Source organism: Chiloscyllium punctatum, chromosome 28 (genome assembly GCF_047496795.1).
Source record: "Chiloscyllium punctatum isolate Juve2018m chromosome 28, sChiPun1.3, whole genome shotgun sequence".
NCBI lineage: Eukaryota > Metazoa > Chordata > Chondrichthyes > Orectolobiformes > Hemiscylliidae > Chiloscyllium > Chiloscyllium punctatum.
The window spans coordinates 30,114,882-30,259,060 of NC_092766.1; the positions used below are offsets into that span (position 1 = coordinate 30,114,882).

At 44.3% G+C, this 144,179-nt stretch overlaps 2 long non-coding RNA genes across 13 annotated transcripts; one reads left to right on the forward strand and one right to left on the reverse strand.

The window, feature by feature from the left end:
• Window positions 1-18,075: 18,075 nt before the first annotated feature.
• On the reverse strand, window positions 18,076-70,960 carry LOC140454056 (uncharacterized). Of its 6 annotated transcripts, XR_011952549.1 has the most exons (8): window positions 70,844-70,960; window positions 69,741-69,855; window positions 53,615-53,751; window positions 50,075-50,203; window positions 44,210-44,313; window positions 39,033-39,167; window positions 29,022-29,149; window positions 18,076-23,686 (listed from the first exon to the last, which is right to left on the reverse strand). It is a non-coding gene; the product is annotated as an uncharacterized lncRNA (long non-coding RNA). The 6 variants fall into 6 exon arrangements; XR_011952548.1 differs by lacking the exon at window positions 44,210-44,313 and having other exon boundaries at window positions 70,850-70,960; XR_011952546.1 differs by lacking the exon at window positions 44,210-44,313.
• Window positions 70,961-71,480: 520 nt separating this feature from the next.
• Window positions 71,481-109,222, forward strand: LOC140454057 (uncharacterized). Of its 7 annotated transcripts, none has more exons than XR_011952556.1 (6): window positions 71,481-71,609; window positions 78,460-78,553; window positions 84,045-84,170; window positions 90,393-90,501; window positions 93,754-97,787; window positions 108,344-109,222. It is a non-coding gene; the product is annotated as an uncharacterized lncRNA (long non-coding RNA). The 7 variants fall into 7 exon arrangements; XR_011952555.1 differs by lacking the exon at window positions 108,344-109,222 and having other exon boundaries at window positions 93,754-95,859; window positions 97,215-97,991; XR_011952552.1 differs by lacking the exon at window positions 108,344-109,222 and having other exon boundaries at window positions 93,754-97,991.
• Window positions 109,223-144,179: the final 34,957 nt, after the last annotated feature.

Consider the following 144,179-nt stretch of genomic DNA (forward strand, 5'->3'; position numbering starts at 1 on the left):
AGCCCCCTACTGTACTCGCTGTACACACATGGCTATGTCCTCAGCCCCTACTGTACTCCTGTACTACCATGGCTGTGTCCTCAGCCCCTACTGTACTCCTGTACTCCCATGGCTGTGTCCTCAGCCCTCTACTGTACTCCCTGTACACTCACGGCTGTGTCCTCAGCCCCCTTCTGTACTCCCTGTACACATGCAGCTGTGTTGCCAAATTCTAAACAACGCCAGCTACAAGTTCGCTAATGACATCACCAAATCAGGAGGGATATCAATCAACGATGAGTCAGAATACGGAAAGGAGATCGAGGACTTGGTGGCATGGTGTAATGATAATAACTCTCAAATTCGGCAATAGTAAGGAACTGATCATTGACTTCAAAAAGAATGGAGAGGAACACGCCATCATCTACAACAATGGTTGAGGAAGCGCAGAGCATCAGATTCCTCGGAGTGATGATAACTGACAACCTACCCTGGATTGCTCATATAGGTGTGACAGTCAAGAAGGCTCAACAACGTCTCTCCTTCCTCACTTGACTCAGGATGTTTAGCATGTACTACTTCTACAGATGCACTATTGTGAACGGACTGTCAGGGTGCGTCGTGGCCTGGTACTGCAACACTGCCCAGGACCATAGGAAAAAACAGAAGATTGTGTTCACAGCCCAGACTATGACGGGCTCCAATCTCCCAACCATTGACTCTATTTACAAGGCTCGTTGCCGTAGAAAGGCTGCTAACATCTATCCAAGATCACTGAGGAAAGGGAGAGAGGAAATAGCTGGGGCATTAACAGATATCTTTGTAGCATCCTTGAACACAACTGAGGTCCTGTAGCTTAAAAATGCTTTGCTGGAAAAGTGTAGCAGGTAAGGCTGCATCAAATGAGATGGAGAATCGATGTTTCGGACATAAGCCCTTCATCAGGACTGGAAAGTTTCTAATCCCCTTGTTTTAAAAGGGTGGCATGAATAATCCAGTTAATTATAGACCAGTGAGCTTGTCATCAGGGATAGGGAAGTTGCTCGAGAAGATACTGAGGAATAGGATTTATTCTCATTTGAATGAAAATGGTCTTATTAATGACAGGCAACATGGTTAATGCTGGGAAGGTCATGCCTTACCAACTTAATCGAGCTCTTTGAGGAAGTGACCTATCACATGCCTGTGAAGATCTCCCACAACCTCTTCCATCAGGCGAAAAGGTTCATAAGCTTGAAAACTCAGATCAGCTAGTTCAGTAACAGCTTCTTCCCGGCTGTTATTAGACTGATGAATGGATTCTTTAATCTCAGATAATGCTGATCTTGTACATGTTGATCTCGCCTAGCGAACACCCTGTGCAGCGTAACCTATCTGCCTCCCAGACATGTTTTACAGCCATTGTTCTGTACATCATTGCTTACTATGATCTGTCTGGACATCTTGGTACAGGTCAAAATAAACCCTCACCTCCCTCCTCCCAGCTCCCACCAGTGTTCACTCCCAGATCACTCTGGTCCTTCCCCCCAGCACCTCCAATTCCCCACCCCCAGGTCCCTGTGTGCTTTGTATCTCACTTCCCTGCTCCCTGCCCATGTGACTGCTAATTTCCTTGTTTTGTTTCCATTCTCTCTTTCACTGACTGTCCATCTGTTTCCCTCGCTGCGTTCTCTCTCTCTCTGCTTCCCTTTGTTTCTGCCTCTTTCTCCTTCGTTGTGACAGTGATGGCTTCTCTCTTCGTTTGAAGCAGGTGATGGCTCATTGGTTCGGTGTTGGCGATACAATTAACTCAACTAGGATTTGGTATCGTGGACAGAATTTAAATTTATTGGTTAAATTTAAATTGTTGTCAAAACAGCAACCAGAATGTGGGTATCCATTTAACAGCCAGTTGTTACATCTAACTATTTTGGAACAGCCCGTCTCCCAGTGCTCTCTATACTGGCAACTCAAAGCATTCTATTCGGGTGCATAATGGACTTACATGGTAACTACTCTGCCCAGGACCATACGAAACTACAGACGGGTGTGTGAACAGCCCAGACCATCACAGAAGATAGCCTTCCATCCATTTATACTTGTCATTGTCGCAGAAAGGCTGGCAACATCAAAGATCTCTCCCAAAACAGTAATGATCTCCTACAACCTCTTCCAACAGGGAGGAGTCACAGAGGCTTGAAAACATGGACCAATATGCTCAGGAACACTTCCTTCCCTCCCATTATTAGACTGACGAATTAACATCTCTAACTTTTCATATAATATCAATCTTGCTAAGATCGATCTTGCCTTGCCCACTTCCAGTGAAGCGGTAACCTTGTATGCCTCACTCTAAGTACCCTATGATCTCTGCTTTCTTATTTACTATCATCTGCCTGCACTCTTTGCAAAAGAACCTTTCCATTGTACATTTGATGAAATTAAATCAAATCAAATCAGATCAAACCGTGGACTGCAGTGGCTCACGGTCTTCTCAAGAGCAACTGGGAAAGTAGACTAATGCTGGCAGTCAGAGATACCCATATCCCATGAATGAATATAAGAAGATGACCACTCTCAGGGAAGACAGGGGTGTCAAATCGCTTTAAACATGATCTTAGATTAATACAGGTTTCCCTCGCTATCTGTATGTAGAGTGTTCCTACGATATGGTGTAAAGAGCAGTAGCACTAATTTGTATGGGAAAAAATTCGCCTTTCTTCGTAAAAGTGAAAATCCTCTTCGGATTTCTTTTGGTTAGCAAACCAAGGGTCTGATGGAGGTCATTCGGAAAGGGAAGTGGCGAAAAGCGAACTTTTGAAAAGCGGGGGATACCTGTAATTACAAGGGTATGATATTCAGGAAGATGGGATAAGCGAGAAATAAATGAGGTGAATCTCACATTTTATTTCCAGCCCAGCTGATCATCATTCTCTTTGTTTGCTCTTTTTTCTTCTATGTCTCTTTCTCTATTGATTCCTTCTCCCCTTCAAAGCAGACTTCCCTGTCAATGGTATCAATCACCTCCTTTTCCAGCTGCTTTCTGTTCAGGAAAGTTTCCCAGCACTTTCTGTTCATTTCTTTGCATTTCATTCTATAATTTCAGATTTTCAGTATCTTCCTTTATTTGATTTCACCTTCATGTTTGTTATTTCGTGGGATGTTGGCATCTCTGCCATGGGCAGCATTTTGTGACCATCATAATTGCCCTGATTGTGAGGCCATTCCACAAGCCAATATAAAGTCAAGCACATTGTCATGGGGCCGAAGTCTCACTTAACCCACACCGGGTAATAATATTAGATTTTTTTTATCGAAGGTGATCAGTAAAACAGGAAGGTTTTCAGACAAAGTGTTGGTTTTGTGGTTGTTTTCGTGAAAATCACTTTTATTCCAATTCTTATCATTTTGTATTGAAGTTCTGTCATCAGCTGTGGTAGGACGTGAAACAAATCACTTGAAACAATATCTTTCGTTTAATAGGCTTTGCTTCTGAAATGCATCCAGCGACATTCCTACATTCATACAATGTCCTAATCATGAAGTAATGTTCGATACAAGAACAATTCTGTGATTGAAATATTTGTAATTGGAAAAGTGGTCAGCAGAGAGCTTGAAATATTATGTCTGAATTTTACCAACGTGCAGCCAATGGTTTGTTCAGCAACAGCACTGACACAGAGAGGAAGATTGGGGACATTAGGAGCTGGTAGTGGACAGGTTTGGTAACAGAGATAACACGATACATAAATCAGTTCAGTGCAAAAAGGGATCTCGAGGTTGTGCACAGTCTTGTTCGCAGATGTTTGTGAGGGAGTGGTCTGCAATTCATGGGTAATGAAAGGAGACTGCAATTGAACTGAAGACAATAGTTTCTCTCACTGACAAATACAGATAACAGAATTTGTAACGAGAATAGATTGGTGACTCTAGCCAGGGAGTGCAGGAATCCCCTGTGGCCATTCTTCTCGAAAACAAATAGACCATTTTGGATTGTTGGGGGCGATGACCGCTCAGGGGAAAGCAGCAGTAGCCAGGTCGGTGGTACTACCACTGGCTCTGGGGCACAGCGGGAAAGGGTAAAGGTAAACAGGAGGTTCGAGATAGGAGGGTCGATTGTTAAAGAGGGACAGATCGGAGATTATGTGGCCACAAACGGGAATCCAGGATGGTGGGTTACCTCCCAGGTGCTAGGGTCCAGGATGTCTCCAAGTGGCTGCAGAACATTCTCAATGGGGAGGTTGATCAGCCAGAAATCATTATGCACGTTGGCACAAAAGATACCCGTAGAAATAGGGACGAGGCCCGGCAGAGTGATTGCAGAGCGCGACGAGAAACATTTTTTTAAAAAAAACCTTGACAGTGGTAACCTCCTGACAGGGAGATTACCGTCTGAGACTTGCACTGAAGGGGGCACCAATATGTTGGTGGCCAGTTTTGCTGTTGTTACAAGGGAATGTTTAAAATAGATTGGCAGGAGGTGGAATGCTCAGGAGCAGGGAAGCAAGTGCGAGGCTGAAAGGAGATACAGTAAACCGAAATCAGTAAGATTAAACTGGAAAACGACAAAGAGAAAGTACAGCCTTTTGGATTAAATTGTATCTATTTCAAAGCAAAAAGGCTCCAGGTAAGGCCAATGAACTCAGGGCATGGATAGATCGGTGGGACCGGTATATTCTAGCCATTACACAAACATGGCGAAGTGATGGATAGGACTGACAGCTTAATGTGCCAGGTTACATGTGCTTTAAACAAGACAGAGATGGTGGAAGGAGGGGAGGGGAGTTGCACTTCTGATTAAGGGGAGTACAACAGCAGTAATCAGAGATAAAATAACTGATGGATCACCCAGTGAGGCTTTGTGGGTGGAGGTAAGAAATAGGAAGGGGATGGTGACGTCATTGGGGTTGTACTATCTGCCCCCAAATAGTCAACAGGAATGAGAGTAACAAATATGCAGGGAGAGAAGGGAGACCTGCAGGAGCAATAGGGTTATCCTAATAGGTGATTTCTTTTTCTAACATGGACTGGAACTGCCTGAGCGTTAAGGGATTTGATGAGATAAAATCTGTAAATGCGTCAGGAAAGTTTCCTCAAGCAGTATATAGAGTGTCCTACTCGGGAAGGGGCAAAATTCAAAATTTCCTTAGGAAATAGGCCAGGACAGGTGACTGAGTTAATAGTGGGGGAGCACTTTGGGACAGTAACCACAGTTATATTAATCTTCAAATAGTTATGGAGAGGGACAAAGCCAGTCCACAGATTCATGTACAAGCAGCTTGGATCAAGGGAACCCCTGGATGTATATAAGAGATACAGGAATTTATGAAAGAAGGATATCAGTAGGGTGAAAAGGGGGCAATAAGGAGGCTTGGCCGAGAAGATTAGGATGAATCCACAAAAGTACTTTAAATATATTAAAAGAAAAAGCAATAGCTCCAGAGAAAATAAAACCCCTCAAAGATCAAAGTGGACAAGTACGTGTGAAACGATAAGAGATGGGTGAAGTCCTCAACGAATATTTCTACTCTACGGTTACCGTGGAGAAATGCATGAATACTGGGAAATTGAGGAATTTAGCCGTGATATCTTAGGGACAATCAATATCAAAGTAGAGAAGATTTTGGACGCAATTTCTCTTTAATGCCCAATACTTTGCAGCCCTCGACTCTCAGATGTGTCAAAATCCATTGACACCCACTCGCACCCCCCAAACATTTCAGTGATGTAGCCTCCCCTAACTGTCTGGTCCCAACCCTCACTACCATCTGAGAGAAGGAAACGCTCCCACACATATACCTTGGCCAATTGATATGAACAAAAGATATGAACACACCATCAGAGTGATTGGCCCTGATATCATGGCAGTAATTGACTGAGCAAGGTGTCAAGGAGACTGAACAAAATTGAACTTGATGGGAATCAGTTGTAAACTCCCCACTGGTTGGATCATTCAGAACACAATGGGGCTGGTGGACATCAATCCTCTCAGTCCCTGGGTATCTCTGTGGGCAATCGCAGGATAGCTTCTTCGGCACAAACATCGTCAGATGCTTGATCAATGTCTTTCCCTCTGTCATACGGTCAGAGGTGGGGATGTTCTGTGAAGATTATATAATGTTCAGAACAATGAGTCACCTCCTAAGGTACTAAAGTATCAAATCTGGACAACATTCAAGCTTGTGCTGTTAATGTATAGGTAACATTAATCAAAAGTACTGCTGGGCACTAAACATCTCCACGGTTAAAAAGAAGGAACCCTTACTGCAACTCTAGCTGGTTTCACAGTAATATAAGAAAGCCATTCTGCCCTTCAAAACTATTGGATAAAAACAGGTGGACCACATTTCCTCTCTCCTGCCTATTCCACAATAAGACAATTAAAAAAATACAGCAGCTTTGAATCCAAAATACACACGCAGGAGACTGGAAGAACAGAATAATCAAGGCAGCGTCAAGAAGTTGAGAAGTTAACGCCTAGGATATAACTCTTCATCACCCCTGGGGTTAGGAGAAAAGGGGTCTATAGATAAAGGGGCGGGTGAAGGAGGAGGAGGAAGAGTGGCGAGATGGGCATAAGTGAACACAGATAAAGGGTATCAGCCGGTTGGTGATGGTGGGACTGAATCCAGTTTGTAGCTGGATCAAGTGTTGATCAGAGGAAGGCAAGGAGGGGAAACGTGGGAAGGGGATCATAGGATTAGAAGGAAGGGTATTTGAAATTGGAGAATTCAATGTTGAGTCCCCGGGGTGCAGGTTGCACAAGTGACATATGAGATCTTGTTGCTCCAGTTTTTGGTTTGGTTCGTTGTGGCAATGGAGGAGGCCAAGGATGGCCATGTCAGAAATGGATTGGCGGGGGAGGGCGGGGGAGAGAATTGAAATACGAAGTGATTGGGAGATCAGGTCAGCTCTTAGAAGCCTGACTGCAATACTCTCAAATCATTCACTTCATTTACATTTGGTCTTCCTGATGCAGTGAGACCACATCGGGTGCACCAGATGCAGTAAACTAAGTTTGGATCCCACCACCTGGCACATCTCCTACAAAACTGTCCCCGTCGTTATCGTGCCACACTCCACACCAATCTCCCCCATAACCCCCAGGTACCTTCTCCTGCAACCGCAAAAGATGCATCACCTGCTGGCACACCACCTCCTCCACCTCCTTATAGGGCTTCAAACAGTACTTGCAGGTTAGACAGAGGTTCACCTGCCTTTCTTCCAACTGAGCTTACTGCATCAGATGCTCCCGATGTGGTCTTTTCTACATTGGGGAGACCGAACATAAACTAAGTGCACATTTCACCGAGCATCACAGCCGGGCCTGCAGGGGCCAACTTGACCTCCCAGTCACCGCCCATTTGAATTCCCCTTCCCACTCCCTTTCCGACATAATCACTCCTGGCCTCCTCTGTTGCCTTGGTGAGGCAGACCGCAAATTTGAGGAACAACAGCTCATCTGCCTGGCAAGCCTACCACCTGGAAGATGTAACATTGAGTTCTCCAGTTTGAAATAACCTTACTACCCATCTCCTTACTCCATTTTCTGCCCATACTCCTCCCTTCCATTCCACCTAACGACTCCGCCTTACAGCTCCCAACTGGATTCATCCCTCCCATCGCCCAACCAGGTTGCATCCATCACCTGTGTCCACGTAGCCGTACCTCACCATCCCGCTGCTCTCCCCATCCCATCCACTCCCTTCCCTCTTTATCTGCAGCTCCCACTACCTCCCACTCCCAGTCCTGAAGAACTGTTTTACCTTAAATTTTGACTTTCATACCTCATGATGCTGCTGTGTTCTTCCCTCCTCCTGTTTGTCTCCTATAATTCAGGAAGATAGAGTCGAGTCAGCACAACATGCTGGTAGGCAGGAACCATGGGTTGCCCATTGAAGTCCTTGAACCTCTGCCCTCAGGCCAGGAGTAAGACATTTTGTCCCTCGAGACACTGACTCATGATCAGAAGAGGCCATTCAGTCCCTCCTAACTGTTACACTGAAATACGAGGATGTCATTGATCCTGCAACATGTCAAACCAATGAGGCATAGACTGCAAACACAGACTGCTCCATGTTTTTCCTCCTGGCTCCATTGCTATTGGTGCATATTTGTTCTGTTAACATGGTTTGCTGACCATGAGGAGGGAAAGTGATTAGTTTGTACCAAGTCCCAAGGAGGCATCTTCCATCTTCGAGATATTACGGCTAGACCACACAGAGCATTCTTAAGCAGGCATCCCAGAGCATAACTTTGAAACTTGTGTCGGTAAGTGTACAATGAAAATTACCCGGAGTACTTTAACTCGGTTGACTACAGATTTTTAAACAGACAAGAACCTTATTCATAATATTACACAATGAAACACTGATGTGTTGTTTGTTTGCAATACTGTAGCCACCTGAACCCCACATCCCTGCCCCCACCAAAAAAAAACGTAATCAAGACGTTACGATGCTGATCTCTCCTCCACGAGAATAGGTATCAACCAATAGATTTCCAGTGGGCATATTTGCACTCCATTGCACAAGAAGTGTGGATTTGCCTGGGTATTTCTCTCGTTGCAATAAGGCAATTTTGTATCTTCAACACACAATGCGTTTCTGAACTGTTTTATAAATTCACAAACACATTAATACATTTGATTGGCTTCATTCAGTAAGTCTTACATTTTTTAAACTCTGTCCAAAGCCAAATGTGACATGTTGTCACAAAGCCGGTCCCTTTACAAGGTTTTCTTGTCCTTGATTTTCTTTTCCCAGAGACGTTATAAACGACCCAAGTTTCCAACATTCCTGAATTTTGAATGTTTCACCGGGGCCCCTTTTGTTTATACCGAACAGATAATTCCTCAGACAGAAGGCTTTCAAGTCTTTCAAGTAAAACTGATACAATGAAGGGCGCGTGGCCAGCTCTCTGGTTGTGCAGGTCAGTTCAGTTCAGGGGTTAGTTGAGTAAGGGTCACTGTTGAAACGGGACGCTATCCCTCCCCTTCTGCCCTTCCGATTTTGTAACATGTAAGCGTTTTGAGTCATTTTTACTCTTTATGCTTAGGGGTTTGGTTTTTTTGGGATTGTTGCATGTACTTTGGAACAGCATCCTTTAGTCGGGATAGCCTGTTGGGTTTGGATAGGATGAGTTGTTCGGTATTCTGTTTTCGGTTCATTTTGTTTCATTCCGTAATTTCGTAAATAAATGCTGTTTGTTCAAAACTCGGCAGTGGGACCAGCTAATTCCCTCATTGAATATGCACTGTACACTTACCTTCAAATACCACAGTTACGGTCTGGGTTACGTGCTTCAAAATATTTGAGGGGTCTGGCCTTGTCCTTAACAATGTGCAACAACCTTGTTCATTATAACCCAAGGATTAATGCGTCAGGGATGGAACGAATCTGATATTGGCTGGGAGGCAGAAAGGACTGGAGCCAGTGGCTGAGCAGACGTGAGGGGAGGACAGTAACATCTCCCAGTCAACCCTAATTCTTTCTCACAAATAGAATAAAATGCAATGCAGAGAGTTAGAACAGATGACATTTGGGCGATGGAATGCTGAACGACAATGTGAATAGAAAAGGCAATTTTAAACGTGATGGATAGAGTTATAATTTACAGATTGAGTATTCAATCATAGGCTGTACAGGTTGATAGGATAGCTTATCTTAACAGGATATTCAGAATTAAAAAACAGACACATAACAACATGAGTGGGGTTACAGGGAGTTACTGCAGAATAAGAGTGGGGATATTGCTCATTCAGAACTGGTATTGAGATAATAGTCTGAGTGACCACCACCTTTGTTGTAATTAATTTGTGAAATGTATTTAAATGCTTTCAGAGCATGTGGGGACAAGCTTATTAATAAAGGACACAAATGATGTCATCATCAATAATCTATTCCTGTTGTTTCATAAAGTGTGGAAGTGAGGACTGCAGATGCTGGAGATCAGAGCTTAAAAATGTGTTGCTGGAAAAGGGCTTATGCCTGAAGCGTCAATTCTCCTGCTCCATTGATGCTGCCTTACCTGCTGCGCTTTTCCAGAAACACATTTTTTGTTTCAAAAAGTGTAGCTATCTCTAAAATGTCTTTCAAATCAAAATAAATGTGTTGAGATTCGAGCATTTAAGTGGACCTTGACAAAAAAAGTTATTTTTAGATCTTGAAGAAGAAACAGAATCCAGTTTAATCCGAGTGTCACCGGCACAAGTCACGGGAACAGGAATGGAGCAAATTGTTCAAATATAACATCTCGACCCATCCAGAAAAGCAACACATTAGAGATAATGGAAATCAGACATACAAGCACAAAATGGTCGAGACGTGCAACAGGTAAGGCAGGATATGGAGAGAGAAACAATGATAACGTATTGAGGCTGATATGAACCTGTTCTGAGCAAGTCATACTGGACTCAAGATAGTTAATTTTGTTTCTCTCTGTTCCAATGCTGCCAGAACTGCAGAGTTTATCTCCAACACTTTCAATTGGCATCATAACAGGCCACAGAGAGGAATGGTGGGTGGTTGCTTTTAAGAGTGAGGCATGTGACCAGCAGTGTTCCACAGAGGCTCATTTTGGGTTTTCATTGTTCGGTCATTTATGAAAATGATGTGGCTGACAATATAAAGAGCATGGTTCGTAAGTTTGCGGATGACACCAAAACCGGTGGCACAGTGGACAGTGAAGAAGCCTTTCTAAGATTACAAAAGGATCTTGATCAAATGGGTCAACAGGCTGACAAATAGCAGAGACAGTTCAATCTGGATGATTGCGAGGTGAAGACAATAGTGTCTGTTTGCCGCTGTCTGATGCACTGGGAATGGAATGATGTTATTCGCCATCTGCTGTGGTACAACACAAAAATGTCCTCCCTAATCTTTTCGAGGCCTTGCCGTCTCCCTTGTTACCCTCTTGCTCTAAACATATTTGTACAATATATTTAGTTTATTCTGAACCTTATCTGTCCATGCTTTCTCATGTCCCCTTTTTGCTTTCCTCATTTCTCTCTAAGTAATGTCCAACACGCTTTATATAGTTTAAGAGATTCGATTGATTAAAGTTGTCTATATCTAAATTAAGATTATCTTTTATTCTTGAGTAGAGCTTCAATACCTTTAGTCATCCACTGTTCCTTATTCTTACCAGAGTAACCCTTCACACTAACAAGAACATAATGCCTCTCAGTTCTCATTATCATACCTTTGAATGTCTTCCACTCGTCACACGTTCTCTTCACCTGCTAAAAAACTCCTTCAATCAAACTTGGAAGGTCCTTGTCTCATGCCATTAAAGTTTATGGTACTCCAATTAAAAAGATAATATTAATGGAAGGCTTATCCTTTTCCATAACCATTCTGAAATGAATAGAATTATGTTCGCAACAGCCATCATATTCCCCCACTTTTACTTCGGTCACTTGCCCTGATATTGCACAAAATAAGGTCTAGTTTTGTTCCTCCTCTAGTAGGAGCAACCACATATTGCTAAAGAAAATTTTCTTGAACACATTTGACAAATTCTTCATCGTACAAACTTTTAACACGAAGGTAGTAGCAATCAAGTTTTGGAAATTTAATATCCCCCCATTATTACAATCTTATTAAGTTTACATATATCTGAGATCTCCCTACATATTTGTTCTTAATTTCTTCCTTACTATTGGGGAGCATAGAGTACAATTCCATCAACGTGTTCATTTCTTTCTGACTTTTAATTTCTACCAATATATTTGCACTGGACGATTTGTCACAAACGAACACTTCGCACAGTCTCTTCGAAGTGTTCTTTACTTTCTTATCTTAAATTTCTAACCATATATTATAAATGAACGCATTTTTAGTAATATCTCCCCAAGTTAGAGCAATAATTTATTCCTTAATCAAAATTGACAGTCTTGCCCCCCACTGCTCCCCCACCCCATGTCTCCTTTTCTGTCCTTTCTGTAGCATCTAACACCTGGAAGATTGAAGTACCACACTGAGAACAAAAAACATAGAACATAGAACAAAACAGCGCAGAATCCCCCATTCGGCCCTCTATGATGCGCCGACCTTTGAAGTATTCTCAGCTCGTCCCCTACACTATCCCAAAGTCATCCCTGTGCTTATCTCAGGATGGTTTAAATCCCCCTAATGTGGCTGAGTTGACTACATTAGCAGGTAGGGCATTCCAAGCCCTTACATCGCTCTGTGAAACAAAACTGCCTCTGACATCTGTCTGAAATCTATCACCCCTCAATTTGTAGCTATGCCCCCTCATATAGGCTGGCATCAACATCCTAGCAAAAAGACTTTAACTGTCTACCGATCTATTCCTCTGATCATCTTGTATGTCTCTAACAAATTCCCTCTTAGCCTTCTTCTTTACAATGAGAACAGATCCAAGTCTCTCAGCCTTTCCTCATGCGACCTTCCCTTCAGACCAGGCAGCATCCTGGTACATCTCCTCTGCACCTTTTCCAATACATCCACATCCTTTTTGTAATGGGGCGACCAGAACTGTACACAATATTCCAAGTATGGCCGCACCAGCGTTCTGTATAATTGCAGCATGATATTGTGGCTCCGGAACTCAATCCCTCTATGAACAAACCGTATGCCGCCTTAACAACACTATCAACCTGGGTGGCAACTTTCAGGGATCTATTTACATGGACTCCAAGATCACTCTGCACATCCACACTACCAAGAATCTTTCCATTAACCCAGTCGTCTGCCTTTCTGTTATTCTTCCCAAAGTGCATCACCTCACATTTAGCTGGATTGAACTCCATTTGCCACCTCTCAGCCCAATTCTGCTGTTTATCCAAGTCCCCTGCAACCTGTAACATTATTCCAAACTGCCCACAACTTCACTGACTTTAGTGTCGTCTGCAAATTTACTAATTCATTCAGCTGTGCCTGCGTCTAAGTCATTTATAAAAATGACAAACATTAGTGTTCCCAAATCAGAATCTTGTGGCACACCACTAGTAACCGGACTCCAGGCTGAATATTTTCTATCAACAACCACTCGCTGCCTTCTTTCAGAAAGCTAGTTTCAAATCCAAAATGCTAAATCACCATCGATTCCACGCCTCTGCATTTTCTCCAACAGCCTACCATGTGGAACGTTATCAAAGGCTTTACTGAAGTCCATGTATACCACGTCAACTGCCCTACCCTCACCTGCATGCTTGGTCACCTTCTCAAAAATAAATCAATATGATTTCTGAGAAATGACCTGCTTTTGATGAAACCATATTGACTATCTGAAATCAAATTGTTGCTTACTAGATGATTATAAATCTTATCTCTTATAATCCTTTCCAAAACATTTCCTATAACAGAAGCAAGGCTCACTGGTTTATAATTGCTTGGGTCATCTCTACTACCCTTCTTGAACAAGGGCACAACATTTGCAATCCTCCAGTCCTCTAGTACCAAACCTGTAGACAATGATGACTCAAATATCAAAGCCAAAGGCTCTGCTATCTCCTCCCTAGCTTCCCAGAGAATCCTTGGATAAATCCCATTAGGTCCAGGGGGTTTCTCTACTTTCATTCCTTCCAGAATTGATAACATCTGTTCGTAACTAACCTCGATCCTTTCTAGTCTAATATCTCATACTTCATACTTCTCCTCGACAATATTCTCCTTTTCCTGAGTGAAACCCGATGAGAAATGTTCAATTAGCAACTCTCTGATCTCCACAAGGTCCACACTCAACTTCCCGCTTCTGTCTTTGACTGGCCGAATTCCTACCCGAATCATCCTTTTATTCCTCACATACCTCTGGAAAGCTTTAGGGTTCTCCGCTATTCTATTTGCTAAAGACTGCTAGTGTCCTCTCTATTCTCTTCTTAACTCTCTCTTTAAATCCTTCCGAGCTGATCTGTAACTCTCCATCCCCTCATCTGAACCATCTTGCCTCATCAACACATAAGCCTCCTTCTTCTTCTTAACAAGAGATGCAATTTCTGTTGTAAACCACGGTTCCTTACCTTATCACTTCTTCCATGTATGACAGGGACATACCTATCAAGGACACACAATAACTGTTCCTGAAACCAGCTCCACATTTCCACTGTCTGCATCCCCTGTATTTTGCTACCCCATTCTATGCATCTTAATTCTTGCCTAATCGCATTGTAATTGCCCTTACCCCATCGATAACGCTTGACCTGTTGCATGTACCTATCCCTTTCCATCGCTAAGCTAAACATAACCGAATTATGGTCACTCTCTCCAAAGTGTTCAACTACAACTAAATCAAACACTTGGCCTGGCTCACTGCCAAGCACCAGATCCATTGTGGCCTCCCCTCCTGTCGGCCCTTCGACATACTGTGTCAGGAAACACTCCTGTACACACTAGACAATAACTGATCCATCCGATGTACGAGAGCTATAGCATTTCCAGTCAATGTTAGGAAAGTTAAAGTCCCCCATAATGATCACCCTGTTCCTTTCACTCCTACCCAGAATAATTTTGCTAATTCTCTCTTTCACCTCCCTGGAACTCTGCGGAGGGTATAAAAAAAAACTCCAAGCAGTGTGACCTCTCCTCTCCTGTTTACTAACCTCAGCCCACACTACATCAGTAGACGAGTCCTCAGCAACAGTTCTCAGAGCCAGCATTATAATATCCTTGGCTAAAAAGACCACACCTCCTCCTCTTTTACCGTTTTGCCTGTTCTTATTGAAAGATCTTGAACATCTTTCACCCAGGTTCCTATAATAGCTATGATATCCCAATCCCATGTTCTCAAACATGCACTGAGTAGATTAGCCTTCCCTGTAAATCCCATTGCACTGAAGGAAATGCATTTTAGTTCTTCAGAATTACTATATAATCTGATTCTCTCATCTTTCTTTTCCAACTGGCATGCTCTCAGCATATTCAGAGATATCTTCATCCATCCTGCAATTTACACTACTACTTAGAGTACCTCAACTTGCCTCATCTGTCAATATAAAGTCTGGCTTTATAGGGTGAGCAAATCTCCCTGCTAAGGTATCGGTGGCTTTCCGTTTAGATTAGATCAATCCTTTTGGAGCGGGCCTTTTCTATTCCAAAAGACATTCCAATCTCCCAAAAATCTGAATCCGTCAACAACACAGCAGCTCGTCATGCCATTGAATTTTCTCATTTAACCTTTTTTTTTTCCCTTCCCCGCTTGAATTTGTCATTGGGAGCAAACCAGTAATTACTATTGTAAGGTTTTGTTTTTGACCCTCTACATCACCTCTTTAATTAACTGCGGACTGTTTTAATCTTTTCCCTAAAAATGTCATTCATACCAATATATACAATAATTTCGGGCTTCTAAATCACACCTTCAACAATATGCTTGAGACTTTCTGGGACGTTCTTAATCCTAGTACAGGGAGAACAATAAACTATCCTAAATTTTCGCTGACTGTCACAGAATCTCCTGTTTATGCCCCTGACAGGGGGCATAATGCTGCCTAATATAAGATTTATTCCAACAGTCCAATAACCGATGGCTCTTCCATTTTCCTCAGAGAGACTAACCCCTTCATCAGTTCCAAAAGCTAGATATCTGTTTGATAGAGGAATTGCCACCGGAGATTGTTGAACTACCTTCTTACCTGTCCTGACAGTCACCCAGCTATCTGACTGATTTTGTTGCATAACAACTTCCAGCCATCTCCTTCTCTTGCTTACATATATGGCCTTAATATTATTATACCTATAAACAGAATTTTTCATGACATTAAAATAGAAAATATATCCGTATACATATCAAACATATAAAAAATAAATAAAATCAACCATTTGAAAAACTAATTCAACAAAAATATTCCTCTTCAATAAATTTCTCGAAGAAAAAAGTCTCCTCCAGAGCTGAACGCGTGTAGGACTCCTGAATAAAGGCACATCTTCATTTTAAAAAATAGTTTTTGAAACAAAAAACTACTTTTGCATTTAAAACAAAGAAGAAGACTTTTGAAACATATATAGACTTTTCTAGTTTATTTTTGTAGACCCACCCCCCTTGAAAAGCTCGTTAAAACAATGTCTGTTTTGAAAAAAAAATGATTTTTTTTTGCTTGTTTTCTTTTGGTTTGTTTTTGAATTTTAGTAAAACAGAATGGAAAAAATAATCTTATATTAATAAACTATATGAACTTCATTAAATGGGAAATAAAAACTATAATTAATCTTAAACTATGCTTGCAATCCAAGGAGCAGCTGTAAGATCCATACTGCTCTAAGAACGCGTATTAAAACTGTTTTTTAACAATTTAAAGAAGAGTGGGCATATGTTCTAATAATTTGCTTCAAATGCAAGGTAGACTTTGCGATATGATTTGATCTCCTAACATGTGTATATGTGCAGCATTTATTTGAATCTTTATCCTCATCTCTCCAGCTCTTTCAAGCAATCATATGAGCCTGTGTCCATTCTGCAGATGAACAATTCCTTCAGCTCTGAGTATTGCAGGGAATGTTACAAAGAACATTATCCAGGTCCACGTAAAATACAAATGTTGCAGACGAAGTAAGCCCAACACTAGTCCAATATTAAACACATGCAAGCATTATGAATAAAACATACAGAGACGAATAGTATAAAAGGAGAATTCAGCTACATGTCAAAGAAAAATCTGTGGCTCTCCAAAAAAAAAATCCTCAACTGCATCACGCTGTAAATTCACCAGAATAGGAAGAACAAGAGACTGAAATTCTTAATTCTTCTCCTTTGAACAACATCTGAAGAACACGAGAAATAAGACAAGTCTTATCTGTGAGCTTCATAACTGATGATGATGAGAATGTGAGGGATGGATTTTGGGGGGAATGATAAATAATGTTATGGATGACACAAAGATTAGGTGGGTGGTTCACAGTGAGGAGGAACATGTTCGTTTAAATATGATATAAATGGCTTGTTCAGGTGGCTAGATCAATGGCTGATGAAATTTGACTGATAAATGTGAGGTGATACATTTCAAAAGTAACCAGACAAGAGAGAGTACTCAAACGATGATGAGGAGTTAGATGTTTTTGAAGCAGAGGAGGTTGAGAGGGATTCCTGATTGAGGCATTTAAGAGCATGATGTTTATGGACAGTTTGAACAGAGAGCAGCTCTTCCCCTTACTCGAGTGCTCAATACAAAGGAGACATAATATTGAAGTGAAAGTGATCTCACCATTAATCTGTAAAGCTTAATTGCAGATTGATGTTGAATTTAGATTCCAGCATTTGAAGTGGCGGCATTGGAATCTGAGTTCCCAGAATATTATCTTGATCGCTGAATCAGCAGTTGGCGATAATACCACCAGAACATCACTTTCATCTTATCATAGTTTTCTTTGTTAAGGTATTAATAACGTTTTATCTTTTTGCAATTCCTCTTCCACTCAGGAATAAACTTTAATTGATGTGTTTTTACTATCTTCCTAAGTATTTGCCATTATTCTTCAAATGTTCTGCCCTTCAATGTTATTTTTTCGAGTCCACTCAGGCCAATCCTTCCATATAATTATCACTGCCCGATACTAAAACCCTTGTATCTTTGAATCTGAATGTGAAACTCCAGCATGTTACAGTCACTCTTTCTAGAGGATCCTCTGCGATAAGATGATTTATCACTCCTTCCTCATTATTCACACCAAATTTAAAAGCCAGTGTTCTTGTTTGTTGTCCTAAGAAATAATCCCTCATACATTCTGTGCATCGTTATTTGAGGCTACCCTTGCCAAATAGATTAATTAAGCCACAGATTGCTCACTCTTGTGCCCTTCTCACAAACCATAGTTATTCCCTGGTTTTTGAAAGTATGTTTGGAGGATGGGAGTATTGTGGCATGAAATTACTCCTAGAAGCAGGTTTGCTTCCATGTGCTTTATTTGGATCCAAACTGATTTGTCATTTTGGCCTCCCGCGCTAATGTCATTTTTAATGCAGCATTGATATCATTCTTAATCAATGCAGCAACTCAACCTGCTGTACGTTCTTGTCTGAGTACTGAGTACCCTTGGGCATTTCACTTCCCAACACTGACCTTCCTGTAACCACCTTTCTGTAAGCCCCACCAGGCCGTATCGTTTTAACTCTGTTTGTGCTGTCATTTTTTCCAAATATTCCATGTATTCAGGTACAAGGTATTTACATAAGTTTTATTGGATTGGTTTATCTCCTTTAATACTTTTGGCGCACGTCACACACTCCATTCTTATTTTTTGATCTCCGATAATACCGAACATATTATTTCCACTCACGTTTTTTAAATTGCTATGATTATTTTCCTCAGCATAGTCATTAGTCTGGCCCTGCCTGTCTATTCTATTAAACTCTAATTTCAGCTCAGTTGCTGTCCTGCTGCTCTAATTTTCAGTCTCCTGCATTATTCATTTAACTCCACCTAAGATGCATCATCAAACCTCCCTGCCAGGATGTTGGTGGCCCTCCAGTTAAAATGGACCCTGTCCTTTTTTACAGGTCCCACCTGCCTTGGACAAAATCCCAACGAGCCATAAATCTGAAACCCTCTTCCTGAACCAGTTCTTCAACCACATATTAAAGTTTTCTCTCTTCATCTTCCTTATCCCACTTCCACCTAGCACGAGGAGTAACCCAAGATTACAACCCTGGATATCCTGCCTTTCCACTCAGGCCACTCCCTGCACTCTCCTTGCAGGATCTTGTTACATTTCCTGCCAATGTTATTGATACCAATGTATACCACTGGCTGTAAACCCTCCCCTTCAGTATGCCCTGAGCATTCTTGGAGACATCCCTGACACTCGCACCAAAGACACTTTTTGTGAAGAATGCATAGAATCGTCGAATCACTATATTGTGGAAATAGGCCATTTGGGTCAACATGCCCATACTGACCCTCCAAAGAGTAACCCACCCAGACCCGTCAGCCTATTCTCATACTCTACATTTACCCCTGACTAATACACCTAACCTACACATCCCTGAACACTATGAGCGGAGTAACCTGGCCAGAGCCAGTCTCCTACCATATATGGATTCTGTTTTCGCACCACAGATACTGCCAGTACTTCTGAGCATTCCCAGCAACTTCTGGTTTTGTCACCAATGATGATCACATACTGATCAAAACGTATCCAACTCAGATCTGAAAAAAAAACTGAATTCATTTTCTCAATAAAAATCCAAATATTTGATGATTCAAAAATCACCGCAAATATCCATTAAATTATTTTTGTTTGGTCCATGATTGTCATTTGTTCACTTTGCCAATCCATGAATAAAAGACATGTTTGCATGTTTTGTGCATTATCTTTTGGGAGGAGGTAGAGAGAGGTGATGGAGGGGCTGGGACCGGGGGTTGCTGGGAAGTTTAATTTCCCACTAAAAACGGACTTACCTGGAGCATCAGGCCTCCATTTGCAGCAACGGTGAGAGCGAGGAGCGGAGTGGGAGAGGACGACTTGTGCGCTGGGATGGTAAGTGATCTGACATATTTTTCCAGCGATTGAACGAGAAACACTACACATGTACAATGTCTCCCACCCCGAACTCCTCATCTAACCAAAGCAAAAGAACTCTGTACTGTGTTGATAAGGTGCTTCTCTTCTTTTTTTTAATCCTGTGATTGGTTAAAGAAAACCCTTCCCTTTACCGTATATCAAATTTAAGACCAAGTTAAGCTTTAGAGTAAAAGTGACAGGAGATCTCAGAGCCATGTTATGCTCCACTTGCTCAATGTGGGAGCTGAGGGACACAGCTGCTGTCCCTGTTCTCATGCAGGACGTGTGTCCATATCCCTGCACTCTCCTTGCAGGAACTTGTCACGTTTCTTGCCAATGTCATTGGTACCAATGTGTACCACAGCCGCTGGCTGTTCAGCCTCCCCTTCAGTATGTCCTGAGAATGCTCGGAGACATCCCTCAAACTCGCACCAAAGGCACTTCTTATGAAGAACACATCGACGGGATGTTGGCTCTGGAGCGGCGGATGGACTCACCTTGGAGCACCCACAATGTGGGGTAGATAGCACATTCAGTGAACTGATCACATCACAGATTAGGATTGCTAAAGGAGAAAGGGAATTTGTGACCAAAAGCAGAGAAAGAGAGGTGACTCTGCGGTCACCTCTCTCCTTAGCAGGTATACTGTTTTGGATCCTGTTTGGAAAGATGGCTCACCAGGAGAAGACAGCAGTAGCCCCGTTAAGTGCACCGTGGTTGGACCTGCTGTTCAGAAGGGCGGGAAAAATACTGGAAGGGCAAAGTCATTGTAAAAGGAGTAGATAAGCATTTTTCTGTTCGAAGTCAAGTCTCCCGAATGGTATGTGGCCTTTCAGGTGCAAGGGACAGTAATGCCTGGGATCGACTGCAGAACATTCTGAAGGGGAAGGGTGAATATCCAGTTTTCATGGTCCATGTAGGCACCAATGATATAGGTTTAAAAAATGAGGATGAGCTCCTACAAACAGAATTTAGGGAGTTAGGAGTCAAGTTAAGAAGTAGGACCTCAGAGGTTTTAATCTCAGGATTGCTACTAATGCCACGTGCTAGTCAGAGTAGAAATGAAAGAATAGAATTGCTTGAGAGATGGTGCAGGAGGAAAGAGTTCTGATTTTTGGGACATTGAGACTGGTTATCTGGGAGGTAGGACCATTACAAATTGGACAGCCTACACCTGAGCTGGAATGGAAATAATGTCGTTCGGGGTACTTTTACTAATGCTGCTTCGGAGGGTTCAAACTAATGTTGTAGTGGGATGGGAACCAAATGAGGAGCTTCGTCGATATTAAGGAAATAACAACTGCAGCCTGTAAGGAAATAGATAATGAAGTCAGCGTGAATTAGGGGAAGAGTCGGCAGGGAGGAGATGATGAACACAAAGGGACAGGTTATCTGAGGTGCATTTGTTTTAATGCAAGAAGTGTAGTATGTGCAGATAAACACAGGGCTTGGAGTTGATATTATTGCTATTACTGATACTTGGTTGAGGGAAGGGCATGATTGGCAAGTAAAGATCCCAGGATATCAATGCTTCAGGTGGGATAAACGGGGGGGGGGGGAGTAAAAGGGGTATAGGAGTTGCATTACTGGTCAAAGAGGATACCACAGCTGTGCTGAAGGAGGGCACTATGGAGGACTCAAACAGTGAGGCAATAAGGGTAGAGCTCAGAAATAGGAAGGGTGCAGTAACAATATTGGGGCCTCCCAACAGTGAGCGTGCGCTGAAAGTACAAATATGTAAACAGATCATGGAAAGATGTGGGAACAACATGGTGGTGGTGAAAGGCGATTTTCGCAACATTGACTGGGGTTCACTTAATATTTGAGGACTGGATGGAGCAGGATTTGTAAAGAGCAGCCAGGAGGGTTTTTTGAGCAGTATATAAACAGTCCAACACTGGAAAGGGCCATTTTTGTCCTGATGCTGGGGAATGAGCCTGGCCAGGTGGTTGAAGTTTCAGTTGGGGATAACTTTGGGACTATTCATCACAATTCCATACGTTATAGAATACGCAAGGACAAAGACGAGAGTTGTCCTAAAGGAAGCGTGCTAAATTGGGGGAAGGACAACTATACCAAAATTCAGCAGAAGTTGAGGAATATAGATTGGGAGCAGTTTTTTAAAGGTGAATCCACATTTGATGCGTGGGAAGCTTTTAAAGAGAGGTTGATTAGAGTTGAGGTCAGATATGCTTCTGTGGAAATGAGGGGTAGGAATGGCAAGATTAGGGAACCATGGATGACAGGTGTAACTGTGAGACTAGTTTAGTGGCAAAAGGAAGTGTACATAAGGTCTAGACGACTGAAGACAGACAAAGCTTGGGAAGAAAGTCGGGAATGTAGGACCAATCTGAAACAAGGAATTAAGAGGACTAAAAGGGGGCATGAGATATATTTAGCAAACATGATTATGGAAAATCCCAAAGACTTTAATTCATATGTAAGGAGCAAGAGGGTACCTAGAGGAAGGGTTGGACCACTCAGGGACAAAGGAGGCAAGTTATGCGTGGAGTCAGAGTCAATGGGTGAGATTATTAATGAGCAGTTTGTATCAGTATTCACCAAGATGAAATGTTGAGATTAGGTATGGATGCTTGATACCTCTAGGTCAAGCTGAAATAAGGAAGTGTTGGTTATTCTAAAAGGCATTAAAGTGGCCAGGTTCCCAGTTCCGGATGGGATCTTGGATGAGGGAGGAAACAGGTGGGACCATATCTTTGCAGCATCTTTGAGCACGGGTGAAATCCCGTAGTACTGGGAAATTGCTAATGGTGTTCCCTTGTTTAAGAATGGCGACCCTGACGTTAGTGGTATGGAAGCTGCTGGAGAAATACTGAGGGATAGGATATATTCCCAGTTGGAAGAAAATGTGCTCATCAGTGATAGGCAACATAGTTTTGAGCAGGGAATGTCATGTCTTGCCAACTTAACAGATTTCTTTGAGGAAGTGACAAAGTTTCTTGTTGAGTGACGGTAATTAGATGTCATATAAATGGACTTTAGTAAGGCGTTTGATCGGGTTCCCCATGATACGCTGTTTGACAAAGTGAAGTCGCATACGGTCCAGGCTGTACGAGTTAGATGGATAGTCCAGTCCCCTATTCCCTTTCTTCTTCTTGGCTGTCTTTTCTGTAGCGTGATCTGCTCTCTGTGTGAGCTATTCCTCTAACTCTCAGCATCACAGATGTCCCATAGAGTCTCTAGTTACTATCTGAGCTCCAAGACCCAGTGTCCATCTAGGACACGAGCAGGGGCTATGACTTCCCAACGGAACAGAACATACTTTCCATCTAACAAACATGTCTTGTCATGTCTTAAAATGCAACATTTCTAGAATAACTTAATTAATTACTTAGAATTCAATTAACATCAGGGGGAAAAAAACCAATATGGTTAACTCCCTTATATAACTGTGGCTTGCTGAGGGTAATATATATATTGGCTCAGAATTTCACTTCTCTCTCTTATTTCTGAGTTCAATCCTTATTTCAGAAGTTGAAAAAATAAATTTGCTAACTTCTATCAATTTACTGACAGTCGCTAATAATCTGCCAATGAATTTACAGCCTTTTCTGTGAAGGCTCTTGTACTTCTTCCAAACTCAGTGCAGGCAGGTCCCAGCAGCAGAAAGTTATCTCTGTGACGCCCAGGTAAGAGTAATCCTCCAGCTCCCACTCCACTCTGCTCCCTCACAGGGTCACCGTCTCTATGACTCCCAGGTCCGTGTAATCCTCCAGCTCCCCCTCCACTCTGCTCCCTCACAGGGTCACCGTCACTCTGACTCCCAGGTACATGTAATCCTCCAGCTCCCACTCCACTCTGCTCCCTCACAGGGTCACCGTCTCTGTGACTGCCAGGTACATGTAATCCTCCAGCTCCCACTCCACTCTGCTCCCTCACAGGGTCACCATCTCTGTGACTCCCAGGCACGATTTGGCCATGATCTGCAGTGCTGATTTATATCCTCCCACTTTGCTGCCTCTGTAAATCCCAGGTGTGACTGAGCCTCATGCTCCTGCTCCAAGTTGCTCCGTCACATGGTCACTCCCTCTGTGACTCGGTGCTGATTTCGAGCCTCCTGCTCTGCTGCTTCTCCAACTCCGAGTCCCAGTCAGCCCCGATCCTCGCTGCTGATTAATATTCTCCCGCTCTGTGCTGCTCTCTCGCAGGCTCTCTCCCTTTGTGACTCCCAGGTAATGATAGGCCTCAAGCCTCAGCTAAGATTTTCACATCCCATTCCGCATTGCTGCCTTACAGAATCGCTGTTGTGCCTGGAAGACAGTGGGAAAGAGGAGGATTAGACAGAGCAGAGGGTGTTACAGTGGTTGAGCGAGCTATATGGGGTGGAACAGGTTATCTGGGGAGCTAGGCAGACCTGCAGTGTCGAAAACAGGTTATTGGAAGATACAGTGAGAGTTGCAGACACCAAAGAAGGCGAAGGAAATAGAGATAGTAGCTTGTTCATGATGGAGCTCTGTAGAGTCAAAGTGTTTTTTCTGTGCTGCTTACAGAGATGTGTAGACTTCAACAAATACAAATTGAGAGCCAACAAGTGTTGTTTGGTAGTGGAGACTGTTGGGTGTTACAGAGTTAGAAGACGTAGAATAACTGGGGGGAATATAAACTTTTGGAGCATTGGTGGTGTTCAAAGACCCTCAGGACATGAGGAGGTGCAGAGAATGGGAGCATTCGAAATAGTGGGATTGTGGGGGCTGGAAGTCCCGAGATGGATAAGGAGGATGAAAAGTTCCAATTTACCACACGCAACCATCATAATTATAGAGATTTAAGGAAGGGTACCTGTGCTGTCATTGATTACAGTTATATGGAGAGTTACAGAAGCTGAAGGGGTTACACATTTAAAAAGGGAGAGATTTTAGGTGATCAGAAATTTAAACAAGAATAAAGAAATGTTAGAGATCTCTAACACAGATGGGAATGGAAGAGATGAGATAGTGTGAGGAACTATAAGAGTTATAAGTCGGGGAGGATGTCAGATATAAAAGGGACAGCTGCATTGTCTGCGTGCAGTTTGAGACATGAGGAGTGTTGTAGCGCCTGCTGGAGGCTACATGGATAACAACAGTCCCAACTGCTGGTGCAGTGACTCAGGAAGGCAGCTCACCACCACTTTCGCAGGGACCACTCCAAATCAAAGCTCATGTTCACCAATGAATGCAGGAATAAAAGATCTACAAGTAGCACTGAGGTCACTCAGGAAGGCCCTTTCAACAGCACTTCATAAACCCGGAACCACTATACCCTGGAAGGACAGGAGCTCCAGGTGCATGGAAACATCTGCATTTCCAAGGTGCCCTCCAAGGCACGCACCATCCTCCCAGCACTGTGTCTGTCCCTACACCCAAAGGACTGCAGTGGGTCAGGAAGGCAGCTCACCACCACTTTCTCCAGGGAATTGCAGATGGGAAGGTAATGGTAAAACTCTGCTGTTTACAGCCAGATAGAAAAATAAATCTAGCAGTGTGTGTGAAATGAAATTTCCGTTTCAGAACAACTTGCTGAACGTGGATAGATGATTTGTCTGATTGGCACAAGGCAGAGAGTGTGAAGAAAGGGGTCTTTTTCACGATGGGAACTGGTGATGGGGGGAGCACCGCAGGGGTCAGTGTTGGGACTACACTCTACACGTTATTCATTCAGAGTCTGAACAAAGGATGTGAAGGGGTAAGAGAAATGGTTTTCCAAGAAAGATTTCAGAGATGAAATTCGTGTCATATGAGGAGCAGGTGAAGTCTCTGGGTCTGCACTTGATGAAGTTTCAGAGGTGTTGGCAGAATCTCATTCAAACTTACAGAATACTGAGGGGCCTGGATGGAGTGGACGTGGGCAAGATGTTTCCACGAGCAGGAGAGACTAGGGGCCAAGGGCACAGCTTCAGAATGAAGGGACGACCCTTTAGAATAGAGATGTGGAGGAATTTATTCAGTCACAGGGTGATGGATCTGTGGAACTCACTGCCTCATGGGGCTGTGGATGCGAAGTGATTCAGTGTATCTTACTCGGAGATAAGCAGGTTCTGGATGAATAAGGAGGTCAAGGGTTACAGGGAGTGAGAGAGTGGGGTTGAGAAACAATTCATACACAATCGAATAGTGGAATAGACCTGATGGATTGAATGGTCTAATTCTATCCCTATACATGATGGTCTTATGGACTGCGCTTATTCCATAAGTTTCTAAGTGTGCAGTTAGTATTTCTGGCATATCGTTTAACATACCTTCCAGCACTTTCGTGATTATTGCTGTCAGCTCTTGGTTTCAGATCAACTGCAGAACGCTACGCTCTGGCGTCACTTGGGAATCCTGGTGTATAAATCTCAGAAAGGTAGCATACAGGGACAGCAGCTCATAGAGAAAGCAAATGGAATGCTGGCATTGATTTCAAAGGGAATGGAGAATAAAAATAGGGAAGGCTTGTAATAAATATAGAGGACTCCTGTCAGCCCACAGTGAGAATATTGTGCACAGGTTTGGTCCCATATCTGGAGCGAAAATGCCCTTGCATTGGAGGCAGCCCAGAGAAGGTTCACCAGGCTGATCTTCAAAATGGAGGGATATTGATGAGAAGAGGTGGAGAGGTTGAACTTGCAGTCGTTATAATTTAGAAAATGTGGCAAATTTATTGATACACCAAAGATTCTTGTGTTCTTACAGATTCTGTACTGAGACATTGTTTCACTGAGCAAGGATCTGTAACCGGAGATGAAGAGGAATACAGTTACCAGAGAAACTAACAGAGAAAAGCTGGGCTGTGGAGACTGGAGGATGTTACAGAGTTCGGTGGTTTGAGATCACTGTTGGTGGTTATAGATCAGGTGGTTGTCGGGCTGAAAAATGTCAAGTAGAGTTACAGGATTATCAGTTCTGAAGGATTTACAAAGACCGGGAGGAATATAGGGACTAGAGATGACACAGTAGTAGTTGGAGCTACAGAATTTTTAGAGCAAGGGAGTGTTATAGACACTGGAGGGTAGACAGATGGGGTGGTATTTGGAGCTACAGGCGTTTATCGAGAAAGGAAGGATTGGAGGGACTGGAGAGTACACAGGTAGGGGTGGTTGTTGGAGCTGCAGGTGTTTATAGAGACTGGGAGGATTGTTGGTGCTGGTAATCACACTGACATGGACAAGAGTTGGAGCTGCAGGAGTGAGTGAGATAGGGAGGTTTGAAGGGGCTGGATCAGTTCACACAGCCAGGGAGAAGTGGAGGGATTGGAGGAGACAGAGATGCTGAGGGTTGTAGGGCTGCAGAAGTTCAGAGAGTTACTGAGGACTGTGAAGGCAGGTTTGCAGCATTCCCATCAGTTACACAGAGATGTAGAGTGCTGTTCTGGAGTGGGTTACAAAAATCAAGAGGGTTGCAGATACTGGAAGATATGACAAAGACAGTGAGCTGCAATATTTGAGGAGGTTACAGCGAGAGGATGCGTTGAGGAGTTAGAGGCTGCTACAGGTGTTAAACATGCTGCAAGGGATCAATAACCTTACTCGATCAGGGGGATTTGAAGCTCTGGAGATAAAGGATGAGAATTGCAGTAACTGAATAATATCACACAGATGGGGAGAAACATATGAGTTAGAGGAGTTATGACATGAGATGGGCTGTATTCAATTGAGTCAGGAAAGATACAGCGAAATCTGAAGGGACCACAGGTGATCAAAAGGACAGGGAGGCTTCTCACTGTCGGATTGGGTCAGTTTAAGCAGGCATGGGGTATTTTATGGAATTGTGCTACTTACAGAGATTAAGAGAGTTGTATAGAATTGAGGAAAGAACAGCGATATGGAAGGCTGTAATTAATGAAGACTTTTGTTGATGTCAGATGCTGAGGTTCTGGAAGGAATATGGACCGGCAAGCTGTACAATCTGTCAGAGCGTACAGAGACAGGAATAGCAATAGATTCTGGAGACACAAACACAGATAGGGAACATTGCAGACACTGGAGGAGGTTTCTGCTTTAGGGATGGTTGTAGGGGAGTGTAACGTTTACACAGATAGGGGTGTAAGAGCAGATGAAGGTTATGGAAATGATTAGATTGATGGGGAGACTGGATGAGCTTACATTGATAGGGCGGGTGATAGCGACGGGAGGATGTTACATAGATAATAAGTCTTGTAGAAACTGATCGGGAGTCACAAGCATTGGAGCTGGTTCCACAGATCGGGGGTTTTACAGGGTCCTGAGAGGATTACGCAGATATGGAGGTTTGTAGGATGTCCACATTTTCAGAGTGTTTCAGGAATGGGAAAGGTTACACGGTTAAGGAAGGATGTTGGAGCTCTGGGAGTTCACAGAGACTCGGAGGTTTGAAGGGGTTGGGGCTGATTATGGATAGATGGATATATTTAGGGGCAGTAATATGGAACACAGAGGGAGAGTTTAGATTTGATTCCCTACAGCATGAGAACAGGTACTTCGGCACAACAATTCCACACCAACTCTCCAAAGAGTAATCCACCCAGACCCACTTCTCTCCGACAATGCACCTAACACTATGGACAATTTAGCATGGCAGATTCACCTGACCTGCACATCTTTGGACTGTGGGAGGAAACTGGAACACCTGGAGGAAACTCACGCAGACACAGGGAGAAGGTGCAAACTCCACACAGACAGACAGTCACCTAACGCTGGAATCAAACCTGGGTCCCTGGCACTGTGAGGCACCATCGATCACCACTGAGCCACCGTGCTGCCCCAAATTGCAGCATTACACAAAGAGAGAGTGTTTGAGGTGCTGGGAAGACTGTAGGGAGTGGACGAGCAAACAGAGATGTGGAGTGCTGCTGTGGCTTGAAAAGGGTCTGGAGGTGTTCATATCGGTAAGGAGGTCGGTAGGTTTGGGAGAAGGTTACTGTGGTCGGGTGGTGCTATAGGCCAGGAGGCAGGAGTGTGATCGGACCTGCAGAAGGTTACAGTGATATCATGTTTTCTTGGGGCTTGAGGAAAGTACACAGGTGGGTATTTTGCTCCAGGCTGTAGGATTTTACAGAGACGGGGTTACTGTAAGTATTGTGCAAAACTACAGAAATGGGAATTATTGTACTGAGTGCAGGATGAGATTGGGCATGTTATCGATATTGGAGCAATTTACATACAGGGAGAGTCGTCAGCATCGGAGTAGTTTTCAAATATACAGCGGGAATTTGGGAGGGGTGTAGGTTACAGAAATAGGAACATTTTTGGGAATTATGAGCATTCAAGACATTGGCACAAACAAGTTAGACCGAAAGGCATGTTTCCTTGCTGTATAACTATCACACGACAAGAGATAGCGTGAGGAGGGAATATCGAACAGAAAGATCCCAGGTTTCAATACCATCTCCTTGAGGGAGGCCAGCTTTCCCCTCTGTTGAACTGATCCTCACGAAGACTGCACAGGCCTGAATTTATAACTGTCAACTTACTGTATTGACACAGGAAGGCTCAGTACAGCAGAGATGAAAATTATCAAGAGATGGAGTTTGAGCCTGGGACCATCATGCTCTGTGTTTACCCTTCCACACTGAATCTGTGTCACGTCTTCTAGACCAAAGTTCGATCCCTTAAATGCACTCTGTTCTGTTCACTGTGAGTGATCTTACCTCGCTGCAGGATTTACTGAAGGTTCCAGATCTCACACTCCATCTCTCTGGTTGACCAATTGTCTTGAGTGTGGTGATGGACAAGACAGGAATTGGGAATACTGTTGAGTCAAGAGCATCCTGAGTATCTACAGGAGATAGAGAAACAGACAGAATAGGAAATTAGACTGATGCAGTGAGGGTTACTGGCACTGAGAATGGCACTGAGTCCAATAGAGATCTGCAAAATCCCAGTCTCCATCCCTGGTCTGTGTTGCCTTATCTCCCTGGAGTGGAGAATTCTGTTGGCTCAGTTAATGCTGTCATTCCATCTGCCTTGTTGCAAATGCATGGCGCGTGCCACTGAGAGAGGGCATTTGAGGGATGGTTAGAGGTCACAGAGTGGGAGAGATGTTTGGGGGCTCGACAATGTTGCAGGGTTGAACGTAGTTACAGTTGCTACAGAATGTTCGCAGGACAAAACATTTTATTGTTTGGAGGAAGTTAGAGAGATAAGGCGTCTTTGATTAGACTTCAGAGATAGGGATGTGTGGGGTTGTGGATCGTTACATGGACTGTGTTGGTCAGGGCGTAGAAACATTCACATAATTCCAGGATGTGGTACATTTAGCAACAGTTGTGGGATGTGGAAAATATCACAGTGATAGGGACGATGGTATGGACTGGAGAATATTACAGGGAAAGGGAGGGTAGTATGGACTGGAGAATGTTGCAAGCACATGGAAGATGATATAAGCTGGAGAATGCTGCAGCAATAGAGGGGAGTATATAAACTGGAGGATGTTGCACGGACAGGGATGAAGTTGTAGACTGGATACAGTTAGAAGGAGAGATGAATTTATGCACTGGAAGGTATGTCAGAGAGAGTGAGTGGTGTGCATGCTGCAAGATACGACAGGAATTGGGAAGTTTCTTGAGACTGGAGAAGAGAGTGATAGAGAGTCTTGTGAGTGATCAGATTCACTTATGAGCATAGGATGTGCTACAGTGAGTAGAGCCTTTTGCAGATATAAATGAGGATAAAATGGCCACAAAGCCGTAACACCTATATATAGGTATATAGGAACTGAAGGAATTGAAGAGATTACACAGGCTAGGAGTGTTGTGTGCAGTGGAGGAGATTAACCTGATAGGGAAGCTTTTAGAGACTCAAAAATGTTAGGAAATAATGGGAGTTGCAATGGTGAGAGCAGGTTTCAACAATTCGGAGGATATAGACCTGAAGGAGCTTTGACAGATAGCGATGGTACAGTAAAGGAATTGTAGTGGCTTCCGTTTCATAAACAATCCATAAGCACTTAAAACAGCCTGTTTGACATGTGCATTATCTCTCGACCATTCATCAGACAGCGCTGCAAATCTTTCACTGGCTCTGCCTACCAGCTTAGACTAAACTAGAATTACCCAGAAGACCTCGGGCCACTCTATCTGTCGATGCAATATTTCAAATGAAATACAGAGTTCCTTGACAGTAGAGTCACAGGCAGTTAGGATAGTGAAGAAGGCGCTTGGTATGCATTCCTTTATTGGTCAGAGTATTGAGTACAGGGGTTGGGAGGTCATGTTGCGGGTGTACAAGACAGTGGTTAGGCCACTTTTGGAATGCTGCATGCAACTCTGTTCTGCTTCCGATCAGAATGATTTTGTGAAACGTGAAATGGTCCAGAAAAGATTTACAACAACGTTGCCAGGGATGAGCGAAAGGGAGATTTTGAACAGGTGATGGTTGTTTTTCCTGGAGAGTCGGAGGCTGAGGGTGACCTTATAGAGGTTTATAAAATCAAGAGGGGCATTGATAGGGTAAATAGACAAAGTCTTTCTCCTGGGGTGTGCGAGTCCAGAATTATAGGGTAAGGTTTAGGATGAGAGTAGAAAGATATAAAAGATAAAAAGGGGCAACTTTTTCACGCAGAGGATAGTACATATATGGAATGAGCTGCCAGAGGAAGTGGTGGAGGCTAGTACAATTGCAACAGTTAAAAGGCATCTGGATGGGTAAATGAATAGGAAGGGTTTAGAGGGAGGTGGGCCGGATGCTTGCAGGTGGGACTACATTGGGTTGGGATATCTGATCTGCAGGATGGGACCATGAATGGGTTGTGGAACCTGCAGGGTGTTATGATTTGAACCACAGGTAATGTTTGATTGGATCTTTCAGCGAATCTTACAGATGGTACAATTGCAACATTTAAGAAGCATTTGGATGGATATATGAATAGAAAGGGTTTGGAGGGAGATAGTCCAGGTACTGGCAATCTAGTCCCAATCTGGGACTAGATTGGTTGGAATGTCCTGTCGGCATGGCTAGGTTGGAATGAAGGGTCTGTTTCCATGCTGTGCATCTCTATGACTGTAAGATCGGTTGAATGGTCCAATCAAAAATTACCTGTGGTTCAAATCATAATATCCACAAGGTTCCACAAGCCATCCCCTGTCCTCTCCTACAGGTTCAATGAATCCCGGAACCTCTAACCTTCTACAAGTCCCACATCCCTTCCGACATTTGGACCATCCTCCAGGTTCTGCAGCCCTTCATACCTCGGAACATGGCCCAGACTCTCCAACTCCTCCTTCCTCTGCAATGTTGCCCAGAAGAGCACTGGAGGATGGTGGGGGTTACAGAGATACGGAGGGACATCAGGATGGGAGGATTTTGCAGACATTAGGAATATAGGGACTTGAGGAGGTTTCACAGTTTATGAGTGTTTTAGGGACTGGAGGAACTTACAAAGATAGGGATAGTTTTAGATTGGAGGATTCTGCAGAAAACCTTTACGTGGTTAAAGGCAGGAATCTTAGCAGCGTGCAGGAACAAAGGGATCCTGTGTCTCTCAGGTTACCATCCAAGTTGACAGGCTGTTAAGAAGGCGAATGGTGTGTTGGCTTTCATTAGCAGGGGGATTGAATTTAATAGATGTGAGACTTTGACGCAGCTCTACAGAACTCCAGTTAGACCACACTTCAAATATTGTGAACAGTTCTCTTCACTTCATTATAGGGAGGATGTTGAAGCTTTAAAGACAGTGCAGAAGAGATTTAGCAGGATGCTGCCTGGACTGGAGGGCATGCCCATAGAAGGTAGGTTGTTGAAGCTAGGGCTTTTCTGATCAGAGCGAAGGAGGAAGAATGGTGACTTGTTAGAGGTTTACAAGGGAATGAGAGGCATGGATAGAGTGGAGAACGAGAGATTACTTCCCATGGCGAAATGGTTATCACAAGGGGACATAAGTTGAAGGTAATTGGCAGATTCTTGAGATCACACTTTGGAAAGCCTCCCATTTGCCAGTTGTTCCTTTTCCTTCAAACAGACTCACCCAATCGATTAGAATCATAATGTGGAGGTGCTGGTGTCGGAATGGGGGTGTACTAAGTTGAAAATCACCCAACACTCGGTTCCAGTTCAACTGGTTTATTTGAAAGCACTAGCTTTCAGAGCACTGCTTCTTCATCAGGTGGTTGTGGAGCACAATCCTAAGGTACAGAATTTATAGCAACAGGATGGCAGTGTCATGGAATATAATATCAAACAAATTTAGTTTAAGCCTTTCATCTGTTACAGTGATCACCAGCGCTTCCAAAGCGAGTTGGATTATAACTGGGCATTGTGCAATTTTAAATTCACGGCATTGACGCTGGCCAGATCCTGCAGAATGACCCCAAACCTGGCCCTGTTCCAGTTTTCTTCTTCAATCTGTGGACCTGCTGATCTTTTTTCCATAACTCTGAAAAAACGAAGACAGTTGTGGGCACTGGACCCAAAGTGCTCTCTGAATGACACTTCAGTCACTTGCCCGAACACCTTTTCTGAGGGGAGGTCCAGTGTTGCACCCGCCTGAGTAGAGTAGGGCCCTCTGCATATTGATTTAGGAGCCTTCCTTGGACACACTGACAAATTGCCCTCCGGCCAGTTCTTCTTACACTCTATGTGGCCCAGTCAATACAGGGAATATTAAAATCTCCAGCCTGCACTCCTCTATTATTCCTATAGTTATCTGCAATCTCTCTACACAGCTGCTCCTCTGGTATCTGTTGGGTCTACGACAGTCTACAATACAGTCCCAACAAAGTGACAACCCCCCCCTTCTTCTTTCTAACATCTAACCATGTGGAATTTTAAATGAATATATGTTTCAAAAATTGGAATTAACAATCCATAAATAAGTATTGATAAAAATCCAAACACTTGACCTTCAGAAAAAGACAACAGTTCACTCTCATGTGGTCTGCACGACATACCCCCAGCAAAGTGTTTGCCTCTCAATAACCCTGTGAAATGGGCGAGCCAGCTGTTTAGCTCAAGGGCAGCAAGGGATGGGCAATAAAGGCTAGTCAGCCAGAGACACCCACGTCACATACCTGATTTTTTAAAAAATCCATTCAGATTGGTCCCAGCACAGTACCAGTGGAACAATGTCCTGGCCAATCACGTTGGTAGATTTATGGACAGGACTTTAAACTGACAGAGAGGATACAGGGACAGGCTTCAGGTGAAAGGAGCTCTCCAAATCCAAAGAGAAAACGTGAAGCATCAGAGCAGCGTGGGAATGTGACCGAAGACAACAGAAAGGAACAGGAAGGCACAAAGTTTAACTATAACCTTAGATTAGTAAATCCATTTGTCACAGGAAATTGTGGGAACGACGAAATTATGTTTTTTATTAATGGACAAAGTCTCTGCAACAAGGTAGTTGGATTTGTGACACAGAGATAAAAGGGATTTAGACACCAGAGAGATGTGGTTACAGGGCGAAAAAAAGGTGGAACGGAAATATTCAATAGTTCACAACCTTGTGCAAATTCAGGCAAAATGGACGACGCTAACAATAATGGGTAAGAAAGGCAATACAGAGAAAGTATTTGGCATCAGATCATGAAGTAGAGTCAGTCTGAATGTAATTTCTCGCTACTACGTGCCAAGGACACAAGCAGCAGAACAGTTTTAGACCACCCACCGAACAGCATTTCATGGCTCGTCACTGCAATAAATAGGAATTCATTGGAATGTTTAATAAAGGCATGGTGAACATTTAGTGAAACGTCAATATTCGCAACGTCTGGGACAATCACACTGACAACAGTGATATTGGAAGAGGAGTTCAGAGACGTTTTTTCAGTGTTTCTTAGAATAACACATTGTGCAACTGGCGAGGGACGTAACTGTCTCAGAGTGACTGTTGTGTGATAAAACTTAGTGAATGAGTAATGTCACCTGGAGAGATCCTCTGGGAAATTGTGATAAAGTGCAGTTTAAAGAACTATAAAGTTTTAAAGTGCAAAATTGGTGGATAGAATACTTTCACCAGCGGGTGTACCACAGGGATCTGTGCAGGAACCATTGAACATTATTAACTCGGATGTGAAAGCAGACGATATCAAGAGTAGGTTTACAGATGACATAAAAGGTGAGGGTGTTGTTCACAGTGAGGAGGATGGTCTCTGTCTGCAGTCCGATGTCGATCGGATGATAATCTAAGCAGAGTTTAGTTCTGATCGAAGTGAGGTAATACTCAGTGGGAGGTACGATAAGCGAAGGACAGACATAATAAACGGTAGGTCTTTGTGGAGTACTGAGGAATATAGGGACCTTGATGGACAAGTCCATAGATCCCTGAAGGTGTCAGCACAGGGAGACAGGGTGGGAAAGGCACCTCAACTGAGAGTGGGAGAGGGACCCATATCCTGGTGGGGTGAACTGCTCGAGCTGCTTGAGAGGATATAACCTAGTCTGGCAGGGTGTTGGACCTTAAATGAACGTAAGGCCAGAAAGAAGATTGAGGTTGGTACACGAGTTAAAGACAGCAATTTCAGCAGACAAGGCAGGCAAGAACATAGCAGGGAAATGGGGGAAAACTGATGATTAAACTGCATTTATTTCAATGCAAGGGGCCAGACAGCTAAGGAAGATGAACTCAGGGCATGGATTGGAACATGGGACTGGGATAGTATAGTTATTACAGAAACACAGCTGAGGGATGGGCAGGGCTGGCAGTTCATTGTTTCAAGTTGGAGATGCTACAGGAAGGGGAGGCAAGAGAGGACGTGTGGTGGTGGGTTTTGATTGCATGAATCATCACAGCAGTACTTAGAGAGGATATTCCTGTGGGATTGCCCAGTGAAGCTATGTCAGTGGAACTGAGAAATAAGAATGGGTCATCACTTTGATACGATCGGACTGGTGACGCCGAATAATCTGTGGCAGACTGAGGAACAAATATGTTGGGACATCTTAAATATCAACTATAATAATAGGGCTGTTATGGTTGGGGTTTTCCAAACCATAGACTGGGACTGCCAGTGTCCAGTGTTCCCAAGGTAGGAATTTGGAAATTGTCTTCCAGAAAACTGCCAAACAATATGGAAATGGCCTGAAAAGAGAAAGGGGCAAAACCTGACCTCCACTTGGGAATTAAGGTAGGGGGAGGGACTGAGGTGTGAGTGGGAAAGCATTTTGCCAAAGTGACCACAGTTCTAGTCGTTTGAAAACAGCTTTGGAAAAGGACAGGCCTGGTCCACAAGTGTAAGTTATAAATTGGAGCCTGACCAATCTTGATCGTATTAGCCAGGAACTTTCAAAATGTGATTGGGGAAGGGAATTATTTACAGCGAAAGGGAAGTTTGGCAAGTGAGAATATTTTAAAAGTGAGATAAATTGAGTGATCAGCGCCAGCATTTTCCTGTTTGTGTGCAGGTCAATGCTGACAGCATTCGGAAACACTGGCTGTCCATTGAGGATCTGGTCAAGGAAAAGGGGGCACATGTCAGGTATAGCCAGCTGGATCAAGGGACTCCCTGAGGATATACAGGGGCTGTAGGAGTACACTTTGAGTAGAAAACAGGAATGGAGAAAGGCTAAATGAAGTAGCCTCAGCAGAGAAGGAAAGGGAAATCCAAAAGTGATTGTATCAGTATATTAAGAGTACATAAGTAACTCAGGACAAAATAGTCAATTAAAGATCAATGATGCCATCGATGTGTTGAACTGAAGGATATTTGCTCAGATCCTAAAAATTTTTTTCATTCCAGAACTTACTGTGGAGAAAGAATGGGGAACTCAGGGAACAAGAGTAATACATTAGACCACAATTGGAGTTCTCTGCAATTCCAGTCTCTCTGCTACAGGAAGGATGTTGTGAAACTTGAAAGGGCTCAGAAAAGATTAACAAGATATTGCCCGGGTTGTTGGTGAATAAGCTGGGGTTACTGTCACTGGAGAATCGGAGACTGAGGGATGACCTTACAGAGGTATGATGAACATGAGAGGCATGGATAGGGTAAGCATTCAAGGCCTTTTCCCAGAAGTTGGGGAGTCCAAAACTAGAGGGCATAAGTTTAAGGTTAGAGGTGAATGATTTACAGAGGAACTGAAGGGACAGCTTCTTCACACACATGGTGATGTGTGTATGCAATGAGCTGAGAGAGATAGCAATAGAGACTGATACAATTACAACATTTAAAAGGTATCTGGATGGGTACCTGAATAGTAAGGGTGTAGACGTATATGGGCCAAATGCTGGAAAAGGGAATGGATTTATTTAGATCTTCTGGTAAGCCTGGACGAGTTGGGGACCGAAGGGTCTGTTTCTATGCTGTATACCTCTATGACTTGAAAAGAGTGCATGTTATAGAAGAGGTGGTGCTGGAGGTTTTAAAACACAAAAGCGATGGCAATTTCCGGAACCTGATTAAGTGTATCACAGGACACTGTGGGATGCTAGGGAAGAAATTGTGGAGCCCCGAGTAAAGGTATGTATACTACTGACAGCCATGTGTGATGGGCTGGCAGGCTGGAGGGTGGCATCATGGACAGTGAAGGAGGTTTTCTGAGATTACAAAGGGATCTTGATGGAGGGTGTGAATGGGCTGAAAAACTACAGATGGAATTCCATCTGAATAAATAAGAGGTAATGCATTTTTAAAAAAAAAACAAGGGTAGAGCTTATACAATTAATGTTAAGGATTCGGTTCGTGTTTTAGAGCAGAGGGTCCTCCGGGTTCAGGTACATATTCCTTGAAGCTTGCATCACAGGATGGATAAGACAGTGCTTGGCATGCCTGACTATTGCTCAGTCCATTGAGTGGAGGATTTGGGACGTCATGTTGAGATTGCACAGACATTTGTGAGGCCTGTTCTGCAATACTCTGTCCAGTTCTGGTCGCCCAGCTTACAGGGAGGATATTATTAAGCTGCAGGGCACTCAGAAGAGATTTACCAGGATATTGCTGGGTATGGAAGTCTTGAGTTCTGAAAAATGGCTGGATAGGCTGAGTCTTTTTTCACTGGAGCCTGGAGGTTGAGACATTATGCTATGAAGGATTATGAAACAAAATGAGGTATATAGATCAATTTAATGGTAGTTGCCTTTTCCTCAGGACGGGGGAGTCTCAAGAGGAGGGGCCACATTTTTAAGGTTACAGGGGAGAGATGTTCAAAAAAAAGATATGGGGTAATTTGCTACACAGAGGGTGGTTTGAGTGTGGAATGAACTTCCTGAGAAAGGGGTTGATGTGGGTACAATTACAACATTTAAAAGATATTTGGATAAACAGGTGAATAGGGAAGGGTTGGAGTGATATTGTCCAGCAACAGGCAGCTGGGAAGAGTTTAGATTTAGATTATGGTGAGTATCAACTGAAGGGTCAGTTTCCATGCTGTATGGCTCTATGACAAGAATATGGTTTGATTCCATTATTGAAGAAAGGATCAGGGCTGGGTCCACTGATGTGCATCAACTACATAAACAATTTGGTTGAAAATATAGGAGTGATTGTGCGAAAGTGTGTTGATGATCAAATGAATTGTGCAGTGGGCAGTAAATACGGTTATCAAAGAGGATCTTGACCAACTGGACCAGTGGGCCAAGGAATGAAAGATGGAGTTTAATTCAGGTGTTGGATTTTGTTAAGACAAACCAGGGAGGACTAACACAGTTAATGGAAGGGTTCTGGCCAGTGTTGTCAAACAGAGAGAGAGAGAGAGAGACCAGGGGGTGCAAGTTACATTGTTCCTCGGAAGTGGCATCACAGGTGGACAGGGTGGGGAAAGCGACATTTGGCACATTTGCCGACATTGGCCAGCACTTTGTTACATCCGTTGGAGATATTTGTAACATTGTCCTAAATATTTCCCTTGGGCAGAGGAGGCCACGGGGTGACCTTAACAATGTTGAATAAGCAAGGATAGGTGAGTCCAAAACTAGAGGGTATAAACGGGAGGAGAGAGAGCAAGGATTTAAAGAGGAAGCTGAGGGGGAACATTATCCACAGAGGATGGTGCATAAACGGAACAGACTGCCTCAGGCACATGGGAGAAACAAGAACAATTACAACATGGAAAAGACATTTGGGCAGGTACATGGAAAGGAGAAGGTTTGAAGAGATAAGGGCCAAATGCAGGCAAATGAGACTCCTTCAGTTTAGGTAACATGGGCAGCATTGAGGAGTTGGACCACAGGTTCTGTTTCCGTGCTGTATCACTCTGTATCCAGTTAAAGAGGATTAGTGCACCGAAATAAGGCATGTTGTAGACACTGAAGCAAGTTACAGAGCGATAGGGATGGTAGTCTGGATTGCAGTACATTTCAAATATGTGGAGGGACTATCGGGAATAGAGCAGGTTACAGGGACAACTCCTGTTATAGGAGTTAAAAATGACTGAAGACAGTGGTGCACAAGCCATGCCACAGATAGTGTTGCGGAGTAGTGAGTCTTAGTACAGTGTTCGAGGGAGAACACGGAACAGAAAGATCCCAGGCAGCATTCCCAACCTCTCGTCAGAAGCCGGCTTTAACCTCTGTTGTCCTGATGCTCACTAAGACAGCACAGGACTGGATTGATAACTCTGAACTCCCGAAGCTGTCTTAGTGCAACATAAGTTAAAGTACACGTGGTGATTGAGCATGGGGTGTGTCTATACTGTGCTCCCAATCCAGCACTGTATCTATATCATGTCTTGTTAGCGATGTTTGGAGCCCTCTCATTGCTCCCTGCTCTGTGCACTATGAGTGATCTTACCTCACTGCAGGATTTATTGAAGACTCCACATCTCCCTTCCCTTTGTCTCTCTGGCTGACCAACCATCTTCAGTGAGGTGATGGATGAGACACACAGCAGTTGGGAAGTCTATTGAGTCAGCAACTTCTTGAGTACCTACAGGAGACAGAGATAGACAGAATGGGAAATTAGACTGATGCAGTGAGGGTTACACAAGGAGAATGGACATGAGCCCAAACAGATATCTGGAAAATCCCAAACTCCATCCCTGGCCTGTGCTGTTGCGTCTTTCTGGAGTGGAGAATTCTGTTACCTCAGGATCTAGAGTAGCTGCAAGAGTGAGAGACGCTGACAGAGGCCGCAATTAGACCCACACAGTGAGGGATACCACATGGAGAGAGACTAAGTGATATCACTGGATTGCTGGAAGACTTCAGGATCACACAGTCATGTGGGAAGAATGGGTTTAGCTTCATGTGTCAGTGCTCAGGGATGAGCAACCAGTGAGCAGGTGACGTGATGGCCTAGTAACATTATTGTTCGGATATTTGTCCAAAACCTCAGCTAATGTTCAGGAGAGGCAGGTTTGAATCCCATCATAAGAAATGGTGGAATTTAAAAATCAATAATCTTAAAAATAGCAATTAACAATCCATAAACAAATATGAAACCATTGCTGATGTACAAAAATCACAATCCCTTAGATTAGATTCCATACAGTGTGGAAACAGGCCTTTTGACCCAACCAGTCCACGCCATCCCTCCAAAGAGTAACCCACTCAGACCCATCTCCCTCGACCTAATACACCTAACATTATGGGCAATTTAGCACGGCCAATTCGCCTGACCTGCGCATCCCTGGACTGTGAGAGGAAACCGGAGCATCTGGAGGCAATTCACGCAGACACGTGGAGAAGGTGCAAACTCCACACAATCGCCCGCGACTGGAATCGAACCTGGGACCCTGGGACTGTGATGCAGGAGTGCTAATCACTGAGCCACCATGCCGCCCACTTGCCCTTTCAACAACGAGATCTGATCATCCTCACATGGTCTGAACGACATACCCACAGCAAAGTGTTGCCTCTCAATTGCCCTCTGAAATGGCCAAGCAAGCTACTCAGCTCAGGGGCAGCTAGGGCTGGGCAATAAAGGCTGGTCAGCCAGAGACACCCACATCCCCTACCTGATTTATAAAAAAATCCAATAGGATGGTCCCACTGGAACCGTGATGGGACCAGTGTCCTGGCCAATCATGTCAGTAGGTTTATGGACAGGGCTTTAAACTGACAGAGAGGATGCAGGGACAGGGTCCAGGTGAAAGGAGCTTTCCAAATCCACAGAGAAAAGATGAAGCATCGGAACAGTATGGGGATGTGGCTGAAGGTAATCTGAAAGGTACAGGATGGGACAGCGATTAACTAAAACTGTACATAAGTGAATAGGTTTGTGACAGGAAATTGTGGGAAAGAGTAAATTATGTTTTTTTTTCAATGGACGAAGTCTTATCAATAAGGTAGATGGATTTGTGACACTGAGATAAAAGAGGTTTAGACAACAGAGAGACATGGTTACAGGGTGAACAAAAGGTGGACATAAATATTCAATGGATCAAAACCTTGCGGAAACTCAGGCAAAATGGGTAACACTAACAATAATGGATAAGAAAGGCATCACAGAGAAAGCATTTGGTCTCAGATCATGAGGTAGATTCAGTCTGAATGTAAATTCTGATTACTACTTGCCAAGGACACAAGCAGCAGAATAGTTTTAGCCACCAAACAACATTCCGTTGCTCATCACTGCATTACACAGGAACTCATTGGAATTTTTTAACAAACACATTGTGATAATTTTGGGAAACATCAATATTCAAAATGTGGGACAGTCATACTGGCAAGAGTGATATTGGAAGAGGAGTTCAGAGAATTAGTTTTCAGTGTTTCTTTGAATAAGAAATTGTGCAACTGGCTAGGGAAATAACTATCTCAGAGCGACCATTGTGTGATGAAACTTTGTGAATGAGTAATGTCACCTGGAGAGATACTCTGCGAAATTGTGATAAAGTACAGTTTAAAGAAATATAAAGTTTTAAAGTGAATCACAGAAAGGACAAGCTACAAGTAGAAACAAAAATAACCAATAACATGAGTTGGAGAGGAGAACTGACCAAGGTGAATAGGCTAAACAGACTGAAATATGTGCCTGTCAATAAACAGTGGAAAACATTTGAAGGAACAGTGTAAAACACTCAACAAAAGGACATTCCATTGAAACAGACAAATCCTCAGCAAGAAATCCCCATCGGTCCCTCACTCAAGTAAAAAGGATATGAGATTATCGGGCTTAGAGGATCACCAAAAAGTACTTAAAATCCTGAAGTGAGAGAATGTTTTAGGAGTAAGTTTTAAAGGGATTGCAAAGGGTCTGCTCGCAGGAGGTGGTCAGATGGAAGAGGGAATAATTATAAAGTTTTTATGTCACAAAAGGAACTGGGAGAGCTGAAGGTGCTGGAGGTGGTGAGAGTGTTACAGAGAGTGGTCAGGGTCTGAACGGTGTTTCAAAGCAGGTACAGATTGCTGCCGCTGGAGCTGTTTGCAGAGGTAGGGAGGGACAAATGTATTTTTATTTATTCATTCATGGGACGAGGATGTCACTATGGGACCAACATTCTTTGCCCCACTGCTAATTACCAAGAGTATAGCACAGAGTCAACCATATTGCTGTGGGTCTGGTGTCACGTGCAGGCCAGACCAGGTTAGAATGTCAGATGTTCTGCTCTAAAGGACGTAAGTGAACCAGATGAGTGCTTTCTACTGGTCAACAATGCTTTTATGGTGGCCTCACCAATGTCCTGTACAGCCACAACATGACATCCCAATTTCTACTCTCAATGCTCTACCCAAAGAAGGTAACCACCCCAAACGCCTGCTTCACCAACCTGTCTACCTGTGACACCACTTACAAAGAACTGTCTACCTGCATCCCTGGGTCTCTGACTGACAACACTACCCAGGGCCCCGAACATTAACTGTACAGGTCCCACCCTGGTTTGTTTCACCAAAATGGAACACCTCCCATTTATCTAATCAACCTCCATCTTCTATTCTTCAGCCACTATCCCAGCAGGACTGTTCATCCTGTTGTATCATAGATAACTTTCTTCACTGTCCACTTTACCAACAATTTCAGTGTCACTCAAAAAACTGACTTACCACAAAACCAATATTCCCATCCAAATCATTTATCCAAATGACAAACAACAGTGGACCCACTTCACCGCTGGTCACATGTCACCAGTCAGAAAGATAAGATGCCTCCCATCACCCTCTGTCTCCTACCCTCAAGCCCAATTTTGTATCCAGTGGACTAGCTCCTCCTGAATGCCGTATCCTTTTACATTGATCTGAGCTTATTACCCAGTTTACCATACAGAACGTAGAACACAGAACAGTACAGCACAAGACCCTTCGGCCATGATGCCATGCCCATCTTTTACCTGACTATAAGATCAAACTAACTTACATACCCTTCATTTTGCCCATCCAAGAGTAAGTTAAAGTGTCCCTTTACACCCACCCACCACTCTCTGTGTAAAGAACCTACATCTGAGATCTCCCCTTACCCATCCTCCAATCACCTTACAATTATGCCCCCTTGGACCAGGTATGCCATGGGATCAAGAGGTCTCGCACTGTTCTCTCTATCGTTGCCTCACACCATCTTGTTCACCTCTACCAAATCACACCACACTCTTCTTCACTCAAATGAGAATAGCCTTCGCTCCCTCAACCTTTCTTCATAAGACATGCCCTCCAGTCCAGGCAGTATCGTGGTAAATCTCTTTACCCTCTCTAAAGATTCCACATCCTTCCTGTAATGAAGGGATCAAAACTGAACACAATATTCTAATTGGGATCGAAACAGGACTGTATAGAGCTGCAGCATAACCTCATGGCTTTAAAACTCAATCCCCCAGCTAATGAAAGCCAATACAACATCTTCTTTCTTAACAACACTATAAGCTTGGTGGCAAATTTGATGGATCTCTTGTCATGAAATCCAAGATCCATCTGTTCCTCCACACTATTCAGTATTCTGCCTTTACCCCTATATTCTGCATTCAAGTCTCACCTTCCAGAATGCATCACTTCACACTTTTCCAGAGTTGACTTCATCTGCCACTTCTCAGCCCAGCTCTACATCCTGTCAATGTCCCATTGTAACCTCAAGCAGACATCCACACTATTCACCACTCCACCAACCTTTGTGTCATTGGTAAACTTCCTTTCCCACTCTTCCACTCATTCAAAAATCACAAAGAGCAGAGATTTCTTTGACCTCTCCCTGCAGAAAACCATTGGTCACTGAGCTCCAGGCTGAATGATTTCCATCTGTCATCAACCTCTGTCATCTATGGGCCAGGAATTCTGTATCCAGACAGGCAGGTTTCCCTGTATCCCATGCTCTGTACTTTCTCAATGAGCCATAAATGTGTTTTGTCACATTCTCAAAGGATTCAATCAGAGTTGTGCTGCATGACCTGGCCCTTGCAAAGCCATGATGACTTCCTCTAATCAAACTATGGTTTTCCAAGGAATCATAAATCCTGACTCTCAGAGTCCTCTCCAATAATCTGCACATCACAGACAGAAGACTGACAGGTCTGTGATTCCCAGGATTATCTATATTCCCTTTCTTGGGCAACGCATGGCTGATTCACCTAACCTGCACATCTTTGGGCTGTGGGTTGAAACCGACGCACCTGTCGGAAACACATTCCGACATGGAGAGATTGTGCAAACTCCACGCAGACAGTCGCCTGGGGCTGGAATTGAAATCGCGTCCCTAGTGCTCTCAGGCAGCAGTGCTAACCACTGAGCCACCGTGCTGCCCCATGTAACTCTCTAGAGCCCTGCTTCTGATCCTTGGTTCCTCAAACCTAAGTTAGCTTCCTTCTTCCTCTTGACTAGATGTTCTACATTCCTTGGAACCTTGTCAAATGCTTTGCTGAAGTTCATGTAGACAACGCTGACTGCTCTGCCTTCATCTATCTCTTGGTCAACCCCTCGAAGAGTCAATCCGGTTTGTGAAACACGGTTTCGCACTCACAAAGCCATGCTGACTATCTCTAATCAGCCCTTGCCTTTCCAAATATATGTAGCTCCTTTCTCTCAGAATTTCCTCCAACAACTTACCCAGCACTGGGATCACTGAGTTGTGATTTCCTGGCTGCTCCTTGCAGACCTTAAGTGATGGAACAGCATTAGCCACCCTCCAGTCTTCCAGTAACTTATTGTGTCTGTTGATAATATAAATATCTCTGTAAGGGACACCGCAACCTCTTCCCCAGATTCCCACAATATTCTAGGATCGACTTAATAAGTGACTGAGGATTGATCTACCTTTATTTGTTTTATGATTCCAGCACTTATTCTTCTCTTTTGAGGATTCTTTCCAAGATATGGTAGGGTGCTTAGTCAGGTGGAGGAACAGAGGGATCTTGGGGTCTATGTACATAGATCTTTGAAGGTTGCCACTCAGGTGGATAGAGTTTGTAAGAAGGCCGATGGAGTATTATCGTTCATTAGCAGAGGGATTGAATTCAAGAGTCGTGAAGCGATGTTGCAGCTGTACAGGACTTTGGTTCGGCCACAGTTGGATACTGTGTGCAGTTCTGGTCGCCTCACTTTAGGAAAGATGTGGAAGCTTTGGAGATTTACCAGGATGTTGCCTGGAATGGAGAGTAGGTCCTACGAGGATAGGTTGAGAGTTCTCGGCCTTTTCTCGTTGGAACAGCGAAGGATGAGGGGTGACTTGATAGAGATTTATAAGATGATCAGAGGAATAGATAGAGTAGACAGTCAGAAACTTTTCCCCCGGGTACAACAGAGTGTTACAAGGGGACATAAATTTAAGGTGAAGGGTGGTAGGTAGAGGGGAGATGTCAGGGGTGGGCTCTTTACCCAGAGAGTGGTGCGGCATGGAATGCGCTGCCCGCGGGAGTGGTAGAGTCAGAATCATTGGTGACCTTTAAGCGGCATTTGGATAGGTACATGGATGGGTGCTTAATCTAGGTTAGAATTTCGGCACAACATCGTGGGCCGAAGGGCCTGTTCTGTGCTGTACTGTTCAATGTTCTATGTTCTATGTTCTATATCGCTATTTATTTCCCCAACTTCTTGAGCTTCCATGTCTTTCTCCACAGTAAATTCTGACAACACTATTTTGTCTAATATCTCACCCACCTCCTGACAGTTAAGGTGTCCTATTCTCTACCAAGTTATTCTTTAGCCCTTATTGAAACTTGTGTAAACGTTTCTGAAAATTCAAATAAACCATATCTTCGGTACAACCACCCCTACACCTGTATCTATACTGCCATTTATATTCACACCAATAAAAATAAAATCCAACATGGTCAAAAACACATTCTCTTTTCATTAAAAGCGTTTCTAAGGGTCCAGTTATTGTTCATTGGCATATCCTTTCAAACATATTTCAGCTCCCGACCTACTATCAGGCTAACACTGTTTGGTTTCAGACTGGCAGCAGAAAGGGTTATGGTAGTTCGTGTTTATCTATCTGAAAAATGTAGCTTACAGGCTCAACAGGTAATAGATGTTTTGGAAATAAGGAGGGTCGTGGGGACTGAAGAACATTATGGAGATAGGGAGTGATGTAGGGACTGTATGAGATTATGGACACAGAGAGTGCAGTGGTGACTGAAGAACATGATGGAGATACGGAGTGATATGGGGCCTGAAAGGGGCCAAAGAGATCTGCAGGACTCTTGGGCCTGAAGGAGGTTGCACAGATTAAGAAGATCATGGGGATTGAAGGAGGTTACTCGGAACGGGAGGGTCGTTGGCTCAGGATGAGATTATGGAGATAGGGAGGGTCGTGGGGCCTTTTGGAAGTTATGGAGTTCGGGAGGTTTGTGGGGAATGATTCAGGTTACTTAGATAGGAAGAGTCGTGGGGACTGAAGGAGTTAATCAAGATAGGGAGGGCTGTGGGGACTGATGGAGGTTATATAGATAGTAAGTTTATTGAGAAGCACAGGAAAGAAGAGCAGGTATCGGCCATTTCACCACAGAGTCAGTCCCACCATTCAATATGATCACGACTGATCATTAACCCAGTACAGTATTCCTGCTTTCACACCTTACTCTGATATTATAGTGACTACTGACATTTAGTGATACAGCGGACTGTAGTAACTGGGACAGGGGGGTGGGAGGTGTCTTACAGAGATAGGGATAGTTTTGGAAGCTGGGACAGGTGACAGATACAGGGCGCGTGTTAGGAATGGGAGGACTTGACAGGGATTTGGAGGAATGCGGCGATGGGACGTGGTAACAATCACAGGGAGGGTTTTGGGAGCTTGATCTGAGACGGGTCCAGCTGAGAACAGAAGGGAGTCAAACAGTCAGGACAGGCAGGGACAAGGTAGGACTAATAAATTAAACTGCATTTATTTCAATGCAAGGGGCCTAACAGGGAAGGCAGATTAACTCTTGGCATGGTTAGGAACATGGGACTGGGATCTCATAGCAATTACAGAAACATAGCTCAGGGATGGGCAGGACTGGCAGCTTAATCTTCCAGGATACAAATGCTACAGGAAGTATCGAAAGGGAGGCAAGAGAGGAGAGGGAGTGGCAATTTTGATAAGGGATAGCATTATAGCTGTGCTGAGTGATGATATTCCCAGAAATACATCCAGGGAAGTTATTTGGGTGGAACCGAGAAATAAGAAAGGGATGATCACCTGATTGGGATTGTATTACAGACTCCTGAATAGTCAGAGGGAAATTGCCAAACAAACTTGAAAGGAGATCTCAGCTATCTGTAAGAATAATAGGGTTAGTATGTTAGGGGATTTTAACTTTCCAAACATTGATTGGGACTGCCATAGTGTTAAAGGTTTAGGTGGAGAGGAATTTCTTAAGTGTGTAAAAGACAATTTTCTGATTCAGTATGTGGATGTACCTACTAGAGAAGGTGCAAAACTTTAGGTTAGGAAAGGTTAGGAAATAAGGCAGGGCAGGTGAGTGAGGTGTCAGAGGGGGAACTCTTTGAGGCCAGCGATCATAATTCTATTTGTTTTAAAATAGTGATGGAAAAGGATAGACCAGAACTAAAAGTTGATGTTCTAAATTGGAGAAAGGCCAATTTTGACGGTATATGGCAAGAACTTTTGAAAGCTGATTGGAGGCAGATATTCGCAGCTAAAGGGACGGCTGGAAAATGGAAAGCCTTCAGAAATGAGATAACAAGAATCCAGAGAAAGTATATTCCTGTCAGGGTGTAGGGGAAGGCTGGTAAGTATTGGGAATTCTGTATGACTCAAGAAATTGAGTGTTTGGTTCAGAAAAAGCAGGAAGCATGTGTCAGGTATAGACAGGATAGATCGAGTGAATCCTGAGAAGAGTATAAAGGAATTTGGAATATACTTAAGAGGGAAATCAGGAGGGCAAAACACGGACATGAGATAGGTCTAACAAATAGAATTAAGGAGAATGCAAAGGGTTTTTACAAATACATTAAGGAAAAAAGGGTAACTAGGGAGATCAGCAAGGCGGCCTTTGTGTGGAGCAGCACAAAATGGGGGAGATACTAATTGAATATTTTGCATCAGCATTTACTGTGGAAAAGCATATGGAAGATATAGACTGTAGGGAAATCGATGGTGACATCTTGCAAAACGTTCAGATTAGAGAGGAGGAAGTCCTGGATGTTTTGAAACGGTTACAGGTGAATAAATCCCCAGGAACTGATCAGGTGTACCCGAGACCTCTGTGGAAAGCTAGAGAAGTGATTGCTGTGCCTCTTGCTGAGATATTTGTATCATCGATAGTCACAGGTGAGGTGCCAGAAGACTGGAGGTTGGTAAACGTGGTGCCACTGTTTAAGAACGGTGGTAAAGACAATCCAGGGAACTATGGAACGGTCAGGCTGACCTCGGCGGTGGGCAAGTTGTTGGAGGGAATCCTGAGGGACAAGATGTACATGTATTTGGAAAGGCAAGGACTGATTAGGAATAGTCGATATGGCTTTGTGCGTCGGAAATCATGTCTCATAAACTTGATTGAGTTTTCTGAAGATTTAACAAAGAATATTGAGGAGGGCAGATGATAGATGTGATCTATATGGACTTCAGTGAGGCATTCGACAATGTCCCCCATGGGAGGCTGATTAACAAGGTTAGAACTCATGGAATACAGGGAGAAGTAGCCATTTGGATACAGAACTGGCTCAAAGGTAAAAGACAGAGAGTGGCGGTGGAGGGTTGTTTTTCAGACTGGAGGCCTGTGACCAGTGCAGTGCCACAAGGATCAGTGCTGGGCCCTCTACTTTTTGTCATTTACATAAATGATTTGGATGTGAGCATAAAGGGTATAGTTAGTAAGTTGACAGATGACACCAAATTTGGAGGTGTAGTGGACAGCGAAGAGGGTTACAACAGGATCTGGACCAGATGGGGACAATGCGCGAACTGGCAGATGGAGTTTAATTCAGATAAATGCAAGGTGCTGCATTTTGGGAAAGCAAGTCTGAGCAGGACTTATACACGTAATGGTAAGGTCCTAGGGAGTCTTGCTGACCAAAGAGACCTTGGAGTGCAGTTCATAGCTCCTTGAAAGTAGAGTCACAGGTAGATAGGATAGTGAAGGCGGCATTTGGTATGCTTTCCTTTATTGGTCAGAGTATTCAATACAGGAGATGGGAGGTCATGTTGTGGCTGTACAGGACACTGGTTTGGCCACTGTTGGAATATTTTGTGCAATTCCGGTCTCCTTCCAATCAGAAGAATTGTCGTGAAACTTGAAAGGGTTCACAAAAGATTTACAAGGATGTTGCCAGGATTGGAGGATTTGAGCTACAGGGAGAGGCTGAACAGGTTGGGGCGGTTTTCCCTGGAGCTTCGGAGGCTGAGGGGTGACCTTATAGAGGTTTACAAAATTATGAGGGGTATGGATAGGATAGGATAAATAGACAAAATCTTTTCCCTGGTGTCAGGGAGTCCAGAACTCGAAGGCATAGTTTGAGGGTGAGAGGGGAAAGATATAAAAGAGACCTAAGGGGCAACCTTTTCACGCAGAGGGTGTACGTGTATGGAACGAGCTGCCAGAGGATGTGGTGGAGGCTGGGACATTTGCAACATTTAAGAGGCATTTGGATGGGTATATGAATGGGAAGGGTTTGGAGGGATATGGGTCGGGTGCTGGCAGGTGGGACTAGATTGGGTTGGAATATCTGGTCGGCATGGACGGGTTCGACCGAAGGGTCTGTTTCCGTGCTGTACATATCTATGACTCTATCACTCATAGACGTTATAGAAATAAATTGTGTGGTCGCGTCTGGAGAAGATTAAAGGTATAAAGGTTTGCAGTAACCGAAGGAAATTACATCAATCGGGACCAGCAGAGTTTACAGAGATTGAATGCGTTTTAGAGACAGAAAGAGTTCATAGTCATCATTAGAAATGGAGAAACTAATTTATGAGAGAAGCAGGGTCACTCTGCACTGTGCCCAGAGACAAGGAGGAGTCTAACAGCTGGAGGGGGTTACGAAGATACAGAGCTTTATTGTTGTCGTGACGGAAAAGGTCACAGAGATCATGAAGGTGGTAGGACTTCAAAAAAGTCACAAAGACAGGGAGGTTTTTCAGGTCTGGAAAGGACGACACTGAACAGGATGGCTTAAGGAACTGAAGAGTTGTTTTTCTTCAGTTAAGGAGTGATGTGACAGAATCCGGGATTAAAGGCAAAGGCAGAACTAGGAGAGTTTTACTGATATGAGGAGCTTACAGGGATAAGCAGAATTGTAGGGGCTGATAGAGATCGGGGAAGTGGTATCGATGAAACAGACAATGGAGAAACTGACAGACAGAGGGAGGGTTCTGTGGAACAGATGAATTTACAGACAAGATGGTGATAATGAAGCCTAAGAATTTTCTCATGTTCCTTGCCCAGCATTGTTCCGACATCATGCCCTCAGGGTCTGAATTAAAGTCCACTAACTCCTCCCTGTGCTGTTTACTGTGAGTGATCTTACCGGCTGCAGGATTTACTGAAGGCTCCAGATCTACCTCTCCATCTCTCTCTGGCTGACCAACTGTCTTCAATTTGGTGATGGCTGAGGCAGGAATTGGGAATTCTGCTGAGTGAGGGACATCAGGAATACCTACAGGAGACAGAGAAGTAGACAGAATGGGAAATGAGACTAATGCAATGAGGGGTACACATGGAGAATGGCACTGAGTCCCACAGAGATCTGGAAATTCCCGGTCTCCATCCATGGCCTGTGCAGTTGCTTCCCTCTGGTGTGGAGAATGCTGTTGGCTCAGGATCTGGAGTAGATGCAAGAGTGAGAGACACTGACGGAGGCTGCAATTAGACCCACTGGTACCACATTATGCAGTGTGCTACAAATGGACACAGATGAGGAGGGGGACAGGTCTGAGGTGAATAGAACTTCCCAAGTCCAAAGAGAAAGGTTGAATTATTGGAACACCATCGAGATGTGAATGAAGACCAAAAGAAAGAAACAGGAAGGGGGTGAGTTTAATTAAAATACAACATTGTCAAACAGATTTGTGACAGGAAATTATTGGTTAAAATAAAGTAAATGCCACCCTCACAATTCCGCAAACACCACAAGTGACATCATTCCCGCCCCTCACATCATCGCTGATGTCACACACTCAGTGACTTCCTCGCCCCCCCACTGCTTTGTTTGCCACCACTTCCGCCCACACCAATGTCACTCAGCTGCATTCTGCTGACACCACCCCCAGGTCCCACCATCACCATCCCTGCCCCCAGAACCCTGAGGGTAACACCACCCCTGCTCATGACTCGATCCCCATTCCCCCTAACACCACACCCACTCCAGTTACAGGCTCCGTCGCCTCCCCCAGCTCCACACCTACGCCTGGTCCCAGCTCCCATTCCTGCCGTGTTTTCACCATTCCCCCTGACCTCCCCCTCACTGAGGACGAATGATCAGTCCTCTGCAAAGGCCTCACCTTTATCCCCTTCCATCCACACATCAATTAATTTAATACACGCCGTGACATCGAACACTTCTTCCACCACCTCCGCCTCAGAGCTTACTTTTACAATGAAGACTCCCGCCTATTTTCTGAGGACCCCTTTGCGTGCCTCCAATACACTCCATCCGCCTGGACACCCCGCGCTGGCCTATTACCTGTCTTCGATTTCTTCATTTCCAACTTGCACCGAGATATTAACTGCCTCACCCTATCTACCCCCTCCCCCACTCCATCCTCTCACCCTCACAACGTGCAGCCCTCCACTTCCTCTGCTCCAATACCGACCTCACCATCAAACCAGCAGATAGAGGGGGTGCAGTGGTAGTCTGGTGCACTGACCTCTACACCGCTGAAGCCATGATGCCAATTCAAAGACACCTCCTCCTACCACCCCTCTACCATGACCCACCTCCCATCACCAAACCGTCATCTCCCAGAGCATACAGAACCTCATCACCTCAGGAGGAGATCTCCCACCCACAGCTTCCAACCTCATTGTCCGGGATCCCCCACTGCCCGGTTCTACCTCCTTCCCAAGATCCACAAGCCTGACCACCCTGGCCGACCCATTGTCTCAGCATGCTCCTACCCCACCAAACTCATGACTGCCTACCTCAACATTGTCCTGTCCCCCCAGTCCAGGAACTACCCACATTCATTCGAGACACCACTCACACCCTCCACCTCCTCCAAGACTTCCGTTTCCCCAGCCCCCAACGCCTCATCTTCACAATGAGGGATATCCAATCCCTCTACACCTCCATCCACCGTCTTCCTCTCCCGACGTCCACAACAGTACCCTTCCACCGATACGCTCATTCGTTTGGCTGAACTTGTCCTCACCCTTAACAATTTTTCCTTCAAATCCTCCCACATCCTCCAGACCAAAGGGGTAGCCATGGGCACCCGTATGGGCCCCAGGTCTGCCTGTCTCTTTGTTAGCTACGTAGAACAGTCCATCTTCCGTAGTGACAATGGCACCACTCCCCACGTCTTCCTCCGCAACATTGATGACTGCATTGGCACCACCTCGTGCTCCCTCGAGGAGTTTGAGCAATTCATCAACTTCACCAACACATTCCACTCTGACCTTAAATTTATCTGGACCATCTCTAATACCTCCCTCCCCTTCCTGGGCCTCTCAATCCCCATTAATGACAACCAACTTTCACCAACATTTTTTACAAACCTACCGACTCCCACAGCTACCTAGATTACACATCTTCCCACCCTACCGCCTGCAAAATTCCCAACCCCTATTCCCAATTCCTCCGCCTCTGCTGTACCTGCTCCCAGATGGGCCAGTTCCACCACAGAACACATCAGATAGCCTCCTTCTTTCGAGATCGGAATTTCCCTCCCCACGTGGTAACAGATGCCCTCCAACGCATCTCGTCCACATCCCGCACCTCCACCTTCAAACCCCACCCCTCCAACTGTAACAAGGACAGAACGCCCCTGGTGCTCACCTTCCACCCGACCAACCTTCGTATAAACCAAATTATCCACCGCCATTTCCTCCACCTCCAAACGGACCCCACCACCAGGGATATTTTCCCTCCCCACCCCTCTCCACTTTCCCTCCGTGACTAACTGGTCAGTTCCATGCCCCCCAAAAACCCACCCTCCCTTCCTGGCACCTTCTCCTGCCACTGCAGGAATTGCTAAACCTGTGCCCACACCTCCTCCCTCACCACCATCCAAGGCCCCAAAGGAGCCTTCCACATCCAAAGCTTTACATGCACATCCACCAATATCATTTATTGTATCCGTTGCTCCCGATGCGGTCTCCTCTATATTGGGGAGACTGGACACCTCCTAGCAGAGCACATTAGGGAACATCTCTGGTACACCCGCACCAATCAACCCCACCGCCCTGTGAGCCAACATTTCAACTCCCCCTCCCACTCTGCCGAGGACATGCAGGTCCTGGGCTTCCTCCACCGCCACTTCCTCACCACCCGACGCCTGGAGGAAGAACGTCTCACCTTCCGCCTCGGAACACTTCAACCCCAGGGCATCAATATGGACTTCACCAGTTTCCTCGTTTCCCCTTCCCCCATCTCACCCCGCCTCCAGCCTTCCAGCTCAGCACCGCCCTCATGACCTGTCGTAATGGCCTATCTCCCGTCCCACCTATCCATTCCACCCTCCTCTCTGACCGATCACCCCCATCCCCACCCCCATTCACCCATTGTACTCTTTGCTACCTTCCCCCATCCTCCACTCTGACCTATCACCTCCTTCCCCATCCGATTCACCTATTGTACTCTATGCTACTTTCTCCCCATCCCCACCCCTCTCTCATTTATCTCCCCACTCTGCAGGCTCCCGGCCTCTGTTCCTGATGAAGGGCTTTTGCCCGAAATATCGATCAGGCTGCTCCTCGGATGCTGCCTGACCTACCGTGCTTTTCCAGCACCAGGGTGTGCGTGTGTGTACTGTGCTCCCCTCCAGCACTGTATCTATGTCATGTTGTGTTAACAGATGTTTGGAGCACTCTCACTGTTCTTTGCTCTGTGCACTTTGGGAGACCTTACTTCACTACAGGATTTATTGAAGGCTCCAGATCTCCTTTCCCTTTGTCTCTCTCTGGCGGACCAACTGTGTTCAATGAGGTAATGGACGATCCACCCAGCAGCTGGGAAGACTATTGAGTCAGGACTTTCCTGAGTACCTACAGGAGACAGAGAAATAGACAGAATGGGAAATTAAACAGATGCAGTGAGGGTTGCACATGGAGAATGGCACTGAGTCCCACAGAGATCTGGAGAATGGAGCGATATTAAGAAATAGTCCCAGATTGCTGGAAGATGTCAGGATCACACAATTGTGTTGGAAGAATGGGTTTAGCTTCATGATGCCCTGGTATCAGTGCTCAGGGATGAGCACCCAGTGAGCAGGTGAAGTAATGGCCTAGAGGTATTATTGCGAGAGAATGTAACCAAAACCTCAGCTAATGTTCAGGGGAGGCAGGATTGAGTCCCGCCATCTGAAAAGGAGACATTTGAAATCAATAATTTTAAAAATAAGAATTAACAATTCACAAATAAGTATGAAACCATTACTGATGTAAAACAAATCCAAACATTTGTCCTTTAGAGAAGGACATCTGCCCATCCTCACGTGGTCTGCACTACATCCCCACAGCAAAGGGTTTGCCTCTCAATGACCCTCTGCAATGGCCAAGCACGTTACTCAGCTCAAGGGCTTCTAGGGCTGGGCAAGAAAGGCTGGTCAGCCAGAGACTCACACATCCTATACCTGATTTAAAAAAAACTATTAGGATGGTCCCCCTGGAACTGTGCTGGGAGCAGTGTCCTGGCCAATCATGTCGGTAGGTTTATGGACAGGGCATTAAACTGACAGAGAGGATGCAGGTGAAAGGAGCTTTCCAAATCCAAAGGGAAAAGGTGAAGCAATGGAACAGCATGGGAATATGGCTGAAGACAAGCATTCGGAACAGGATGGGACAGAGTTTAACTAAAACTGTACATCAGCAAATAGATTTGTGACAGAAAATTGTGGAAGAGAGTATCTTATGTTTTTTTTTTGAATGGACAACGTTGCTGCAATAAGGTCGACGGATTTGTGACACAGCGATAAAAGAGATTTCGACACCAGGGAGACATGGATACAGGGTGAACAAAAATATTCAGTGGTTCGTCATCTTGTGCAAACTGAGGCAAAATGGGCAGCGCTAACAATAATGGATAACAAAGGCATTACAGAGAAATCATTTAGCCTCAGATCATGAAGTAGAGTCAGTCTGAATATAAATTCTGGCTACTACTTGCCAAGGACTCAAGCAGCAGAATAGTTTTAGCCACCGAACAGCATTTCATGGCTCGTCACTGCATTAATCAGGAACTCATTGGAATTTTTTAACAAAGGTATTGTGATAATTTTGGAAAACTTTATTATTTGTATAATCTGGGACAATCACACGGTCAACCTTGATATTGGAAGAGGAGTTCGGTTAATTTTTTTTCAGTGTTTCTTTGAAAAACACATTGTGCAACTGTTAAGGGACATAACTATCGCAGAGGGACCATGTAATGAAACTTAGTGAATGAGTAATGTCACCTGGAGAGATCCTCTGGGAAATTGTGATAAAGTGCAATTTAAAGAAATATAAAGTTTTAAAGTGAATCACAGAAAGGACAAGCTACAACTAGAAACAAAAATAACCAATGACATGAAGTTGAGAGGAGAACTGACCAAGGTAAATAGGCTAAACAGACTGAAATATGTGCCTGTTAATGAACAGTGGAAAACATTTGACAACGCAAAATACTCAACAAAAGGACATTCCATTGAAACAGTAAAAACCTCAGCAAGAAATTCCCACTGGTCCCGCACTCAGGACAAAAGGGATCATACTAGATTATGAAGCTGAGAAGATCACCAATGAGTACTTAAAATCCTGAAGTGATCGAGTGATTTAGGAGTAAATGTTAATGGATTCCAATGGGTCTGCTTGCAGGAGGGCTGCGGGAAGGGGAGCAACGGTCAGGGTTCATTGACACAATAGGAACAGGGAGAGGTGAAGGTGCTGGAGGTGGTGAGAGTGTTACAGAGAGTGGTCAGGGTGTTACAAAGCCAGGACGGATTGCTGCAGCTGAAGGTGTTTGCAGAGGTACGCAGGGACATAGGTATTTTTATATATTCATTCATGGGATGTGGGTGTCACTGCCTGGAACAACGTTCTTTGACCCCTCTGCTAATTACCCAGAGGGTAGCTCAGAGTCAGCCATATTGCTGTGGGTCTGGAGTCACATGTCGGCCAGACCAGGTTAGAAAATCTGATGTCCTTCCCGAAAGGAGGTTAGTGAACTAGATGAGTTCTTCCTACTGATCAACAATGTTTTAATGGTGGCCCCACCAATGCCTTTTACAGCCACAACATGACATCCCAACTCTTACTAAAAATGCTCTCCTGAATGAAGGTAACCATCCCAAACACCTGCTTCACCAGCCTGTCTACCTGTGACACCACATTCAAAGAACTGTATACCTGCATCCCTGGGTCTCTGACTGAAAACACTACACAGGGCCCGAACATTAACTGCACAGGCCCCACCCTGGTTTGTTTCACCAAAATGGAACACCCCAGCTTTATCTAATTAAACTCCATCTGCTATTCTTCAGCCCACTATCCCAGCAATACTGTTTATCCTGTTGTATCATAGATAACCTTCTTCACTGTCCACTTTACCACCAATTTCAGTGTCACCCAAAACAATTACTGACCAGGAAACCAATGTTTCCATCCAAACCATTTATCCAAATGACAAACAACAGTGGACCCACTCTACCGCTGGTCACATGCCTCCAGTCAGAAAAACAACATGTCTCCCACCACCCTCTTTCTACAACCAACAAGCAAATTTTGTACCAGTTCACTAGCTCCTCCTGAATGCCATATCCTTCTTCCACTGATCTGAGCATATTACCCAGTTTACCAGACTGAACACAGAACGCAGAACAGTTCAGCCCAAGACCCTTCGGCCATGATTTCATGCCAACTCTTTGTCCAACTGTAAGATCAAAGTAAACTACATACCCTTCATTTTACTATTATCCGTGTATCTGTCCAAGATTCTATTAAATGTCCCGAAAGTAATTTTACTACCACCATTGGCAGTCCATCCAACCACCTACCATTCTCTATGCTCTTATCCATCCTCCATTCACCTTAAAATTATGCCGCCTTGTAATAACCATTTATGCCACAGGAGGAAACGTCTCAGACTATTCACTCACTCTGTGCCTCTCATCATCTTGTTCACCTCCACAAAGTCGCCCCGCCCCCTTCTTCAGTCCAATGAAAAAAGCCTTAGCTCCCTCAACCTTTTTTCGTAAGAACTGCTCTCCATTACAGGCAGCATCTTGGTAAATCTCCTGTGTACACTCTCTAAAACGTGCACAGACTTCCTGTAAATAGGGGACCAGAACTGAACACAATATTCCAAGTGTGGTCTCACCAGGACGTTATAAAGATGCAGGAAAACCTCACGGCTCTTACAGTCAATCCCCTTCTAAGGGGAGCCAACACAACATATGCCTTTTTTACAACCCTTCAAACGTGCGTGGCGATTTTGAGGGATCTATGGACACCGACCCCATGATCTCTGTTCCTCCACACTGCCAAGTATTCTGCCTTTCACCCTGTATTCTGTATTCAAATTCGAACTTCCAAAATGAATCACTTCACACTTTTCCGGATTGGACTCCATTTGCCACTTCCAGCCCAGCTCTGCGTCCTGTCAATGTCCCATTGCAACCTACAACAGCCCTCCACAATCCCCACCACTCCACCAACCTTCATGTTATTGGCAAACTTACTAACCTACTCTCCAACATCCACATCCAAATCATTTACACAAATCACAGAGAGCAGAGTCCCAGTGCCAATTGTTACAGAACACCACTGGTCACTGAGCTCCAGGCTCAATACTGTCCATCTGCTGCCACCCTCTGTCTTCTCTGGGCCATCCAATCCTGTATCCAGACAGACAGATTTCCCTGTATCCCAATTTTCCTTCTTTTCTGAATGAGCCATCAACATATTCTGCCATATCCTCAAAGAATTCAATAAGGTTTGTGAGGCATGACCTGACTCCACACAAACCCATAACTGACTGGCTAATTTAACTCTCGTTTTCCAAGTCGTCATAAATCCTGTCTTTAGAGTCCTCGCCAATAATCTTCACACCACAGACATTTGACCAAATCTGAAATTCCCAGAATTCTACCTCCGTAACATGGCTTGGACTTTACACATCTTCCCTCCTCTGCCATGTTCCCCAGAAGGACACTGGAGGGTGGTGGGGGTTACAGAGATAGGGATGGATATCAGGACAGGAGGATTTCGCAGACATTCGGAGGATTGCAATGCCAAAAGTAGGCTTCAGTAATTTTGTGGTTTCATGGTGATGAAGGCATTTCAGGAGGGAGGGAGTTGGGGAGGATTGTAGGGAAATGAGAGGGTTCGCAGTTTAGGTGCTTTGTTAGGACTGTAAGTGGTTCCTGAGTTGGGGAAGGTGTAAGCACTGGTGGATATTACAGAAACATGTGGTTTTGGTTGCAATGCAGGAAGAGGATTCAGGAAGCTGGAGAGTATGGGGTCTGAACGAGGTTACACAAATGGGAAGAGTTGTCAGGAGTGGAGGTGTTTACAGAGACAGCAACGGCCTGATCTGGAGCAGAGGACCCAGATTGGGAGGAATATGGGGATGAAAGGTAGTTTCACAGGGTGGGAGGACCATAGACCCACAGGAGGTTACAGAAATGTGGAGAGCTGTAGGGCTGACAGGTTCATGGAGATGGGAATGTTGGGAGGGATAGAGAAGTTTACAGGGATAAGGATGTTTGTAGGACAGGGCTGGATCACAGGCAGGGAGTGTTTTAGGGAGCTGAGCAGATTACAGAGATAAAGATATTTGTATCTACTGGAAGAACAAACAGAGATATTCAGGGGAGTCGTGACTGAAGATGTTTGTAGACATAGGAAGGCTTAGGTTCTGGGGGTTATGGAGGCTGTGGAATCTGGATTTCTTTTCAGACACTGGGATAACAATTTTGGTCAGACACAGTTTCACAGATAAGGGAGCATAGCGCAAACAGGAGGAAGTTGTAGAGGAAGGTGACGTTTAAACAGATAGTGGTGTAAGAGCTGGACAAGGTTATGGAGATGGGTAGATGGTGGAGAAACACAGGAGGCGCTTACATTGACATGGGGGTGATAGTGACAGGAGGGTGTTAAATAGATAGTGGGTTTTGTAGGGACTGGATTGGGAGAGGAACAGGCATGGAGTGAGTTCGACAGATCAGGATTACTGCAGAAACCTGAGAGGATTACACTGATAGGGATGGTGGTCGGGTCTCCACAGACTGTTGGTGTTTAGGGACTGGAAGAGATTTGGTCGATAGGGAGGGATGTAAGAGCTGCAGGAGCTTATGGAGAATTGGAGCAATTTGCAGAGGTAGGTTTCTCAGACAGGAGTAGGTTATAGATAGTGAGGGTTGTGTGGTCTGAGTAAGTCAAAAAGAGGAGAGTTTTCGCGTCTGGAAGAGGTTACACTGACAGGGACAGTTGAAGAGACTGAAGCAAAAATGCATGGAGAAGGTTACACAGATAGGGAGGTGAGTAGGGACTGAAGGTGAATACACAGACATGGAGGGTTGTATTGTTAGACGGAGCTGAGAGGGATAGGGACTGGTGTAGGGATTTACACAGATAGGGAAGGTTGTTTTTTGGAGAAGGTTACACTGATACAGACAGTGTTAGGGAGAGTTTAGTGGACTACAGAGGAGCTCAGAGAGAATGTATTATGGGGAGTGGAGGAGATTACAGACACAGAGATGGCTGTCGGGGTGAAAAGACCTTCTACAGATCCTCAGTGCTGTAAGGCTGGAGGGAGATTATAACAGTGAGTGTTGCCAAGACTTAATTACTTCACTGAAATAGAGCAGGTCTCAGCACGTAACTGTCAAAGGGAAATTGAGACAGTCCAGATGAGTTTTCAAAGATACAAATGTTTATGGGAGTTTCAAGAGGGAACAATGATTGGGAGTGCCGTACCAAATGGTAATAGTTATAGTGAGGGTTCTAAAAGCAGAAAGAGGTGACAGACATATCGATCTTTGTCAGGACTGGAGAAGGTTACATAGGCAAGGAATGTTTTAGAGTCTGGAGGAGATTACAGTGTTAAGGAGAATATTGGGATAAGGCAAGGTGTAAGAGACGGTGATGGTTGACAGAGCTGGACAATAACCTGAATAGATTAGACATCGTGTGCAACCAGGCCATTCGGCCCAACCAGTCCATTCCAAAACTCTGAAGAGCATCCTACCCAGACCCACCCCTCTACCTATACATTAAACCCTGCATTTCTCGTGGTGAACTTACTTAAACCACACATTCCTGAATACCACAGTCAATTTATGATGGCCAATCCACTGATGGTGCAAATTTTGGACACACACACACACACTCACACTCACAGCAAGGGAGCGACACGCAAACACACACAGTGAGGGAGATACCCGCAGACACACAGCGAGGGAAGGACATGCGCACACGCACAGTGAGGGGGATACACGCAGACACACAGCAAGGGAGATACACGCAGACACACAGCGAGGGAAGGACATGCACACACACACACAGTGAGGGGGATACACGCAGACACACAGCAAGGGGGATACACGCAGACACACAGTGAGGGAAGGACATGCACACACACAAAGTGAGGGGGTTACACGCAGGCACACAGCGAGGGAAGGACATGCACGCACACACAGAGTGAGGGGGATACACGCAGACACACAGCGAGGGAAGGACATGCACACAAACACACACACAGTGAGGGGGATACCCACAGACAAACAGCGAGGGAAGGACATGCACACACACACACAGTGAGGGGGATACACGCAGACACACAGCGAGGGAAGGACATGCACACACACACACACAGCGAGGGGGATACACGCAGACACACAGCGAGGGAAGGACATGCACACACACACAGAGTGAGGGGGTTACACGCAGGCACACAGCGAGGGAAGGACATGCACGCACACACAGTGAGGGGGATACCCGCAGAGACATACGCAAATCGAGGGAGGAACACACACACGCCCAGCGAGGGAGGGACACACACACACACAGCGAGGGAGGGACGTGCGCATACACAGAGCGAGGGACACATGCACACAGCGAGGGAGGGACACACACACACATAGCGAGGAGGACACGCGCACACACACACACACACACACACACACACACACAGCGAGGGAGGGACACGCACAGACACGCAGCGAAGACACACAAACACAAACACACAGAGGGAGGGACACGCACACAAACAGCAAGAAAGGGATACGCACACACAACGAGGAAGAGACATGCAGACACACAGTGAGGGAGGGACACGCACATACACTCCAACGGAGGGACATGGACACATCGCGAAGTAGGGACAATCACACACATGTCGAGGGGGCGGGCATGTGCACAGAAATTGAGAGGGGGGACACACACACAGCGAGAGGGGACGCACACAGACACGGCAAGGGTGGGACACACACACTCAGCAAGGTGGTCACACACATAGGGGATGGACACGCACGTGCAAAGCGAGGGAGGGGCACGCACACATACATACACACACACAGAGCAAGGGAGGCACATGCACACACGCTCACACAAACACAAGGGATGGACACACACGCAAAGCAAGGGAGGGACACACACACGCACACACGCACACACACAGCAAGGGAGGGACATGCACACACACAGAGCGAGGGAAAGACACACACACACATACAGCGAAGGAAGGGACACACACACACACACACAGAGCGAGGGAGGGAAGGACATGCACACACACAGAGCGAGGGAGGGACGTACACACACAGCGAGAGAGGGACACACGCACACAGCAAGGGAGGGACACACGCATACACACACACACAGCGAGGGAGGGACACGCGTACAAACAGCGAGGAGGAGACACATGCACACACAGCAAGGGAGGGCCACACTCACACACACACGCACGTACACACAGTGAGGGAGGGACACACACACACACACACACACACACACACACACACACACACACACACACAGCGAGGGAGGGACACACACACAAACACACACACACAGCGAGGGAGGGACACACACACACACACACACACACACACACAGAGCGAGGGAGGGACACAAACACACACACACACACACACACAAAGGGAGCGACACACACACACACAGCGAGGGAGGGACACACACACACACACACAGCAAGGGAGCGACACACACACACACAGCGAGGGAGGGACACACACACACTCACAGCGAGGGGACACACACACACAAAGTGAGGGAGGGAAACACGCAGACATATGCACACACAAACACACACATATTGAGGGAGGGACACGCTCACACACACAGTGAGGGAGGGACATGCTCACACACAGCGAGGGAAGGGGACACACACACACACACACACACACACACACACACACACACACACACACAGAACAATGGAGGGACACGTGCACACACAGTGATGTGTCTCCTCGGACGTGTAATCGTCCAGCTCTCACTCCAGTCTGCTCCCTCACAGGGTCACCGTCTCTCTGACTCCCAGGTACAACTGGGCCTCGATCCTCAGTACTGATTTACATTCTTCCAGGTGTGAGTCAGCCTCAAGCCCCTGCTCCAAGTTGCTCCCTCACACGGTCACTCCCTCTGTGACTTGGTGCTGATTTCGAGCCTCCTGCTCTGCTTTTCATCCAAATCCAAGTCCCAGTCGGCCTTGACCCTCGCTGCTGATTTATATTTTCCCGCTTTGTGCTGTACTCTCTCAGGTTCTCTCCCCCTGTGACTCCCAGGTAATGGTAGGCCTCAAGCCTCAGCTGAGATTTATAACATCACAATCCGCACTGCTCTCTTACAGGATCGCTGTTGTGCCTGGACGACAGTGGGGAAGAGGTCAATGAGACAGAGCAGAGGGTGTTACAGTGATTGAGGAGCTGTAGGGGATGAAACAGGTTATCTGGGGAGCTAGGCAGACCTGCATTAATAAAGAACGTTACTGGAAGATACAGCGAGAGTTGCAGACACTGAAGAAGGCAAAGGAAATAGAGAGATGGTGGCTTGTTCATGACGGAGCTTTGTAGAGTCTAAAGGGCTTCAACGTTTGTGAGAAGATTTGTAGCACGGGTGCTCGTTGTTGTGGTTCTGTTCACCGAGCTGGGAATTTGTGTTGCAGACGTTTCGTCCCCTGTCTAGGTGACATCCTCAGTGTTTGGGAGCCTCCTGTGAAGCGCTTCTGTGATGTTTCCTCCGGCATTTATAGTGGTTTGTATCTGCCGCTTCCGGTTGTTAGTTCCAGCTGTCCGCTGCAGTGGCCGGCATATTGGATCCAGGTCAATGTGCTTATTGATTGAATCTGTGGATGAGTGCCATGCTTCCAGCAATTCCCTGGCTGTTCTGTTGTTTAGCTTGTCCTATAATAGTAGTGTTGTCCCAGTCGAACTCACGTTGCTTGTCATCTGCGTGTGTGGCTACTAAGGATAGCTGGTCGTGTCGTTTCGTGTCTAGTTGGTGTTCATGGATGCGGATCGTTAGCTGTCTTCCTGTTTGTCCTATGTAGTGTTTTGTGCAGTCCTTGCATGGGAGTTTGTACACTACGTTGGTTTTGCTCATGCTGGGTATCAGGTCCTTCGTTCTGGTGAGTTGTTGTTGGAGAGTGGCTGTTGGTTTGTGTGCTGTTATGAGTCTGAGTGGTCGCAGTAGTCTGGCTGTCAGTTCCGAAATGTTCTTGATGTATGGTAGTGTGGTTAGTCCTTTGGGTCATGACATGTCTTCACTCTGTTGTCTTTCCCTGAGGCATCTGTGGATGAAATTGCGTGGAGTTTGACCTCACGCCACAGCTCACCAATAGGAAAAACAACACACTCAGAAACCTACAAAAAAAAGGACAGATAACCAGGTTTGACCTACAGAGAATGAAACCTGAAAGTAAGAACACCCTCAGAATCTATGGACTACCTAAAGTGCACAAACCAGCCATCCCACTCAGACCCATAGTATCACTACCAGGGACACCATCACACAAACTGGCTAAAGAACTTCAGCAGAAACTGAAACACCTGATCAGTGGATCCAGACACTCTGTACAGTCAACACAGAAATTCTTGGACATCATCAGAAATATACACATAGACAAGGAAGAAACTATGGTCTCATTCGATATAACGGCACTGTTCACCTCTATCGACAAAACCCTAGCCAGAGAAACAATAGCCAATTTGCTGGACATACAGAACAGACAACAGGACGTTGAACCTATCAACAAAGACGGCATACTCAAACTACTAGACCTGTGCCTCACAACACACTTCACATTCAACAACCAAATATATGAACAAATCAACGGCACACCCATGGGCTCACCCATCTCTGGACTCATAGCAGAAGCAGAAATGCAAAGGTTAGAACAAACAGTCTTACCGCAAATTCAACCCAAACTCTGGGTCAGATATGTAGATGACACCTTTGTAATAATTAAAAACACAGAAATAGAGAACACACACCGGCTCATCAACGCCACACCCACAGGAATCCGATTCACTAGAGAGGAAGAAAAGGACAACCAACTCCCATTCCTAGACGTGATGGTGCAGAGAACACCGAATGGATAATTCACCACAAAGGTTTACAGGAAAGACACACACACAGACCAAGTCCTGAACTACGAAAGCAACCACCCCAACACACACAAAAGAAGTTGCATCAAGACACTGTTCAAAAGGGCCACAACACGCTGCAGTACATCAGAACTGCAAAAAGAGGAAGAAGAACACCGATACAAGGCATTCGCCAAAAAAAAACCCCGCAATTTCATTAGGGTTTGTCTGTATGGATTTGCTAGACGACTGTCCTCTGATATTGATGAGGGCAGTGCAGATGATGTGGTTTATATGGAGTTCATTAAGGTCTTTGACGAGGTCCCACACGGAAGGCTGGTCCAAAAGGGAAGATCCGATGGGATCCAAGGTAAGTTGGTGAATTGGGTCCGCAATTGGTGGAGGGTTGGTTTTGTGATTGAAAGCTTTTGTCCAGCGGGTGTACCACAGGGATCTGTGCAGGAGTCATTGCTGTTCATTATAGACATTAATCACTCGGATGTGAAAGCAGAAGGTAACATGAGTAGGTTTGCAGATAACATGAAAGGTGAGGGTGTTGTCCATAGTGAGGGGGATGGACTCAGGCTGCAGTCTGATATCGATCAGATGATAAACTGAGCAGAGTAATGTGAGACAGAGTTTACTTCTGATCACTGTGAGGTAATGCACTGTGGGAAGTCTAAGAAACGAATGATATACATCATGAATTGTCGGTCCTTCTGGAGTACTGAGGAATACAGGGACCTCGGTGGGCAAGTCCCTGGATGTCTGAAGGTGTCAGCACAGGTAGACAGGGTGGAGAATACACCTGAACTGGGAACGTTCCTGATGGGGAACGTTGCTGGAGCTGCTCGAGAGGATTTCAACTTGTCTGGCAGGTCTGTGTGAACCCAAAGAGTTGTAAGGCCAGAAAGAAAGTTGAGGCTGGTACAAATGTTAAAGAGAGGAATATAAGGAGACAAAACAGGCAAGAACATAGCAGACAATTAGGGAAAACTGGTGGATTAAACCGACGTTATTTCAATGCAAAGGGCCAGACAGATAAGGCAGATGAACCCAGAGCATGGATGGGAACATGGGATTGGGATACCATAGATATTACAGAAACACAGCTGAGGGAGCAACAGGAGCAGCAGCTCAATGTTCCGGAGACAGATACTACAGGAAGGATAGAACAGGAAGCAAAACAGGAGGAGAGCTGGTGGGTTTGTTGGGGGAAAAATCCCAGCAGTGCCTAGAGGGAGTATTCATGCAGGATCACCCAGTTAAACGATATTAGTGGAGCTGGGAAATAAAAATTGGTCATTAGTTTTCTACGGTCGTACTACAGCGATAGGCAACGGGAGATGAAGGAGAAAATATATCAGGAGATTTCAGATATCTCTTAGAATAATAGGGTTGTAATGATAGGGGACCTTAACCGCTCCAAACCTGGACTGGGATTGCTGCTAAGTTAAGCATTTGGATGGAAAGAATTTGTTAAGTGTGTTCTGAAAACTCCCAGTCATTATGTAAATTGCCCAACTGGAGAATGGGGCTAAACTTGACCTCCCCTTAGGAAACAAGGTCATGAACGGGACTGAGGTGTTAGTGGGGGAGCACTTTGGAAAGTTACCACAATTGTATTAGTTTGAAAATAGCGATGGAAAAGGACAGGCCTGGTCCACAAGTTAAAGTTATTCAATGGAGCAAGTTAGTATTAGACAGGAATTTTTAAAGTAGATCTGGGGAGGTTATTGGCAGGTAAAGGGAAGTCTGGCAAGTAGGAATATTTTAAAACCGAGATAAAAGGAGTGTTCAGCACCAGCGTGTTCCTGTTAGTGTGCAGCTCAATGCTGACTGAATTAGGAAACACTGACTGAGTTTCGAGGCTGTGGTTATGAAAAAAGGGGTCACATGTCAGATATAACTGGCTGACTCAAGAGAATCCTTTCGGGAGCATCAGGGTTGTAGAAATACACTTAGGATGGAAATCAGGAATGTAAAAAGGGGACACAAGATCGCTTTGACAGAGAAAGTTAAGGAGAATCCAAAGAGACTCTACAAGTATATTAAGAGCAAAAGAAGAGCTCGGGACAAACCCGGTCTCCTTAATTATCAATGAAGGCAACAATGTGCGAAACTACAAGATCCAAAATAAATATTTCACTTTGGAACTTACTGTGGATAAAGACTGGGGCGCTCAGGGAACTAAACAGTGTTTGGCCTGACCACTATTGGAATACTGTGTGCAATTCTGGTCTGCAATTCTGGATGTCATGGAACATGAAAGGTTTCAGAAGAAATGACCAAAGATGTTGCCAGGGTTGGAGGGTTTGTACTTCAGGGAAAAGCCTGAATAGGCTGGGGCCGTTTTCAGTTGAACATGGGAGGCTGAGGAGTTAACCGATAAAAGGTGTTTAAAATCATGATGGTCATCGACAGGGTCAATAGACAAGGTCATTTCCCCAGGCGAGGGAAACTTTTCAAAGGGGTATAAAGGACAACTGGCTCCCGCAGAGTGGATGGAATAAGCTGCCAGAGCAAATAGTGGAGGCTGATAGAAATACATTTAAAAGGCATGTGGATGGGTGGATGAATAGCAAGGGGTCAGAGGGATATTGGCAAAATTGTGGCAAATGTGACTAGAAACGTCATGCAGGAGTTGGTCCGAAGGGCCTGTTTCTGTGCTGTTCATCTCGATGTCTCAACATCTTGAAATGAGTCCACATTATAGAAAAGGAGGTGCTGGAGGTTTTAAAACACAAAGGTAGATAAATCCCCACCACCTGATCAAATGGATCTCAGGACATTGTGGGAAGCTGGTGAAGAATTTGTAGGGCCCCAAGCAGAGATATTTGGACCATAGAGAGCTATGTGTGATAGGCTGTTAGACTGGAGGGTTGCATTGTGGACAGTGAAGAAGGTTTTCTGAGATTACAAAGGGATCCTGATGAAATGTGTGAATGGCTGAAAAACTGTAGATGGAGTTCAATCTGAAAAAATCCGAGGTAATGCCCTTGGTACAACAAACACGGGCAGGACTTATACAATTAATGGCAAGACCTTCAGTAGTGTTGTAGAACAGAGGGACCTCAGGGTTCAGCTACATAATTCTTTGAAGTTTGCAACAGGGAGGGACAGGAAAGTTTAAAAAAGGTGCTGGCCTCACTTGCTTTCATTGCTCAGTCCTTTGGATATAGGAGTTGGGAAGTCATATTGAGATTATACAGGCCATTGGTGAGTCCTCTTCTGGAATACTGTGTCCAGTTCTGGTCGCCCAGTTATAGGAAGGATATTATTAAGCTGGAAAGGGTTGGGAGGAGATTTACTGGGATGTGGCTGGGTACGAAAGGCTTCAGTATAAAGAAAGGCTGAACAGGTTGGTATTTTTCTCTGAAACCTGAATGTTGACAGATAACATCATAACAGTTTATAAAATCATGAGGGGGATAGATAGAGTTAATGGGAGTTGTCTTTTCCCATGGACAGGGGAGTTTCAAGACAAGGCACTACATTTTTAAGTTAAGAGGAGAAACATTTAAAAAAAAAGACATGAGGCACATTGTTACACAGAGGGTGGGTTGTGTGTGGAATTAACTTCCCAAGGAAGGGGTGAACATGGGGACAATTACAATGTTTAAAAGACATTAGGATTAGTACAGGAATAGGAAAGGTTTGGAGGGATATGATCCAGGAACAGGCAGGTGAGATGAGATCCGTTTTAGAGTATGGTTAGCGTTAACCAAAGAGTGCAGTATGACTCTCTGACTATGATTATAATGTTGTGTCATTAATTAAGAAAGGCTGCAAGAGAAAGCCATGGAACTACAGACTGATGAGCGAGACATCAGGGTGGGTCAGTGGTTGGAGGTAATTCTGAGAAGTAGGCCTTACATGCATTTGGAAAGACAAGGCCTGATTACGGACAGCCAGCATGGCTTTGTGCATGGGAAAACATGTCTCACAAACTTGACTGGAGTTTGCTCAAGATGTGACCAAAAAGGTAGACGAAGGCAGAGCAACAGACATTGTTTCTGGCTTCTGCAAACCCTTCTTCAGGGTGTAACATGATACATTGGTTAGTAAGGGTAGATCACATGGGATCAGGGAGAGCTAGCCAACTGGATACAAAATGGGATGACAGTGGGAGACAGAGGGTGGTGGGAGAGGGTTGTTGTTCAGACTGGGGCCTCTGACCAGCAGTGTGCTGGAAGGATTGGTGCTGGGACCACTGTTGTGCACCATTTACATAAACAATTTGAGTGAAAATATAGCAGTCCCTGTTAGTATGTTTGTGGATACCAAGATTAATGGAAGAGTGGGCAGTGAATATAGTTATCGAAGGGGATGGTAATCAACTGGGCCAGTGGGCCAAGGAATGAAAGATGGAGTTTAATTCAGGTGTTGGGTTTAGTTCAGACAAACCAGGGAGGACTAACACAGTTAATGGTCGGGCCCTGGACAGTGTTGCAGAAAAGAGAGAGACCAAGGGGTGCAGTTATATTGTTCCTTGGACTGGCATCACAGGGCGACAGGGTGTTGAAAATGGCAATTGGCACACTTGTCTTCATTGTTCAGAGCATTGAGTACATGAGTTGGAGATATTGGTAACACTGTCGTCAATATTTCTTATAAAGGTTTATGAAACCATGTAGGGTCTAAGGAAGGTGAATTGCCAAGAGTAAGTGAGTCCAAAGCTAGAGGCATAAACGTGAGGTGAGAGAGCAAGGATTTTAAGAGGGAGCTGAGGGGCAACATTATCCACAGAGGATGGTGCATAGATGGAATGAACTGCCAGAGGAAATGGTAAAAACAAGTACAATTACAACATGGAAAAGACACTCGGGCAGGTACATGGAGAGGAGAAGGTTTGAAGGGATATGAGCCAAACACAGGCAAACGCGACTCAGTTCATTTAGGAAACCTCGGCCGAAGAGTCATGCCGCACAGAAACAGACCCTCTGTCTCCAGTTATTGGAGGAGGAGACTATCGAGACAAGGCATGTTGTAGAGACTGAAGCAAGTTACAGCGATAGGATGGTCATCTGGACTGGAGGTTTCAAATATGTGAAATAATTGGTGAGAGGGGAGGAGGTGACAGAGATAGGAACTGTTATAGGAGTTAGAATGATTGAAGACACTGGTCCTCAATACAAGCCATAGATACAGTGTTGGAGAGGGAATAGGGAACAGAAAGATCCCAGGCAGCATTACCACCCTCTCGTGGGAGGCCTGCTTTCCCCTCAGTTGTTCTGATGATCCCTAAGGAAGCACAGGCCAGGACTGATAACTGGGAACTCCCGATGCTGTCTCATTACAACAAAACTTGCAACAGGCGTGGTGATTGAGCCTGGGGTGTGTCTGCACTGTGCTCCCCCTCCAGCAAATTTCTCTATGTCATGTCTTGTTAGCTGATGTTTGGATCCCCCTTATTACTTTCTGCTCTGTGCACTGGAATGATCTTACCTGGCAGCAGGACTTATTGAAGACTCCCGACCTCCCTGACTTTGTCTTTCTGGCTGACCAACCATCGTACCAACCAGCAGTTGGCAGTCTATTGAGTCAGGAACTCCCTGATTACCTGTAGAAGACACAGAAATAGGCAGAATGGGAAATTAGACTGATGCTGTGAGGGTTACACATGTCGAATGGCACTGAGCCCACAGAGATCTGGAACTTCCCAGTCTCCATTCCTGACCTATGCTGCCTCATCTCTCTGGAGTGGAGAATTCTGTTGGCTCATGATCTGGAGTCGCTTCAAGAGTGAGAGACGCTGACAGAGGCAGCAATTAGACCCACACAGTGAGGGATACCACATGGAGAGGTACTGAGTCACATCACCAGAGTGCCGGGACAAACAATTGTGCAGGATGAAAGACTTTTGATTCATGTTGCACTGGGATATACAAACTGTGAGCAGGCGAAGTGATGGCCTAGTGGCATTATTGTGTGACAATTTATCCAGAAACTCAGCAAGTGTTCTCTGGACACAGGTTCAAATCCCACCATTGCAAATGATTGAATGTGAAATAAATGCTTCAAAAACGATGTAATTAAAAACCTGCAAGTGAGTATTAAACAATTGCTGATGTTAAGAAAAATCCATCGGGTGCATTCCTGTCTTTAGTGAAGTAATCGAAGATGGGACTGGGATATCACAGGTATTACAGAAACACATTTAGGGAGGGACAGGACAGGCAGCTCAATGTTCCAGGGGACAGATGCTGCAGGAAGGACAGAAGGGGAGCTGAGAGAGGAGGAGAGCTGCTGGTTCTGATTGGGTGAAACATCACAGCAGGACTGAGAGAGGATATTCCTGCAGGACCGCCCAGTGAAGCTGTGTTCGTGGAATTAATCAATAACAATGGGTCTTCCCTTTCCTCTGATTGTTCGACACACCCCGAGAGCCCCGCCCTCCTGCACCTTGACCTTCTCAAGATGGCGGCCCGCAGGTCCGCGCTCCCTCTTCCCTCAAACAAATGGCGGCCGTGACCCTGGGCCGCTTCCCTGATCAGAGACCGCCACCTCTTTCTCCGGGCCTGGAGGGTCTTTTTCGATTTTTTTTTAACCTTTACTTGTGAATTCTCTCCGCTTCTTTCTCCCAGCGAGGGTCCCGCACACCGGCTCTGAACGTCACTCTCTGAAGCCGATCGCAGTCGCTGCCGGAGAAAGCAGCTCCATGTCTCTCTGCACTGACCAATGTGACATTGCGCATGCTCTGCACAGAAACCAAACTGCGCGTGCGCCTAAGGTTATGTGTGGGTTCACAGAGAATATTCATATCTGCACAGACTGATAGGCAAAATATTAGTCATTAACAATTGTTTTGTCGTGTTACAGTCATAGAGATGTCTAGCATGCAAATAGATTGTCCGGTCCAAATCAACCATAACGGCCAGTTATGTAAATTACCAATCGTTCTGGGAGTTTGAAAAGAAGTTTCTTACTCGAGTTGTGCAAATCGATTTGAAATATGTACGTTATCAGATTTACATTTCAACGACAGGATTTCTTAAAATCTCACATTGATTTATGAGAGAGATTTAATGCTCCACTATGCAGTGAGAATGATCAATCCTGCAAAATTGTTTGCTCTCTGACCAATCTTGTAGCGTTCACTTCCCGAGAATGCTTTAGCCCCACTCCTCACTCACGTTGGAGGACCGGCCGCTACTCGGTACTTCTGTTCCGCCTCTTCCTCCCAATTGCAGAGTTGATTCAGGCGTGACTTAGCAGGCAAGGGACAAAGGAAGTTCGAGTCGATGTTTTGTGATGCGGTGAAAATATCCCGAATCTTGGACCGAGAGGCCTGGGTTCAATTCGCAGCTTGTGCAGGTGTGTGTAACAACAACTTTTAGCAGGTTAATTAGGAAAAACAAGGGAAGTCAGGAACAGAGACAAAACAATAGAAAATGCATGCAATGTGGTGGGGCTGTCAATGCTCAGATGATTTGACTCTTTACCAAGCGTTTCAGGGTCCCAGTCCAGGCTGTTGCACTCCTCTTAGTGCACAGCCAGATACCACCATTGTGGGGCAAAATGTTGTGGTGGGATATAGTGGTGCCTTTCTGGAAGGTGCTCGGATTTTGTGGTGAAAACAGTTGAGAAGGAGTCGGGTTTTGTATGGAGCTACCTGTCCCCCTCCTGTTGCAGCATCTTATTATTGCCCTGACTCTATGTCGTACATGGAGAAAGTGAGGACTGCAGATGCTGGAGATCAGAGCTGAAAAATGTGTTGCTGGAAAAGCTCAGCATGTCAGGCAGCATTCCCTACCTCGAACATGTTTGGTAGAGATCAGTGACACTTCGTAAGCTCACAGTACAAGATCCATCACTCTGTTTAAGACAGTAAAAAATACTTGTAGCACAATCGCCAGAGAACAACACAGTGCAGAACAGGTCCTTCAGTCCTTGATGTTGCGCCGACCTGTGAACTATTCTCAGCTCATACCCCTACACTATCCCAAAATCAACCATGTGCTTATCTAAAGGATTGTTTAAATCTCACTATAGTGGCTGAGTTAACTACATTGGTTAGGGCGTGGAATCCATTACCTACTAGTCTCTGAGTAAAGAACCTGCCTCTGACATCTGTCTTAAATCTATCACCCCTCAATTTGTAGTTATGCCCCCTCATACACACTGATGTCATCATCCTAGGAAAAAGACTTTCACTGTCTACCCTATTTCAGCCTCTGATCATCTTGTATGTCTCTATCAAATCCTCTCTTAGCCGCCTTCTTGCCAATGAGAACACGTTCAAATTGCTCAACCTTTCCTCATAAGACCTTCCCTCCAGACCACACAACATCCTGGTAAATCTCCTTTGCACCTCTTCCAATGTTTCCACATCCTTCCCGAAATATGTGCACCAGAACTGCACACAATATTCCAAATATGGCCGCACCAGTGTTTTGTATAGTTGCAGCATCATATTGTGGTTCCAGAACTCAATCCATCCACGAATGAAACCTAACAAACCGTATGCCACCTTAACAGTACTTTACACCGGGGTGGCAACTTTCAGGCATTTATGTACGTGGACTCCAACATCCCTCTGCACATCTACATTACCATGGATGTTTCCATTGACCCAGTACTCTGCCTTCCTGTTATTCTTCACAAAGTGTATCACCTCACATTTAGCTGCATTGAACTCCATTTGCCACCCTTCAGCCCAATTCTGCAGTTTATCCAAGTCCCCTTGCAACCTGTAATATTCTTCCACACTGTCCACTACTCCACTGACTTTCGTGTCATCTGCAAATTTACCAATCCATCCACCTATGCCTGCATCTAAGACTTTTATAAAAAATGACAAACAGCAGTGGTCCCAAAACAGATCCTTGTGGCACACCACTAATAACCGGACTGGAGGCTGATTATTTTCCATCATCCACCAGTCGCTGCCTTCTTTCAGAAAGCCAGTTTCTAATCCAAACTACTAAATCACACTCAATTCCATGTCGCTGCATTTTCTCTAAGAGCCTAACATTTGGAACCTTATCAAAGGCTTTACTGAAGTCCATGTATACCACGTCAACTGCCCTACCCTCATCAAAATGCTTGGTCACCATCTCAAAAATACTCAATGAAGTTTGTGAGACACGACCTGCCCTTGACGAAACCATATTGACAATCTGAAATCATATTGTTGTTTGCCAGATGATTACAAATATTGTCTCTCATAATCCTTTCCAAAACCTTTCCTACAACAGAAGTAAGGCTCACTGGTATATAATTACCTGGGTCATCTCGACTGTCCTTCTTGATCAAGGGCATAACATTTGCAGTCATCCAGTCACCTGGTACTGAACCTGTAGGCAATGACGACTCAATATCAAAGCCTAAGTATTTGCTATCTTCTACCTAGCTTCCCAGAAAATCCACGGATAAATACCATTCAGCCCAGGGGACTTGTCTACTTTCAATCCTTTTAGAATTGATAACACCTGTTCGTAACTAACCTCGATCCTTTCTCGTCTAACATCTTCTACCTCATTATTGTCTGCAATATTCTCATTTTCCTGAGTGAAAACCAATGAGAAATATTCGTTTAGCAACTCTCCAATTTCCACAAGAGATGCAATTTCTGTCGTAAACTACAGTTCCCTTACCTTATCACTTCCTCCCTGTCTGACAGGGACATACCTATCAAGGACACACAATATCTGTTCCTTAAACCAGCTCCACATTTCTATTTTCTGCATCCACTGCATTTTGCTACCCCATTCTATGCATCCTAATTCTTGCTGAATTGCATTATAATTGCCACTGCCCCCTCGATAAGTCTTCACCTGTGGCATGTACCTATCACTTTCCATCGCTAAACTAAACATAACTGAATTGTACTCATCTCTCCAAAGTGCTCACCTTCAACTGAACCAAACACCTCGTCCGGTTCATGACCAGGCGCCAAATCCAATGTGGCATCCCCTCTTGTCGGCCCTTCGACATACTGTGTCAGGAAACCCTCCCGTACACATTGGACAAAAACTGATACATCTGATATACTAGAGTTATAGCATTTTCAGTCAATGTTTGGGAAGTTAAAGTCCCCCATAATGACCACCATGTTACTTTCTCTCCTACCCAGTGTAATTTTGCTAATCCTCTCTTCCCCCTCCCTGGACCTCTGCAGCAGCCAATTAAAAAGTCCAAGCAGTGTGACCTCCCCTCTCCTGTTTCTAACCTCAGCCCACACTACTTCAGTAGAGAAGTCCTCATCAAATGTTCTCTCAGCCACCGTTATACTATCCTTGACTAACATGACATGCATGGGCCCATTGCGGTGCTTCAAATTCCATGAGGCAGCCATACTGTCTACGACAGACAGACTCAGTCCAGAACCTCCTCTGTCCTTAAGACTTTATGCACTGCCTGCACTCCTCGATTTCCCCTTTGCACGTTCCCTTTCCAACCCACCACACCTGCATCACTCCACAATTGGAGCTGCCAAGGACAGAAGTCTGTGGAATACCCTCCCTAACCTTCTCTATCCTCTTTTAAGATGTATTTTAAAATCATTCTCTTTAATCAATGTTTTGATCATCCATGAAGCACCTTAGGAGATTTGCTATTCTGAAAGATTCCATACAATGCAAGCAGTTGTTTTTATTGCCATACATTAGGAGAAACAAGAATGATGCTTTCAAATTGTTAACAAGAAAGTCACTGATAGGCACAGTGTGTAGGTAAAATAATAACGTCACATTGGGATCGGCAATAAACAAAGAAGTAACTAACGCCTGTAAAAATGGCATGTCTATTACCATGGGTGATTTTAATCTACATGTAGATTGGTCGAACCAGCTCAGTCAGGGTAGCCATGTGGAGTTCATTAAGTGTATCCATGATAGTTTTTTTGAACAGTATGAAATGGAACTGACAAGGAGCAAGCTATCCAAAATCTGGCCCCTGTGCAATGAGCCACGAATAATTAATGATCTCAGAGTTAGGGATCCTCTTGTAAGAAGTGATCACTGTAAGGTTGAATTTAGAACACATATGGAGAGTGTGAAGATAAAATCTAATACCTTGGTCCTGTGCTTGAACACGGGGAACTAAAATAGAATGAGGGAGAACCTGGATAAAGTAGACTGGAAACAAAGATTTTATGGTGGGACAGTTGATGAGCAGTGAAAATTTTTCAAAGACATTTTAGGAAGTGCTCAGCAAAAACATATTCCAGTGAAAAGGAAGGACTGTAAGAAAAGGTGGTGGACAAAAGATAGGGAATTCTACACCAGTTAGTTTATTTTCTGTAGTTGGAAAGATGCTTTGGTCTATTATCAAGGAAGAAATAGCAGGGAATCTCGATAGCAATTGTCCCATTGCGCAGACAGGGCATGGATTCATGAAGGGCAGGTCATGCTTGACAAATCGTTTGTAATTCTGTGGAGACATTTCGAGCAAGGTGGACAATGGGGACCCAGAGGATGCGGCGTGCCTGGATTTCCAAAATGCCTTCAACAAGGTGCTGCACAAGAGGCTATTGCATTGTCTTAGGGTGCATGGGATAGAGTATTAGCATGGATAGAAAATTGGTTGATTAACAGGAAGCAAAGACTGGGGATAAATAAGCCTTATTCTGGCTGGCAATCAGAAACTAGTAGCGTGCCTCTAGGATCAGTGTTGGGATTGCAATTATTTAGAATTGATACAGATGATTTGGAGTTGGGGACCACATGTAGGGTGTCAAAGTTTGCATATGACACTAAGACGAGTATCAGAACAAAGTGTGTAGAGGACTGGGAAACTTTGCAGAGGAAACGAGATACATTGAGTGAGTGGGCAATGGTTTGGCAAGTGGAATATTATGTTCATAAATGTAAAGTTATACTCTTTGGTTGGAGTAATATTAGTAAAAAGATTACTACTTGAATTTTTAAAAAATGCATTATTTGCTATGCAGAGGCACCTGAACATCCTTCTGTATGAGGGTTGGTCACCAGGTACAACAATCAATTCAGAAGACAAATGGAATATTGTCTTTCATTGCTGAAGGGATTGTGTTTAAAAGCAGAGGTGGGCCATAGTGGGTGCTGGTGAGCCCACACCTGGAGTACTCCATGTAGTTTTTATCTCCTTTCTTGCTCAAGGATGTACTGGCACGAGAGGGGGTGCAGAGGAGGTTAACTATGTTGACTCCGGAGGTGAGGAGTTTGGTTTAACAGAGACTGAGTAGATTGGGATTATATTCATTGGAATTCAGAAGAATGGAAAGATATAAAAAATAATGAATGGAATGGATAAAATAGAAATAGAGAGAATGTTTCCACTGGCAGATGAAGCTAGGACAAGAGGGCATCACCACAAGATTACAGGCAGCAAATTTAGGACTGAATTGAGAAGGAACTTCTTGACCTCTATGGAGTGCATTGCCCAGGGAAGTAGTTGATGTTAGTTCAGTAATGTTTTTAAAGCTAAGTTAGTTTTTTAAAAAGAGAAATAATTAATTAAGGAATACAGGAAGAACGTGGGTAAATGGTTCTGCGTCCACAAAATGATCAGCCATGATCTTATTGAATGGTAGAGCAGGCTCGAAGGGCAGGACGGCCTTCTCCTTTTCCTAGATCTTTTGTTCTTGTATTATGCATGCCTCCATCACTCGTGACTTGGAGGTGTTGGATTAGGATCGACAAAATTATAATTCACAGAACACCAGGTTATAGTCCAACAAGTTTATTTGGAAGCACTACTTTGCTGGTCCTTCATCAGGTGGTTGTGTGATTTTTAACTTTGTCTCTCACTCTTGTAACTGAGAAACAGCAACAAAAGCCGTGCGCAAGCTCCAGCCAACAGTTGTATTGTGGACAATGAAGAAGGTTATCTCAGAATACAATGGGATATTGATCAGATGGGCCAATCGGCTGAGGACAAGCAGATAGGATTTAATTTAGATAGATTAGGTTTGGATATCTGGTTGTCACCGACAGGTTGGACCGAAGAAGTGATTGATGTCAGCGGCGGACCAATGCCTAGACAGGGGAGGAGCTGGAGGACCTGGCGGGGCAGTTGGTCCTCCGGCCAATCAATGAATGAGGGGGGGGGGGGTACTAGACTATACCACGTGATCATCCTCCGCGGTGGGCGCGGATGTTCGGAATGTGTGTGCGCGGTGAGCTGTCGGTAAGGAAAGAAATACACAGCAGGAAGTGGGAGGGAAATGGTGTTGGTATGGTCTGAGAGGTTTTACAATCATTTGCTGCACATCGGAAAATACAAATTTGAAACTTACAGTCCCGTTTTTGCAGCAAATGGGAATGTGCCTTGTTGAGTAATCGGCCTGAGTGAGCGCCGCCATCTTTATTCGTGGCAATGATTCACTGGACACGTGCGCGGCTGCCAGCTTTGTAAGGGGCAAAGTTCAGAGGGATATTTGTACAGCCTTCCCTGGTAAAAAAGAGTCATAGGGCAGGATTTACACAGAGCACATTCAAACCCAGAGAAATGGATTTTTTTCTGGATTTGTTTCGTCATTCATTTAAATGATTTGGATGTGAATAGAGGCCGTATAGTTATTAAGTTTGCAGGTGACACCAAACTTGGAGGTATTGTGGACAATGAAGAAGGTTATCTCAGAGTACAGTGGGATATTGATCAGATGGGCCAATGGGCTGAGGAGTGGCAAAAAGGATTTAATTTAGGTAGATTAGGTTAGGATATCTGGTTGGCATAGGTTGGACCGAAAAAGCCTGTTTCTGTGCTAGACATCTTTGACTGTGGGATCATAAAAGTGAACTCTGCTCTGGTTCAACTCTGGGTTCTCTGATGTCCACTTGTTCATTATCTAGCTTCCTCAGTCTCTCATGGGTGTATTTTTGCTCTGTATAGTATTTTACTTTTACTTTCACAACTGATTTGTAAATGAATTGAAAAATGTAGAGCTGGAAAAACACAACAGGCCAAGGAGCATCCAAGGAGCAGGAGAATCGACGTTTTGGGCATAAGCCCTTCTTCAGGAATGTAAATGAATTGTCCACTGCTGCCCGGCTCCTGACCATACGCTGTTCCATTATCAGGTTATTTTTTCCACAATATCTTTGACAGTCAAGAATTCTTTTTTCCAATAAGCGAGTGCATTTTCCTTCAATTTCTGACAGTCAAATTCTGCACCATTTTCATTCCCTATAATTCATATTGCACTTCCTGAAACATCAACTGTGTATTTCTCCTTCCACAGAAACCAGTGATCAATGCCAAAGCCTTGTTGCCTGTGGAGAGGGTGATGTTTGACTTCCTTGTACTGCTGCAGTTTGTAAGGTGAAGGTGGTTGGGTAAGAGACATTACAGATTATTCACTCAGCGATATTGAAGAGTAGAAGATATCCTTACAAATCATCATGGTTTTAATTTCACAAAAAATATTATTGAGAACTTTTGACATAAGGCTACAGATGGCGAATATTGTGTCCAGTGACCACAACCATTGCCAAATAAGCAGTTTTTCAAGAATGCCTTAAAGAAAGAAAGCAGATCTTAGAGGGTTAGAGTGGGGATTCCAGACCATGTTCCTTTGCAGTCTATAGAAACCGTCACACAGGTGAACTCAAATTTAAACACATCATTGAGAGTCTGAACTAAAATGAGTTATTGAGATATGAAAGGGTGTGTGGTGCAGGGAGACAGGAATGATTACAGCCAGGAATTATTTCAAATGTCCGAAAGTAAATTGTTGTTGCTTAAAAATGGGAGTCTTTTGATTGATCGGCAAGTTTTGGTACAAGTGAGCACTTCAGCAGTAGAGTTTTCAATATTCTTGAGATTATCGGGAAGGTGAATGTGGGATGCTGGTTTAGATAATGAAATCTAGAGTTAATAAATGGAATGAATGAGAGTTTCAGCGAATGAGCTGAGACTGGTGAGGTCAGGTGATATCACTGAAGTCGAAATAGTGGTCTTGGAGGGGGGCTGGTCTGTCATCCTCACCTCATTCAGCTGATTGTCAGTTTGTGAATCAAGTCTGTCACAAGCTCAGGAGCTGATTGGCCCTGGCAGAACCCAAACTGGGCATCGGTGAGCAGGTTATTGCTGAGCAGCTGCGTGACAACACTGTTGATGACACCTTCCATCACTTCACTGCTGAGCGAGTGTGGACTGATGGAGGGGAATTGGCTGAGTTGGATCTGCCCTGTGTTTTTGTGTTGGAACATCCCTGAGTAATGTTCCACAAAGTCAGTAGGTGCCATTGCTGGAGCAGTACTTGCCTTGGTGGGCAGCAGGTTCTGGAGCACAGCCAACAGTATTATTGCCAAAATATTGGCAGGGCCCATACTTTTACACTGCTTATCCATTTCTTGATCTGATTTGAAATGAGTTTTCAACCAAGTCGATTCATATCTGTGATGTCAGGGACCAATGGAGAAGGCTCATCCACTTGGCACTGCTGGCTGAAAATCGCTGCTATTGCTGTCCTCTTATCTGTTGCATGAATGTGTGAGACCTCTCCATCTGTAAGGGTGGGGATATCTGTGATGCTTCCTCCAGTGAGTTGTTTAATTGTCCATCACTATTCTTGACGAGGTGTGGCAGAACTGCAGAACTCACATCTAATCTATTGGCTATGGGATCACTTAGTTCTATTTAGTTTTGCTTGTGCTGTTTGGCATGCAGGTTTGTTAGCTTCACCAGGTTGGCACCTCATTTTTAGGTATGCCTGGTACTGCTCCTGGCATGCCCTCCTGCATTCACCATTGAACCAGGGTTGATTCCCCTGGCTTGATGTTAATGGTTGAGTGGGGGATATCAGGCCATGAGATTTCAGATTGGGCTGGAGTACAGTTTTGCTGCTGCTGTTGGCCCACAGTGAGGTGGAAGTTGCAGGGTCAAGAGGGCTGATTGTGTTGTTGTATTTTCCAGTGCATTGGTAGATGTAATGTGGTCCATCCAGTTTCATTCCTTTGTTGAGACTGTGCAGTGATTAATACAATGAGTGATTTGATGGGCCTACTGACGGGTTTCTTTCCCTTAAGGACATTGTCAATAGCAGAAAAACATCCCCAATGGTTCCATGGCAAACAGTAGATTCTTCATTACAGTTGTTTTTTCTTGACTTCAGAGCCACCCTCTACCGATTTGGGATTCAAACCTGAACTTCAGTTGTATATTTTAATATTCTTGATAAATGATAAATACGACAGGTTTGTTCACTTATTTTTAGAATCACTATCACAGGTTTTGTTTATTGTTTTGGAAATAAAAAGAATGTCCATTACCATGTCTCCTCCATCCTCCCCTCCAACAACAAGAGTGAGGAGCACATGGAGTTTCTCTGTCCATAACATTGAAACAATCTGATCAGCTGCCTCTGCTTCTTTCCTCCCTCTCCACTAGCCCACCGAGCCAAACTGCCTCACAAGGGTGCTCCTCAATTTAGTCCTAAACTTGCATTTCCTCAAGTCCCTTGTCGAGCCTTATTAGAGGTCATCTTGACCATTTACACTAGTGTAGCTAAATCATGGACATTCCAAATCTCTCTCTCATCCTCCTGCTTGTCACCGCTCTTCCCCCCCCCCCCGCCCCCCCCCACACACACACACACCAACATTGCAATATTGTTCCATGATCTGTCTGTCTGTTTTTTCTGGTTATGTCCTTCTCTCCCATTCGGCTAAAACCTAATATTTGACCTCACCATCATTGGAAAATCCTGCTCCATCTCCACTCTCCCTTTCCTTTCTGAGTTCATTGTATTTGGTGTCCCTCCAGGATCTATCCTTGGCCCGTCCTGTTTCTCACCTACACACTGCCAGGAGGTAACATCGCCCAAAAGCACCGTGTTAGGTTTCCCATGTACACTGACAGTGCCCAGCTCTCCCTCCCCATCATCCCTCTCCATTACTCCATTATTACTCAGTTATCAAACTGCTTACCATGCTTCGATTAGCTGCAGTTGAATCCAATGAAACACTGTAATTGTTAAACCAATTGCCTTCAGTTGCTATTCCAAATTCATTTCCCATACTGCTGTGTCCCTCCCTCTCACTGGGAAGTGTCTGAGGCAGAACTACATTCTTCACAATATTGCTTTCATATCTGACCCCAAGGTGACCTTCTGATCAGACATCTACACAATCACAAACACCAGGAATTCCAATCTCTTAAACGTTGCTTGTCTCCTTTTCACCCCAGCGCCATTGCTACTGAATCCCTAACCTGTGTCGGTGTTGCCTTTAACTTGACAAATCAGAAACAGAACCCTTGATTCCGCGACTGACCCAGAATCTGGTTCAAGACTCACCCGTAATGGGACACATCCTCTCCATATTTACCCTGTCAAACCTTGACAGAATCCTGTATGTTTCAAAGAGATCATCTCCCATTCTTCCAAAGTCCAGTGAGTATATTCCCAACTTATTCAGCCTTTGCTTACAGGATAATCCCTTCAAAACAGGGATCATCCCAATGGATCTTCTCTGAAATGCCTCCAATAAACTTCTCTATTTCATGAACTAAAGTGACCAAATCTGTTCACGTTACTCCAGATGTGGTCTCACTTGCCATTTGTTTAGTTGCCCTAAGGTATATATTCCAAACTCTTATATTGCAAACTCTTTGAAATAAGGGACAGCATTCCATTCCCCTTCCTGATTCCATGTTGTAACTGTGTGCTCGCTTTCTGTGTTTCCTGCTCATTTTCCCCAGTCCCTTTTGTGGTGCAGCTTTCGACAGTTTATCCCAAGTTATAGTCTATTTGCCAACTTGTTGCCCAGGTTTCCTGTGAATATCTCTATGTAAACTGTTTATAACCTTTTGGAACTTTCCTGTTATGCCTTTTCTAGGAGATGTCCCCCCTCATTTTTCGAAACATGTACTGTGAGCACTGGGCAGTGGGAAGCATGCACGGTTGTTATCTTTCAGGGATACCCTGTTTAATGACTGGGAGGAGCTTGTTGCCCATTGGTCAGAATGGAGACATCTTGCCCATCAAGGTGCATGAGCCTTTCACACCCCATGTCTCATTGAGGAGGAACAGCGGCAGCACGGAAGGAAAGAAAAGGAAGGAAATCCTGCTCTCCATATCTCACTGAATCTTGGGATATTCTGTCCAATGTTCAGTCACATGAAGCCCCAAGGTGGAAACTCATAGAAACCCACACAGATTTGCCCCTGAATTGCCTGCTAACCTCCACCAGGGGTAATATGTACAGTCCTCCTGGGCCAGGAGGAGGGGATTGTATGAGTTTCAAACTTGAACTGACAGTGACGGATTTTATAAACTTGTATTACAGGCAGATATTCAGATGGTAATCTCAGTCACTGTAACGGCAAACTCTGACAGAATTACTCAATACATCAGGCCCTGGATATTCATATTGTGTGAGAGTATTGTGTTCCAGATCAATACCATTTGCTGAATAAAAGTTCTCCTTTGAATCAAACCATCCTCTCAATAGATCTTCCCAAATCTTCAACATGTGTCCTGTAATCCTTGTATATTGAGCTGAAGGGTCGAAGGTTGATTATAATGTGTAACTTTTGTAAACCGCTTTGTCACAGCTCCCCAAATTTCCTTTGCTACAAGGAGAACTCCTCAGTTTCCCCAAACCCCTGATTCCCCAATGTCTGTTTGCTCTCTATAAGGTTCACATCAGGATTGTATTAGAACATTCTCCACTTGCCTGCATCAGTGCACCCCCCCCCCACCCAACGATATTAAACAAAGTGAACATCCTCCAGGATAAAGTGCTGTACCTGAGAGGTTTCCCATCCACCACCTTCAGCATTCCCTTTTCCCACCCTCGCGGCACAGTGGCATCACTGTGTAAAAGATGAAGTCAGCATTGTCCTACCCGACCATAGGACTGCTCTCTCATTAGAGAGAGATATCTAGTAGTGGTTAACCTGAATATTACCACAGCACAGGCAAGGGGAGAGGTTGAAAATGAGAGTCCATTAATTGCGGATGGTTATTCTTGATGTGTATTAGCAACACACATTTCACGTGAACAATTAAGTTAAAAAAGCCCCACACATTCTGCAACTAAAATCCCTCATTCCTTGAACCATCCTGGGAAATATCCTGTGCCCCGTCTCAGGGACCCTGCCATCCTTCACAATGTGTGGGCGATCTGTGGTTCGCACAGACCTAGCTGCTCGAAACCCTGTGGGTGATAGCATAGAGCAACAGTTGCACTAAACCTCACTGTCTGGAAGAGAGTGAAAGACAGAAATCCAGAAGGCATTTAAAATCTATTTAGGAACACGCTTGCAAGGCCAAGGCTGACAGGTCTATGGGGTCTGTGCTGGAAAATGCGATTAAAATAGTCAGCTGGAAGATTTCTTTACAGCATAAACCCAATGGACCACAAAACCGTTTTCCGTCATGTAGACAACAGACGCGTAATATAGGAATGTGACTAGCCACAATAGAAACCAGGTCAGAGAAGGTGATATTAGAATAGATGTTACGTGATTAATTAACATTTTTGGAGGAAAATGTGACAGAGGTTAAGTGGGACATTGTGGAGCTCTGGGTGTAGGAATCTGAAATAAAAATGGGTTATCCTGAAGGCTGGAATTAAAGAAAGGCACATCACAGAGATTTGTGAGGGTGGACAAGATGAAAGATAGAGAGTGTGTTGAGACTGGAGGAGATTAGAGATTGGAGGATGTTGCAGAGATTGAGATGATTTTGATGCAGAGATAGTGATAGTTCTGAGGCTCGAGAGGAATTATAGAGATAAGGATGAGTTGTTAGCTTTCCCAACACTACCTCTTTACTGATAATGATTGTTTCTCTGTCCTCATCTGCCATTGCCTCCATAGACTTGCGTCAATGAGAGTACACAGACAGTATGTTCCTGTTAAGGCCAAGGCTGGGAGGCGTCGAGAATGCTGCATGATCTGAGAAATTGAGTCTCTGCTCAAGAAAATGAAGGGAGGATATGGCAGGTACAAAACACTGGGTTTGAGTAAGTCCCTAGGGGACTATAAGGGAACAGCAGGAGGTGGGAGAGATTCTATCAGTATTTCATGTCAGTTTGTACTGAAAGGGGATATGGAAGTTAGAGATGTTGGAGAAATAAATAGTGATAACTTGGCAAGTGTTCATATTACAGAGGAGGAGGTACTGGATGTCTTAAAACGCATAAAGGTGGATAAATCACTGGAATCTGATCAGGTGTATCCCAGAACTTTGTGGGTAATGAGGGAAGCTTTTGCTGGGCCTCTCGCTGCGATATTTGTATCATCGATCGCCACAAGTGAGGTGCGGTAAGACTGGCGCCATTATTTGAGAAAGGTGGTAAGGAAAAGCTAGGGATCTATAGACCGGTGAACCTGAAGTCAGTGGCAGAGATGTTGTTGGAAGGGATTCTCAGGGAAAGGATTTACATGTCATTGGAAAAGCAATAAATTATTAGGGAGAGTCAGCATAGCTTTGTGCATTGAAATCATTAACTTGGACTTGAGAAAGACACAAGGTTTCACATAACACACTGGTTAGCAGGTTCAATACCATAGAATTCTGGCAGAACTAGCTGTTTGGATACGGAATTGGCTGGAAGATCAAACAATCATAGATGGACAGCACAGAAACAGAGACCCGTCGGTCCAACCAGTACATGCTGATCAGATATCACAACGCAATCTAGTCCCACCTGGTAACACCCGGCCCATATCCTTCCTATTCATATACACATGAAGATGCCTTTTAAATGTTGCAATCGTAATGGCCTCCACCACTTCCTCTGGCAGCTCATTCCATCCACGTACCACCCTCTGTGTGAAAACGTTGCCTCTCAAGTCTCTTTAAAGTTTTTCCCCTCATACCATAAACCTATGCCCTCTAGTGCTGGGATCCCCCACGCTATAGAAAAGACTATGTCTATTTATCCTATCCATGCACCTCATGTTTTTATATACATAGATAAGATCACCTCTCAGCCTCCGACGCTGCAGGGAATACAACTCCAGTCTATTCAACCTCTATTCAACCCCCAGCATAGCTAAAATCCTCCAACCCTGGCAACGTTCTTGTAAATCTTTTCTGAACCCTTTCAAGTTTCACAACATCCTTCCAAGAGGAGGGTGACCAGATTTGTACGCAACGATCGAAAAGTGGCCTAACCAATGTCCTGTACAGCTGCAACATGATCTCATAACTCCTGTACTCAATACATTGTCCGATAAAGGCAAGCATACCAAACGCTGCCTTCACTATCCTATCTACCTGCACTCCAAGGCCTCTTTGTTCAGTAACACACCTCAGGACCTTACCATTAAGAGTATATGTCCTGCTAAGATTTGCTTTCCCAAAATACCACTGCTCAGCCATTCACCCATCTGATCAAGATCCCATTGTACTCTGAGGTAATCTTTTTCACTGTCCACTACACCTCCAGTTTTGGTGTCATCTCACTAACTATACCTCCTATGTTCACATCCAAGTCATTGATATAAATGACGAAAGGTAGTGGATCCAGCAGTGATCCTTGTAACACTCCACTAGTCACAGGCCTCCAGTCTGAAAATCAACCCTCCATCACCACCCTCTGTCTTCTGCCTTTGAGACAGTTCTGTATCCAAATGGTTAGATCTCCCTGTATGCCATGAGCTCTAACCTTGATGAGCAGTCAGTGTCATAGTGCAGGATGCTTTTTGGACTGGAAGCCTGTGATGAGCAATATGCTGTCAGGCTGGGTACTGTGTCCACTGCTTTTTGCCATTTATATAAATGATTTCTATGTGAATATAGGAGCTATGGTTAGCAGGTTTACAATAGACACCAATATTGGAGGTGCAATGGATAGCAAAGTTACTTGAAAGTACAATGAGACTCCGATCAAATGGGCTGAGGAGTGGCAGATGAAGTTTAATTTAGATATATGTGAGGTTCTGCATTTTGGAAAAGCAAATCAGGGTGGGAATTATACACTTAATGGGAATGTCCTGGGGAGTGTTGCTGAACAAAGAGATCTTGGAATGCAGGTTCATAATTCCTTGAAAGTAGAATCATAGATAGGCAGGGTAGTGAAGAGAGTGTTTGGTGTACTTGCCTTTATTGGTCAGTGCATTGAGTACAGGAGTTGTGACGTCAGTTTGCGGCTGTACAGGAGATTCATTCAGCCACTTCCGGAATTCTGCTTTCAGTCCTTGTCTCCCCGCTATTGGAATGATATTGAGAATCTTGAAAGGATTCATAAAAGATGCAAAGATGTTGCCAGGGTTGAGGGATTGAACTATAGGGAGAGGCTGAATAGACTGAGGCTGTTTTCACTGGAGAATCGGATGCTGAGAAGTGACCATAGAGGTTGATAAAATCGTTAAGGGCATGGATAGGGTAAACAGCCAGGGTCTTATTCCTGTTTAGTTGAGTCCAAAACTAGAAAGCACAGGCATGAGGGAAAAGATTGAAAAGGGATATTAGGGGCAAAGTTTCAAGCTGATCGTAGTATGTGTATGGAATGAGCTGCCAGAGAAAGTGTGGAGGCCGGTACAGTTACAACATTTAAAAGGCATCTCACTGGATATGTGATTGGGAAAGGTTTCGAAGGCTATGGGCCAAGGGCTGGCATGTGGGACGAGATTAATTTAGGATATCTGGTCGGCATGGACAAGTTGGACTGAAGGGTCTGTTTCAGTGCTGTACATCTCTATGGCACTAATAAATTAAAATTAAGATAGGTTTCTCTTTTATGGAGAGTTAGCAGAAGGTCAGACAATTCTCCTTGGACCTGAGAAGGTTAAGCAGTGATTTCGACCAGGAGTTGATTTGTTTCCAGGGTATTTCATTTACAGAGAGACAGAGTGAGAAATCTTTAACGTCACAATGTTAGTAACTATTTTCAGGTAACAGGCAAATAATGCAAAGAAAAATGTGAAGATTATTTTGCTCACTAAGTTCTGAGCATCTGCAACAGTTTGACCGACGGCTGGATGCAGATTCAGTAGTTATTGTCAAAACAAATTTGAAATTTAACATTTTTAAGGAAGGATTTGGAGGGCTATGTCCAAATGGAAGGTGAGTTGGGACTGACTGGCACCATCTCCAGAGGGAGAGAGTACAGCCCCATTGGGCAGAATAGCCTCCAGTCCCTGTGCTCTGTGATACTGACGCATTCACTGTGAATGATGAAGCTCATCACAGGGCAGAGCCGTAGAGATGCTGACCAGATATCCCAACCTAATCTAGATCCATTTGCCAACACTTGGCACATATCACTCTACACCCTTCCTATTCATAAAGCAATCCAAATGCCAAATGGTTTAATTGTACCAACATCCTCCACTTCCTGACAGAAGATTCCATACACGAACCAACATCAGTGGGGAAAAATATTGCCCCTCAGATCCATTTTAATTTCTTCCCCTCTCATCTTAAACCTATGCCTTCTCATTCTCGACTCCCCGACCCCAGGGAAATGACCTTGTCTATTTATCCTACCCATGCCCCTCATGATTTTATAAACCTCTATGAGGTCACCCCTCAGCCTCTGATGGACCTGGGAGGATCCCACCAGTCATGTCACAATGGGGCCTGGCTGATTGACACAACTTCAAACCAATAGGAGAGTTGGCATGATCCTCCAGCCATTGGGAGTGAATGAGGTGTGGGTCCAGCAGGCCCACACATGACCATCAGCTTTGCAGGCGCAGTGTCACTGTGAGGGGGGACTGAATGTGAAGGAGTGGGAGAGAGAGCAGATACTGGGAGAGAGATGGAGTTAGTGTGGACTGGGAAGGTTGATAAGCACTGTTTCAGTCTGTTGGACCTGAATTAGATACTCTGGGTAAATTAGAACCTAAAGAACTTCGGATGCTGTAAATCACACACAACAACCAGAAGGTGCTGGAAAAGCTCAGCAGATCTGTCAGCATCTGTGAAAAGAAATCAGTTCGCATTTTCGATCCAGTGATGCTTCCTCAGAAACTGATTTTACTGAGAAAAAAAAGTCTGTTTTATGCAGAAGGTAGGGGTTAAGGAGTAAATGATAGGTGGGGATAGAGTCCAAAGAGAGAGATAAGAGCAGTTGGACAAAGGAGTGGATAACGATCTGACGGGGGGAGGGTGAATAGCTGTTTATGGGGACTGTTAGTGGCTAACCATAGGTAGTGTGTAATGGCAGGCTACGTAATAACAAGGCCTGGTATGTGGGGTAGGGGGCAAAGGCACTAAGACGTGGGAGAGTTCAGGACCTAAAATTATTGAATTTTATGTTGAAGCCAGAGGGTTGCAGGGTCCCCGAGTGGGAGATGAGGTGTTGTTCTTCCGGTTTGTGTTCAAGTGTGGCGCTGGAAAAGCACAGCAGGTCAGGCAGCATCCAAGGAGCAGGGGAATTGACGTATTTGGTATGTCAGCAATTTATCAGAAATGTGGGTGGTGGAATATGGCTGAGAGATAAATAGGGAGGGGTGTTTGGAGTTGGAGGGAAGGGAGCTAGGGTGGCAATAGGTGGTTGTAGATGGAGGGTCGTGGTGAGAGGGTGGAATGGACAATTGGAAAGGAAGATGGACAGGTGGGACTGTTCAAGAGGCCAGTGCTGAGTTGGAGGGTTGAATCTGAGATAAGTTGGGGATTGGGAGATGAGGAAACCTTGACGCCGTGTGGTTGAAAGTTCCCAAGGTGGAAGATGAGCTGTTCTTCCTCCAGGTGTCGGGTGGCTCGGATTTGTGGATAGAGGACTTGCATGTCCTTGGCAGTGTGGTGACGGAGGGGGTGGGGGTAGCCGAAGTGGTCGGCCGGGTTGGTTGGTGCATGTGTCCCAGAAATGTTCCATGAAATATTCCACAATTTGGTGTCCTGAGAGCAAGGGACACAATAGGTGAGGTGTTTGGGTGGGCAGGGAAATCTCTGCTGGATGTAGGAGGATGCAGTGGTGCCTTGGATGGAGGTGAGGGGAAGGTGTGGGCACAGGTTTCCACCTCTTGCAGTGGCAAGCGAAGGTGTCTGGAGTGGAGGGTGGGTTGGGGGGGGGAGTGTGGACCTAACGTGGAATTCACAGAAGGTATGATCTCTGTGGAATGGTGAAAGGGGTGGGGAGGGAAATATATCTCAGGCGGTTCGATCTGATGGTGGAAAGAGCAGAGGATGAAGCGTTGTATCTGGGTGGAAGGTGAGGATGGTGGGATTCCATCTTTGTTGCATTTGGAGGGGTGGAGTTCAAGGGCAGTGGTGTGGGAAGTGGAGGAGATACAGTGGAGGGCATTGTTAACAACATGTGAGGGGAAATTGCAGTCTTTGAAATAGGAAGCCATTTTGTATGTTCTGAAGTGTTCTTCCAGCTTGCATCAAGCTTCACTGGAACACTGCAGTAAGCATGAGACAGAGATGTTGGACAGGGAACAGGCTTGTGTGTTAAAGAGCAGGCAACTGGAAGCTCAGGGTCTTTTTTGCAGGTACAATGTAGATCATCAGCTGCCATTTCCACCACCGCCACTGAGATGCTGGAAGGTTCCTGTCTCCTCCATTAACAGCTTTCCAACTTCCCACTCCTTTAATTTTCCAAATGTTCCTGTGTCTCTTTGGGCTCTGTCCCCACCTATTATTTACTCTTTAACCCCTATCTCCTGTAGTCCAAAGATCTATAGGTTCGGTGAATTGGCCCAGCTAAGGTTCCCGTAGTGTTCAGGGATGTGCATTAGTTCGGGGAAATGGAGAGTAATAGAATAGGAGAATGGGTCTGGGTGGGATAAACTTTGGAGGGTGGGTGTGGAATTGTTGGGCCAAAGGGCCTGTTTCCTGAAGGGATTCTAATTTTCCCAGCTGTCATCGGTTCTGAGGAAGGGTCACTGGACCCATGATGACCCATGGTGTGTGCAGGAGGCGGAAAGGGGAGAGTGGCAGCAGAAACCGGATGAAATGTATCAGTGTAGACTGGGAGGGTGTAGTTACACTCTGGGCAGGTAGTTAGTCTGAATTAGAAACTCTTGATCCCACGTTTGCAGCAAAGGGGAAGATGGCTTGGGCCTCAGGCAGTGAGAGGTCCTGGGTTATGGCCACCATCTTTATTTGGGGCAAGGTACAGCAAGGAACATGCACGTGTCCTCTACCTGGGTGGGGGCGGAGTGATTTGAAGAGGAGCATTTACACATCAAACACATACCAAGAGAAGTGTTTGCCTTCACTATTCATCTTGCACTGACTGAGCTTTGTTTTGTGAATTCATTTTATAGGATATTAATTGAGAATAATTGAGACTGGGATCTCAATAAACAAGTTTCTACAGTCAGTGGAGTCATCAGGATCTGAATATCATTGGCATTTAACTGTGGAACGAGAAAGGTTTGTCTGTTCTGTCTGTGGGAAAATATCTTCAATAGTTTTGTCAAGCCAAAAGCAGACAGATGTTCAAGTTCATGGTTGTATCACCCTTGGGGTATGTGTTCAATTCTTGGCCCTCTCGCTGTGGAGGGAGATATTGGCCTGAGAGAGAGCACAGATTTATCCAAATTGCACCTCGTCTTTTTGCAGGAACTTTCAGATTTAGTCTCAATCATCCACTTTATAATGTTAATCTGTAAACTCCCTACTTCCAATTCTCTGCAAATTTCTCGTGTACTCAAATTCCAGCACCATTTCAGGTGGAACGTTCCAGATTCTGACAACTGTCTGTTCATTCAGAAACTGCTGAAGTCCATTTTGACTCTGGGGTTACAAAGGGCTGAATTGAAAGATGCAATGCTGGTCGTGAGCTCCCATTGAGGTGCATTGGAACAGCACAGGAGGATGAGGGAAGTGTAGGTGTGAGCAGAAAATGAAAATGACAGGGCTCCACTTTTAATGCTGCTTGGCTCAATGAGGGTGTTTTAGAGTTGGGTGTAAAAAGTGAGGTGAGACAGGGAGAAGGTGAAGCTGAAACTCAGTTTTAGTTCAGGCCTTTCAGAAATTCACAGTCCAATGGGAATAGCCAATTTGTCAGTGATACATGTGGAGTATTTAAGTTTTTAAAGTATGACCTATCAGCTTAAGTAAAGTTTTTTTTGTTACTATAATGGACAAGTTTGAAGTGAAGAAAGGTTACTCGCTCATTTAAATTCTCTTAATGGGAGTAACTAGGTGAATGTAGAGAGACGTTGTGACAGGAGCCCTCAGACCCGTGGTGTGCTCCTCTTGCACAATGTGGGAAATAAGGGCCGATTCCAGTGTCCCTGACGGCTATTTGTGCAGCAAGGGTTCCCATCTGCAGCTACTGGGAAACTGCTTTACAGAGCTGGAGCTGAGAGTGGACTCACTGTGGAACATCTGCAATACTGAGAATGTTATGGACAGCACGTTTAGTGAGTTAGTCACACTGCAGGTGAGGGTGACACAGATCACGTAAAAGGCTCAGGAAGCGAGTACAGGAGTCCCCCGTTGTTATCCCCTTCTCATACAGACACTGTATACCACTTGGGATTCTGTAAGGGCTGAATGGATGGGGTAGCTTCTCGGGAAATCAGCATCAGCCAGGTGAATGACACCACAGAGATCTCTGCTGCTCAGAACAAGAGGAATGAGAGTGGCAGGGCTATAGTGGCAGGGGATTCAATAATCAGGGGTACAGCCAGGCATTTCTGTGCCCGCAGACATGAATCCAGGATGGTATGTAATCTCCCTGGTGCCAAGATCCATGATATCATGGAGTGGCTGCAGGACATTCTGGAGCTGGAGGGTAAACAGCCCGTGGTCGTGCAACACACAGATACCAACGATATCACTAAACAGAGGGATGAGGGCCTGAAAGCTGGATATAGGGAGAGCAGAGATGCATTAAAATGTAGCTCCTGAAATGTAATAATGTCAGACTTACTCCCAGTGCCATGTGCTAATGAGAGCAGGAATGAGAAGGTAGATCAGCTGGATGTGTGGCTGGGGAAATGGTGTACCAGAGAAAGGTTATGATTCTTCAGGCACTGGGGCTGTTTCTGGGTGGGACCTGTACCAGCCTGACCGGTTACCCCTGGGCAGAGCTGAGACAAATCCGGTGGGGGCCTTTGCCGGTTCTATTGGTGAGTTTGTAACTAGTCTTGCAGGGGGATGGGAACGAAAGTGTAGGCTTAGATGGATCAGAGTCATGACTGGGAATGGGAGGTAGAATATTAGTGATGTAGTTAGCGGCTCAGAAAGCCAAAGGAAAGGAGGATTAAACGAAGATTGAGGCCCTCTTCAGCCATCAGTCCTGACATCCCAGGAAGGTGAGTCAACAAAATCTGGAGCTGTTTACATGTCTATGACTCTGTGCTTCAGCAAAATGGTGGAAATCTACAAAAAAAAACAAAGCGCTGGAGATCCTCAGCAGGTCTGTCAGCATCTGAAATGGTGACAGATGCAGGAAACATTGCAGCCTTGAAGAAGTGTTTAGATGATCACACCAAGCACTACAATATCGATTACACGCTGAGTGCCAGAGCGTTGGACTAGCATAAATAGGTGCTTGATGACCAGCATGAATACGATGGGGCTGGAAAGTTGACGTTTTGGGTCAGGGTTATTTATCAAGACTGACAAATGGTTCCGACCCAAAACATCAACCTTCCTGCTTCTCTGATGCTGCCTGACCTGCTGCACCTCCCCAGGTCCACATTGTACAGACTCTGACTTCCAGCATCTGCAGTCCTTAACTATCTTCACATCCCAGGACTCATCTGGTGATCTTCCTTTACACTCTATCAATAACCAGGAGAGCCTTCCTTGGAAAAGGGGAACAAAGGTGTACACAGTACTCCAGGTCTGGTCTCACCAAGGCCCTTCCAGAAAGGGATCCCTGCCCCCATCTTATCCATAATGGTCATCAAGCGCACATGCCTGGTGTGATCATCTCAACACTTAGTCAAGGCTGCAATGTTTCCTGCATCTGTCACCATTTCAGATGCTGCCAGACCTGCTGAGGATCTCCAGCGCTTTGTTATCTCCTCTGTAGAGTGTTGAAAGGGGAGATTTGCAGTTGAGAAATTCAAATTGAACTTCACGTTACTTGATCCGTGCTGATCTGAATATCATTGGCCTTTTCATCTGGAAGGAAAGGTTTGCATTCTGTCCGTGGGCGAATATTTCAAATGTCCGTGTGACGAAAAAAGTACTGAGACAGTGAAGTCCATGTTAGCGTGGGGACTTGGTTTTTGAAAGTCTAAAAAATCATGGCACATTTCCCTGGAACAGGTAAGCCACGGATTGGTTTTGTATGAGGACAATTAGCCATAAAACCAGAAAGACCAAAGGATTCCTGCATCATGGAAAAAGCTATGAAAATGGGATTGTTGTAATGGAGTGAATTATCAATCATTGATTGTAATCCATTGGTATTGTCACATCGGTTCCAGCGCCGTGGGGAAACACAGGAAATGTGATGAGTGCAGTGTAGGTTTCAGTTATTCAACTGGAAAGGTGAAGAAGAAATTTGCAAGGATGATGCCAGGTCTCGGGGCCTGAGTTACAGGGAGAGGTTGGACAAGTGAGGACTTTTTTGTTTAGAGTAGAGTAGGGGGAATATTTTATAGAAGTTTATAAGTTTATGAGAGGCATGGGTAAGGTGAATGCACTCGGTCTTTTTCCCAGGGACTCAAGGATTGGAGGGCATCCGGTTAAAGTTAGAGGAGAAAGAATACATGGGAAACTGAGCAGCAACTGTTCTACACAAAGGTGGTATGTATATGGAATGAGCTGCCAGTGGAAGTGGTTGAGGTGGGTATATTAACAACATGTAAAAGACATTTGGACAAATACGTGGATAGGAAAGTTTCAGAAGCAGATGGGCCAAGTGCAGGGAAATGGAGTTAGCATGGATGGACATTCTGATTGGCGTGGGCCAGTTTGGGCCAAAGGGCCTGTCTCTGCTGCAGGACGCTATAACTCTAAGTGCATGTGCTATTTCTCCCCCTAACTCTGTTGGTATCATGGGATGTATTCCATCAGGGCAAGGAGACTTGTTTACCTTTAGCTCCATTAGCTTACCCAGCTCTAACTCTTTCGTGATAATGATTGTTTCTTGGTCCTCACCTTCCTCAGTCTCCTAATCAATTACTGGCATGTTCTTCGTATCCTCCACTGTGAAGACTGACTGCTGTGTACTCATATTCCTGAACCCTGCTGGATAGGAATAACCAGGCACAGAACTCTGAGAGGTCTTCTTTGAGTCTTTTATTGATGAGACACGGCAGTTATTTGGATAGTGTGCATGCAAAACACCTCCAGGCAGCATCTGGTATCTCCCCGCCTGTCCGATGTGCCACTCCCATTCTTAAACCTTGAATAGAGACTGTCTCTCAGTATTATCTCCATGGCAACGGCAATTAGAAAGTCTAGTTCAGTTCAGCACTTTGAGGTTAAACCACACCCCGCCCCCCCTCCCCCCACGGCCCTGTGGCTCCCTCAAGTACCTGACAGGCGGTTCAGTTTCGGTGGAGCTGTCTATCGGGATTCTGATATGGAGGAGCCGGGGTTGGGGTGGGGTGGACAAAGTTAAAAATCACGCAATGCCAGGTTATAGTCCAACAGGTTTATTTGGAAGTCCAAGCTTTTGGGGTGTGCTGTGATTTTTAACTTGATCAGGATTATCTCTATGGTAACAGTTAAGTGCTTCAACAATTACAGAGGCCATATGTTCCCCACACAATAGATTCCCCTCTAGCAGTGTAAACTGTTATTCAAGCCCTGGGCATAGCTATTAATCACTTTTCTCCCCCAATCCCATCTCGCTTTCTGTTGATCTTTAAAGTTTTTCTAATCTCCTTGGTCTTTGCCAATTTGTATGCATTCTATTTCAGTTTGATTGACACCCTTATTTCCTGAGCCACCCACGGCAGATTATTCATTTTCCTACAATCCTTCCTTTTCCCTGATAAATACTTTTGCTGAGCACTTCAAAAAATTGCTTTGATATTCCCGCTCTGTCCGTCAACTATCCCACCATAAAGTCTTTTTTTCCAGTCTACATTAGCCAACTCCTGCCTCATCCTTTTGTAATCTGTTATTCTGGCCCTGGGGATAGCTACTCTTCACTTTTTATCCCAATTCCATAATGCTTTCTGTTGATCTTTGAAGTTTTTCCAATCTCCGAATTTATCCTTGTTCTTTGACAGTTTGTATGCCTTCTTCTTCAATTTGATAGACTCCCTTATTTCCTTAGACATGGCAGATTATTCTTTTTCCTAAAGTCCTTCCTTTTCACTGATATATACTTTTGCTGAGAAATTTGAAAAATTACTTTGATATTCCTCCACTGTCTGAGAACTGTCCCACAGTAAGTCTTTACTTGCATTCTGCATTCGCCAACTCCTGCCACCTCCTATTGTAGTCTCCTTTGTTTAAGCACAGGATCTTTGGATTGGATTTAATCTTCCCGCTTTCCAACTGTGTTCTAAATTCTATCAGACTTATGACAAGTCTTTTTATCAGATTACGAGGGGAGGCGATGTTTCTTGGGCGTTTTGGGTTTCATTGTCAGCGACCTTGGCTTTGTAATAAAGTATAGGATAGATATTCACAACAGATTATTCTGGACGGTGTGAATGTACTACACAGACTAAAACCATAAATCACTGTCTCCCCTCAGTTTAAAATTGCAAAATCATGATCGCCTACACGCTTCCTCACTACCTAAGTTTGGAACGCTAATCCAACTGACTATCCTGCTGTTTCTGAAAATCTCCTTTGGTGAATGTGGTGAGTTTTGGATGCATCTTTCTGGTTATTACCGGAAGAAGATAAGCCCTGGGCACAGGAGAGGCAATGCAGCCCTTCGAACCAGCTCCTCCATTTAATACCATGATGATTGAGCTCACCTCGGTCTCAGCTGGATTTTCCCGTCTGCTCTCTCTCACGCTTCAACCCATTGCAAATTCAACATCTGTATCTCTTCATTAAATTGGCTCATTGTCCCGGCATCTACCACATTTTTAATAGGAAATTCCACAGATTCACAGCACATTGAGATAGGTACATTCTTCTTCATGAGAATAGAATAGAGTCCCTAAAGTGCAGAAACAGGGTATTCGTCCATTGATTCCACACCAACCCTATGATGAGCATCCCATTCAGACCCACTCATTCTCTGTCACCCTGCATTTCCCGTGGCTAATTGCCTAACCAGCACAAGCATGGACCCTGTGAGCAATTTGGCATGACCAATCCACCTAACCTGCACATCTCTGGCCTGTGGGAGGAAACTGGAGCACCGAACAAAACCAGGCAGACATGGGGAGAATGTGTAAACTCCACACAGTTGCCTAAGGCTGGAATCAAACCCGGGTCCCTGACGCTATGAGGCAGCAGTGCTAGTCACTGAGCCACCTCTACTTAAAATCTGCTGCCCATTATTAACCTCCCCACCCCGAATTTGGCTGCATGTATATTCCTTACGTCAGAAATCGAGGTGTCTAAGCGGATGTCTAAGTAAATCCCCGTGACGGCCCACATGTCCTGTGTGTCTGAATAGATATCCTATACACAAAACCCTCCAGCCCACACTTTCTCTCACTTTCCAGGGACAGGTCTCCAGAGGCTTCATGGGGACTACAATTCCCACAGTCCCTGAGGCAGGGACCACACGTGTGTGGGGAAACCCACCACTGTACATGTACAGAATATGGGTGGGTTTTGGAGCATGTTCTTTGGAGTAACGAGCGGAAAGCATTTCACACTGTGATTGGCAGGAGAAGGGACGCATCTGCCCATAATATTGATCAGTTGTATCCAGGATCTGCCATCTCCCTTTCTGTTTCCTTTTGTTTCATTCTGCTGTTACATTATTGACTTGCAGCAATTGAAGGGAAAGGAAGTGAACCCAGAAAGGGTGCAGAGTCTAACCAGGGAGGGGAAGTGGTGGCATGGATCTGTTTATCAGTAACACCATGAGAATGTAGAGAGTTTACAATAGGGGTAGTAGAGTTAGAATGGTGGGAGAGAGTAAGTGGGCTGGAGGGTTACAGCTTTGGGGGAAGAAAGGGGAAAAGGGTATTCCAGAGAAACTAGAATTGTCTGCTCTGAATTTCTAATCTGTACATATTCATTTATTCAAGGTGCTAGATAGTGAAGATTTGCAGACTGAAATCTCAAAATCACATGCAAATCATGATTAAGTTAAACAACATTTGAAGAACCAAAGATGGAGAATCACTGGGCCAAAATCCTGCAACACTCTCTCTCCCAGCATTCTTGTTCTATCTGTGCCAAATGGACTGCGAATGGTTCAAGACAGCAGCTCACTACCATCTTCTGAAGGGTACCTAGAGATGGGGAATAAATGCTGGCTGAGCCAGTGATGCCCATATCCTGGAAATGGTTTCTGTCTCTCGTTGCTGAAACCCAGTTGATGTTACTGCAGGATGATGAGGGAGGCTGAGTGCATCCTCCAGGAGGCAGCACCATCACATTACCCCTGCCTACACCCACACAGTAACACCGCAACGTCGCTGGAACAAAAGGCAGTGAAACCAAAGGAGGACTTGGATATAGTTTTTCGAGGTAAAGCCATGTGAGGGGATTGGAACACAGCAGGAACTTGAGATTGAGCTGGATGGTCAGCTGTTTCCCATTGAATGGTGGAGCAGGATTGAATGGCCGAATGGTCTCCTCCTGCTGTTATCTCCCAGGTATGTATATATTCATGGAGCCCGGATAGGAAGAAGTGGGCAGGGATTCTCCAGGAGATTGCACTTCCACAACAGTTTCCAGTGAGGGATGGTTTGATGGATTTTATTTAACATTTATCTTTAACACAAGGTTTGTAAATTTTGGTTTTAAAATGTTGTAAGAGCTTTTTGCACCGCAAGTAAAATTAAAGAAAATAAATTGAACTGTTTGAATATAACAGTTTTAAAGCTTTCAACCTCCTGTAAAACAAAATCCTGTCTATTCCCAGTCGCCATCACTTTCCAGCTCCTCAAACTCCAGGGAAATATTCCCTCCGTGTCTGAACCTTTGGTTTGATTTAACAGATTTTCAGTTGTTGTTCTATGAGCTGTGAAGCGTTCTTTTTCCCCATTTCTCTGACCCAGAAATGTTATCACAGCAACCTTCCCACCATCAAAATCATCATTATACCATTTTGCTTTTGGTTAACATATAATCGCCAGCAGTGCAAAAGTGAGGACTGCAGATGCTGGAAACTAGAGCCTAGATTAGAGTGGTGCTGGAATGGCCTTTTGCCAAAACGTTGACTTTCCAGCTCCTCGGATCCTGCCTGACCTGCTGTGCTTTTCCAGCACCACTCTAATCTAGACAGATAATCACCAGCAGTAAACCATTTGTGTAACCAATTGAATATTTCCAAACAAAGCCCATTACAGGCCAAGCAAACAATTACAAGTGACAGAGTGAGAAGGGACTAAATCAAAGTAGAGTTGTGGGGAGGGGGCAGCGGTGGAGATAAAGCACTATGTCTCCTGCGGTGCCCACCTCTATCTAAAGGCATCGAGAGCAGTGATCCACACTACATGCTCCTTCTCCAAGGACACCCTGCTGTGTAGCCTTCGAATAAAATCATAGAATAAAATCCCTACAGTGTGGAAGGAGAGCATTGGCCCATCAGACCCCACCGACCATCCGAAGAACATCACGCCCAGAGCACTCCATCACTGTAACACTGCATTTCCCATGGCTGATCCACCTACTCTGCACAATCCTGGATACTGTGGACAATTTAGCACGACTGATCCACCTGACCTGCACATCTCTGGCCTGTGGGAGGACACTAGAGCACCTGGAGGGGACCCACACTATCATGGGGAGAATGTGGGAATTCCACACAGGCCATTGACCAAGGCTGGACTCTAACCTTGTACCTGATGCTGTGAAGCAGCCATGCTACAATCACAATTTAAATCAACACAGATGATCCCTGCTCATTGTCACATTGCTGTTTATGGAGACTTACTGCCCAGAGAGACATTCTGAGTTTCAGAAAGTGGCAATGTAAATTCAGTCACCTCCACCCCAGTTAATGTGATTAACAACATCAATACTCCAACAGTGTCATCATGTACAAGGTCCACTCCTGACTCTGATGGACAGTAACATCAGAATCAGAGTCCTGCAGTCCACATGGAGCAGGGGGATGACCACTTCCCTGTGAGCACTCACTGGTCTCTCAATCGTGTTGAAGACGCAGCAAATGCCTTGTCACACAGAGGGTTGAACAGCTCCTACCCAGAGTGAACCCAGTGGAGTCTCGGAGGCAGGATGAATCACTGAATCCCTTCTCCCTCACTAAGCATCTTAATTGCCTCTCTTCTGTGTGGGCTCCATGGGGTCTCAGCAGGAGGGATGAATCACTGAATCCTCTCTCCCACACTGACCACCTGATTGTCCTCTCCCCCTGTGTGGGCTCACTGGGGTCTCAGCGGGGCAGGATGAATCACTGAATCCTCTCTCCCACACTGACCATTTGAATGTCCTCTCCCCCTGTGTGGGCTCACTGGGGTCTCAGTGGGGCAGGATGAATCACTGAATCCCCTCTCCCACACTGACCATCTGAATGGCCTCTCCCCCTGTGTGGGCTCACTGGGGTCTCAGTGGGCAGGATGAATCACTGAATCCTCTCTCCCACACTGACCATTTGAATGCCCTCTCCTCTGTGTGGGCTCACTGGGGACTCCACAGGTGCGGCATTTGAGTGAATCTCCCCCCACACTGGGAACAAGTGAATGACCTTTCCCCAGAGTGAGCTCGCTGGTGTTTCAGCAGGTCAGAAGACTGAGTGATTCCTTCCCCACACACTGAGCAGATGAATGGCCTCTCCCCGGTGGGAATGCACTAATGTCTCCGCTGGTGAGAGATTTGAATGAATCCTTTCTCACACATGGAGCAGGTGAAGGGTCTAAATCCACTGTGCCATCTCTGGGGCCTCAGCAGATTGTAAGATCGAGTAAATCCCTTCCCATACGTAGTGCAGGTGAACGGCCTCTCCGCAGTGTGACTGTGTCGGTGAGTGTCTCACTAGGAGGGGTGAGTGAATTCCTTATTCTGATTGAGTATGTCCTCCTGTTTTTTCAGTTATTATTGACAATCTCATTCCCCTCGCACCACAACCTGTTCCAGTGTTACAGAAACGGCAGAATGGTCAGCTGCAACTGGTCACATGACCGATCACTGGACACGGACGGTTCAGTCTGCACAGATGCTGTCAGACCTACCGAGGTTTTCCAGCAATTTCTGATTTTGTTTCTGATGTCCCAGCATTTGCAGATGTTTAGTTTTCCAATACTCATCTTGTGTGTTGCAGAGTAGTTTATTGATGAAAGTAGACGGTTTTGAAAGTTGTACGTTAAGTCACACATCAGCTATGATCATCATGAATGGCAGAGCAGAGTTGAGGGGCTGAATGGCCTCCTCCTGTTCCAATGAAAGTTATCCATCGGCAGCTTGTGGTAACATTTCCCCTCAATGCTCACTTAACCTACACGTCGAACACACTGTTACTGACTGAACAAACCTCCTGTGTTTGAACTAAACCTGCTCATGTTCAGTGGCTCCCTCTCCTGCCACCCGGGTTTAACTCTCATCATGGAATGCTGTCTCGTGTTACTGCGGGAATGCCCACAAGGACTAATCCTGGAGTCTGTATCCCCTGGGATCCACAATCACAGTTTATTTCCTTCTTCCTCTTTCATTCTGGCATTGAACTCTCGGTTTCAATCCTTTCTCCTGTCATGCTCTTCAACATGTCCATGTGGGTGGAGTAGAGGTAGCAGGGATTTAATGAAGGGAAGTGAGAATTAGCAGGAAGCATGAGGAGAGGCGACAGCAAACACAGTTCTCATTGTAACGGCAGAGTTTCTCCGTGACCCAGTGATTGGCGAGGCACCTGAGATTGTGGGGGGAGGCAGATTCAATCAGGGATTTGGTAAGACACTAAGACAGTGACCTGTCCATCTGATTGTTAACTCAGATAGATCGAAAGAAAAGTGCACATTTAGATAGCACCTTTGATGATCTAGTGCAATGAAACATGCTTCCAACCCAATGATTTCACCCACAAATCTCTGAAAACACAGACGCAAAGCTTTCTACTTGTACCAGGCGGTCTCTGAGCCTCCTCTTTTCTTGGGAAAAGCGTTTTGAGCTGTTCAGCCTTTCCTGGTGATTATAACCGCTATGTTCCTGTAAGATTTGTGACGGAACCTTTACTTTCCTGTTCCTTGTGAGTGATGAAAGGAGCAGAAACAGTTCCTGACCTGTGCGGGGTTTCGGTTGGAGTATTTATATTTACAAATCCATTCCCACCCTCACATACAGTGTGAAATTGATGTAAAACTGAAGGGAATGAGTGAGTGAGCACCCACAGAATCATATGTGTGAGTTGAATGAACCTGGCATGAGGAAAATGGGACAACACTCGCAACTAGTTAGAATCACAGAATCCCGTGTGTGCAGAAAGAGTCTATTCTGCCCATCGTGTCTGCAATGACCTGCTCACCCACCCTTCCCATAACCCTACATTAACCATGGCTAGCCCAACCCACATAAATTGCACACTGCAGCCATGTTAGTATGGCCAATCCAGTAACGTTACACATCTGTGGAAGGGACACAAATTACATCCAAATGCTCGGAATTGTGGATGAAGGTTCACAAATACTTGACTCTGACACAAATGCTATGCTTTTCAAAATAAAATCTGGGGGAAACTGCAACTGGAAAGATTTCTGATTATCTCAGGAGGAAGAGAATTCAAAATTCGTGCCATTGACCCAGGGGGCGTAGTGATAGTGACAGAGGTCTGGGAACCATCAGAAATGTAACAGGTTGTGTGCAAGGTGGGGGTGAGACAAGGACATAAAGACAGTCTGTCACACGGCTGAAGGCAGGAGAGATTAAACAGCAGAAATGGTCGTCCCTCAAAGCCACGGTGAATAGAGTTAGGGCTGGGAAAGAAACAAGGAAACAAGGTGTACAGCTGTCAGAGAAATATGTTAAAAACAGATTATAAAAGCATAGAGGGCAGAGTACAGTCTGAAATTGTTGCTCTCAATGGTGAGTACAAAAAGCTTTAAAGCCTGGGGAGTTTACAGCCAACACATACTCAGGATTGGCCAAGATCTACAGAACAAGAGAAAATTAATGACTATCATGACTTTGCATATTTCAGCTTTATGACTGCAACATTATCAAATATTTTCTGAGGAATATTGATTGAGTGGAATTAGATACATTTTGCTATGACTAACTAGAAGAAAGTATATAGAGAATACTGTGATTATTGGAATGGACGATGATACCTCCACATAATCTGCTGATATTGTGATTGGATATACAGTAAGTGTCAGAATCAAAGTAAATTATAATCAAATCAATTCAAAAATGTTTCCAAGTTTAAGATAAATACAATATTCACAATGATTGAGAGATTGTACATTGTAATGACCTTGCAGTATTTATTGTACAGAAGCATAATTCCACATTTGTAGCCCTTACTAGATTGCACAATTATTAGATATAAGATATATTAGCAACAAACGGATTTTAAAAATATATATTCGTGAATTTCAGAATAATGAGATATCTCATCTTGATATTAGACTGAGTAATATGTAGAAATAAAGAGTAATATTGCAGGGAAAAGTAATTGGAATTCTCTAAATTTCAAAGGCTGAGATAATTGCTATATTTCACCTGAGCAAAAATCAGACATTTACAAAGAATTTTGCAAGGGATATTATTGGTCGTTTGGTATGTGCATGGGCCTGAACAAATAGGTATTAATATAGTAGCATTGACAATAAGAAATAATGAATGAAATTTTCAAAAAAACACTACATTTTTACAAAGTCTATGTTAAATTGCTGTGCAATTATTCTAATTGATAATTGCTTTTAGAATCCTGACAGATAAATTGACTTAATATTTTGAAAACACTTTGCTCTGATGTTGATAGGATATTCATTAAGATTAAGAAACTGAAAATTAAAGCATAAAATTTAGCTGGATGGTGTGAAAAAATCATTCAGCAGCAATTGAAAAAAAAGATTTTGTTTAAAAATGCAGGCAATGCAAGATTTATATGCTTCCAATAGTTTTCTTGAAGAGTCATGTCAATTTTGTTGATGTAATTTTTACCACAATAAATGTTCCGATACTTATTTCAGAATTAGGAGGAAAAGAATTAGGCCATCAAAGTGACTATTATTGTGAACAAAATGCAGGGTCACTGACATTTGATACGGAAAGGAATTCTCATAATTGTGTGATTATTGTTCACTGCCATCTAATATGGGAGGAAAAGGAGAATTGTCAACATTTCCAAGCAATTTTTTTCTTCTAATGAAATGAAAATAAAAATAATTTTGTAGGGCAATTTGTTTGAAAGAAGGAAACAGTCATTTCATATGACATTTGAGCTGAAGACTCGTTCCCGTTTCCCCCATTGTAGTCTTCACAATCATTTAAAACTTAGTGTTGGTTGAACGAAAGAACAAATGGATATAATCGAAATGTTTCCTTGTACACCAAAAAAAGTAAATGTAAAGCAATTTTATCATGAAAATTATATCGCTCTGAATGTAATCATTTCACACACAATAAATGTATGGTTGAATTGAAATGTCATCATAGCTGTAGAATTGTTTTCACCTGGCAGGGAATGAGGACTCAGGAGGCAATCTGAGCTCAGGCATGTGGAAGATGTTTACTCATGCAGCAATCAGTTAATGAAGGGATCGTCCCCCGAGACCAATATCGGAAGGGAGATCCATGACACACTGTAACATGTACAGTAAAAAGCAGCATTTTTATGGACTTTCTGCATCTCAATGGCCACATGCAATGTGGTTACAGCCCTTCCCTCCTCATCCAGCCACCCGATTGAAACACATAATCGCAGATGGGCATTGTAATGGACATCCTCAGATTCCTATTGGGATCTTTCCATGCATCTTATTGACTTAGATTCCAAAGTTATTCCTGAACTCCCTCGGGCCTCTCAGGATACCTTATCAGCTGGGACATTTTGCGCTCTGCTATTCATTATATTTTATCAAAGCCAATTACCCCTCATATCATTCACTATCTTAATTATATATGTACAAAGAAATAGAAAAGACAGTTAATTTTAGCTTACTTGCTATAAGATTAGTAATGTGACTTGTGTTATAAAGTTTGTTATATTGTGTAAAATTATTCAGCTACTCTTGATGAGCAATCAACATCATACCGTGAAGTTAAAACTAGCTAACTTCAAATCTCTGTCGAAATGCTTTTGTATAATGCTTTTAGTAGGCATTGGTTACATATATCAAACTTATGTTGCAGATTTCCCCTATTATACTCAATAATCTGTAATTAGCACCTTTGTTTAATATTCTGAGTAACTGTAAAATAATAACTATATCTGACAAATGAGCTCTTCTGTTGTCATGATTGCTGCTTAGTGAGTTAACTGGGCTGAACCCTGCAGCTGCTGTTTATTCATTTACTGGGACAATTATCCTTTCATTTATGAAGATCAGGATTGGTCATTTGTCTGTATGTCAGCATGCTCTTATCAAGAAATGTCAGGAATGCTGTAGTCCTGGCGTTGGAGTAGGTCCATTGGTAGTGTGATTTATTTTAATTTAAGGCTGGAACAGAATGTTAGTCTAGTTTATCACCCCCCTGACACCTTGTATTTTAGTTCTAAGGTAGGCTGCCTGTTTTTGATTGTCAGGCATTTTGTATGAGCCAATATGGACCATTCTATTCCAGGTGGGGGCAAGTCATGCCCAGAACAGCAAATCAACTAAGATTCAAGTATTGAAATAAAAATCACCATTCGCTACCATTGGTTTCAGTACAATGCAATACGTTTACGTCACTGAGCCTTAATTTCACACTTAAAACTAGATATACTGTATTTGATCAATTCTTCAATATTAGATATAAGCAACAATTAATCTTAAAAACATTTCATAGCAAACTTTAAAATGATTAGAAATCTCATATAGCTGCCCGTCTTGTGTAAAAATGAGCAGCATTTATTGGAGTGTAAAATAATCAGACGTCTCTTAATATGTAAGGCCGAATATTAATCCAATGATTTCTGTATACGTTCAAATGAGAAGGCAACAGATATTATCTGTGAGTGTTGGATAGGGAATCATTAATTAGTTTGTGTTTGTGTTATCTTGGAATAAGAAAACTATTATTCTTCTTTTAATATTGACTCTAAGAAATAATGGATTAAATTAAAATGTGAATTTGACGATGTTTGTTACAAAACCTAAACTGAATTACTATGTGATTTTTGTAATGGCAATGAATTGATAATTAATTTTAGAACTTTGGCAAAATAAATGATTCAATATTTCCAAATGGATTTGCTCTGATGTTGACGAGATATTTCTTCATCTGTCAGCTGAGAATGCAAATTCTGGCATGATGACATGGAAAGACATTAGACATTCAGTGAACGTTGATCAGAAATGGTTTGTCATTCAAAATTCTCAGATCTTCAAGATTTCTATACTTGGTTTCTCTACTTTTCTTCTGGAGAAATATAATATATAATAAGCACAAATTCTGCATTGTATTTAATTCATGGATATTTTCATATTTAGACATTTGAGTCAGAATTATAATGAAAATAAGTCAATAAGGAAGATTTATTTTCACAAAAGCATACAGTCAACAGCATTTATCAATGTATTTGTTTCAATATTGTCTCTGAATAAACGGTTAAATACGTTTAATGCGGATCTGTTGACAATGTAATGAACCACAATATCATTTTTGTCATAATTTTTGGTTTGGAAATCAATCAGAAAAAAAAATCCTATATTCAGGACTTGCTTCATCTCGATACATGTTACACGTAGTATCCTCAGGCATAAGTAATAAGGTTTTATCATTGATCTGGGAAAGATGTAGTGTGTAAATTATAATAAGGTGTCTCCTCCATATGTTTGGATCTGGTGAGACTGTGATGTTTGCTATGATTATTCATCCTGAGAACAATAAGGCACGTAGAAAGTGTTTTTCACCGAACAGTAATTAGGTGGTCTTGAAGACCGTTACAAGTACTTTGATTTCAATAATGTTGAGCTGATTTCCATGACCTGGGAAATGTTTCACAACATTTTACCAAAATTCTGGATTCTAAGCATTCAATGGGTTTCGTGCAAACACCCTTCACTTGTCGTCATTCTCAAGTGAGGTGTCTAATGCTCAGGCACTGGCTGCAAGTCAAGGTGCCAGGAAGTCTGCTTCAACCTCTCCAAAACACAGCTCTTGGGCTGGTTGTCACAGAGTCTCCCGAACCTTTGTGAGCTCTTTGACCGGGCTTTCCACTGTTTTCTGGAGCTGCTTACTTTGTCGACTGTTTCCTTTAGTTTGACCTTTTTAGCTCTGCTTTCCCCAGCTGTAGAAATATTTAGAATGTTACATTTTGGGCCACAGGTCACTTGACCTTAGCGGACAGATAAAATATGGTTCACTTATTGTAGTAATAACGAATTGAGAAAGAATATTTGCATTTTAACAAATAAAATGTTTCAATTTTATCAGTGGTTTACAATGACATTGAGTAGATAGTCATTAAGAGAGATCAACTGATAATTGTAAGCTATTTGCAGGATTATTGAATTGAAAAAGGATACAGACGTACAGAGATCTTTTTGGAAGGCATTGCTTTTTCATTCTAATATCTTTGTTGTTCAAGAGGTCTATGTAGCTGTTCATTGGTTCTCTTGTCCAGATGCTAATTTATAATTCATATCGCTTTTATTGTGCCGGAGTTTTGAGATTTGTATCAGATTAAGAAGAAAACGAGGAGCTATTAAAATGAGAACTTGAGTGAATAGAAAGCACAGTACATTTAAATTACAGAGGAAACAGAGAGTATTTGCTCCAAATAAGCAAATATTTTTTGTGTCGAAAGTGTGGTGGTGGAAAAGCACAGCAGACCAGGCAGCATCCATAGAGCCGGAGATTCCCGATGAAGGCTTATGCCTGAAACATGGTTTCTCCTGCTCCTCAGATGCTGACTGACATTCTGTGCTATTCCAGCACCACATTCTTGACTCTGATCTCCAGCATCTACTTTCCTCACTTTCTCCAAATATTTGTAATGGACATGAACTGAAAATTTTAGCCTCGGCAGTTGAACAAAACCAAATTTACACTTTTTTGTGCAATATTTGGACTGAAAATTGTTTGTGATCATGCAACACATTAGGACATATGAACACCTCTTCCGTTAGAATCCTTTGCCATTCATAATAAAGAATAACCACTGCTTTGAACAACCAGTATCGTTTGTAATTACTGAACTGAAATACCAGAGGACAACTTCTGCATTTATTGGAGGGAATGATAACCAGATCCTTACTGTGGCAGTGGGGATTGATCTCAGGAACAATCCGATAGTTATTCTGATTATTCCACTGAACAGTAATTAGATGGTCATGAAGACCTTTGTGTGGCCTCATGTTTAGTGTTTTGTGTGAACAATGATTTTAAAAATATTGAGATATTTTACAAGATTTAGGAACACTGATAATCAAGTGTTAAAGGTATTAACTAAAGTCAACTTTTAAAAAGTTAGAATTGCTTAGAGAAACGCAATTAAACTACTGTAGAATCCCTGTTAGCACAGTGTGGTAACAGGTCATTTCGTTGAATAAAGTGACCCTCCAAAGAGTAACCCAGACAAACACTTTCCCAACCATATTCCTCTACATTTACTGCTGACTAATATACACATCCCTGAACACAATGTGCTATTTAGCATGGCCAGCTCACCTAACCTGCACGTCTTTAGATTGTGGGAGGAAACCACAGCAAAGTCACATAGACTTGGAGAGAATGGGCAAAGTACACAAAGACTGTTACCCGAGGATGGGATCAAACTGAGATCCCTGGCACTGTGAGGTAGCATTGTTAATGACTGAGCCACTGTGCAACTATATGCAATAAGTAAAATCAGTGAGAGGTGTGCAAAGACAAATTTCAAATAAACACCCTCTGCTATTGTCAAATCACATAAAATTTACATTCAATACGAATAGATGAATGGAAAACAAAAGAAAACTCCAACAATTCACGAATGAAAAATAATTAGAAATTTAATTTGATCAAATGTAATTCCAATATTTAGATGAATTGCAATTTTTAATAACAAATGTAGGTAATAAGCTGACTAATGAATAATTGGAAGTGTCATATGTTTACTTTACAGACGAAGAAAGCGACTTGTTTTCTCTCCTTGTAACACGGCAGAATAACAATGTGAATGTCCGAAATGTTTGAATCAAGCTCTTTCGAACAAATAACTAATCACTTACGATCAGTTAGCCTTTTCACCTTTAAGACCACAACATTCTCAAATATTTTTCAGGAATTTAGAACCAGCAGAACTAGTTAATTTCTTTTCTTGGGAACCCGAAGAAGAGAATAAACAGCAGATACTGTGAAGGAGTCATTCAATGCGAACATTCAACTGAAGACAACATTCCTTCTTCCTAAAAAATGTTCAACTTTCAAAAATTCAAAATTTATTGTCATTGTTTCATGAAGTGATAAAGAGATGCTGATGCTTTTTCATTGGATTTTGTTGCATGAAAAATGCTTAAGTCTTAAGTGTTAGCATTGAAGATAAATATATTTACATTAATACAACTATGTTTCAACAGGTAAAATAAATATTGATTGTTACAATGATTGAGAGATTGTACACAGCAATACATATGAAGAATTAACATGATTCAATATTTCAAAAGCACTTTACTGTGATGTCGATTGAGTATTTATTAAGATCAGTGAACTAAGGAATAAAACATAGTAGCTAGCTTTACGTATTAAAGAAAAAATGAGACATTCAGTTATTATTGAACAAAATTCTTTTCTGAACTTAAAAATTTATGCAATATACAAATTGCGAATTTCTTTCCACTGGATTCCTTGTAGAGATGGTACGTTGATTACTATTATAATCAAAGTGTCAGAATTAGGAAGAGAATTAATAGATCATGAAAATGAGCATGAAAATAAACAAACAATGAAGTCACTGCTGGGTGGTATATGAAGCGATTGTAATAATTGTGTCATTATTCTACAATGATGGGTAATGTTGGAATTGAAACAACAAAAAATTCAACACTTCTTTTCTTACAATGCAATGAAAGCAATAATCATTTTGTAGCATGCATGATTGGAAAAAGCAGTCTTTTAATATGACATACAGTGAAGACTAACCTTTTTGCAAAACTGTAAGAAGTTCATAAACTCAAAACGTAGCGTTTGTTGAATTTGCAACAAAAATGGTTATAATTTGAATTGTCTCTTGCACACACACAACAGAAGAGGAGCTTAAAGATTGTTAGAATATTTTTTTAAATGTTTCCAGTGTTATTGTACTACAGTCAATATCCATGACAAATTAGAATTATTGTTTTAAACAACATAAATCGCCGTTAACAACTGAACTGAAATATAAGATATCAAATGCACTTACTGTATGGACGAGTAAACAAATGCTTACTGTTGTCATTAGTCTCAGGAACAATAAGATACTCAGGTTATTCCACTGAACAGTAATCAGCTGATGATGAATATCTTTGTGTCGCTTTATGTGCACTGTTTTGTGTGAACATTGACTTCAAGAAAATTGAGATATTTACATGAATTAGCAACAGATTGGTAATTGGGTGTTAAGGATCTTATTTAAGATTAGACTTTTTAAATAGTTGATAGAATTGCTGAGCAAAACACACTTCAGACATCATGCAATAAATGAGATAAGTGATTGTGTGAAATGAAGTTCAGTCACTTCAATAACTTCAGTCCGGAACAAGACCTGAATCAGTAATATCATTTATTACGCTGTTGCAAGAGGGGTGTGGTGTCCACTGTCCACAAGGCACACGCACACACACACACTGAATTTAACGAGTACACAATATTTATGTAATTCGTTACTCGTCCCTCCTCCCATTGCTCCTTCACTGTTTACAACTATTTCTAATCTAAACCGGCTGTTTATCTCTGAACTCATCCAGCGTCGTCCCTGACATAATGTTTATGTCTGGCCTCACAAGGCCATTTGACCACCTCCCTCTGTGTTCTTATTGTTATTTGTCCTTCTACACTGCCATCTATTTCCTTGCTAACCAAAGCATAATTTCTTTTTATTCTTTATTTACACCGAGCCTTATGACCTTTTGATGGTGTTATTTTGTTCCTGCTGAAGCGGGAAACAGATGCTTGTAACTGTTTGTACAGGCATATCTAGCTTAACCTACCCCCCTCCATTCACAGCACCTTAACTATTTGTCTATAACATCTACCATTATTTGCAGACACATTTCATTCTTGTACGCAAATTTTAGCTAATACAAAAGCAATAATATATTTCCTTCACATAGTTTTTATTCTTGTTAACTCAGCTCTTGGCTGAAACAATTATACACTGGTGCGAGTTCATCTACCTTGAATAAACAATTATGATTGCAGAAGTAACACTGCTTTATATATATCCCACATGTGCAAAGTCAAATTTCAAATGAATGCACTTCCATATTTTCACAGCAGTTCAATCTCACATTCAATATAAATAGGTGAGTGGAAAATGAAAAACAAATTTCACACAATTCATAAACATCAATAATCAAAAAGTGATAAATAAAAAGAATTGGCATTTGTTTATTTGACTGAACAAGAAATGTATTTTTTCTCCTCATTTTTATAGCACTGGAGCATCAAGGTCTATGTACTGTTTGAACTCAGCTCTTCAGAACAGAAGAAAATAAATTGATATCATTACTTTGTATATTTCATCTGTATGACTGCAACATTCTCAAATATTTTTCAACGAATATTGAATGAGTGGAATTAGATACATTCTGTTATTAGTGACCTGAAGAAAATTAATAGCAAATACTGTGATTATTCGAATGAACAACAGATGGAAACATATCAAATATTGAATTGAAAGGCAATTCAATTGATTCTTAGATATTTTCTAATCAACATTCAGAGCTGCTCTGGCACAACTCTGTGCAAAGTGGGAATTGAAACTGTACCTCCTGGTCTGGTAACAGAGACACTATCAGAGCTGCACAACATTCCTTCATAATGTTCCCAACGAGGCTGGGCAGGTCTATAATCACATGCTCACTGTGGTTACTCAAGTAAAAATTAATCAGATGTTTATTGTGATAATTGGATTGGAATAAAATGGATGGATCCTGTGTGTAATGTACTTAAAATTAGATAGTAATTTACAATAATTATGGGAGTTAACAGATGTCTTAATTAAATATGATTTTTATGATAATTTGTGGAATGACAACTTGACAGATTTGTGTGATTACTGTAAATTGATAAATAAAAATGAATACAATAATTCTACATGTTCATAATAGTTTCTCATTTTATAAAATGCAACGTAAATTTTGTTTGTTCTTCACGTAAATTGGAACAAAATGATGAATTGGTCAGTCAATGTTACTATTCAGCTGAAGACAACTTTCATTGTTTCTGAAAATGTATGATTTCTAAGAAGTCACCATTTCCCGTGAGTGTTTAATGAAACAAGAAAGATGTCAATCCTTTTTTGTGTACTTCAAAAAAAATTCATCGGAATTTAAATAATTGTGCACAAGAAAAATATTAAACTATTATCGTGATTAGAAGCACAATAAATGTTAACATTGAAGTGAATTACAATCAAATCATTTCAGAATTGTTTCCAAGTTTAAAATGAAAAGCAATATTCACAATGATTGTGAGATTCTACATTGCTAAGTTCTTGCAATAGTTATTACATGGAACCATAATTCCACACTTACATCCTTTGCCAAACTGAACAATTATTTGATATTAGCAACAAATTGATTTTAAAACTACCTATTAATGAATTTAAGAATAATGAGGTATCTCATCTTGCTATTCCACTGAGTAATGTGCAGAAATGAAGAGAAATATTGCAGTGTAAAGTAACTGGTGTTCTCTGAATATCAATGACTGTGATGATTGTGATCGTTCAAATGAGCAAAAGTCAGATATTTACAAAGGATGTCGCAAGGGCAGTTATTGGTCTTTTCTGGGTGTATTGGCCCGACCAAACAGGTTTTTATATTGTAGCATTCACAATAAGAAATATGGAAAATATTAATAACACATTAACTTAGACTTCATAACAAGCACAAAGTGCTGTGTAATTATTGTAATTGTTAATTGTTTCTAGAATATTGATAGATAAATTAAATTAATATTTTGAAAGCACTTTGCTCTGACATCGATTGCGTCATAATTAAGATTGATAAACAGAAAATTAATATATAAAAAGTCACTTTAATAATTCCAAAAAATACTCAGCAACAATTGACACAGATCAACATTGGGTTTTTTTGTTGAGTCATGTTTATTTTTTAAATTTTTATCGTGATAAATGTTTAGACATCTATGTCAGAATAAGGAAGAAAATAATTAGACCGGGAAAGTGAGTACTATTGTGAACAAAAGGTCAAATAAATGACATTTGGTATAGAAAATTATTTTGCACAAAATGACTGATAATTACGTGATTATTGTTCGTTGACAACTAATGCTGGAAGTAAAAGAAACAGATTCTAACATTTCCAAAGCAGGTTTTTTTTCTTATAATGAAATTAAAATACAAATCATTTTGTATTGATTTGAAAAAGTGTTATTTAATGTGATATTTGAGATGAAGAATCGTTCTTTTCCCCCCAGTGTAGTCTTTTCAATAATTTAAAATTTAGTGTTATTTGAGCTAAAGATCAAATGGGTGTACCTGCATTGTTTTCTTCCGTCCAAAAGAAGTAAAGTCAACAACATTTTTAAGTTTCGTAGAGTTAATTAGCAAAATGCATTGAAGCTATCGTGCATGAAGTGAGATAAGTGAGAGAGAGAGACAAATTAAATGTTCAAATGAACACGTCGATATTTTGAAAGCATATTAATCTTATGAATTGGTGGATGGAAAATAAAAACAAATTCCTGACAATTCAAGAATGATTAGTAATAAGAAATTTATTTTGTTCAAAGCACATAACAATATTTAGATGAATTGCAATATTTAGTTACAATTGTAGGTGATCAACAGACCAATGAATAATATGAAGTTGCATTTGGTTATTTTGCTGAAGAGGAATTTTAACTGTTTATTTTTTCATCTTTATAATCCTGGAGAATAAGGATTTTTGTGCTTGAAATGTCTGAACTCGGTTCTTTCAAACAGAGAAAAACAGATCAGTGAGTATCATTTCTTAGACTCTTCCAACTTTAAGATTGCAACATTCTCAGTTACTTTTTCAAGGAATGTTGAACTAGCAGATATGATACGTTTTATTAGTGACCTGAAGAAAATAAGTAGTAGATATGGTGACGGTTGAAATGCACAGCAGATTGAAGTATATTTCATGTTGTTTTGAAAAGCAGTTCAATCTATGCCCGGTATTTTCTCATGAATATTTGGAGCTGCTCTGACACATCTCTGCTGAAGGTGGGAATTGAAATCATTCCTCCTAATCTTGTCGTAGAGACACTGTCAGAGCTCCACACGGACCCTTCATAATGTCCCCACCCCCGGAAGGGTAGGACCATAGTCACATGCTTACTGTGGCAACACAAATGAAAACGAATCACATGTTTATTGTAATAATTTGTATGGGAATTAATTACATATTTTCTGTGTGTAATGAACTGACAAAATGAATTAGTAATTTACATTAAAGTTGTAACAAAGCAATAATGACTTTAATTAAATATGAATCTCATGAAGATCCATGATAGGAAAAAAAGCCTAATCATTTGATTATTGTACACTGATGAACAAAAATCAATAAAATAGTTCCATATGTTCAAAGCAAGTTTTCACAAAATGAAAAGAAAATTAAAATGCTTTTGCAACATAAATGAATAGGAAAATAAATGAATTAGTCACACAATACGACTATTCATCTGAAGACAACTTCCCTTCTTTCCCAAAATGTTCAAATTCCCAAAGTTCAAAATGTACTGTGACTATTTCATGGAACAATAGAGATGTTAGCTCCTTTTGTTGTACTTCAAAACATCACAAGAATTTTAAATTATTTTGTTGCATGAAAAATGATTAACTTGTATCGTGTTTATAAATACAGTAAATGTTAACATGTAAGTGAAACATAATTAAATCAATTCAACTTTTGCTAGGGTTAAAATAAAAATTGATACTAACAACACACACTGCAAATCTTTACATTATTTCATGCATGAGCCATAATTCCACAGATATACCCCGAACTATATTGAACAATGATTAGATAATAGCAGCAATTGGATTGTCAAAATTCTATCAGTTAATTTAAGAATACTGAGAAATCTTAGTTGATTATTTCACTGAACAATGTGGAGAAATGACCAGGAATTATTCTAATGAAAAGTAATTACAGTTTTCTGAACGCTTCAGGCTGAGATTACCGTGATCATTCAAATGAGCAATCATCAAATATTTACAATGAGGCATTGAATGGGAAGTCATTGGTTCCGTTATGGGATCGTTCAGCTGAACAGTAAATTGATTTTTATATTGTAGGGTTCGTACTGAGAAACAATTGATGCAATTAAAATGCGAATCTCACTATATTTGTTAGAAAGATTAACTCCAATAATTGTGCAATTATCGTAAAAGCAGTGACTGGAAAAATAACATTATAATCTGAAAAAATAAATTGATTTAATATTCTAAAAGCACTTTGCTGTGATGATTATTGGATATTCATTAAGATCGATAAACTGAGGAATACAATATAATGGCTAGCTTTATGGATTCACAAAAAATGATCCATTCAGTTCTTATTCAGCAGAATTGTTTTTGGGTCAAACATGCAGGATTACAAGAATGACATGTTACCATCCATTGTTTTGCTTCTTGACATGTACTTTTAATTTATATACTTTTGATCATGACCAATGTTTCGACATTCCTGTCGGAAGCAGGAAGTTAATAAGTAGAAGTGAAAGTGCGTATGACAGTGAACGTAAGATACAGGGAACTTCCATAATTTTGTGATGATTGTACATTGATAAATAACTTTGGAGTAAAAAAAGTAAATCAACATGTTCAAAGCAGTTTTTTTGCTCATAACAAATTGAAAATTAAAAAAATCCTTCTGCAGTGCACATGATTTGAAAATGCATCAGTCACCAGTCACAAAAAACATCGGCACAAGACAATAAGACCCTTGTGAAGGGTATTCTACTCAACAGTAATTCAAGGACCTTGAACATCTTCATGTCGTTCGTGCAAAGAACACTCTTATTTTTCCTAAAGTTTTATTATCATAAATATTTCGACATTTGTATCAGAACTAGGAATAAAATGAGAAGCGATTCACATGAGTATTTTCATGAGTGAAAGTCAAAATAAATTTACAGTGCCATCTTTCATTATTTTCTCTGAATAAGCAGATAAAGATTTTTAAGGTGCAAGCTCAATGTGTTTTCACCTACCGTTGTACTAAGCCAAAATACATCATTTTATTTTGCGATACTTCAACTGGATTGGAAATCTGCTATGTATGCTGACATTAGCGTCCTCGCTCATTTGTAATAAAGCATTGTAATTGGTTTTAGTGAAATATTTCGTGTGCAATTACTGAAGTGAAATGTGAGAAATCAAGTGCATTTATTGGATGGAACTGCTCACCAAATGTTTATTGTGGTGCTTGTTCTCATAAACAATAAGATACTTACTCAGGTTTTTCTCTGGAGCAGTAATTAGATGACCAGGAAGACATTTGTGTAGCTGTGTGTGACGTGTTCAGTGAGCACTTTGTTTCAATTACAACTATATTTTAAGAATATAGGAAGGGATTAATAATCGTGTGTTAAAGATCTTAATTAAAGTCATATTTTCTTTTAAAACTTACGAGAATTCCTTTCTGCAACAATAATTTGGAGATCTCGGTCTTGGACTAGAGTGGACAAAGTTAAAAATCACATGACACCAGGTTATAGTCCAACAGGTTTATTTATAAGCACTAGCTTTAAAGGCTGTGGCTCTGCATCAGGTGATCTGGTCTCTTCGGAGAGACACGACTCGAGATACACAAGTGCCTTTCATTATCTTCCCAACAACGAAGGGTGGGATTATAATCAATTGGGATTACTCAAATGAAAACTAACCAGTGTTCATTCCGATAATTGGGCTGGGAATTAATTAGACTGTTTCTGTGTAATGGACTGAGAATGAAATAGTAATTCACTATAATAATGGTACTAAGCACATATGCTCTTACTTACAAATTAATATCAGAATAATTGGAAGAAAGATAAATCGACATATCATGACCTTATTGTGAATTCATAAAAAATAAAACTGCTGAATACGTTTAAAGCAGTTTTTTTCTTATCAAGAAAAAGATAATGAGAATGTTTAGCAGTCGGACGGAATCGGAAGAAAAGGTCATTCACTGTGACTATTCAGCTGCTGACATCTTCTCTTCCTTCCACAAATGTATAACTTGCAACAATTCCAAATGTTTTCTGATTGATAAAGGAAAGAGCAAACACCTGTAAATTCTATTTTTTTGTCTACAAAAAAGTCACAAATTTAAATAATCTTTCTGTGATCAGAATTACAATAAATCTTTGTGTTGAAGAAAAATATAATCAAATCAAATCAAAATATAGATCGATATTCACAATAATTGGCAGAGTGAACACTGCAATATCTTTCCATCAGTGGACGTACTGAGCCATATTTCCACTTTTCTATCCCTGACTGGATTGATCAATGGTTAGATATTAGCAATAACTAATTTATTAATATGCTGTCAGTGAACTGAATATTAATGAGAAACATCACATTGCCGTTTGAACGAGCAATGTGTCAAAATAAACAGTAATTATTGGTGAAATGTCATTAGATATCTCTTAATCGATGAGGCTGTGATTACTTTGATTGATGAAATGAGTAGTATTACAATATTTCCAATAAGCATGGGATGGAAAATCGATGCTTTTTGGTGTAGAGCTGAATTCTTTTTAACGTAGTATTGGCAGTAAAAATCAATGGATTAAATTATGATGCGCATCACACCTTACTGAATATTTTCAAGTTTTCTAACAGGTTTCTAGTCCAATCTTCAATTTAAAAAGGGTAATTTTGGCTCAGCACATCAGTAACTGCAAATATTTTCAACACATCTCCAAAGTTATTAATCTTATAATTAAAAAAAATCAAAAAATTACCTGTGTAAATGTCAATGACTCTATCTTTAGATTATAGTCAAGTTTGTTCTCTACTTATTTTCTTCCTATTTCTGACACCAGTGGCTAAATATTGATTAGATTAAATGTCACATGAGTGAGGTATTAGTTTTCTCTGAAAGATGTGTGCAGCACAGGAATGGGTCCTATGGCCTGTAATGTTGTGCTGAATATAATGCAAAAGAAACTCATCCCTTCTGCCTATCCTTGGTCCATATCCGTCCAACTTATCTAAATGAACATTAAATAGCCTTAATGTATCTTTCTCCACCACCAACCCTTGAAGTTCATTCCAGACACCTACCACTCCCTGTGTAAAAAGTAAATGCCCCTCACATGCCCCTTGAACTTCCCCCCACAACCTTAAATGCATGCCTCATAGTTTTGACGTTTCAACTCTGGGAAGAAACCCTGACTGACAACACTACCTAAGTATCTCCTGATTGCATAGACTTCAATCAATCCTTCCCCTCAGCCACCGCCACTCCACAAAAAAGCAGCCTCTCCAAATCCAGGCAGCATCCTGGTAAACGCCCTCTGTGCCATCTCCAAAGCCTCCATACCCTTCCTGTAATGTGGTGAACAGAAGTGAATACAATACTTTAATATGCCTTAACCAAAGTCTTACAAAGTTGCAAAATGATATTCTGACTCTTGTAACCAGTTCCCTGACCAATAAAGGCAAGCATGCCATTTGCCTTCCTTACCACCCTATCAACTTGCATGGACACTTTCAGGGAGCCATGGTCTTCAAAACCAACATCCCTTTGAACAACAAAGCTGTTCAGGGTCCTGCCATTAACTATCTACTTTTCCTTAATATTTGAGCTCCCTAAGTGTGACACCTCACACTTGTATGGATTAAGCTTTACCTTTAATTTCTCTGCCCATAGCTGCAGTTTATCTTTTTCCTTGCTGCATTCTTTGAAAACCTTCTATATTATTCACAACTGCACTGAACCTTGTATCATCTGCAAGCTTATTAACTCACCCAATTAGGTTTTAAATCATGTCACTTCTATATATTTGTAACGTAACCAGAAGAGTTCCAGTACAGATCCCTGTGGAAAAAAGACAGAAAATAAGGGAAATTTCTTGAATAAATGTGTTTTTTCAATTACAAAACAATTCTGATGAATCATCTCTGAAGTTGTGATTTTTGTTTTAAATTAACCCAATATTTTAATTCTCAGTTTACTGATCTTAATGAAAATCCAGTACTTTGAATACATTGAATCATTTTAAGTGTTGAGTTCTAACATTAATTATTATTTGATTGTCATTTCAATTCTCACACCATCATGAGATTCACATTTTAGTTGAATCCATTACTTCTTAGTGCCAGTATCACAATGAAATATTAACATTCTTTTCAGGTCAACACACCTGCAATCAACCAGAGTTTTCTCACCCAACACTCATAGTAACTATCTCATTCTCTTTCATTTGAATTCTCGTATTAATGGAAGGATTATTAATCAGCCTTATCAATTAAGAGATGGCTAATTATTTTTTACTTCAATATTTCAGTTTTTTCAGATGTACTGCACAATTACATTGCAATAAGGATTTTCTTATCAACCTTAAATTTGGTTTCAGCCATTTTAAAAACTAATTATTGCTAATGTCTAACTGGTAATCATTGTTTAAATGCAATATATCCAGCTGTCGATGTGGAACAATGGCTCAATACATCAACGGACAAACAATATTGCACTCTACAATCTCTTAATCTTAGCAAAATAATTTTCAGTATGGAAGCTTAGTTGGATTGAATTGGCTGTGAGCAAAAATACATTCTGAAGAAGGGTCACTGGACCCAAAGTATTAACACTGAATGCTTCCCACAGATGCTGCCAGACCTGCTGTGTTGTTTTCCAGCAATTACTGATTTTGTTTCTGAGTTCCAGCATCCACAGTTTTTTTGCGTTCTTGTACTGATTGTATTTCACTTCAATGTTAACATTTCTATATTTTTGATTATTACAAAAGAGCTAACTATTTTTCACATTAAACATTATTTAAATTTCATGTGTTTCTTGTGTACACAAACCTGAATTAACAAATGTTTGATCTATTCTTTTACAATAAATCTTGAATTCTTGGAAATCACAATTTTGTGAAACTGAGGAAAGTTGTCTTTCGCTGAGTAGTCACGTTGAATTGCGAATGCTTTATTTCCAATTCATGTGCGTTACAAAGCAGGTCAATGTTAATTTATGTATATGAAAACTGCTTCAAACATACTAAATTATTTGATTAGCATGGGACATATTTATTTAAGATCATTGTCGCTTCGTTCCATCATTATTAGAAATTAGGAATTCTTTTTATTCATTCCACACTGGAAGTGTTTAATATAATCCTAGTCAAATTATCACGATAAATATCTGAGCAGTTTTCCCTGTTAGTAACCACAGTAAGTATGTGATTATAGTCCTGCCATTCCTGCATGGGAACAATATGGAGGTTTCCGGTAATGTCTGTACTAATAGACCATGAGGCAGGCGTTCAATTCCTACCTTAAACAGAGATGTGTCAAAGCACCTCAGAGTTGATTAGAAAATATCTAAGTGTCAATTGAATTACTTTTCAATCCAACATTTTCTCAACTTGTATCTGTTGTTGATTATAATGGTCACAATATCTTGAATTTATTTGCTTCAGGTCACTGATTAAAGTATGAATGTTATTAAGGTGAGGGGGAAAGTTTTAAAAGGGATCTGAGGGGCAAATCTTTTCACAACGTGTGTTTGGCATATTGAGATGAGCTGTGACAGGAAAGTCAGCGGCTGGTACAATTACAACATCTAAAAGACTTTCGGACAGTTACATGGATAGAAAACATCAAGAGGGATATGGGACAAACACAGGAAAATGGGACTAGTTTAGTTTCGGAAACCTGGCCGGAATGCCAAGTTGGGCTGAATGGCCTGTTTCCATGCTATATCAGTCTAACTTTCTACAATTCAAACTTGACTTTGATAGGTAAAGGAAAGCAAAAACGGGTATTAATGCTATTTTGTGTCCATGAAAAAGTGACATGAATTTTAAATAATTGTGTCACATTAAATAGTTCACTCTTATTGTGATTAGAAATACAATGAATGCGAGCACTAAAGTGAAATATAATTGAATTAATTCAACTGTGTTTCGATGGTTAAAATAAAAATTGATTTTCACAATGATTGTGAGTTGGTACACTGCAATATATACACATCAGTTCACTTACTGAGCTATTATTGCACATTTATACCTCTTACTGAACAGAACAATAGTTACATATTAGCAACACATAGACTTTTGAAAATATATCAGTGCACTTCAAAGAAGGAGATATTTAATGTTACTATGTGACTGTGCAATGTGTAGACATGAACAGCAATCATTGCAGTGAAAAGTAATTACAGTTCTCTGAATGTATAAGGCTGAGATTACTGTGATTATTCAAATGAGCAAACGTCAGTTTTCAAAGCATGTTGGGTACAAAATCATTGGTTCCATTGTGCGATACTTGACCTGAAAACAATAGTATTGTTACAAAGGATTAAATGAAACAATGGATTAAATTAAAATATGGATCTGACTATACATGTTAGAAAGACAAAAAAAATGTAATTATTATAAGGATAATGAATTCATAATAAATGTTGTAATCAGAACAAATAAGTTGACTCAACATTTTAAAAGCACTTTGCTCTGATGTTGATTAGATATTATTAAGATCGGTAAACTGAAGACTAAAATCTAACAGCTGGATTGATGGATTGAGGACAATAAATGAGCCATTCATTAATTATTGAAAATAAATGACTTTTGCTCAAAATGCAGACAATACAGAAGGAATGTATTTCATTCAATTAGTTTACATGTAGAAACGTATGTTTTTAAATTATTTAATTTTATCCCGATCGATGTTCAAACATTTGTGTCTGAATTAGGAAGAAAATAAGGAGATAACGAAAGTTAATATCAGAGTGACCACAAGATACAGTCCATGACATTTGATAGAAAAAGGAATTTGCATAATTTTTTAATTATTAAACATTGTTAACCAATTAACTGCTCAGGTACTGAAGCAGTCCAACCCCAAGAACAACAAGATCTGGACAATATCCAGGTTTGGGCTGACAAGGAGCAAGTAACATACATGCCACACAAATGCAGGCTGCGACCATCACGTATAAGAAATGACATAACTACCATCACTTGACATTCAATGCTGTTACCATCACTGAACACCCACTATCAACATTATCCTGGGGATAATCATTTATCAGAAACTGAATTGGTTTCACCACACAAACACAGTGGTTACAAGAGTAATTCAACTCCTGGCTCCTGAAAGCCTGCCCAACAGCTCCCAGGCACAAGTCAGGAGTGTGATGGAATACTCCCCAAAAGCCTGGATTAGTGCAGCCCTAACAACACTCAAGGAACCCATGGCCACTTCCATCTCGAAGGACAAAGGCAGCAGCTAGATGGAAATACAACAACCTTCAAGTTCCCCTCCAAGGTACTAACCCACCCTGACTTGGGAAAATATTGCCATTCCTTCACTGTCGGTGGGGGAATGTTCTGGAAATCCCCACTCCAATGGCATCGTGGGTCAACACACAGCAGGTAGACTGCAGCGGTTCAAGAAGACAACTCATCACCAATTTCTCAAGGGTAACTAGGGACGGGCAATAAATGCTGGGCCCAGCCAGTGACAACCAAATCACATCAAATAAATATTAAAATAATGTCTGCAAGATCAAAACAGCTCCAACGCTGTCCTAGCTGCAATCTCTGCCTCTTCTTATTGACAAAGATAAAAGGTAACCTTGCTCAACTTTCTCATCAGTACAGTATTCACCCCAGCCCTCTCTTATACCAACCAGCAGCATTTCCATAACCAGCAGCAACTCCGCTTAAAATATTTTGTCAGTAACTTTTCATTAACTGGTTACTTCAATTACAATGCAATCTCTACAAATAGACCAAGGACATTTTAGGCAACAACAAATTTTCGAACAACTTTTCTTGATCTCTCTCTGCCATTCTTTTTGGTTATATGAGGTAGGGAGGGATTGGATCACCACAGTGATGTAAGATATATGTAACACAGTGAGACAGGAAAGCTAGTATGGCTCACGTTGACTCTTAGACCCCACACAGTGGGACAACACATTCACTGCATAATAAACACAACACAACATTTCAACCCGGTGTGACAGTAATAAAATGTGGATCGGTTGGACAGGCTGGATTTGTTTCAGCCGGAGTTTGGGAGAATGAGGGGTGACATGACTGAAATGTCTAAGTTCCTGAATGGTTTGTTAAAGAGGATGTGGAAAGGATGTTTCCTCTTGTGGGTCATACGTGAACTCGAGAGAACTGCTTTAAAATTAGATTCACCCTTTCAGGACAGAGATGAGGAGATTTATTTCCTCTCAGAGGGCTGTGCAACTTTGGAACTCTCTGCCCCAGAAGGTGGGCTCACTGAGTATTTTAAGATTCAGGTTGATAGGTTCTTGTTAAGGGACGTTGGGGGAAGATGGAACACAAATTACTAACAGATCAGGCCTGGCCTTATTGAATGATGGAGTGGACTTGAGGGGCTGAAACTTCACCTTCTGTTTCTTTCTCACATGACACAGGACTAAGAGCTTTGTTGAAAATTCATTCACTGGATGTAGATGCCACTGGCTATGGGCAGCATTTATTACCCAGAGGGCAGGTAAGAGTCAACCACATTGCTGTGGGTCAGGGGTCACATGTAGACTAGATCAGGTAAGGATGGCAGCTTCATTCCCTAAAGGACATCAGTGACCGAGTTGGATGTTTCCTGACAATCGAGAATAATTTCATCAATAGACCCATAATTCTAGATGATTATAGAATTCAAACTGCTGAAACTGACTGACCATGTGGCTGGCAGTGAATCCAACACAAGTGAATGGAAACATTGCTCAGAGTCTGGTTCTGGAACATTCAATACAACCAGGAAATGGAAAGTGAATACTTAGCTGAAAACAAGGCCACTGCTCTGTTCGAGACAAAATCGATCAATGTTCAGTTACTGAACATTATTGACTCACAGAATATGTGAACCTGCAGAATCACAGTAAAAGGGGAAAAACATAGAACATAGAACATAGAAAAATACAGCTCAGAACAGGCCCTTCGGCCCACGATGTTGTGCCGAACGTCTATCCTAGATTAAGCTCCCATCCATGTACCTATACAAATGCCGCTTAAAGGTCGCCAAAGATTCTGACTCTACCACTCCCGCGGGCAGCGCATTCCATGCCCCCACCACTCTCTGGGTAAAGAACCCACCCCTGACATCGCCTCTATACCTTCCACCCTTCACCTTAAATTTATGTCCCCTTGTAACACTCTGTTGTACCCGGGGGAAACGTTTCTGACTGTCTCCTCTGATCATCTTATAAACCTCTATCAAGTCACCCCTCATCCTTCGCCGTTCCAATGAGAAAAGGCCGAGAACTCTCAACCTATCCTCGTACGACCTATTCTCCATTCCAGGCAACATCCTGGTAAATCTTCTCTGCACCCTCTCCAAAGCTTCCACATCTTTCCTAAATTGAGGCGACCAGAACTGCACACAGTACTCCGAATGTGGCCTAACCCAAGTCCTGTACAGCTGCAACATCACTTCACGACTCTTGAATTCAATCACTCTGCTAATGAACGATACTACACCATAGTCCTTCTCACAAACTCTATCCACCTGAGTGGCAACTTTCAAAGATCTATGTACATAGACCCCAAGATCCCTCTGTTCCTCCACCTGACTAAGAACCCTACCATTAACCCTGTATTCCGCATTCTTATTTGTTCTTCCAAAATGGACAACGTCACACTTGGCAGGGTTGAACTCCATCTGCCACTCCTTAGCCCAGCCCTGCATCATATCTAAGTCCCTTTGCAAACGACAAATGCCCTCCTCACTGTCCACAACTCCACCTATCTTCGTATCATCTGCAAATTTACTGACCCACCCTTCGACTCCCTCATCCAAGTCATTAATAAAAATTACAAACAGCAGAGGACCCAGAACTGATCCCTGCAGAACTCCACCTGTAACTGGGCTCCAGGCTGAATATTTACCATCTACCACCACTCTCTGACTTCGACCGGTTAGCCAGTTTTCTATCCAATTGGCCAAATTTCCCTCTATCCCATGCCTCCTGACTTTCTGCATAAGCCTACCATGGGGAACCTTATCAAATGCCTTACTAAAATCCATGTACGCGACATCCACTGCTCTACCCTATATCCACATGCTTAGTCACGTCGTCGAAGAATTCAATAAGACTTGTAAGGCAAGACCTACCCTTCACAAATCCGTGCTGGCTGTCCCTAATCAAGCAGTGTCTTTCCAGATACTCATAAATCTTATCCCTCAGTACCCTTTCCATTACTTTGCCTACCACAGAAGTAAGACTAACTGGCCTGTAATTCCCGGGGTTATCCCTATTCACTTTTTTGAACAGGGGCACAACATTCGCTACTCTCCAGTCCTTGTAGTGAATGAAACCATTGAGGAGTAGGTGTGCATGCTGGAATGGTTAGAGATTCAGGAAGCTGATGTGCTGAAAATTTTGACAAACATTAAGATTGACAAGTCGCCAGGGTCAGTTCAGATTTGTCCTCGGCTGCTTTGGGAAGTGAGAAATGTGATTGCTTCACCGCTTGCAAAGATCTTTGCATTCTCGCCTCTCCACCGGAGTTATACCTGAGGACTGGAGGGAGGCAATTGTAATTCTTCTCTTCAAGAAAGGAAATAGGGCAATCCCTGGCAATTACAGACCAGTCAGTCTCACATCTGTCGTCTGCAAGGTGTAAGAAACGATTCTGAGGGATAGGATTGATGACCATCTGGAAGACCATGGCTTGATTAAAGGCAGTCAGCACGACTTTGTGAGAGGCAGGTCAAACCTCACAAACCTTATCAAGTTCTTTGAGGATGTTTTTCGACAAGTTGATGAGGGTCGAGCAGTGGATTTGTGTATCTGAACTTCACCAAGGCATTTGATAAGGTTTCCCATGGTAGGCTTGTTCAGAAGATCAGAAGGAATGGGATACAGGGGAACTTATCGGTCTGGATAGAGAATTGGCAGGTCAACAGAAAACAGTGAGTGGTAGTCGAAGGAAAATATTCTGCCTGGAAGTCTGTGGTGAGTGATATTCCACAGGGATCCGTCCTTGGGCCTCCACTGTTTGTTATTTTTATTAATGACTAGGATGAGAAGATGGAAGGATGGGTCAGCAAGTTTGCAGACGACACAACGTTTGCAGGTGTCATTGACAGTACAGAGGGCTGTTGTTGGCTGCAGCGGGACATTGACAGGATGCAGAGATGGGCTGAGCGGTGGCAGATGGAGTTCAACCTGGATAAATGCGAGGTGATGCATTTTGGAAGGTTGAACTTGAAAGTTGAATACAGGATAAAAACCAGGATTCTTGGCAGTGTGGAGGGACAGCGGGATCTTGGGGTGCAGGTACATAGATCCCTTAAAATGGCTACCCAAGTGGACAGGGTTGTTAGGAAAGCATGTGGTGTTTTGGATTGAGTTTAAGATACGTGAGATTTTGTTGCAGATCCATAAAAATTGGTTAGAACGGACGTGAAATATTGTGTCCAGTTCTGGTCGCCCTATTATAGGAAAGATGTGGATGCTTTGGAGAGGGTTCAGAGGAGGTTTACCAGGATGCTGCCTGGACTGGAGGGCTTATCTTATGAAGAGAGGTTGACTGAGCTTGGACTTTTTTCATTGGAAAAAAGAAGGAATAGAGGGGACCTAATTGAGGTGTACAAGACAATGAGAGGCATCGATAGAGTCGATAGTCAGAGGCTTTTTCCCAGGGGAGAAATTGTTAACACAAGGAGTCATAGTTTTAAGTTGTTTGGCGGAAAGTATAGAGGGAATGTCAGAGGTGGGTTCTTTACGCAGAGAGTTGCGAGAGCATCGAATGCGTTGCCAGCAGCAGTTGTGGAAGCGAGGTCATTGGGGATATTTAAGAGACTATTGAACATGCATATGGTCACAGACATTTGAGGGTTCATTCACTAGGTTTACCTTACATGAGAATCAATGGTGGGCACAACATTGTGGGTTGAAGGGCCTGTTCTCTGCTATACTGTTCTATGTCCTATGTTCTATGTTCTATGAAGTTTATCTGTACCTTTCGACCATCTGCACCCTGTACTGAGAGATAGTGCTCCCTCAATACCTTAGAAGCCATCCCCTCAGTAAGTTTATCCCCAAAACACTTCAACAGAACATTCATGCCCTCAACACCTCAGAAAGCAAACCTGTTGCCCCCTTGGACCGTGTTCATCCCCAAACCTGTTCTCACTGTGATGACCCACTGCCACCTCCAAGATTGGAGCCCAGGGCCCAGAACATTATTTGAGTCTCTGGATTGATCATAGATTCCCTAAGATGTGGAAGCAGGCCATTCGGCATATCAGGTTTACACTGACCCTCGGCAGAGCATCCCATCCACCCACCCCCCACTCCGCATCCCCCCATCCCTGGATCCCTTCATTTCCTCTGGCTAACCCACCTAGCCTGCACATCGTTGGACAGTGGGAGGGAACTGGAGCACCAGGAGGCTGACACGGGGAGAATGTGCCAACTCCACACAGACAGTCGCCCGAGGCTGGAATCGAACCCGGGTGGGGTGAGGCAATACTGAGCCCCCGTGACAATCCCACCATCTCCTCCCCGTTGATGATCGTTTGATGTCTATATCCGGGGAGTATCTAACTTGTCTAGCGTTATTTAAGAAAGATTAGGGATCATGGTATTGTATCCACAAGCTCAAGATGCTCGATCCCCCTTGAAAAAATATTTATATCAATTTCAAAAGGAGACTTCACTCACAAAAAATCTTAACGTACAAATATAGACTCTAAAGTTCGGTTCTGTACATTCTTTACAACAAGTCTTTGTCATGACATATATACTCCCCTTGGCTGATGAACTGAAATGTTACGTCTGAGCTGTTCCTTCTGAATTAACATCACAAAGTTAAATTGAGAAGGATCTTTGTGAAGTGCCTGTGTTCTGTGTCTGTTCTCCCATGTACCCCACCCTCCTAATACAATACCTTACACAGCCTTAAACCTGTTTGTCAACTTTCAGCAGAAGCAGCCTCAGGGCATTGAACAAAGACTGAATTACTCAGTGACGCTTGGATCAGGTCAAATTCTCAAGCAAACAGATGGCTGGGGACATTCAGCAGGTAGCAACAGTGAAAAGAGAGAGAGGAACAATTCGCATTTTAAGTGACCTTTCCTCAAAACGGTCTGATCTGAAGGAACTTTCCCGCAGGAATCACTGGATTAAAAGGTGAACTCTCTCTCTGTCTCTTTCTCCCTCCCCCTTCAGAGATGCTGCTGGGCATGATTAGCTTCTTCAGCAATCTCTATATTGATGTTTCAGGTCTGCGTGCGTCCGTACAGATTGATATTAGTGTTGAATTCTCAATCTTGCTCTGTTCAAGGGATTGAATCCCTCTGATAAAAAGGGGGGTCAGTTACCACAGCTAACAGGTTCGTGATGCCAACATTGGTAGTTCGATCTCTATCATGTCTGAAATGACCATGAAACCCCCAGCTTCTCAACCTCGCCCCTCACCTGAGGTGTGTGACCCACCAGGCCTCTCTCTCTGACAAGACAGCAGCTCTCGGGTCCTCCTGGTCTATAATAACTTCCTAACATTAAAAAGGCACTCCAGTAAGAGAGCTCTTTACATGGTTCAGGTCAAACTCCTGGAGCTCCCTCCCTAACATCACTGTGGGACACCCAAGGTCTGCAGCAGGAGAGTTCACCCCACCCCCACCTTCCATGCAACTATTAGAGGGTGTGGGAATCACAAACAAGCCACATTTGAAAATAAGTTTTATAACAGGGTCACGGTGGATGGTCACTTACTCTGTTTCTTTACCTGTGTTGAAATCAGCGTAATGAAGAAGCTAAGGGTCGTTTGAAAATGACAATGATGGTCTTTTGTAGGTTGGTGTTTATTAGAGTTTGCATCGACAGTATGAATGTTTGAGCACTTATTCAAGGGCATGCAGCGAGCTGCCAGAGGAAGTGATGGGGGCTGGTATAATTGCGACATTTAAAAGGCATCAGGATGAGTATGTGAATAGGAAGGGTTTAGAGGGATATCAGCCAAATGCCAGCAAATGGAATGAAATGTGATGAGAATATCTGGTTGGTATGTATGGGTTGGACAGGAGGGTCTGTTTCCAAGCTGTGCATCTCTGTGACTCTGTGCCTCTGAATATTCTATTGCAGAGTTTCAGACAGGGCTTGGTTTGTGTGTCTCTCTCATGCTTCCTCAGAATCTGAACAACCCTATGTCTCAAAATTTCCACAAGACTCTATGAAATAGAAAAAGAAAGGGTCAGAACTGAGGGAGTGCTGCACTGTCAGAGGGTCAGTGCTGAGGGATTGCTGCACTGTCAGAGGGTCAGTACTGAGGAAGTGCCACACTGTCAGAGGGTCAGTACTGAGGGAGTGCCAACTGTCAGAGTGTCAGTACTTAGGGCGTGCTGCACTGTCAGAGGGTCAGTACTGAGGAAGTGCCACACTGTCAGAGGGTCAGTACTGAGGGAGTGCCACCTGTCAGAGTGTCAGTACTTAGGGAGTGCTGCACTGTCAGAGGGTCAGTACTGAGGGAGTGCTGCACTGTCTGACGATCAGTACTGAGGGAGTGCTGCACTGTCGGAGGGTCAGTACTGAGGGAGTGCGGTATTGTCTGAGGGTCAGTACTGAGGGATTGCCGCACTGTGAGAGCATCAGTACTGAAGGAGTGCTGCACTGTCAGAGGGTCAGCACTGAGGGAGTGCTGCACTGTCAGTGCATCAGTACTGAGGGAGTGCTGCACTGTCAGAGGGTCAGTACTGAGGGAGTGCTGCACAGGTCAGAAGGTCAGTACTAAGGGAGTGCTGCACTGTCAGAGGGTCAGTACTGAGTGAGTGCTGCACTGGAGTGCCACACTGTCAGAAGTTCAGTACTGAGTGAGTGTTGCACTGTCAGAGGGGCCACTACTGAGGGAGTGCTGCACTGTCAGAGTGTCAGTACTGAGGGAGTGCTGCACTATCAGAGGGTCAGTACTGAGGGAGTGCTGCACTGTCAGAGTTTCTGTACTGAGGGAGTGCTAGGTAAAAACAATGACTGCAGATGCTGGAAACTAGATTCTGGATTCGTACTGCTGGAAGAGCACAGTAGTTCAGGCAGCATCCGAGGAGCAGTAAAATCAACATTTCGGCCAAAAGCTGAGGGAGTGCTGCACTGTCAGAGGGTCAGTACGGAGGTAATGCTGCACTGTCAGAGTGTCAGTGCTGATGGAGTGCGACACTGTCAGAGGGTCAGTACATTGTGACTGCCACACTGTCAGAGGGGACAGTACAGAGGGAGTGCTGAACTGTCTGATGGGTCAGTACAGAGGGAGTGCCACACTGTCTGATGGGTCAGTACTGTGGGAGTGCCACACTGTCAGAGGGACAGAACTGAGGGAGTGCTGCACAGTCAGAGGGTCAGTGCTGAAGAAGTGTCACACTGAGAGTGTCAGCACTGAGGGAGTGCTGCAATGTCAGAGGATCAGTACTGAGGGAGTGCTGCACAGTCAGAGTTTTAATACTGAGGGAGTACTGCACTGCTAGAGTTTCAGTACTAAGGGTGTGCTGTACTGTCAGATGGTCAGTACTGAGGGAGTGCCACACTGTCAGAGGGTCACGACTGAAGGAATGCTGCACTGTTGGAGGGTCGGCACTGAATGAGTGCTGCACTGCCAGAGGGACAGTACTGATGGAATGCCACACTGTCAAAGGCGTCAGTACTGAGGGAGTGCTGCACTGTCAGAGGGTAGGTACTGAGGGAGTGCTGCACTGTCAGAGGGGTCAGTACTGAGGGAGTGCTGCACTGTCAGAGTTTATGTACTGAGGGAGTGCTGCACAGTCAGAGTGTCACTACTGAGGGAGTGCTGGACGATCAGAGGGTCAGTACTGAGGGAGTGCTTCACTGTCACAGTGTCAGTACTGGGAGTGCTGCACTTTCAGAGGGTCAGTACTGAGGGAGTGCCACACTGTCACAGGCGTCAGTACTGAGGGAGTGCTGCACAGTCAGAGGGTCAGTACTGATGGAGTGCTGCACTTTCAGAGGGTCAGTACTGAGGAAGTGCTGCACTGTCAGAGGGTCAGCACTGAGGGAGTACTGCAATATCAGAGGGGTCAGTACTGAGGGAGTGCCACACTGTCAGAGGGTCAGTACTGAGGGAGTACCACACTGTCAGATGGTCAGTACTGAGGGAGGACCACACTGTCAGAGGGTCAGTATTGAGGGAGTGCCACACTGTTAGGGGGTCAGTACTGAGGGATTGCTGCACTGTCAGGGAGTCAGTACTGAGGGAGTGCCACATTGTCAGAGTGGTCAGTACTGAGGGAGTGTCATACTGTCAGACGGTCAGTACTGAGGGAGTGCTGCAATGTCAGAGTGTCAGTACTGAGGGATTGCCACACTGTCAGAGGGCCAATACTGAGGGAGTACCACACTGTCAGATGATCAGGACTGAGGGAGTGGCACACTGTCAGACCATCAGTACTGAGGGAGTGTCACACTGTCAGAGGGTCAGTACTGAGGGTCCGCTACACTGCCAAAGGTGCAATACTGAGGGAGTGCTGCACTGTCAGAGGGTCTGTACTGACGGAGTGCTGCACTGTCAGATGGTCAGTACTGAGGGAGTGTCACACTGTCTGAGGGTCAGTACTGAGGGTCTGCTACACTGTCAGAGGGTCACTACTGAGGGAGTGCTGCACTGTCAGAGTGTCAATACTGAGGGAGTGCTGCACTGTCAGAGTTTCAGTACTGAGGGAGTCCTGTACTGTCAGAGGGTCAGCACTGAGGGAGTGTTACACTGTTAGAGGATCAGTACTGAGGGAGTGTCACACTGTCAGAGGGTCACTACGGAGGGAGTGCTGCGCTGTCGGAGGGTCGGCACTGAATGAGTGCTGCACTGCCAGAGGGTCAGTACTGAGGGAGTGCTGCACTGTCAGAGGGTCAGTACTGAGGGAGTGCTGCACTGTCAGAGTTTCAGTACTGAGGGAGTGCCGCACTGTCAGTGTTTCAGGACTGAGCGAGTGCCGCACTGTCAGAGGGTCAGTACTGAGGGAGTGCTGCACTGTTGCAGGGTCAGTACTGAGGGAGTGCTGCACTGTCAGAGGGTAGGTACTGAGGGAGTGCCGCACTGTCAGAGTTTCAGTACTGAGGGAGTGCCGCACTGTCAGAGTTTCAGTACTGAGCGAGTGCTGCACTGTCGGAGGGTCAGTACTGACGGATGCTGCACTGTCAGAGGATCAGTACTGAGGGAGTGCTGCACTGTCAGAGTTTCAGACCTGAGCGAGTGCCGCACTGTCAGAGGGTCAGGACTGAGGGAGTGTTGCACTGTCAGAATTTCAGTACTGAGCGAGTGCCGCACTGTCAGAGGGTCAGTACTGAGGGAGTGCCACACTGTCAGAGGGGTCAGTTCTGAGGGAGTGCTTCACTGTCAGAGTGTCAGTACTGGGGGAGTGCCAAACAGTCGGAGGATCAGTACTGAGGGAGTGCGACACAATCAGAGGGTCTGCATTGAGGGAGTGAGGCAATGTCAGAGGGTCAGGACTGAGGGAGCGCTGCAATGTCGGAGTGTCTGGACTGAGGGAGTGCTGCACTGTTGGAGGGTCAGTAGTGACGGAATGCTGCACTCCATAGTGTCAGTAGTGAGGGAGTGCTGCATTGTCAGACGGTCAGTACTGAGGCTATGCCACACCGTCAGAGAGTCAGTACTGAAGGTTTGTTGCACTGGTAGAGGGTCAGTACTGAGGGAGTGTTGCACCGACAGAGGGTCAGTACTGAGGGTTTGTTGCACTGGTAGAGGGTCAGTACTGAGGGAGTACCACACTGTCAGATGATCAGGACTGAGGGAGTGTTACACTGTTAGAGGATCAGTACTGAGGGAGTGTCACACTGCCAGAGGGTCAGTACTGAGGGAGTGCTGCACTGTCAGAGGGTCAGTACTGAGGGAATGCTGCACTGTCAGAGGGTCAGTACTGAGGGAGTGCCGCACTGTCAGAGTTTCAGTACTGAGGGAGTGCCGCACTGTCAGAGTTTCAGTACTGAGCGAGTGCCGCACTGTCAGAGGGTCAGTACTGAGGAAGTGCTGCACTGTCGGAGGTTCAGTACTGACGGAGTGCTGCACTGTCAGAGGGTCAGTACTGAGGGAGTGCCGCACTGTCAGAGTTTCAGTACTGAGGGAGTGCCGCACTGTCAGAGTTTCAGTACTGAGCGAGTGCCGCACTGTCAGAGGGTCAGTACTGAGGGAGTGCTGCACTGTCGGAGGGTCAGCACTGAGGGAGTGCTGTGTTGTCCGAGGTTCAGCACTGACGGAGTGCTGCACTGCCATAGCGTCAGTACTCAGGGAGTGCTGCACTGTCAGAGTGCCAAACCTTGGGTGGCGTACAGCGAGTGGGTCAGTACTGAGGGAGTGCTGCACTGTCAGACGGTGAGTACTGAGGGAGTGTGACACAATCAGAAGGTCTGCACTGAGGGAGTGAGGCAATGTCAGAGGGTCAGGACTGAGGGAATGCTGCAATGTCAGAGGGTCTGTACTGAGGGAGTGCTGCACTGGCAGAGGGGTCATTATTAAGCGAGTTGCCACACTGTCAGAGCATCAGCAATGAGGGATTGCTGCACTGCCAAAGAGTCAGTACTGAGGGAGTGCTCCGCTGTCAGCAGTTCAGTACTGAAGAAGTGCTGCACTGTCAGTGGGTGGGCATGAGGGAGTGCTGCACAGTCAGAGTGTCAATACTGAGGGAGAGATGCACTGTCAGAGGGTCTGTACTGAGGGAGTGCTGCACTGTTGGAGGGTCAGTAGTGATGGAATGCTGCACTGCCAATGTGTCAGTATTGAGGGAGTGCTGCATTGTCAGACGGTCAGTACTGAGGGTATTCCACACCGTCATCGGGTCAGTACTAAGAGTTTGTTGCACTGGTAGATGGTTAGTACTGAGAGAGTGCTGCACCGTCAGAGTTTCAATACTGAGGGAGTGCTGTACTGTCAGAGGGTCAGCACGGAGGGAGAGTCACACTGTCAGAGGATCAGTACTGAGGGAGCGTTACACTGTCAGAGGGTCACTACTGAGGGAGTGCTGCGCTATCGGTGGGTCGGCCCTGAATGTGCGCTGCACTGCCAGAGGGTCAGTACTGAGGGAGTGTCACGCTGTCACAGGCGTCAGTAATGAGGGAGTGCGGCACTGTCAGAGGGTCAGTACTGAGGGAGTGCTGTACTGTCAGAGGGTCAGTACTGAGGGAGTGCTGCACTGTCAGAGGGTCAGTTCTGAGGGAGTGCTTCACTGTCAGAGTTTCAGTACTGAGGGAGTGCTGCACTGTCAGACGGTCAGCACTGAGGGAGTGCCACACTGTCAGACCATCAGTAATGAGGGAGTGCTGCACTGTCAGACGGTCAGGACTGAGGGAGTGCTGCACTGTCGGAATTTCAGTACTGAGGGAGTGCCGCACTGTCAGAGGGTCAGTACTGAGGGAGTGTCACGCTGTCACAGGCGTCAGTAATGAGGGAGTGCGGCACTGTCAGAGGGTCAGTTCTGAGGGAGTGCTTCACTGTCAGAGTGTCAGTACTGGGGGAGTGCCAAACTGTCGGAGGATCAGTACTGAGGGAGGACCACACTGTCAGAGGGTCAGTACTGAGGGAGTGTGACACAATCAGAGGGTCTGCATTGAGGGAGTGAGGCAATGTCAGAGGGTCAGGACTGAGGGAATGCTGCAATGTCGGAGTGTCTGGACTGAGGGAGTGCTGCACTGTTGGAGGGTCAGTAGTGACGGAATGCTGCACTCCATAGTGTCAGTAGTGAGGGAGTGCTGCATTGTCAGACGGTCAGTACTGAGGGTATGCCACACCGTCAGAGAGTCAGTACTGAAGGTTTGTTGCACTGGTAGAGGGTCAGTACTGAGGGAGTGTTGCACCGACAGAGGGTCAGTACTGAGGGTTTGTTGCACGGGTAGAGGGTCAGTACTGAGGGACTGCTGCACTGTCAGAGGGTCAGTACGGAGGGAGTGTTGCCATGTCAGAGGGTCAGTACTGAGGGAGTGCCACACTGTCAGAAGGTCAGGACTGACCGTATTCTGCAATGTCAGAGTATCAGTACTGAGCGAGTGCACACGATCAGAGGGTCAGTACTGAGGGAGTGCCGCAATGTCAAAGGATCCGTCCTGCGCGAGTGCTGCACTGTCAGAGTGTCAGTCCTGAGGGAGTGCCACACTGCCAGAGGGTCAGTGCGGAGGGAGTGTCACACTGTCAGAGGTTCAGTACTGAGGGAGTGCTACACTGCCAGAGGATCAGTACTGTGGGAGTTCGGCAATGTCAGAGGGTCAGAACTGAGGGAGTGTCACACTGTCGGAGGGTCTGTACTGAGGGAGTGCCACACTGTCGGAGAGTCTATAATGTGGGACTGCAGCACTGTCGGAGAGTCTATACTGTGGGACTGCAGCACTGTCAGAGGGTCAGTACTGAGGGAGTGTCACACTGTCAGGGTCAGTGCTGTGGGAGTGTTGCATTGTGAGAGGGTCACTACTGAGGGAGTATCACACTGTCAGAGGGTCAGTACTAAGGGAGTGCTGCACTGTCAGAGGTTCAGTATTGTAGGAGTGCTGCACTGTCAGAGGGTCAGTACTGAGGGAGTGCTGCACTGTCAGAGTGTCAGTCCTGAGGGAGTGCCACACTGCCAGAGGGTCAGTGCGGAGGGAGTGTCACACTGTCAGTGGTTCAGTACTGAGGGAGTGCTACACTGCCAGAGGATCAGTCCTGTGGGAGTTCGGCAATGTCAGAGGGTCAGAACTGAGGGAGTGTCTCACTGTCTGAGGGTCTGTACTGAGGGAGTGCCACACTGTCGGAGGGTCTGTACTGAGGGACTGCTGCACTGTCAGAGGGTCAGTACTGAGGGAGTCTCACATTGTCAGGGGGTCAGTACTGAGGGAGTGTCACACTGTCAGAGGGTCAGTACTGAGGGAGTGTCACACTGTCAGGGTCAGTGCTGTGGGAGTGTTGCACTGTCAGAGGGTCACTACTGAGGGAGTGTCACACTGTCAGAGGGTCAGTACTAAGGGAGTGTCACACTGTCAGAGGGTCAGTATTAAGGGAGTGCTGCACTGTCAGAGGTTCAGTATTGAGGGAGTGCTGCACTGTCAGAGGGTCAGTACTGAGGGAGTGCTGCACTGTCAGAGGGTCAATACTGAGGGAGTGCTGCACTGTAAGATTTTCAGTACTGAGGGAGTGCTGCACTGTCAGACGGTCAGCACTGAGGGAGTGCCACACTGTCAGACCATCAGTACTGAGGGAGTGCTGCACTGTCAGAGGGGTCAGTTCTGAGGGAGTGCTTCACTGTCAGAGTGTCAGTACTGGGGGAGGGCCAAACTGTCGGAGCATCAGTACTGAGGGAGTACCACACTGTCAGAGGGTCAGTACTGAGGGAGTGTGACACAATCAGAGGGTCTGCATTGAGGGAGTGATGCAATGTCAGAGGGTCAGGACTGAGGGAATGCTGCAATGTCGGAGTGTCTGGGCTGAGGGAGTGCTGCACTGTTGGAGGGTCAGGAGTGACGGAATGCTGCACTCCATAGTGTCAGTACTGAGGGAGTGCTGCATTGTCAGACGGTCAGTACTGAGGCTATGCCACACCGTCAGAGAGTCAGTACTGAAGGTTTGTTGCACTGGTAGAGGGTCAGTACTGAGGGAGTGTTGCACCGACAGAGGGTCAGTACTGAGGGTTTGTTGCACTGGTAGAGGGTCGGTACTGAGGGACTGCTGCACTGTCAGAGGGTCAGTACGGAGGGAGTGTTGCCATGTCAGAGGGTCAGTACTGAGGGAGTGCAACACTGTCAGAATATCATTACTGAGGGAGTGCCGCACTGTCAGATGGTCAGTACTGAGGGAGTGCCACACTGTCAGAAGGTCAGGACTGACCGTGTTCTGCAATGTCAGAGTATCAGTACTGAGCGAGTGCACACGATCAGAGGGTCAGTACTGAGGGAGTGCCGCAATGTCAACGGATCAGTCCTGCGCGAGTGCTGCACTGTCAGAGTGTCAGTCCTGAGGGAGTGCCACACTGCCAGAGGGTCAGTGCGGAGGGAGTGTCACACTGTCAGAGGTTCAGTACTGAGGGAGTGCTACACTGCCAGAGGATTAGTACTGTGGGAGTTTGGCAATGTCAGAGGGTCAGAACTGGGGGACTGCTGCACTGTCAGAGGGTCAGTACTGAGGGAGTGTCACACTGTCAGAGCGTCAGTGCTGAGGGATTGTTGCACTGTCAGAGGTTCAGTACTGAGGTAGTGCTACACTGCCAGAGAATCAGTCCTGTGTGAGTTCTGCAATGTCAGAGTGTCAGAACTTGAGGGAGTGCTGCCCTGTGAGTGGATCAGTATGGAAAGAGTGCAGCACTTTCAGAGGGTCAGGACGGAGGAAGCACTGCAATGTCAGAGTGTCAGTACTGAGGGAGTGCTGCACTGTCAGGGGGTCAGTACTGAGGGAGTGCCCCACTGTCGGAGGGTCAGTACTGAGGTAGTGCCACACTGTCAGGGGGTCAGTACTGAGGGAGTGCTTCACTGTCAGAGTGTCAATACTGAGGGAGTGCCACACTGTCAGAGGGTCAGTACTGAGGGAGTGCTGCACTGTCAGGGAGTCAGTACTGAGGGAGTGCTGCAACGCCAGAATGCCAGTTCTGAGGGAGTGTCACACTGATGGAGGGTCTGTCCTGAGGGAGTGTTGCACTGGTCGAGGGTCAATACTGAGGGACTGCTGCACTGTCAGAGGGTCAGTACTGAGGGAGTGTCACACTGTCAGAGGGTCAGTACTGAGCGAGTGTTGCACTGTCAGAGGTTCAGTACTGAGGGAGTGCTTTCCTGCCAGAGGATCTGACTGTGTGAGTTCTGCAATGTCAGAGGGTCAGAACTTGAGGGAGTGCTGCACTGTGAGTGGATCCGTATGGAAAGAGTGCAGCACTGTCAGAGGGTCAGGATGGAGGAAGCACTGCAATGTCAGAGTGTCAGTACTGAGGGAGTGCTGCACTGTCAGAGGGTCAGTACTGAGGGAGCGCTGCACTGTGAGAAGATCAGTACTGATGGAGTGCTGCACTGTGAGGGGGTCAGTAATGAGGGATTCCCGCAATGTCAGATGGTAAATATGGGAGCAGTGCCGTACTGTCAGAGTGTCATTACTTAGGGAGAGCTACACTGTCAGCGCATCAGTCTGAGGGATACCTGCATTGTAAGAGAGTCATCTCTGAGTGAGTGCCACAATATCAGATGGGCTGAATGGCCTGATTTCTGCTTCCATGTCTTGATTTCTAAGAGGAATGTCTGAAAGTGTTCAGTACATTTCTGCCACTGGGTCCTTCATATCCAACTCAGCAATGATTCCTACATCCAGATTCCAGAGATTGTGTTCAAACAGACCGTCTTCATTTGGTTATTGAACCTGAAGAGCTTCCACCCTCTTTTCACAGGGATTGAGTTTTTGTTTTATTCCTCAGCTTCTCTGTGCTCATCCCAAATGATTCCCACTGAGCCATACTCAGCACAGTCGTGTTTTCATTATTTCTGAGCTTCCCAATGCTAATCCACATCCAGAATGACATCCCGCACTCCTCCAAATCGTATCGCAGGCTAATTGCCTGGGAGAGAGCTGTGCTAAGAGGGGAAATAGAGTTCTGAAAGTACCTTACAGTGACATTAAGGGTGAATTGCTAATGAGAGAAACACAGTGATAATTTGTGCATGGACCCAGAGGCTATAGTGAATAGATGCATTTTGTCAATGCTCATTGGGACAGGGTTGATATGAAATCGTGGAGATGCTCTGTGATACAATTAAATGAATTAGCATATATATATAGAGAGAGATGGTTCTGAGTGGTCTGGCCCGCTTACAACCCAATAACTCTCCAAAGACGGTGGAAATGTATCTCAGTTTACCGAATGAGGTCATGGAGGAAGTAGCATTTTCAACATTTGAAACATTTTCAAATCCCCTCTGGCCACAGGAGAGGTGTCATCGGACTGACCATATGGTACTGTTATTCAAGAAGGAACATGGGATATATCAGGCAGCTACAGGCCAATCAGGCTAATATCATGGATGGGATGTCTGCTGGAAGCAATTTTGGGAGACAGAATTAATCAGCATTTAACGAGACTGGAGTTCATGAAGAACAGTCAGAATGGTTGTGTTAAGGGGAGCTCGGGTCTGACCAATGGGATTGCACTTTTTAAGGAAGTGACCAGGTGTGTAAATAAGGGCAATACTTTCCTGTCGCCTGCTTGGAGCTCAGTAAGGCTTTTATCAGGACCCATACTGGAAACTGATAGTGAACATAAAAGCTCAAGATCCAATGAATTTGGCGCAGAATGCTGAGTGGCAAGAAGCAGACAGTGATGGCCCAATTAAAAATCTCTGTCTGTTCATGTCTCACTGTTGGGGTCTTGCTGATGTCGTTGATAGAAAAGATTTAGATTTGAATGGTGGATGGTTAATCATTGGGTTCATGAATGATATGAAGATTGGTTGGGTGATAAATACTGAGGATGATAGCCTTAGATTACAGAAGCATGGAGATGACCTTGTCAGATGGACTGATCAGTGGCAACGGGTGAGGTGCGTAAAGACTGGTGGATGATTAATGATGTGCCATTATTGAAGTAAGGCTACAAGGAACAGTCATTGAACTATGGAGCTGTAAGCCTGATGGCAGTGGTGGGTAAGCTATTGGAGGGCATTCTGAGAGACAATTTACAAGCATTTGGAAAAGCAAGTGTTGATTAGGGATGGTCAGCATGGCTGAGTGCATGTGTGTGTATCTCTGTGTGTCTGTGTGTGTGAGAAAGGGATTATGTATTTTTGTACGTGTCCGTCTGAGTGTGTGTTTTTGTGCGTGTGTGTGGGAGGAATGTGTGTGTATGAGGGAGTGAGAGTGCGTGTTTGTGTGTGTGTGTGTGAGAGAGTGTGTGTTTGTGTTTGAGGGAGTGAGAGTGTGTGTTTGTGTGTGTGTGTGTGAGAGAGAGAGAGAGAGAGAGAGAGAGAGAGAGAGAGAGAGAGAGAGAGAGAGAGTGTGTGTGTGTGTGTGTGTGTGTGTGTGTATGTGTGTGTGTGTGTGTATGTGTGTGTGTGTAAACTAGCCGATCTTATCAGGTGCTCATGAATATAAAATCCAGCTGCTGTTTCAGGTGAATTGGTCCTTGTGTCTCCAATGGCACAAAACCTGTCAGGGTGGCTTAACTGGGGGAGAGTGCTGTTCATTCCAGTGGGGATTCATCCAGTAAACCATCCCCACACACTAACATTCCTCTAGCAATGCAGTGACTAGTCCTGCACACAGTGCTCCAGGTACAAACCAATGTAATGTCACCGCAGTCTTACCAGAGCATGGGACAGCTCCTCATTAGAGAACGGTGTCTGGTGGTGTTTTAATCAGAGGGTCACCATGGCCCAGCTGAGGGGAGAGGTTGGGAAGGAGAGTCCTTCAGAGTAACTTCAGCTAGTGTGGTAAGCTAACTGTCCAGCCAACTGAGCTAACTGACCTTACTCCAGGTGCATGCCGTGTAAAACCCAATCATAGCCAGCCTGCACCTCATTAGGAGCCAGGAGCAAGGCCATTCGGCACCCCACTCTAACCCAGAAGGGAGAGCACGGGAAGCTTATGAAGGAAACAAGCCCCTCCCATGTGGCCTTCTGAAATGGAGCTGGAGGACAGGGCAGACCTGGCCTGCTGTTTGCTTCCCCGTGACTGGCCTGCTCCACCTTACAGTGAGAGACCGAGGGGAATCTCGAGGAGATTTCACTTCTCACTGAGAGGCTGCAACTCCAATCCAAATCAGGCTGGTTCCCTCCGAGACTCACGGAAGAGTGCAGCACTCTACAGATCAGGGCCTTGTGGAGTCATAACCTCCAGTGTGGGGGCCGAGAGCTGGGAGGTAGTTTTAAGAACATAAAACCATCCGAAATAGGAACAGGAGACTATTCAGCCCCTCGAGCCTGCTCTGGTATTCAATCGGATCGTGGATGATTCAACATTTGATTTGGGAGCTGAAACTAGGACAATACAGAGACTCTCGGTCCCCTCCATCTCTGTCTCCCCCTCTGTCCACATCTCTCTGCCCCCCTCTCTCCGTCCCCCCTCTCTCTACCCATCTCTCTCTCCCCCTCTCTCTGTAGCCATCTCTATCCCCCTCTCCCACTCTGTACCCCTCTCTCTGACCCCCTCTATCTCCCCCTCACTCTGTCCCCCTCTCTCTGGCCCCCTTCCTCTGACCCCCCTCTCTGTGACCCCCTCTGCCTCCCCCTCTCTCTGTCCCCCACTCTCGGTCCTCCCTCCCTCTGTCCCTCCTCTCTCTGTCCCCCTCACTCTGTCCCCGTTCTCTCTCTGTCCCCATCTCTTACTGTCCCCCCTCTGTCCCTCCTCTTTCTGTCCTCACCCTCTCCGTCCACCCCGTCCCCCCGCCCCCACTCTCTCGATCCCTCCACTCTCTGTACCCCTCTCTCTGTCCCCCTCCCTCTGAACCTCTCTCTCCCCCTCTCTCTGACACCCTCTCTATCCCCCATTCTGTAACCCTCTCTCTGTCCCCCACTCTCTGTCCCCATCTCTCTGACCCCCTCTATCTCCCCCACTCTCTGTGCACCTCTCTCTGTCCCCCCTCTCTCTGTCCCCTCTCTCTGTCCCCCTCTCCCTGTCCCCCTCTCTCTGTCCCCCTTTCTCTGGAGCCCTCTCTCCCCCACTCTGTTCCACTCTGCCCCGTCTCTCTGATCCCGTCTTTCTGACCCCTTCTATCTCGCCCGCTCCCTGTCCTCCTCTCTCTGTCCCCATCTCTCTGTCTCCATCTCTCTCTGACTACCTCTCTCTGACTCGACCTCTGTCCCTCTCTCTCTCTGTCGCCCTCTCTCTGTCTGCCACTCTCTGCCCCCACTCTGTGTCTACCACTCTCTGTCCCCCTCTCTCTGTCCCGATCTCTCTGACCCCCTCTCTCTGTTCCTCTCTCTCTGTCCACCTCTCTCTGACCCCCTCAATCTATCCCCCTCTCTCTGTTGCACTCTCTATGTCCCCCTCTCTCTCTGACCCCCTCTCACTGATGTCCTCTATCTCCCCTGCTCTCTGTAACCCGCCTCTGTCCCCCTCTCTCGCTGTCCCCCCTCTCTGTCCCCCGCTCTCTCTGTCCCCCCTCTCTCTGCCCCCTCCCTCTCCTCAGCTCTCTGTCCAACTCTCTCTGTTGCCTTCTCTCTGCCCACTCTCTGTTCACATTTCTCTGCCCGCCTCTCTCTCTCTCCCACTCTGTACCACTCTCTCTGTCCCCCACTCTCTGTCCCCCCACCGTCTAATCCCCTCTATCTCCCACCTCTGTCACGCTCTCTCTGACCCCGTCTACCTCCTCCTCTTTCCGTCCCCCTCTCTCTGACCCCCTCTATCTCCCTCACTCTCTGTGTCCATCTCTCTGTCGCCCTCTCTCTGCCCCGCTCTCCCTTCCACCCGCCTCACTCTGTCCCCCCTCTCTGTCCCACTCTCTCTCTCTTCCCCTGTCTCTGTCCCCCTCTCTTTGTCCTCCTCTCTCTGTCCCCCTCTATCTCTGTCCCCTCTCTCTGTGCCCACTCTATCTTCCCCCTCTCTCTCTGTCCCCCCTCTCTCTCTCTGTCCTCCTCTCTCTGTCCCCCGTTTCTCTATCCTCCTCTCTCTCCCACCTGCCTCTCTCTGCCCCTCTCTCCCACCTGCCTCTCTCTGTCCCTCCCTCTCTCTGTCGCCCTCTCTCTGGCCCCTCTCTGTCACCTCTCTCTGTGTCCCCGTCTCTCTTTCCATCTCTCTCTGTCCCGTCTCTCTCTCTGTCCCCGTACTCTCTACCCCCATCTCTTTCTGTCCCCCTCTCTATCCCTCCTCTCTCTGTCCACTCTCTCTCCGTCCACCCCTGCCCCCCGTCCCCCACTCAGTCCATCCCACTCTCTCTGTCCCACTGTCTCTGTCCACCACTCTCTGACCTTCTCTCTCTCTCCCCCCTGTCTCTGTCCCCGTGCTCTCTCTGTCCCCATCTTTTACTGTCCCCCTCTGTCCCTCCTCTCTCTGTCCTCGCCCTCTCCATTCCCCCGCCCCCCCGTCCCCCACTCTCTCCATTCCCCCACTCTCTGTCCCCCTCTCTCTGTCCCCCTCTCTCTGTCCCACTCTCTCTGTCCCCCTCTCTCTGTCCCCTACTCTCTGTCCCCCTCTCTCTGTCCCACTCTCTCTGTCCCCCTCTCTCTGTCCCACTCTCTCTGTCCCTCTCTCTCTGTCCCCCACTCTCTGTCCCACTCTCTCTGTCCCACTCTCTCTGTCCCTCTATCCCCCATTCTGTAACCCTCTCTCTGTCCCCCACTCTCTGTCCCCATCTCTCTGACCCCCTCTATCTCCCCCACTCTCTGTGCACCTCTCTCTGTCCCCCCTCTCTCTGTCCCCTCTCTCTGTCCCCCTCTCCCTGTCCCCCTCTCTCTTTCCCCCTCTCTCTGACCCCCCCTCTCTGTTCCCCTCTCTCTGTCCCCCTCTCTCTCTGTTCCCCCCTTTCTCTATCCACCTCTCTCTCCCACCTGTCTCTCTCTGCCACTCCCTCTCTCTGTCACCCTCTGTCTGCCCCCTCTCTGTCAATTCTCTCTGTGTCCCCGTCTCTCTGTCCCACTCTTTCCCCTCTCTCTCTCTGTCCCCGTGGTCTCTCTGTCTCCATCTCTTTCTGTCCCCCCTCTCCATCCCTCCACTCCCTGTCCACTCCCTCTCCGTCCACCCCAGCCCCCCCGTCCCCCACTCAGTCCATCCCCCGCTCGCTGACACCATCTCTCTGACGCACTCTCTCTCCCCCACACTGTACCCCTGTCTTCGTCCCCCACTCTCTGTCCCCCTCTCTCTGACCCCGTCTCTCTGTCACCCTCTATCTCCCCCTCTCTCTGCTCCACTCTGTACCCCGCTGTCTATCCCCCACTCTCTGTCCCCCCTTTCTCTGTCCCCCTCTCTCTCCCACCCGACTCTCTCTGTCCCTCCCTCTCTGTGTCGCCCTCTCTCTGCCCCCTCTCTGTTACCCTTCTCTGTGTCCCCGTCTCGCTGTCCCCCTCTCTCAGTCCCCCTCTCTCTGTCCCCCTCTCTCTTGCCCCCTCACTCTCTGCCCCCCTCTGTCCCCCCACTCTGTCCCCCCTCTCTCCGTCCGCCTCTCTCTCTGTTGCCCCCTCTCTCTGTCCCCTCTCTCTCTGTCCCACCTCTCTCTGCCTTCTCTCTGTCCCCCTCTCCCTGTTGCCCTCTCTCTGCCCACTCTGTGTCCCCTCTTTCTGCCCTCTCAGTCTGTTCCCCGCTCTCTGTCCCCCCATCTCTATCGCCATCTCTCTGCCCCTTCTCTGTCACCGTATCTCTGTCTCCCCTCTCTCTCACCCCACTCTCTCTGTCCCCCTCCCACTGTCGCCCTCTCTGTCACCGTCTCTCTGTTCCCCCCGCTCTCTGTCCCCCGTCTCTGTTGCCTTCTCTCTGCCTACTCTCTGTCTCCCTCTCTCTGTCCCCCCTCTCCTTGTCCCCGTCTGTCTGACTCCCTCTCTCTGCCGCCCTTTCTCTCTCCCATTCTGTACCCATCTCTCTGTCCCCCACTGTCTATCCCCCTCCCTCTGACCCCCGCTATCTCCTTACTCACTGTACCCCTCTCTCTGTCCCTTCTCTCTGCCCCCTCTCCCTCCCACCTGCCT